We start from the raw sequence: 121,047 nt of genomic DNA, 5'->3' as shown, positions 1-121,047 counted from the left end.
AGTCCGGGCCCGATCCTTCCCCGCTCCTCGCCCCTCCCCCAGCCCCCAGCCGGGCCCGATCCTGGCCCCTCCCCCAGCTCACAGCCCGGGCCCGATCCTTCCCCGCTCCTCGCCCCTCCCCCAGCCCGGGTCCGATCCTGGCCCCTCCCCCGGCCCCCAGCCCGGGCCCGATCCTGCCCCGCCCCCAGCCCCCAGCCCGGGCCCGATCCTGCCCCGCCCCCAGCCCCCAGTCCGGGCCCGATCCTTCCCGCCCCCAGCCCCCAGCCCGGGCCCGATCCTGCCCCGCCCCCCTCCCAGCCCCCAGGCCGGCTCCTTGGCCTCCCCCCCACGCCCCCTGCCAGCCCCGGGTGCGCTCCCCACTGTTTGGCACTGCGGGGATGGGGGGCTCCAGAGTCACCTGGCGACCCTGACTGACCCCGAGGCCTTGGGGGTCACTAGCACAAGTCTGCCGTTTATCTGAAACACTCTGAGCTCTATAAGCCTCAACATTTGGGGAGAGGGGAGATGTGGCATTCAAAGCTCTGCTCCACCGGACCCCACGTTCCGCCCGTTGGGCCACTCTCTGCCTCAGTTATCTCACTCATTCTCCCCCGCTCCGTGGCTCAATTTCTTCATATTGCCCTTCTTTCCCCACTACGTGCTTGTTTCGACTCTGTGCCTCGGTTTCCCCACTACGGGCTTCAAGTTCCCGAGGGATTCTGGGAAGGTCATTTTAGGCCTTTTGAGGACGCTTCTAGGAAGTGTGGACCCGAGCAGGCCGCGTGGCCTCCTGGGAAGTTGAGTCCGGCGTTAGTCGCGGGGGCTTCTGGGAAGGCCAGGCGTCCCATGCACGCCTCCGCCTGACTACCTGGTTTTGCGGGCCCACCGCGGGAGGTTCTGGGAAGACGAGTCCCACTGCAGGCCAAGGGGCTTCTGGGAAAGTGTCCCGCAAGAGACAGCAGGGGCTTCTGGGAAAGCGTTCCGAAAGAAGCCGTGAGGATTTCTGGGAAGATCAGTCTTGGCGCGGGGACCTCTGGGAAGGCGAGTCCCACAGGGTCCGGAGGGGGGCGGGGGCGGGACTTGTTGCCAAGCGACTCGAGAGGAGGGAGGGGCCCCGGCCGGGGGTTCAGGCTCTGCCTGAGCCTCAGTTTCCCCTTTGGCGGCTTGGGGCGGGGCGGGGCGGGGCGGGATCTCTAAGCATCGGTCCGCGTCCCCGCGCTTGACTCAGCTCCTCGGTCGGTGCGGTTGCCTCCCTGTCTCTGTCTGCCCCCCCCAGCCCCGTCTTTGCCCCTTCCCAACTCGGTCTCTCCCTGTCTCTGACCTCCCCGGCGCCCCCCCGTCCCTCTGTCTCTGCGCCCCCGCCCCCGCCCCCTGAGCCTCCGCCTCCCGCCTCGGGTCTCCCCGTCCCAGTCTGCACCTCCTGCAGCCCCAGCCTCCTGGGCCTCGGCCCGAGTCTCCGCGCCCCTCCCTCTGCTCCCCCGCTCCGCGTCTCTGCCTCGCCCTCCCCCTGGAGGCTCAGTGCGCCCGTGCCTCTCTCCCGGTGTGCGCAGGACCCTGGATGTCGGGGAGCCCGGGGCCCCCCGAGGAGCGGGGCGCGGAGCCCCCCGTGCCCGTGTACCACGAGCGGCAGCGCCTGGAGCTCTGCGCCGTGCACGCGCTCAACAACGTCCTGCAGCAGCGCCTCTTCAGCCAGGAAGCGGCCGATGAGATCTGCAAGAGGTGACGCCCCCACAGCCCCCCGCCCACTCCCACGGGCGCGCGGGCAGACTGCCGGGTGGGAAGGAGGAGGGGGCCAGCCCCGGGTGTGCGCCCCTTCCCGCCTGCTCCCCATTTGGGATTCTGAACAAGCCGTCCCTTCTGGGGCGGGGAGGTGGCCCAGCCGGGCTGGGGGGGGGGGGGGGGGGGCGTGGGGCCTGCAGCCGTCCAGCCTTCTCATTGTTCAAGTGGGGAAACTGAGGCTCAGAGAGGGGGAGGGGCAGCTGGAGTCACCAAGGGAAGGGCAGGAGGCTGTGAGAGGGGCTGGTCTTGAATGCCAGGCCCAGCAGGAGGAACTTGCTTCCAAGGGACTGTGGCAGGGACCTGCCAATGAAGGAAGGAAGGAGGGAGGGCAGAGCCCAGGATGGGCCAGGAGGCTTGGCCGAGGCTGGGGGGGGGGGGGAGAGGCTGGCTCTGGGGAGCACTAGGAGGCCAGCCTAGGGAGCACTAGGAGGCTTGGCTGAGGCCGGCCCCGGGGTGCTGGGAGGCCAGCCTGGGGAGCACTAGGAGGCCAGCCTGGGGAGCACTAGGAGGCCAGCCTGGGGAGCACTAGGAGGCTGGCCCGGGGAGCACTAGGAGGCTTGGCTGAGGCCGGCCCCAGGGTGCTGGGAGGCCAGCCTGGGGAGCACTAGGAGGCCAGCCTGGAGAGCACTAGGAGGCTTGGCTGAGGCTGGGGGGGTGGGGAGAGGCCGGCCCAGGGAGCACTAGGAGGCCGGCCTGGGGAGCACTAGGAGGCTTGGCCGAGGCCGGCCCTGGGGTGCTGGGAAGCCGGCCCGGGGAGCGCTAGGCTAGAGAGAGGCAAAAGGGCCGGCGCTGTGGGTAGGGAGCTCTCACTCCAGCCTGAGACAACTACAAACACGTTCAGGTCAGGATAAACAGGAATTAATGGGGAGGGGGCTGAGGAAGGCTGGGGGGGGGAGCCTCTCAGGGCTGGGGGCCAGTTCCCACCGGGATCTAGAACAGCCAGAATTACTGCTCCCAAGAGCTCTCCGTGGGGAGGGAGGTGGAGAGGGAGGCAAGAGACTGGAAAGCTGGGAAGCAGTCAGACCAAGCAGGGCTCTGAATGCCGAGTAGAGGGTTTTGTACTTGATTCTGGAGGCCATAGGGAGCCGCAGGGGTTGTTGAGGAAGGGGTCATCCCTTTGGGGGCTGATGGCCTGGCCGGAGCTCCCCCAGCAGCCTTTGCAGCTGGTGACCCAGCGGGAGGTGATGAGCTTTGCACTAGGGTGGGGAGGGCAGAGGAGAGAAGGTCCCCAAAGGGCTGCCCGGGACCTGAGGAGGAACCTCGTGTGGGCGGGGCTCCATGGTCCATTGACAAAAACATTCATTATGCCCCTATGGTGTTCGAGGTCCTTAGGGGAGGGGCTCACAAGGAGCCTTCCCGGTCCCTTTCTCCCCCTTTCTCCTCATCCCTTCTGGGTGCTCCCGGGTCTGGGAGCCAGAGGGAAGCGGGCAGGGGAAGGGCAGGGCCTGCTTCAGCCCGGAACTGGATGGAGACAGGGGGGCCCCCAGCCCCAGCAGACCTCCCTGAGAGCCCTCCCTGCCGCCCCCTGCAGGTTGGCCCCCGATTCCCGCCTGAACCCTCATCGAAGCCTCCTGGGCACGGGGAATTACGATGTGAACGTCATCATGGCTGCTCTTCAGGGCCTGGGGCTGGCGGCCGTGTGGTGGGACCGGCGGCGGTGAGAGCTCGTCTGGGGGAGGGGCGGGGGCTGCGGGAGGGGAGGGGGAGGCCCGGCTGAGCCCGCTCCCTGCGCTCTTCCCCAGGCCCTTGGCCCAGCTGGCCCTGCCCCAGGTCCTGGGCTTCATCCTGAACCTGCCCTCCCCCGTCTCCCTGGGCGTGCTGTCCCTGCCCCTGCAGCGGCGCCACTGGGTGGCCTTGCGCCAGGTGGGCAACGTCTACTACAACTTGGACTCGAAGCTTCGGGAGCCCGTGGCCCTGGGCGGCGAGGCCGAGCTCAGGTGAGGGCCCGGCGGGGGGCGGAGGGGGGGGGGCGAGGGCCCAGCGAGCCGAGGAGGGGCTGAGCCCCGGGAGTGCGGGGGGGGGGGATGAGGGGGACTGATGACAGCTGAGGAGCCCGATTTAGCTTCTGCGGAGCCGAGGGGTCTGGGCCCGAGATAAGGGCGGAGGTGGAGGCAGCCCCTCATTGGCAGGAGCCCGGGGAGCCGCAAAGGGGCGGGGCCGGGGGCGCGGGGGGCCGCGGGGGGCGGGGGCGGGGCCGGGGGCTCAGGGGGCCGCGGGGGGCGGGGGCGGGGCCGGGGGCTCAGGGGGCGCGGGGGGCGGAGCCCAGGGCCAAAGGCCGGCCACCCACCGTGGCCCCTCTCCCCCAGGGACTTCCTGTCGGCCGCCCTGGCCGAGGGCCCGTGTGAGGTGCTTCTGGTGGTCACCAAAGAGGTGGAGGGCGCGGGCAGCTGGCTGCAGGCGGCCTGAGCGCCCCGCCCCCACGGCCCGGCCCGCCGGGCGCCTACCTCTCCCTGTCACTGCTGCTGGCCTCGGCCGCCGTGAGTGTGCCTTCCCCGGCCTCTGGCCTCCCCGCGCCGGCGTCCGTCTCTGCCCAGCCCTCAGCGCCCGGAGAGGGGCAGAGGCTGAAGGCGCCCCCGGGGGGGGGGCCCTCCTCAGCCTTATCTGCCCTCCCTCCCCTCCGTGCCGGCCCCGCCCGGCGGCTCCCCCACTTCTCCCTTCCCTATTCAGGTTCCACTGATCCGGCGGCCGAGCTGGGTGCCAAGGGCCACGTGCTGGGGGGGTCAGACCTGGGGGGGCGCAGTGCTGGACTTCCTGGGGCCCCGCCCCCACCAGTTATATTTCCCCTCTGGAGACTGACTTTCCTCATCTGTAAAATGGGGATAAGTGTGGCCCCCACTTCCCAGGGCTGGTGAGAGCTCCGCGATATCAGCGCCTCGACAGCCTTCCCCGGCAGCCATCATGGTACTGATCACACGCCCGGCCGCACTGTTTCTCTGACAAGCGCATTAAAAACCTCTCAAGTGCTATTTGAGGGCTGAGGCTCCTGGTCCTTGCAGCGGAGGGGGGAGGGGGCTGGGGGGAAGGAGCATCCGGGACCCGGGACAGGGCCTGGGGAGCTGTTGGGGGGACAGAGGGCGGACGGCGCGGGGGCAGGACTGCGGAGGGACGTGGCGCACGAGGAGTCCTCTGTGGGTCCCCTGCGGGGCGCTGGCAAAAAGGGAGGTCAGGCTGAGAACAGGTGGGGCGGAGGGGCCGGCGGGGAGGGCCGGACAGCTGGGAGGAGGCCCCGGCTCTCCGGCCCCTCCCCCAGCTCAGTGCCCGCTCAGGGGTTTCTATTCTTGGGCCGAGAACCTGCCCAAAAATGGCCTGGGACAGGTGCCCCCCCCCCCAGGGCAGGCCCAGCTGTCTGGTGGGGCTCAGGCTGGGCAGGGGCTGATGACAGCTGAGGAGCCCGATTTAGCATCCGCGGAGCCGGGGGGTCTGGGCCCGAGATAAGGCGGAGGCGGAGGCAGCCGCTCATTGGCCGGAGCCCGGCCTGCGGGCCCTTATATTGGGGCGGCCTGGGCTGGGGCTGCCCCGGAGACGGATTTGCAGGTGAGAGGCTGGGCCGGGAGGGGCGGGCGGCGGCTGGGCCCTGTCTCCCTCTGTCTCTCCCTCTGTCTCCCTCTGTCTCCCTCTGTCTCTCCCTCTGTCTCTCCCTCTGTTTCTCACTCTCTCCCTGTTTCTCACTCTCCCTTTTCCTCCATCCCCCTGTTTTTCTCTGTCTCTGTCTCTCCCTCTTTCTGTCTCTCCCTCTCTCTCCTTTGTTTCTCACCTTCTCCCTTTTCCTCCATCCCCCTGTTTTTCTCTGTCTCTGTCTCTCCCTCTTTCTGTCTCTCCCTCTCTCTCCTCTGTTTCTCACCTTCTCCCTTTTCCTCCGTCCCCCTGTTTTTCTCTGTCTCTGTCTCTCCCTCTTTCTGTCTCTCCCTCTCTCTCCTCTGTTTCTCACTCTCTCCCTTTTCCTCCGTCCCCCTCTGTTTTTCTCTGTCTCTCTCTCCCTCTGTCTTTCTGTCTCTCCCTCTCTCTCCTCTGTTTCTCACCTTCTCCCTTTTCCTCCGTCCCCCTCTGTTTTTCTTTCTCTGTCTCTCCCTCTTTCTGTCTCTCCCTCTCTCTCCTCTGTTTCTCACTCTCTCCTTTTCCTCCGTCCCCCTCTGTTTTTCTCTGTCTCTCTCTCCCTCTGTCTTTCTGTCTCTCCTCTCTCTCCTCTGGTGACCCAGCGGGAGGTGATGAGCTTTGCACTAGGGTGGGGAGGGCAGAGGAGAGAAGGTCCCCAAAGGGCTGCCCGGGACCTGAGGAGGAACCTCGTGTGGGCGGGGCTCCATGGTCCAGTGACAAAAACATTCATTCTGCCCCTATGGTGTTCGAGGTCCTTTCTCTGGGCAGAAGACAAACGGAAAAGAGGGGAGGGGCTCACAAGGAGCCTTCCCGGTCCCTTTCTCCCCCTTTCTCCTCATCCCTTCTGGGTGCTCCCGGGTCTGGGAGCCAGAGGGAAGCGGGCAGGGGAAGGGCAGGGCCTGCTTCAGCCCGGAACTGGATGGAGACAGGGGGGCCCCCAGCCCCAGCAGACCTCCCTGAGAGCCCTCCCTGCCGCCCCTTGCAGGTTGGCCCCCGATTCCCGCCTGAACCCTCATCGAAGCCTCCTGGGCACGGGGAATTACGATGTGAACGTCATCATGGCTGCTCTTCAGGGCCTGGGGCTGGCGGCCGTGTGGTGGGACGGCGGCGGTGAGAGCTCGTCTGGGGGAGGGGCGGGGGCTGCGGGAGGGGAGGGGGAGGCCCGGCTGAGCCCGCTCCCTGCGCTCTTCCCCAGGCCCTTGGCCCAGCTGGCCCTGCCCCAGGTCCTGGGCTTCATCCTGAACCTGCCCTCCCCCGTCTCCCTGGGCGTGCTGTCCCTGCCCCTGCAGCGGCGCCACTGGGTGGCCTTGCGCCAGGTGGGCAACGTCTACTACAACTTGGACTCGAAGCTTCGGGAGCCCGTGGCCCTGGGCGGCGAGGCCGAGCTCAGGTGAGGGCCCGGCGGGGGGCGGGGGGGGGGGGCGGAGCGGGGGGGGGGGGCGAGGGCCCAGCGAGCCGAGGAGGGGCTGAGCCCCGGGAGTGCGGGGGGGGGGATGAGGGGGACTGATGACAGCTGAGGAGCCCGATTTAGCTTCTGCGGAGCCGAGGGGTCTGGGCCCGAGATAAGGGCGGAGGTGGAGGAGCCCCTCATTGGCAGGAGCCCGGGGAGCCGCAAAGGGGCGGGGCCGGGGGCTCGGGGGGCCGCGGGGGCGGGGGCGGGACCGGGGGCTCAAGGGGCCGCGGGGGGCGGAGCCCAGGGCCAAAGGCCGGCCACCCACCGTGGCCCCTCTCCCCCAGGGACTTCCTGTCGGCCGCCCTGGCCGAGGGCCCGTGTGAGGTGCTTCTGGTGGTCACCAAAGAGGTGGAGGGCGGGGCAGCTGGCTGCAGGCGGCCTGAGCGCCCCGCCCCCACGGCCCGGCCCGCCGGGCGCCTACCTCTCCCTGTCACTGCTGCTGGCCTCGGCCGCCGTGAGTGTGCCTTCCCCGGCCTCTGGCCTCCCCGCGCCGGCGTCCGTCTCTGCCCAGCCCTCAGCGCCCGGAGAGGGGCAGAGGCTGAAGGCGCCCGGGGGGGGGGCCCTCCTCAGCCTTATCTGCCCTCCCTCCCCTCCGGGCCGGCCCCGCCCGGCGGCTCCCCCACTTCTCCCTTCCCTATTCAGGTTCCACTGATCCGGCGGCCGAGCTGGGTGCCAAGGGCCACGTGCTGGGGGGGTCAGACCTGGGGGGGCGCAGTGCTGGACTTCCTGGGGCCCCGCCCCCACAAGTTATATTTCCCCTCTGGAGACTGACTTTCCTCATCTGTAAAATGGGGATAAGTGTGGCCCCCACTTCCCAGGGCTGGTGAGAGCTCCGCGATATCAGCGCCTCGACAGCCTTCCCCGGCAGCCATCATGGTACTGATCACACGCCCGGCCGCACTATTTCTCTGACAAGCGCATTAAAAACCTCTCAAGTGCTATTTGAGGGCTGAGGCTCCTGGTCCTTGCAGCGGAGGGGGGAGGGGGGCTGGGGGGAAGGAGCATCCGGGACCCGGGACAGGGCCTGGGGAGCTGTTGGGGGGACAGAGGGCGGACGGCGCGGGGGCAGGACTGCGGAGGGACGTGACGCACGAGGAGTCCTCTGTGGGTCCCCTGCGGGGCGCTGGCAAAAAGGGAGGTCAGGCTGAGAACAGGTGGGGCGGAGGGGCCGGCGGGGAGGGCCGGACAGCTGGGAGGAGGCCCCGGCTCTCCGGCCCCTCCCCCAGCTCAGTGCCCGCTCAGGGGTTTCTATTCTTGGGCCGAGAACCTGCCCAAAAATGGCCTGGGACAGGTGCCCCCCGCCCAGGGCAGGCCCAGCTGTCTGGTGGGGCTCAGGCTGGGCAGGGGCTGATGACAGCTGAGGAGCCCGATTTAGCATCCGCGGAGCCGGGGGGTCTGGGCCCGAGATAAGGCGGAGGCGGAGGCAGCCGCTCATTGGCCGGAGCCCGGCCTGCGGGCCCTTATATTGGGGCGGCCTGGGCTGGGGCTGCCCCGGAGACGGATTTGCAGGTGAGAGGCTGGGCCGGGAGGGGCGGGCGGCGACCGGGCCCTGTCTCCCTCTGTCTCTCCCTCTGTCTCCCTCTGTCTCCCTCTGTCTCCCTCTGTCTCTCCCTCTGTCTCTCCCTCTGTTTCTCACTCTCTCCCTCTGTTTCTCACTCTCCCTTTTCCTCCATCCCCCTGTTTTTCTCTGTCTCTGTCTCTCCCTCTTTCTGTCTCTCTCTCTCTCTCCTGTTTCTCACCTTCTCCCTTTTCCTCCGTCCCCCTCTGTTTTTCTCTTTCTGTCTCTCCCTCTGTCTTTCTGTCTCTCCCTCTCTCTCCTCTGTTTCTCACCTTCTCCCTTTTCCTCCGTCCCCCTCTGTTTTTCTTTCTCTGTCTCTCCCTCTTTCTGTCTCTCCCTCTCTCTTCTCTGTTTCTCACCTTCTCCCTTTTCCTCCGTCCCCCTCTGTTTTTCTCTTTCTCTGTCTCTCCCTCTCTCTCTGTTTCTCACCTTCTCCCTTTTCCTCCGTCCCCCTCTGTTTTTCTCTGTCTCTCTCTCCCTCTGTCTTTCTGTCTCTCCCTCTCTCTCCTCTGTTTCTCACCTTCTCCCTTTTCCTCCGTCCCCCTCTGTTTTTCTCTTTCTCTGTCTCTCCCTCTGTCTTTCTCCCTCTCTCTCCTCTGTTTCTCACCTTCTCCCTTTTCCTCCATCCCCCTCTGTTTTTCTCTTTCTCTGTCTCTCCCTCTCTCTCTTGTCTCTTTCTTTCTCTCACCCTCTCTCCTATCTTGCTCTCCTTTGTTAGACTCTCTCCTCTCCCTTTCTCCTTTTGCCTCTTTCTCTCCCTCTTTCTATCTCTCCCTCTCCTGTCTCTCTGCCTCTGCCTCTGCCTCTGCCGACTCCGCTCTTGCTGTCTCCCCCCCTTTCCACTCATCCCCCCTCCTCCGGCTCAGCCCGGGGCCCACAGCCTCCTGGGCCCCTCGGGGAGAAGCCTGCCCTGGGCAGGGGGGAGCTGGGCCGGGGCTCCGGGCTTCCCTGTTGGACAGAGGAACCAGGGCCCGGGGGCTGGCTCGGGGCAGGCTGGGGCCAAGGACCCCACGCCCTCCAGGGCCCCGCCAGTCCCGCTGGGATTCTGAAGGTTTCCAGAGCCTCCCCTCCCCCCCAGGCCCAGGACAACAGCTCCGTTGTGGGCCCCTCAGTGCTGGGACAAAGGGACCCTTGTGTGCGAGGGACTGCTTGGAGCATCGGATCCCCATCTCGTCTCCATGGGAGTCCCATGACATCCCCCCCCCCCCCCCCCCCCCCCCCCCCCCCCCCCCCCCCCCCCCCCCCCCCCCCCCCCCCCCCCCCCCCCCCCCCCCCCCCCCCCCCCCCCCCCCCCCCCCCCCCCCCCCCCCCCCCCCCCCCCCCCCCCCCCCCCCCCCCCCCCCCCCCCCCCCCCCCCCCCCCCCCCCCCCCCGCCCCCAGTCCGGGTCCGATCCTGGCCCCTCCCCCAGCCCCCAGTCCGGGTCCGATCCTGGCCCCTCCCCCAGCCCCCAGTCCGGGTCCGATCCTGGCCCCTCCCCCAGCCCCCAGTCCGGGTCCGATCCTGGCCCCTCCCCCAGCCCCCAGTCCGGGTCCGATCCTGGCCCCTCCCCCAGCCCCCAGTCCGGGTCCGATCCTGGCCCCTCCCCCAGCTCAGTGCCCGCTCAGGGGTTTCTATTCTTGGGCCGAGAACCTGCCCAAAAATGGCCTGGGACAGGTGCCCCCCGCCCAGGGCAGGCCCAGCTGTCTGGTGGGGCTCAGGCTGGGCAGGGGCTGATGACAGCTGAGGAGCCCGATTTAGCATCCGCGGAGCCGGGGGGTCTGGGCCCGAGATAAGGCGGAGGCGGAGGCAGCCGCTCATTGGCCGGAGCCCGGCCTGCGGGCCCTTATATTGGGGCGGCCTGGGCTGGGGCTGCCCCGGAGACGGATTTGCAGGTGAGAGGCTGGGCCGGGAGGGGCGGGCGGCGACCGGGCCCTGTCTCCCTCTGTCTCCCTCTGTCTCTCCCTCTCCATTTCCCTCTGTTTCTCACTCTCTCCCTCTGTCTCCCTCTGTCTCCCTCTGTCTTTCTGTCTCTCTCTCCATCTCTGTCTCTCTCCCTCTTTCTATCTCTCCCTCTCCATTTCCCTTTCTCTGTCTCTGTCTGTGTCTCAGTGTCTTGAGTCCCGGGGCGAGGGCTGGTGGGAGGGGGAGGTTCATGGGCCACGGGCCCGGTTCCCGGCAGGGATGGAGCTCCTTTCTCTGTCTCTGTCTGTGTCTCAGTGTCTTGAGTCCCGGGGCGAGGGCTGGTGGGAGGGGGAGGTTCATGGGCCACGGGCCCGGTTCCCGGCAGGGATGGAGCTCCTTTCTCTGTCTCTGTCTGTGTCTCAGTGTCTTGAGTCCCGGGGCGAGGGCTGGTGGGAGGGGGAGGTTCATGGGCCACGGGCCCGGTTCCCGGCAGGGATGGAGCTCCTTTCTCTGTCTCTCTCCATCTCTGTCTCTCTCCATCTCCCTCTTTCTGTCTCTCCCTCTGTCTCTCCCTATCTTTCTGTGCATCTCTGTCTCTGTCTGTGTCTCAGTGTCTTGAGTCCCGGGGCGAGGGCTGGTGGGAGGGGGAGGTTCATGGGCCACGGGCCCGGTTCCCGGCAGGGATGGAGCTCCTTTCTCTGTCTCTCCCTCTGTCTTTCTGTCTCTCCCTCTGTCTCCCTCTGTCTCTCCCTCTCTCTATCTCACCTCTCTCTCTTCTCTTGCCCTCCTCTGTCAGATTCTCTCCTCCCCCTTTCTTCTCTCTTTTGCCTCTCTGTCTCTCTCCATCTCTTTCTTTCTCTGTCTCTCTATCTCTTCATCTCTCTCTCCATCTCTGTCTCTGTCTGTGTCTCAGTGTCTTGAGTCCCGGGGCGAGGGCTGGTGGGAGGGGGAGGTTCATGGGCCACGGGCCCGGTTCCCGGCAGGGATGGAGCTCCTTTCTCTGTCTCTCCCTCTGTCTCTCCCTCTCCATTTCCCTTTCTCTGTCTCTGTCTCTCTCTCCCTCTTTCTGTCTCTCCCTCTCTCTCTTGTCTCTTTCTTTCTCTGTCTCTCTCTCCATTTCCCTTTCTCTGTCTCTCTCCCTGTCTCTGTCTGTGTCTCAGTGTCTTGAGTCCCGGGGCGAGGGCTGGTGGGAGGGGGAGGTTCATGGGCCACGGGCCCGGTTCCCGGCAGGGATGGAGCTCCTTTCTCTGTCTCTGTCTGTGTCTCAGTGTCTTGAGTCCCGGGGCGAGGGCTGGTGGGAGGGGGAGGTTCATGGGCCACGGGCCCGGTTCCCGGCAGGGATGGAGCTCCTTTCTCTGTCTCTCCCTCTCTCTATCTCACCTCTCTCTCTTCTCTTGCCCTCCTCTGTCAGACTCTCCCCCCACCTCTTCTCTCCTTTGCCTCTGTCTCTGTCTGTGTCTCAGTGTCTTGAGTCCCGGGGCGAGGGCTGGTGGGAGGGGGAGGTTCATGGGCCACGGGCCCGGTTCCCGGCAGGGATGGAGCTCCTTTCTCTGTCTCTGTCTGTGTCTCAGTGTCTTGAGTCCCGGGGCGAGGGCTGGTGGGAGGGGGAGGTTCATGGGCCACGGGCCCGGTTCCCGGCAGGGATGGAGCTCCTTTCTCTGTCTCTGTCTGTGTCTCAGTGTCTTGAGTCCCGGGGCGAGGGCTGGTGGGAGGGGGAGGTTCATGGGCCACGGGCCCGGTTCCCGGCAGGGATGGAGCTCCTTTCTCTGTCTCTGTCTGTGTCTCAGTGTCTTGAGTCCCGGGGCGAGGGCTGGTGGGAGGGGGAGGTTCATGGGCCACGGGCCCGGTTCCCGGCAGGGATGGAGCTCCTTTCTCTGTCTCTGTCTGTGTCTCAGTGTCTTGAGTCCCGGGGCGAGGGCTGGTGGGAGGGGGAGGTTCATGGGCCACGGGCCCGGTTCCCGGCAGGGATGGAGCTCCTTTCTCTGTCTCTGTCTGTGTCTCAGTGTCTTGAGTCCCGGGGCGAGGGCTGGTGGGAGGGGGAGGTTCATGGGCCACGGGCCCGGTTCCCGGCAGGGATGGAGCTCCTTTCTCTGTCTCTCCCTCTGTCTCCCTCTGTCTCCCTCTGTCTCTCCCTCTTTGTCTCTGTCTCTCTATCTCTTCATCTCTCTCTCCATCTCTGTCTCTCTCCCCAATTCCTTTTCTTGCCTTCTCACCCCAGCCTCCCAAAGAACGCCGGGCTGGGGAACCTTCACAGGCCCACTTGTAGGGGAGGGGCGAGCCCAGGAAGATGGCCTGGAGGGCTGCCTTGGACCCCCGCCTTGCTGGGGGAGGGGGCCACTCAATCATCTCACGGGTGGGAGCCGAGCAGAGAAGATAGCACCCTCCCTGTGCTGCCAGATGATCTCCCTAGCTCCCTGTCCCCCCAAAATCCCAGGCCCCAGATCCTACCCCCTCCCTCCTATGGGCCTTGTGAGAAAAGTACCTGGGAAGTCTTAAAACCAAAGGGGGATGGGGGAGAGAAAGACAGCGAGGGAGAAATGAAGAGGGGAGAAAGAGGGAAGGAGAGAGAAATGGAGAGGGGGAGGGGGAGAGCGAAAGAGGGAGGGGGAGAGAGGGGAAGAGAAACTGGGGGAGAAAGAGACAGGGAGGGAGAAAGGGAAGGAGGAGGGGGAGGGAGAAATGGAAGGGAGATAGAAAGAAAGGGAGGGGAAGAGAAACTGGAGGGGAAAAGGCAGGGAGGGAGAAATGGAGAGGGGAGAGAGGAAAGGAGGGAGAAATGGAGAGTGGGAGGGAGGAGAGAAAGAGGGAAGGAGGGAGGGGGAGAGAGGAAAGGAGGGAGAAATGGAGAGTGGGAGGGAGGAGAGAAAGAGGGAAGGAGAGAGAAATGGAGAGTGGGAGGGAGGAGAGGGAGAGAAAGAAAGAGAGGGGAGGGAGAGCAAGAAAGGAGAGGGGGAGAGAGGAAGAGAAACTGGGGGAGAAAGAGGGAAGGAGGGAGGGGGAGAGAAACAGGAGGGAGGAGAGAAAGAGGGAAGGAGAGAGAAATGGAGAGGGGGAGAGAGGAAGAGAATACAGAGGATAGGGGAATTGCACAATGGAAAGAATGAGGAAAGAGATGGAAAGAATCGGGACCCACAGGAGGAGGTAGGGACTGGGGTGGGAAAAAGGAGGGAGCGAGTGGGCATTCAAGCACACCCTTTCTACCTCCTGGGCTTTAGTTTCCCACTGGCTGCCTCTCTCTCCTTTGTCCTTTTCTCTTTTCTTCACTCTCTCCTTACCCCATCTCTTTTCTCCCCCCTTTCCTGTCTCTCCCTCTTTAACTGTCCCTCTCTCCTCCCCTCTCCTTGCATTCTCTCTTCTCCTCCCTTCTCCCACTCCCACTTTGCCTTTTCTCTGACTTTCTTTCCCTCTCTCACTTTCCTCCTCTCTCCCCCTCATTTCCTCTATTCCCCTCTTTCTTACTCCCTTTAACTGTACTCCTCTCCACGCCCCCTTCTGTTATCATCTTTCCCTCTCTTCTCTCTCACCTCTTGGCCTTTTTTCTCTCCTTTCTCCCTTTCTAACTTTCCCTCTCTTGATCTCTTACTTTCCCTTCCTCTCCCACTTTCTCCCTTTACTTTCTTTCACTCTCACTCCCCCTACTCCTTCTCACTCGTCTTTTTCTGCTTCTTCTCCCTTGTTTTTCATGTCTTCTCTCTCCTTTTCTTCACCTCTCTCCCTCCTTCTGCCACTTTCCCTAATTTTCCCTTTCCTTTCTTCTTCCACCTCCCTCCCTTCCTCTCATTCTCCATTCTCTGTCCCTCTCCTTTCCCTACTTTTCTCTTCCTCTACATTCTTCCCTCTCTTTCTCTTCTTCCCGTTCTCTCTCTCCCTCTGTCTTCCTTATCTCCCTTCTCCTTTTTTTTCTCCTTGTTCTCTCTCCCTTAATTTCCTTATCCCCTTTATTCCTTTCCTTTCTTTCCCACTGTCTCACTGCAACATTACTCTCACTTTCTATCTCTCCCTCCCTTGCTTCTCTTCCACTTTCTCTCCCACTTTCTCTCCTTCCCCTTTCACTTTCTCTATCTCTCCATCTCTTTTCTCCCCTCTCCTCTCTGTCTTTTCTTTCTCATTTCCCTCTTTGTCTCTCTCTTCTCTCCTTTCTCTTCTTTCCCTCATTTTCCTTCCTCCCCTCTTTCCCTCTAATAACTTTCACTCTCACTGTTGTCTTTCTTCTCCCCTCTCTCTCTACCCACTCTTCCCTCTCCCTCCTTTTCTGCCTTATCTTCCTTTCCTTCTTTGTCCCTTTCTTTTCATCTTCCTTTCTTTCCCCCTTCTTTCTGTCTTTCTCTTCCTCCTCAGTCTCTCACCTTTCTTTCCTCTCCCTCTCCTTTGTCTCCTTTCTTCCCTTTTCTGTGTTTCTCTCCTTTCTTTCCCCCTTCTTTCTGTCTTTCTCTTCCTCCTCAGTCTCTCACCTTTCTTTCCTCTCCCTCTCCTTTGTCTCCTTTCTTCCCTTTTCTGTGTTTCTCTCCTTTCTTTCTCTTTCTCTCTAAATTTCCCTTTCTGGATCTCTTATTTTTCCTCTATTTTCTTCCTCCCTTACCTTCTCTTCTACTTTCTCTCTCTCCCTCTCTTTTTCTTTCACTTTAACTTTTCCCTCTCCATCTCCTTTTTTTCTTTCTTTTCACTCTCTTAATTCTGTCTCCTCTCCCTTATTTTTCTCTTCTTCTTTCTCCTCCTTCTTTTCCTTCTTCTTCCCTCCCTTCTCTCCTTTCTCTCCTTCCCCTTTCACTTTCTCTATCTCTCCATCTCCTATCTCCCCTCTCCTCTCTGTCTTTTCTTTCTCATTTCCCTCTTTCTCTCTCTTCTCTCCTTTCTCCCTTTCTAACTTTCCCTCTCTTGATCTCTTACTTTCCCTTCCTCTCCCACTTTCTCTCCCACTTTCTCTCCTTCTAATGTTCTCTTCCCACTAATGTTCCCCTTTCCATCCCTTCTGTCTCCTCTCCCTTATTTTTCTCTTCTTCTTTCTCCTCCTTCTTTTCCTTCTTCTTCCCTCCCTTCTCTCCTTTCTCCCTTTCTAACTTTCCCTCTCTTCTCTCTCACCTCTTGGCCTTTTTTCTCTCCTTTCTCTCCTTCTAATGTTCTCTTCCCACTAATGTTCCCCTTTCCATCCCTTCTGTCTCCTCTCCCTTATTTTTCTCTTCTTCTTTCTCCTCCTTCTTTTCCTTCTTCTTCCCTCCCTTCTCTCCTTTCATTCCCCTTCTTTTCTTCCCTTCCATCTCTCCCTTTTCTCTCTCTTCTCTCCTTTCTTTCCCCCTTCTTTCTGTCTTTCTCTTCCTCCTCAGTCTCTCACCTTTCTTTCCTCTCCCTCTCCTTTGTCTCCTTTCTTCCCTTTTCTGTGTTTCTCTCCTTTCTCCCTTTCTAACTTTCCCTCTCTTCTCTCTCACCTCTTGGCCTTTTTTCTCTCCTTTCTCTCCTTCCCCTTTCACTTTCTCTATCTCTCCATCTCCTATCTCCCCTCTCCTCTCTGTCTTTTCTTTCTCATTTCCCTCTTTCTCTCTCTTCTCTCCTTTCTTTCTCTTTCTCTCTAAATTTCCCTTTCTGGATCTCTTATTTTTCTCTTCTTCTTTCTCCTCCTTCTTTTCCTTCTTCTTCCCTCCCTTCTCTCCTTTCTTCCCTTTTCTGTGTTTCTCTCCTTTCTCCCTTTCTAACTTTCCCTCTCTTCTCTCTCACCTCTTGGCCTTTTTTCTCTCCTTTCTCTCCTTCCCCTTTCACTTTCTCTATCTCTCCATCTCCTATCTCCCCTCTCCTCTCTGTCTTTTCTTTCTCATTTCCCTCTTTCTCTCTCTTCTCTCCTTTCTCCCTTTCTAACTTTCCCTCTCTTGATCTCTTACTTTCCCTTCCTCTCCCACTTTCTCCCTTTACTTTCTTTTCACTCTCACTCCCCCTACTCCTTCTCACTCGTCTTTTTCTGCTTCTTCTCCCTTGTTTTTCATGTCTTCTCTCTCCTTTTCTTCACCTCTCTCCCTCCTTCTGCCACTTTCCCTAATTTTCCCTTTCCTTTCTTCTTCCACCTCCCTCCCTTCCTCTCTAACTTTCTGGCCTTTCTTCTCTCCCTCTCTTTCCCTCTCTCACTTTCCTCCTCTCTCCCCCTCATTTCCTCTATTCCCCTCTTTCTTACTCCCTTTAACTGTACTCCTCTCCACGCCCCCTTCTGTTATCATCTTTCCCTCTCTTCTCTCTCACCTCTTGGCCTTTTTTCTCTCCTTTCTCCCTTTCTAACTTTCCCTCTCTTGATCTCTTACTTTCCCTTCCTCTCCCACTTTCTCCCTTTACTTTCTTTTCACTCTCACTCCCCCTACTCCTTCTCACTCCTCTTTTTCTGCTTCTTCTCCCTTGTTTTTCATGTCTTCTCTCTCCTTTTCTTCACCTCTCTCCCTCCTTCTGCCACTTTCCCTAATTTTCCCTTTCCTTTCTTCTTCCACCTCCCTCCCTTCCTCTCATTCTCCATTCTCTGTCCCTCTCCTTTCCCTACTTTTCTCTTCCTCTACATTCTTCCCTCTCTTTCTCTTCTTCCCGTTTTCTCTCTCCCTCTGTCTTCCTTATCTCATCTCCCTTCTCCTTTTTTTCTCCTTGTTCTCTCTCCCTTAATTTCCTTATCCCCTTTATTCCTTTCCTTTCTTTCCCACTGTCTCACTGCAACATTACTCTCACTTTCTATCTCTCCCTCCCTTGCTTCTCTTCCACTTTCTCTCCTTCCCCTTTCACTTTCTCTATCTCTCCATCTCCTATCTCCCCTCTCCTCTCTGTCTTTTCTTTCTCATTTCCCTCTTTCTCTCTCTTCTCTCCTTTCCCCTCATTTTCCTTCCTCCCCTCTTTCCCTCTAATAACTTTCACTCTCACTGTTGTCTTTCTTCTCCCCTCTCTCTCTACCCACTCTTCCCTCTCCCTCCTTTTCTGCCTTATCTTCCTTTCCTTCTTTGTCCCTTTCTTTTCATCTTCCTTTCTTTCCCCCTTCTTTCTGTCTTTCTCTTCTCCTCAGTCTCTCACCTTTCTTTCCTCTCCCTCTCCTTTGTCTCCTTTCTTCCCTTTTCTGTGTTTCTCTCCTTTTTCTTTCTCTTTCTCTCTGCCTCCCTTTTAATCTTTTGCTTTCCTCCTCCCCACTCTCTCTTTGCTTTCCAATCCAATCCACTCAATATTAAGCACCTACTAAGTGCCAGACATTGTTATGCTGAGGTGCCCCCAGGGAGTTTATGGGGGAGAGTAGCAGGGATTGAAAGGAGTCAGAGCAAGGGATGCAGTGGGAAAGTCCAGGCTCTGCCCTCCATGAGAAGGGCGCTGGGAGGAGTAGGGTGCTCCACTCTCCAGGCCTCCCATGAGAAGGGAAAGGAAGCTGAGAGAGGTAGCGGAAGTCCGAGCGAGATTTAGGTGTCCGGTGGGAGATTAGAGGCCATGAGTTTAATCGGGGGGGGGGGGGGGGGGGGGGGGAGGGGAGGAGGGGAGAAGGGGAGAGGGGAACATCTTTTTCTCTGGAACTGATAGGAAGCTATCTTCCACTTTTTCCGTTTTCCCTTCTCTCTTCTTTCTCCTCCTTCTTTTCCTTCTTCTTCCCTCCCTTCTCTCCTTTCATTCCCCTTCTTTTCTTCCCTTCCATCTCTCCCCTTTCTCCCTCCTTCTCTTTCTCTTAATCTCTTACTTTACCCTTCCTTCCCTCGTCCTTGTTTTCTCTTCTACTTTCTCTTTTCCTCTCCTTTCTCTCCTTCTAATGTTCTCTTCCCACTAATGTTCCCCTTTCCATCCCTTCTGTCTCCTCTCTCCCTTTTCTCTCTCTTCTTTCTTCCCGCTTTCTGTTCTCTCTCCTTCCCCCTCCCTTCTTGTGCAGTTCTTTCTTTCTCTTTCCTCTCACTCTTTTTTCCCTTTCTCCTTATTTCCCTAACTTTAACTTCCTCCCCTCTTCTCCATCCTCTCTTCTCGAAACTCTTTCCTCCCTACTATCCACACTCCTTTTTTTCTCCTTCCCTCTTCTTCTCTTTCTTCCTCCATCTTTCATTTTCTCTTCTCCCTCTTCCATATCCCTCTTCCTCTTTCCCTCTATCCCACCTTCCCACTTTCCATACCTTTCTATCTCTCCTTTCTTTCCCCTTTTGATGGTCTCCTTCCTCATCCTCATTTTTATCTCCTCTCTGTTGTCTGTCTCTTTCCTCTCTCTGCCTTTCCTTTCTGTCTCCTTTTTCCTTTCTTTTCACTCTCTTAATTCTGTCTCCTCTCTCCCTTTTCTCTCTCTTCTTTCTTCTCTCCCCTTTCTCACTCTCTTTCCTCCTTTCTCTTAATCTTACTTTCCTTTCTTCTTCCTCTCTTCCCCTCCCCTTCTTTCCCCTAGCGCTGGCACTACCAGACACTTGGATCCCTTCCGGAACTGAATTACCCAGCATTCCAGCTCCCTGGGGAGAGCGCAGCTCCATTGGGCTGGCCACACGGGGCGAGCCCCTTGCCCGGAAAAGACTTTCATGAAGAACTCACGGGGGCCAAGCACTCACAAGATAGCCAGAAAGAGCCACACGAGGACACTCTCAGGGGCTCCTGCAGAACTTAGAATTGACAGTGTGACCTGGGAGACTCTGCCCACGGCCTGGGCCGGGCTCTGGGAGCTAAGCAGGACTGAGTTAGCCCAGAGGAAGAGTTAGAGTCCAGCCCCGAGGTGCCGGACCCTGATCAGCCGCAGTTGAACCCCCCCCAAAAAACTCCACATGTTGGTCCCTCCTTTCCCCTCTTCTCTCCTATTTCCTTCATTCTCTTCACCTTTCTCCCTTTCCGTCTCTTCCACTTTCTCCCTCCCCTCTGCCCTTTCCTCTTCTCTTTTCGTCCTCCATTCACTCTCCACTTTTCCCCTCCCTCCAACTTCCCCTTTCTTTCTCCTCTCTCTCCACGGCTCTTCCCAATTTTGTCTCTTCTGTTTCCCAATTTTGTCTCTTCTCTCTCCCTTCTTTCCCTCTCTCCTCTCTCCCTTCCTCTCTAACTTTCTGGCCTTTCTCTCTCCTCTCTTTTCCTCTCTCATTCCTTATAACTTTACTCCTCTCCACCCCCACCCTTTCTTCCCCTTCTCTACTCTCCCTCCTCTTTCTACATGTTTGTCCCCCATCTATCTCCCTGTTCTCTCTTTCTCTCCCCACTTTCTTCTTTGCTGTCTCACTCCTCTAATTTTCCCTTTCCTCTTCTCTATCTCCTTTGTCCCCCCTTCTATCTCCCTGTTATCTCTTTCCTCTTTTCTCCCCGTCTTTTTCCTCTCCCTCTCTCTCACTATCTCTACCTTCTACCTTCTCTCTTCCCTATTTTTGTCTCTTTTCTTCTCTGTTTTTCTGTCTCCTCTCTTCTTTCCCTTTTCTGTCCCTCTCTCTATGCCTGTCTTTCCACTTCTCTCTTCCTTTCCCTTCCTCTCCCTCACTCTGCTCTTCCCACTTCTCTATGTCATCTTTCCCCCCTCTCTTTACCTCTTTTTCTTCTCTCCCCTTTCTTTCTCTTTCCCTCTCTAAGTTTCCGTCTTTCCCTCCATTTTCTTTTCCTCCCTTTACCTTTTCTTCTCCACCCTATCTCCTTTTCTGTCTTTCTGTCTCTTCTCTCTCTTCATCCTTTCCTTTTCTCCTTCCCTCTCTTCTTTTCTTACTCTCCCATATTTCCCTTTTTCCTCTCCCCTCTTCTCATTCCCCCTTTCCCCTCATTTTCTCTCTTCTACTCTCCTTCTCTTTGCCTTGCTTTCCTTCTGCCTCCCTTTTTCCACCTCCCTCTTTGAGCTTTCCCTTTCTTACCTCCATCGCTTGCTCCCTCTCAACTTTCCTCCTTCCCCTCTATCTGGCCTTCATTTCTTCCCCCTTTTCTCTCCCCATCTCTCTTTTCTGTTCTAATTCTTTTCCCTTTCTCTGCCTCTCTTCCTACGACTCACTCGATCTCTAATTTTCCCCCTTTGCTGTTTCCTCTCTCTTTCTCCTTACTCTCTCACCCTGCCCTTACTCTCTTTCTTTCTCTTGTTTACTCTCATTCTCTCACTTCCCTTTCTCCTCTAATACTCTCCTTTTTCTATCCTTTTCTAATTCTTTCCTTCTCTCTTTCTTTCTCTTGTTTACTCTCATTCTCTCACTTCCCTTTCTCCTCTAATACTCTCCTTTTTCTATCCTTTTCTAATTCTTTCCTTCTCTCTTTCTCACTTGCTCCTTTCCCTCTACTCTTCTCCTATTTCCTTCATTCTCTTCACCTTTCTCCCTTTCCGTCTCTTCCACTTTCTCCCTCCCCTCTGCCCTTTCCTCTTCTCTTTTCGTCCTCCATTCACTCTCCACTTTCCCCCTCCCTCCAACTTCCCCTTTCTTTCTCCTCTCTCTCCACGTCTCTTCCCAATGTTGTCTCTTCTCTCTCCCTTCTTTCCCTCTCTCCTCTCTCCCTTCCTCTCTAACTTTCTGGCCTTTCCTCTCTCCCTCTCTTTCCCTCTCTAAGTTTCCGTCTTTCCCTCCATTTTCTTTTCCTCCCTTTACCTTTTCTTCTCCACCCTATCTCCTTTTCTGTCTTTCTGTCTCTTCTCTCTCTTCATCCTTTCCTTTTCTCCTTCCCTCTCTTCTTTTCTTACTCTCCCATATTTCCCTTTTTCCTCTCCCTCTCTCTCCTCTGTTTCTCACCTTCTCCCTTTCCTCCGTCCCCCTCTGTTTTTCTCTTTCTGTCTCTTCTCTCTCCCTTCTTTCCCTCTCTCCTCTCTCCCTTCTTTCCCTCTCTCCTCTCTCCCTTCTTTCCCTCTCTCCTCTCTCCCTTCTTTCCCTCTCTCCTCTCTCCCTTCCTCTCTAACTTTCTGGCCTTTCTTCTCTCCCTCTCTTTCCCTCTCTCCTCTCCCTCCTCTTTCTACATGTTGGTCCCCCTTCTTTTTCTCTTTCTCTGTCTCTGTCTCTCCCTCTCTCTTTCTCTCCCCACTTTCTTCTTTGCTGTCTCACTCCTCTAATTTTCCCTTTCTCCTCTCCCTCCTCTTTCTACATGTTTGTCCCCCATCTATCTCCCTGTTATCTCTTTCCTCTCTTCTCCCCGTCTTTTTCCTCTCCCTCTCTCACTACCTCTACCTTCTACCTTTCTCTCTTCCCTATTTTTGTCTCTTTTCTTCTCTGTTTTTCTGTCTCCTCTCTTCTTTCCCTTTTCTGTCCCTCTCTCCTCTCCCTCCTCTATGCCTTTCTTTCCACTTCTCTCTTCCTTTCCCTTCCTCTCCCTCACTCTGCTCTTCCCACTTCTCTATTCTTCCCTCCTTCCCTTTCTCACTTTTCCCTCTCCCTCCCTCCGATTTTTCACTTCTCTCCCTCCCTCCGATTTTTCACTTCTCTCCCTCCCCTCCTCTGACTCTTTCACTGCCTTTCTAATTTTCCTTCTCTGCTTCTCTCTTTCTTTTCCTCTTCCCTATCTCTCCCTCCTCTTTCTCTCTCTTCCTTTCCTCTTCTCTATCTCCTTTGTCCCCCCTTCTATCTCCCTGTTCTCTCTTTCTCTCCCCACTTTCTTCTTTGCTGTCTCACTCCTTTTCCCTTTTTCCCTCCTCTCTCTCCATCTCATTTTCACTTCTCTCCCTCCCTCTAACTTTCGCCCTTTCCACACCCCCTTTTCTGTCTCCTTTTTCCTCTCACCCCCTTTTCTGTCTCCTCTCTCCCCCTCCTTTTTCTGACTCTCTTCACTCTAAACTTTCCTTTTCCTTTTCCCCAGCCTCTTCTCCTCTCCCTCCTCTATGCCTTTTTTTCCACTTCTCTCTTCCTTTCCCTTTCTCTCCCTCACACTGCTCCTCCCACTTCTCTATGTCACCTTCCCCCCTCTCTTTACCCCTTTCTCTTCTCTCCCAAGTGTCTCCCTTTTTCTTTGCCTTTTCTCTCTTCCACTCTTTCCTTTCCTCTTCTCATGCCATCTCTAACTTTCTGGCCTTTCCTCTCTCCCTCTCTTTTCCTCTCTCATTCCTTATAACTTTACTCCTCTCCACCCCCACCCTTTCTTCCCCTTCTCTACTCTCCCTCCTCTTTCTACATGTTTGTCCCCCCATCTATCTCCCTGTTCTCTCTTCTCTCCCCACTTTCTTCTTTGCTGTCTCACTCCTCTAATTTTCCCTTTCCTCTTCTCTATCTCCTTTGTCCCCCCCTCTATCTCCCTGTTATCTCTTTCCTCTTTTCTCCCCGTCTTTTTCCTCTCCCTCTCTCTCACTACCTCTACCTTCTACCTTTATTTCTCTCTTCGCTATTTTTGTCTCTTTTCTTCTGTTTTTCTGTCTCCTCTCTTCTTTCCCTTTTCTGTCCCTCTCTCTATGCCTGTCTTTCCACTTCTCTCTTCCTTTCCCTTCCTCTCCCTCACTCTGCTCTTCCCACTTCTCTATGTCATCTTTCCCCCCTCTCTTTACCTCTTTTTCTTCTCTCCCAAGTGTCTCCCTTTTTCTTTGCCTTTTCTCTCTTCCACTCTTTCCTTTCCTCTTTCTCACGCCATCTCTAACTTTCCCTCTCCTCCTGTCTGCTCCTGTCTTCCCCTCCTCTTTCTTTCTCTTTCCTTTCTTTTCTCTCTTTCTTTTCCTCTTCCCTATCTCTCCCTCCTCTATGCCTTTCTTTCCACTTCTCTCTTCCTTTCCCTTTCTCTCCCTCACGCTGCTCCTCCCACTTCTCTATTCTTCCCTCCTTCCCTTTCTCACTTTTCCCTCTCCCTCCCTCCGATTTTTCACTTCTCTCCCCTCTCCCTCCCCTCCTCTGACTCTTTCACTGCCTTTCTAATTTTCCTTCTCTGCTTCTCTCTTTCTTTCCCTCTCTTCTCCCCCCACTTCCTTCTTTCCTCCCTGCTCATTTGCCCTCTTTCACTCTTATTCTCTCCCCTCTCCTTTGCTTTCTCTCAACCCCCTTCTCTTCTCCATCTTCCTCTCTCCTCTCCCCTGTACTTACACTTGCTCTCTGCTCTCTTTCCCTCTTCTTTCCCCATCTTCCCTTCCCTTCCTTTTGACTCCCTCTCTCCCTTGCTCCCTTACTGTCACTTTTCCCCTTCCCCTTTCCATTTCTTCCCTATTAGTCTCTCTTCCTCCTCTACCCTTTTCTCTCCATTCGTCTTCTCTCATTTTCTCTGCCCTCTGCTCTTCTCCCTTTCTCTCTCCACTCTCTTCTTTGCTCTGTCTCACTCACTCCTCTAATTTTCCCTTTCCTCTTCTCTATCTACTTTGTCCCCCCATCTATCTCCCTGTTATCTCTTTCCTCTCTTCTCCCCGTCTTTTTCCTCTCCCTCTCTCACTACCTCTACCTTCTACCTTTCTCTCTTCCCTATTTTTGTCTCTTTTCTTCTCTGTTTTTCTGTCTCCTCTCTTCTTTCCCTTTTCTGTCCCTCTCTCCCCTCCCCCTCCCTCATGCTTTTCTACTTCCTCCCTTCTCCTTACCTCTCCATAACTCTCTCCCCACCTCTCAACTCTCTCGTTGCACTTTCTCCCTCCTCCATCATCTTTTTTCACTTTCCCCTCTTTCCCCTTTCCCTCCCTCTCTCTTCTCTCTCACAATTTTACTCCCCTCTATGTCTTCTCTCTCTAAATTTCTCCATTTCTCTCCTCACTTTCTCTTTTCTTCCCACTCTGTCTGTTTCTTTGTCCCCTCCCTCTCCTCTCCTCTCTCTCTCTCTGCACCTTTTCTCCTGTCTCACTCCTTTTCCCTTTTTCCCTCCTCTCTCTCCATCTCATTTTCACTTTCTCCTCTGTCCCTCCAACTTTCCCTTGCTGTTTTTTCTCTCTCCCTGTCTCTCCATTCTCTTCCCCTCATCTTTTTTTCTCCTATCTTTCCTTTCCTTTTCCTCTTCCCTGTCTCATCCTCCTCTATGCCTTTTTTTCCACTTCTCTCTTCCTTTCCCTTTCTCTCCCTCACACTGCTCCTCCCACTTCTCTATGTCACCTTCCCCCCTCTCTTTACCCCTTTCTCTTCTCTCCCATGTGTCTCCCTTTTTCTTTGCCTTTTCTCTCTTCCACTCTTTCCTTTCCTCTTTCTCATGCCATCTCTAACTTTCCTTCTCCTCCTGTCTGCTCCTGTCTCCCTCCATCTCTCGTCTCCATTTCTTTCTCCTTTCTCTTTTCCCTTTGCCTCCTCTTTTCTCTTTCCTTCCCTCTCTCATTTTCCTCCTCTGTTCCCCTTTCCCTCCCTCTCTCTTTTCTCTCACATTTAATTTTATTCCCCTCTATCCCTCCTTTTCCCCTATTCTCCTCTCTTCCCTGTTTTGCTGCATCCTCTCCCTCTTTTCATTTTTCCTCACTCACACGCTCTCCTGTTTCTACTCTTTCCTCTCTCTACCCTTTCCCCACTTTCCTTTCCCTTATTGTCACCTTCTCCCTCTTCTTCTCTCCATCTCTTCTCCTTCCTCATTTATCCCTCCCTCTCTTCTTTATTTGTCTCCTGTCCTTCATGACTCTTGTCTGCCTGTCTTGCCTTTCTCCCCTCTATCTCTTTCCTACTTTTTCTTACTCACTTTAAACTATCTTCCTTTCCCCCCTCCTGTCCCTTCTTATTTTTACTCTTTTCCCCCTTTCTCTTTCCACCTCTCCCTTCCTTCCTAACTTTTTGCTTCCCTCTTATTCTTTCCTTCTCATTTTCTCTACTTCCTTTTCCTCTCTACCTGTTCTTCCCTCCCCTTTATATTTACTCCTTTTCCCTTGCTTCTCTTTCCCTCACAATCTTCTTTCCTCTCTTCTTCCTCTCCTCTTTCCTATCACACTCCCTCCCTCTCTAACCTTTCTCTCCACCTGTCACTCTAAATTTCTCCATTTCTCTCCTCACTTTCTCTTTTCTTTCCACTCTGTTTCTTTGTCCCCTCCCTCTCCTCTCCTCTCCCTCTCTCTGCACCTTTTCACCTGTCTTTCACTCCTTTTCCCTCTTTCTTCTCTCTCCATCTCTTTTTCACTTTCTCCATCTGTCACTCCATCTTTCCCTTGTTGTTTTTCTCTTTCCCTTTCTTCCCATTATCTTCCCCTCCTCTTTCTTTCTCTTTCCTTTCTTTTCTTTCCTTCTTTCTTTTCCTCTTCCCTATCTCTCCCTCCTCTATGCCTTTCTTTCCACTTCTCTCTTCCTTTCCCTTTCTCTCCCTCACGCTGCTCCTCCCACTTCTCTATGTCATCTTTCCCCCTCTCTTTACCTCTTTCTCTTCTCTCCCAAGTGTCTCCCTTTTTCTTTGCCTTTTCTCTCTTCTGTTCTTTCTTTTCCTCTTTCTCATGCCATCTCTAACTTTCCCTCTCCTCCTCTGTCTGCTCCTGTCTTCCTCCATCTCTCCTCTCCATTTCTTTCTCCCTTTGCCTCCTCTTTTTCTTTCCTTCCCTCTCTCATTTTCCTCCTCTCTTCCTCTTTCCCTCCCTCTCTCTTCTCTCTAATTTTACTCCCGTCTATTCTTTCCTTTTTTCTCCCCTCTCTCTTCCCCATTTTATTATCTTTTCTTTCTCCTCTCAAACACACTTTATTCCTCTTCTCTCCATTTCTTCCTTGCTCTGTCTCCCACTTTCTCTTCCTTCCTTTCCTGTCTCTTCCTTCTCTTCTCTCCTCACTTCTCCTTGTAGATCTCTCTTCCATCTATCACTCTCTCTCCACTTATCTTATCTCTTCCATCTCCCTCTGTCTGTCTTCTCTCCGCTTTGTCTTTCTTCCGTCTCCCCTCCTCTTTTCCCACTTTCCTTTCTCTCATTCTTTCTCTTCTCCTGTCCTGTTTATCACTTCCTCATCTCTATTTGTCTCCTCTCTTCCATGATTCTCTCCACCTTTCTTGCCTTTCTCCTCTCCATTTTCCCACTTTTCCCTCACTCACTCCCTTTAAACTATCTTCTTTTCTCCACCTCTCTCCTCTTCTTTCTTATCTCTTTCCTCTCTTCCCTTTTTCTCTCCCCATCTCTCCCTTCCTTTCATCTTTTTCCTTACTAACTCACTCTCTCTCTTTCTTCTTCCCTCTTTTTCTTTTCTCATTCTTTTCATTTCCCTTCCTCTCTATTCATTCTCCCCTTATTCTCTATCCCTTTCCCTTTTTCTCTCTTTCTCACAATCTCTTCTTTTTCCTCTCTTTCCTATCATACTCTCTCCCTCTCTAGCCTTTATCTTTACATCTCTCCCCTCCCTCTTTATTTCCATCTCTCTCCCCTTAAATTTCTCCCTTCCTCTCTTTACTCTTTCCTCCCCTCCGTCTCTCTTCCTCTTTTCTCTCTCTTATTTTCTCCTTTTGTCTCTTTTTTCTCTTCTCCTCCCTTTCTCTCTCACCCTTTGTTTTGCCTCTAACTTTCGATCTTTCTCTTCTCTCCTTTCCCTATCTCCTTTTTCTTCCCCCATTTTTGATTCCTCTTTCTGCCTTTTTTTCATTCTCTCTTCCCTCTACCTCCTCTTTCTTCATTCTCTTTCCTTATTCCTTATGTCCTTATTCTTATTCCTTTTTTATTCTCTCCTTTTTGCTCTCCCACTTTCCTTTTCTCCTCTCTTCTTGCCCCTTCTCTCCCTCTCTTTTTCTCTCCTCCACTTTTCATTCTATTTCCTTTCTCTTCCCCCATTTCTCTGTCTCTTCTTTCTCTTCCTTTTATCTCTTCCCTCTCTTTTTTCTTCTCTCTCTCTCTCTCATATTCCCTCTCTACATCTTTCCTGTTCCCCCTATTTTTGGTCTCTTCTCTCCTCCCTTTCTTTCTTTCTTCTATCACTCATTATCTCTCTCCTTCCTCCATCACTTTTCCACTTTCTCCATTTCTCATTCCCTCTAACTTTCCCCTTCTCATCCCTTCTGTCTCTTTCCTCTGTCCCATTTATTTTACCTCTCCCCTTCTCTTCTCTGTCCCTTCCTCTCCCCCAGATCTCTGTTTCTCTGTCTTTGCCTTTGTCTCTGAGGTCTCTTTCTCTCTCCAGCTTTCTCTGTCTCTCCCCTGTCCTCTCTCTTCTTCTGCCTCACAGTTCCTAATTTTCCTTTTCTGTTTCTCTCCTTTTCCTCCTTATCTCCTCCGCTACTTTCTCTCCCACATTGTTTTCTTCCTCACAATCCCCTCATTTCTTTTCTCTTTCCTTTCTTTTCTCTCTTCAGGCTTTTCTTCCCTTTCTTCCCATTATCTTCCCCTCCTCTTCCTCCTCTCCATTTCTTCCTTGCTCTGTCTCCCACTTTCTCTTCCTTCTCTTCTCTCCCAAGTGTCTCCCTTTTTCTTTGCCTTTTCTCTCTTCTGTTCTTTCTTTTCCTCTTCCCTATCTCTCCCTCTCTTTTTTCTTTCCTCTTCTTCTGTTTCCCCTCTCCTCCTTTTCTGTAAGTCCTCTCCCACATTTGTCTCTCCTTCCCCCCTCAAACTCTAACCTTTTGCCCTTTCTCTATCTCCCTTTCTCCCACACCTCTTACATTCCCCCTTCCTCCCTCAAGAACCTGCAAGTTGTGACCAATGAGACTGTGGACAGTCATCCTCTGGCTTGAAGGAGGGGAGTCTATAGCCCTCACTGTCATCCATCCACGTGCCACTGACTCTCTCCCCTCCTCTTCCTCCTCTCCATTTTCTTCTGCTGGTCACTCTCATCTGCCTTCTTCCCCCCTCCTTCCCTTCTTTATCCTTCTCTTCTTTTCTTTCACTCCCACTCAAAGCAATCTTCTCTCTTCCTTTTCATCTTCCTCCCTTTTTTATTTACCCCTCTTTCTTATTTCCTTGCCTTCATCCTTTTCTTTTCTCTCTTCAGGCTTTTCTTCCCTTTCTTCCTTTTCCATCTTTCTTTTCCTTTTCCTAACTTCTCCCTCTTTCTTTTTGCCTCTTTAAAATGTGTATCAGTGCTCTTCTCTCTTTTTTATCATCACTGTCACTTTCTCAATAACCTTTCCAGAATAAAATTTCCCAATTAAAAACAAAATCCCAACAGTACATTGCTCGTGCCTCATTCTCCACACCTATAGCTCACCATTTCTCTGTTGAGATCTGCCTCCCCTTCTTTTCTCTACCCCTCTCATTTTCTACTCAGTTTCTTCTTCCTCTCTCTTTTTCTTTATCTAATATTTTCCCGCTGTCTTCTTCCTCCCTTTCTTCTTCTCTCTTTTCCTTTTGTTCACCCTCTTTTTTTCATCTTCCTTTTCTAATCTTTCTTTCTTCTTCCTCTCCCCTGTCTTGGTCCTTTTCTCTTACCCCTCTCTCTTTTATTTCTCACTTTCTTTCCTCTCTCCGTTCTTTGTCTTCATCCTTTTACTTTTTCTATCTTTTCTTTCCCTTCTGCCTCACTCATTTCTTTATCCTTTTCTTCATTTTCTTTCTCTTCCTTTCTTCTCACTTCTTTTCTCTTCCTCACTTAACTTATCCTTATTTTCCTCCTTTCCTCACTTTTTTCTGTCTTAATTTTCTTTTCCTCCTTTCTTCCTATTCTTTTTTCTACCTTTCCTCTTCAAATTTTCTCTTCCTTCTCTTCTGTCTTCCTATCCTTTTGTCTGTTACTCCTGTTTTTTTCTGCTTCTCACTTTCTTCTTCCTTTACCTTTCTTTTCTCCCTTCTCTCAATTTTTATCTTTTGCTTCTCTTCATTTTAATCTTCCTTGCTCTTACCTTCTCCCAGCTCATGCTCCACCATACTGTCTGCATCTTCTTCCATTCAGTTCTCAACATTGTTTTCCTCCCTTTCTCAGGTCTCCTTCCTTACCTCCATCTTTTTTTCCTCTCCTCTTTTTACTCCTCCCTCTCCTGGCCATTGACTTTCCCCTTTTCCTTCTGTCCTTTGTGCCTTTTTTTTTCTTCTCCCTCTCAATTTCTTCTTCCTTTCCTCAACCCTTTCTACTCCTTTTCCCTTTTCTTACTCTCTCCACTTCTTTTCCCCTCAGGGGACCTATTCTCTTAGTTTCCTTCTCCATAAAATTAAGGAATTAAGACTGTGTGACATTTAAGGTGCCTTTTAGCTCCACATCAGTGACTTTTCTTCCTTCTCCCTCTTTTTGCTTTCTTATCCCATTCTTCCTCTACTTTATTTTCTCCTCACTTCCTCCCTCCCTTTCTTATTTTTGGTCTTCTCTTCTCATTTTTTCTTCCTCTCCTCCTCCTTCTTAATCTTCTCCTTTTCCTTTTTCTCTCACTTGTATTTGACTCTTTTCTCTTCTCCCCATCCTTCATTTCCCTATTTTCTCCTTGTCTCCTTTGTCCCTCTTCTTCCTTCTCCTTTCGCCCTCCTAATTTTCTCCTCTCTTTTCTCCTCCTTTCTTCTATCTCTCTTTTTTTCCCTTCTTCCCCTCAGAACTCCCATTTCATGCTTTTCTTTTCTCTCTGGTCTCTCACCCACCTCTTGCCTCGCATTGCCTTCTTTCTTTCTTGCTCAGTCTTCCACTTCTCACTCCATCCCCAAGCTCTTCTCCTTTCTCTTCATTCTTCTCTATCCTCACGACCTTCTCACCTCACTGTCTACCCATCCTTCTCTATTTTTCTCTTATTTTTCTTTCCCTCTCACCCCTTTTTCTTTCATCCTTCCCTTTTTTCTCCTCTCTTCTGTATTTACTGTTTAACTCCCCTCCTGCTGTTCACCTACATCCAACCGCAAACCTACTGTGCACAGAGCTCTGTGCTCCCCCTGGGGTGGACACAGAGCTACCTTGAGCCCTGCCTTGGGTTTAACTGGCAGGTTTGACTGCCCTGTCCAGTTCCCAAAAGCCTGAGGAAGGGATGAAAGGCAGCTCCCTTGGAAGGCAGAGGGAAGCAGGGTCCAGAGTCCTGGACATCAGCAGCCAGTGACACTGGAAGCTTTCTCCGCTTCTCTGGCCTGGTCTTCTCAGCTGTGAAATGGGACTCCACATGCCTCAACGAATTGGGAAAGGGGGATGTCAAAGGGGAACAAGGAGGGATTCGAGCAAACCTAGAGCAGCACAGGTCGGAGGAAGCTGGCTCTTGTTCCTGTGCCAGCCTTTTCTTCCCATGCTCCCCTTCTGGCCTTTCTCCTCCCCCTTCTTTCCTCTTCTCTCCACTTGTGACAAGCCTCCAGAGAGCCTCTCCTAGGCGATCAAGCTTCTCTCTTCTCATTTCCCTCCTTTATTCTCTGTGTCTGTCTCTGCCCCTTCCTCTCCCTCTCTCCTTCTTTTTCTTTTAATAGGAATTAGTAACGTTAAGAAATATTTCAGAGGTGACACCAGTTCACATAATACCAATACCTTAACCTCCCTTCATCCCTGCTTCTCTCCTCCTCCCCTTTGTCTTTCTCCTTCTTCTTTTTCTCCTTCTTGTCTTTTTTTCTCCTCCTGTCTCTCTTCTTCCTTCTTCTCCTTGTTTCTCTCTTCCTTTTTCTTCTCTTCCTCCTCCTTTTCCTTATCTTTTTCCTTTTCCTCCTTTTCCTTCTCTTTCTCCTCTCTCTCTCCTCCTTCTCCTTTTCCCTGTCCTTTTTTCTTCTCTTCCTCCCCCTCCTCTTTTTTCTTGTTATTCTTTTACTGCTCTTCCTCTTCCTTCTCCTCCTCTTCCTCCTGTCTCCTTTTCTTACTCCTCCTTTTTCTTATTCTTCTTCTTGTCCTTTTCCTTCCCCACTTCCTCCTCTCTTATCTCTCTCTTCCTCCTTTTTCTTCTTCTTTTCCTTCTCCTCCGTCTCTTCCTTCTCCTTCATCTTTTCTGTCTCTCCTTTTTCTTCTTTTTATCCTTTTCCTTCTTTTCTCTCCTCCTTTTCCTTGTTTTCCTCCTCTCTTCCCATCTCTCTCCTTTTCCTCCTCCTCCTCCCTCCTTCTGTCTCTCCTCCTCCTTTTACTTCTATTCCCCTTTCTTTTTCTTCTTCTCTTTGCTCCTCCTCCTGTCTCCTTCCTTTTTGTTTTCCTTCTGTTTCTTGTCCTTTTTTCTTCTCCTCTCTTTATGTCTCTTCCTCCTTTTCCTTCTTCTACTTCTGCTCGCTCTCTCCTCCTTTTTCTTGTTCTCCTGTCTCCTCTTTCTCCTTCTTCTTGTTCTCCTTGTTATTTCTTTCTTTTCCTCCTCTTCCACCCTATCTCTCTCTTCCTCCTTTCTTCTCCTCTTCCCAATCTCTTCCTTCTCTCTCTCCTTTTTCTTGTTTTCCTTCTCTTCCTTGTTCTTTTCCTTCTTTTTCTTCTTCTTTTCCTCCTCTATCTCTCTTCCTTCTTTTTCTTCTTTTCCTTTTCCTTTTCCTCTCTTCCTCCTTCTCTTTTTCCTTCTCCTCCAACTACTCTCTCTCCTCCCTTTTTCTTCTCTTCCTCCTCCTCCTCTCTCCTCCTTTTTTCCTTCTCCCCCTTTTTCTTATTCTCCTCCTCATTTTTCTTCTATTCTTCCTCCTCTTTTTGTGTCTCTTCCTCCTTTCCTTTTCCTCTCTTCCTCCTTTTCTTCTCTTCTGTCTCTTTTTCTTCCTTTTCTTCTCCTCCCCCTCCTTCTCTTCCTTTTTCTTGTTCTCCTCCTCCTCCTGTCTCTTTTCCTCCTTGTTCTTTTTCTTCTCCTCCTGTCTCTCTTCCTCCTCCTCTATCTCTTTTTCTTCCTTTCTCCTCTTCCTCCACCTTCTGTCTCTCCTCCTTTTTCTTGTTCTTCTCCTCTCTCTTCTTCCTTTCTCCTCTTCCTCCACCTTGTCTCTCCTCCTTTTTCTTGTTCTCCTCCTCTTTGTTCTTTTCCTTCTCATCCTTTTCTTCTCTTCCTCTACTCCTTTTTCTTGTTCTCCTCTCTCTTCTTCCTTTCTCCTCTTCCTCCTTTCTTCTCCTCTTCCCAATCTCTTCCTTCTCCTCCTCTTCCTTCTCCTCCTCTCCTTTTTCTTGTTCTCCTTTTCTTTCTTGTCCTTTTTCTTCTTCTCTTTCTTCTGTCTCTCTACTTTATTTTCTTCTTCTCCTTTTTCTTCCTCGTTCTTTTCCTTCTTCTCCTGTCTCTCTTCCTCCTCCTTTTTTCTTGTTCTCCTCTTTCTCCTTCTCCACCTTCTCTCTCTTCTCCTTCTTTTTCTTGTTCTCCTTCTCCTCATTCTTTGTCTTCTCTTCCTCCTCCTCCTCTTTTTTCTTGTTGTCTTCGTTCTTCGTTCTTTTTCTTGTTTCCCTCCTCCTCTCTTCCTCCTCCTTTTATTCTCTTCCTCCTCTGTCTGACTTCTCTTCCTCACCCCTTTTGTCTCCCCTCCTCCTCCTCTTTCTTGTTCTCCTTCTCTTCCTTGTCCTTTTTCTTCTTCTACTCTTCCTTCTCTTTTTATCTTTCTCTTTGTCCTTTTTCTTCTCCTCCTCCTCCTTCTGTCTCTCTTTTTTTCTTTTTTCTTCTCTTCTCCTTTTTCTTCCTCTTTATTCTTTTCTTCCTCCCCCGTCTCTCTCCTCCTCCTCCTTTTTCTTGTTCTCTTTCTTTTCCTTGTCCTTTTCCTTCTTCTTTTTCTTCTACTCTTCCTCCTTTCTATCTCTTCCTCCTTTTTCTTCTCCTCTTCCTGTGTCTCTTCCTCATTTTCTTCTCCTTTTCCTTCTCTTCTTCCTCCTTGTTCTTTTCCTTCTCCTCTCTTCCTCTTTTTCTTCTTCTCCTTCTCCTTTTTCTTCCTCTTTATTCTTTTCTTCCTCCCCCGTCTCTCTCCTCCTCCTCCTTTTTCTTGTTCTCTTTCTTTTCCTTGTCCTTTTCCTTCTTCTTTTTCTTCTACTCTTCCTCCTTTCTATCTCTTCCTCCTTTTTCTTCTCCTCTTCCTGTGTCTCTTCCTCATTTTCTTCTCCTTTTCCTTCTCTTCTTCCTCCTTGTTCTTTTCCTTCTCCTCTCTTCCTCCTTTTCTTTTTCTCCTTCTCCTTTTCCTCCACTTTCCTCTCTCCTCTTTTTTCTTGTTTTTCTACTCCATCTCTTCTTCCTCCTTTCCCCTCTTCCTCCACCTTCTCTCTCTCCTCCTTTTTTTTGTTCTTTTCCTTTTCATTCTTTTTATTTTCTTCCTCCTCCTCTCTTCCTTTTTGTTCTCCTCTCTCTCTTCCTCCTTTTCTTTTCCTCCTCTGCTCTCTCCTCCTCCATGTCACTTCTCTTCCTCACCCCTTCCTTCTGTCTTTCCTCCTCTTTTACCTTGTTCTCCTTCTCTTCCTTGTCCTTTTCCTTCTCCTCCTTTTTTCCTCTACTCTTCCTACTCTCTGTTTCTTCTTCCTTTTTCTTCCTCTCCTCCTCCTTTTCCTTTTCTTCTGTTTACCCTCCTTCTCTCTCTTCCTCCATCTTTCTTTCTCATTTTCTCCTCCTCCTCCTTTTCCTTCCTCCTTGTTTTCTTTTTCCCCCTGCCTCTCTTCCTCCTCCTCCTTTTTCTTGTTCTCCTCCTTTCTCCTCCTCCACCTTCTCTCTCTCCTCCTCCTTCTCTCTTCTTCCTCCTTTCTCCTCTTCCTCCACCTTCTCTCTCCTCTCTTTTCTTGTTCTCCTCCTCCTTGTTCTTGTCATACTCATCCTTTTTTCTTCTCTTCCGTTTCCTCTCCTTTTTTTTGTTCCCCTTCTCTTCCTTTTCTTTTCTTCCTCCTCCTTTTGTTTCCCTCCTCCTTTTCTTCTTCTTTTTCTTCTCTTCCTCCTGTCTCTCTCCTCCTGCTCACATCTTTCTTTTGTCTCCCCCCTCCTTTTTCTTGTTCTCCTTCTCTCCCTTGTCCCCCGTTTTCTTCTACACTTCCTCTCTTTATCTGTCTCTTCCTCCTTTTTCTTCTTCTCCTCCTCCTTTTCCTTCTGTCTCTCTTCCTTCTTTTTTCTCCTCCTCTTCCTTCTCCATCTCTCTTTCTCATTTTCTTCTTCTCCTCCTTTTCCCTCTTCCTCTGCCTTGTTCTTTTCCTTCTCCTGTCTCTCTTCCTCCTCCTTTTTCTTGTCCTCCTCCTCCACCTTCTCTCTCTCCTTTTTTTGTTCTCCTCCATCTCTCTTCCTCCACCTTCTCTCTCCTCCTTTTTCTTGTTCTTTTCCTTCTCCTCATCCTTTTTCTGCCATTCCTCCTCTTTTTTCTTGTTCTCCTCTCTCTCTTCCTTTTTTTCTTCCTCATTTTTTCTTGTTTTTCTCCTCCTCTCTTCCTCCTCCTTTTTCTTCTCATCCTCCTGTCTCTCTTCCTCTTCATCCCTTCTTCTGTCTTCCCTCCTCCTCCTTTTTCTTGTTCTCCGCCTGTCTCTCTTCATTTTTTCCCTCTCCTTCTCCTTCTCTTCCTCCTCCTTGTCCTTTTCCTTCTCATCCTTTTTCTTCTCTTCCTCCTCCTCTTCTCCTTTTTCTTGTTCTCCTCTCTCTTCCTTTTTCTTCCTCCTCCTTTTTCTTGTTTCCCTCCTCCTTTTTCTTCTTCTCCTTTTTCTTCTCTTCCTCCTCCCTCTCTTCTCCTCAGCCTTTTCTTCTGTCTCCCCTCCTCCTTTTCCTTTTTCTTCCTCCTCCTTGTTCTTTTCTTTCTCCTTTTTCTTCTTTCTCCCCTCTTTTTTCTTATTCTTTTCTGTTCCTGCTTTTCTTTTTCTCTTTCTTTTTTCTTCTCTTCCTCTTCCTCCTTCTTCTTTGTCTTCTCTCTCCTCCTTTTTATTGTTCTCCACTTTCTTCTTTTTCTTCTCCTCTCCTCCTTTTTCTTGTTCTCCTCTCTTCCTCCTTTTTCTTCTTTTTTCTCTTCCTCCTTTTCTTTTTTCTTCTTTTCCTCCTCCTCCCCTTTTTCTTCTCCTCCTCCTTTTCCTTCTCTTCCTCCTCCTCCTCCTCCTTGTTCTTTTCCTTCTCTTCTCCTTTTTCTTGTTCTCTCTTCCTTTTTCTTCTGTTCCTTTCCTTCTCTTCCTCCTCCTCCTTTCTCCTCCACCTTCTCTCCCTCCTTTTTCTTGTTCTCCTCCACTTTGTTCTTTTCCTTCTCCTCCTCTCCTCTTTTTCTTTTTTTTCTTCTCTTCCTCCTCCCCTTTTTCTTCTCCTCCTCATCCTCTTTTTTCTTGTTCTTCTCTTCTTCCTTTTCTTGTTCCTTTTCTTCTCCTTTTTCTTCTCTTCCTCTTCCTCCTCTTTTTCTTTTCCTCTTTCTCCTTTTTCTCCTTTTCTCTCTCCTCTTCCCCTCCCCCCTTCTTAGCCTATGCTCACCAGGTGAGAAACACACTGAGCTGGGAGACTTGGGTCCGAGCTCGGGCTCTGACCCTCTCTATGACTTAGGGAACTGCTCCCACTTTGGAAGTTTGGCCTCCTACCCGGGCCCAGATGCCTTGGCAGCCATTGGAGAATGCGAGTCAGAAGCCTTAAGGCAGGGCAGAGCAGGGAGCCTCTAGCTGCCTCCTCCTCCTCCTCCTCCTCCTCCTCCTCCTCCTCCTCCTCCTCCTCCTCCTCCTCCTCCTCCTCCTCCTCCTTCTCCCTTTCTCCTCTTCCTCCCTTTCTACCACACAACACAAGGGCCCTTAAGGGACCACCGAGCCGGACTCCCTTGGTTTGACCGAGGGTCAGACAAAGGCAGGGACTGGCCCACAGTCACCAAGCTGAGGCTAGACTCAGCGCCAGAGCTGGAGGAGGCTGCACAGCAGTGTCAGGGCTGGGAGGACAGGGGATGTCAAAGCTAGAGGCCTTCAGAATGGGACGTCAGGGCTGGGAGGGGGCTCAGGATGGGGGACGTCAGGCTGGGGGGCAGGTCAAGGCTTCGCCTCCTCCAGCTGCCCCCAGGGGCCAGGGTGGGCTGAGTCAGGGACTGGCTCTTGGCAGGGTTGGCTGGACCAGGAGGGGAGAAGGCCCTTTCTGACCTCTCTCTGTCTCTCTTCTCTGCCTGTTTTGCACCCTGGGACACCTGCCTTGGATCCTGGCCGAAGTCACTAATCAGTGAGGATGCGGACAAGGAAGACGCCCCCCAGAGCCCCAACCTCACCAAGGGTGATTCCTAAGTACCTGCTGGGGGGAAGGGCTGCCTGGTGCCCCCCCCACTCCCCTTCCCTTGCTTTTCAAGGACCCACAGCCTTCTCCCCTGGACCTGTCTGGGCCACCTAAATAGGAACTGAGCTGCCCATTTCTCTAGGCTCCTGCATGGCCTGGAAGGCTGGACCTCAGGATCCCTTCCTGTTCAGAGGCCATTCCATACGGCCTCCCCCCCAACCCCTTGTAGGTAAAGAACCCCCTCCCCCCAGTTGTCTATTCTCCAACTAAAGGCCATTTCTTCTTCCGATGGACAAAAAGCATCTGGGATCCGCAGCAGCCTCCAGGACACCGATGCCCCCAACGCCCCTTCCTTAACAGGCTGGCCTGCTCCTCGGACCCCCTGGGAAAGAGCGCCCGCCGGAGAGCAGCTGACCGCGAGGAGAGCGCCCGCCCGAGAGCAGCTGACCACGAGGAGAGCGCCCGCCCGAGAGCGGCTGACGGCGAGGAGAGCACTGGCCCGAGAGCGGCTGACGGCGAGGAGAGCGCCCGCCCGAGAGCAGCTGACCCGAGGAGAGCGCCGGCCGGAGAGCAGCTGACGGCGAGGAGAGCGCCGGCCCGAGAGCGGCTGACAGTAACAGTGCCCACCTGAGAGACCTAGGACTAGGAGCCCCGGCCACCAGCCGCGGGCCCAGACTGAGCCGGAGACTTCTCTGGCGGGCCTGCCGCTGCCCCGGCCTGATGCGCGCGCTCCGGACGAGGAGCGTGGGGCCGGGATAAGCATTAACAGCCCCGGCCACTGCAGGGCCAGGAAGCCCCTCCCCCAGTCTCCCCACACTGACCCAGCAGGGCACCAGCTTCCATCCCTGAGGGGGACTTCGGGCGTCCAGCTCCACCTCCTGGTGAAACCTGAAACTGCGCCCCCCCTTAGACACCCACAAGCCCTTGATGGGAAGCCCCCCGCGCGGAGCCCTCCCCGGAAGCCCTGTAAGGTGCAGGCTGACACTGTCCCCAGAAGCCCAATATTCTCGCCCCTCACGCCCCTTTCCCTGCCCCCACCCTGCACAGGGGGAACGTCCGTGGCTGACCCCTTGCTGGGGCAGAGACTTGGATGACGCATCCCCGCCACAGCTGCCGCCAGCTCCCCCAGACCCCGCCGGCCCAGCGCCTCCTGCTCGCTAGGCCTCCCCCTCAGCGCCCACGTTGGGCTGGACCCAGTGGAGCAAGAAGCAGGGGGTGGGGCGCGCGCCGCCCGGAGCCGAAGCACCGGCGAGGCTTTCTCTGTTCACGTGGCCGGGCCCACGGCGGGCCCCTCCTGCTTCTGTCCGGCGCCGAATGTCTGAGTTCTAAAGCCGTGCGGACACGCGGCCCCCGGCCTCCCCAAAGCCCCGGCGCGTTCCCGGCCTCCCCAAAGCCCCGGCGCGCTCCCGGCCTCCCCAAAGCCCCGGCGCGCTCCCGGCCTCCCCAACTTCCCCAAAGCCCCGGCACGTTCCCGGCCTCCCCAAACCCCCGGCGCGCTCCTCGGGCGCGCGCGCGGTCTGCGGCGTCTCTCGGCCTCCCGGCTCGCGGGCTGCTGGGGGGGCGTCACCGCCCCGGGTGAGGAGTTACCCGGGGTGGGGCCCGAACTCGCTCAGGGAGAGCGGCTCCTTTGTGCAGACGGGGCGGCCCCGCGGGAGCATCTGCAGGCAGCGGGCGGCGGCGAGCACCAACTCTGAACCCAATGAAGCTTCCACTGCCCCAGTTCCCTTATTCCCGCACTAAGTCACCAAGTGAATAAATAAATGCTCCCGTTACATTTTGAACTCTGCCAACAGAAGTTGTGGAAACCGTTTTCTGTCCGCCCAAGGGCCTCACGGAGAGCTCGCTGACCGCTGGCCCCCTCCCCGATGGTGCCCAGGAGGGTCCCCGCCACCCTCGGGGACCCAATCCCCCAGTCATCTGGCCCAAGCAGGCTAAGGCGCCCCAGCTCTGTCTAAGGGGGTCCTTGTCACCCCTACGTCCCCAGAAATTGGGGCTCCTTAAGACCCGGACGACCAGTCCTTGAGGGCAGCGCTCTGCACACAGTGGGTGCTTTACACCCGCTTTCCCAAGGCCCACGCTGGCGAGCACTGAAGCTCCCCTTGCCTGCAGGTGCCCTTGGGTCTCTGCCACAGCAGCCGCCCCCGGCCCAGGGAGAAGCCCCCTCATCCCCCTTCTTCTGACTACAGGCAATCTAGTCCATGACAGCCCCCGCCCTCACATGACTGGGGTCCCGGACCCTCCCGCCTCCTCCAGCCTGACTCCCTCAGTGGAGCTCACTGAAGCCTCCAAGGCACGTCAGGCCCCGCTGGGGCCCCAAAAGCTGCAGACAAGAGCAGGGTCCAATGGGAACTTTATTTAGTGACAGGTCGACCCTTACCTCCCACTGCCCCCGCCCCCGCCCCCGCCGCCCCCTCCCTGGCCACCAGCATCCGGAGCTCCAGACATCATGAGGAACAGGACAATGGGGACGATGTACATCCACTGTGGAGAGACCGGGGCAGGAGGGAGGGGAGGGGGGAGGTCCGGAGGGAAACGGAAGGCAGGGAAGGGGGGTGCGGGAGCCGGACACAGACAGCAAGACCCAGAGGGACCCCAGAGCCCACCCATGGAGGGGAGCAGACAGAAATGAGGGTGGGGAGGGAGGGGAAGGGGGAAGGAAAGAAGGGAGGGGGAGGGAGGGGAGAGGAAAGAAGAGGGAGAGAGAAGGGAAGAAAGGAGTGAGGAGGAGAGAAAAGGGAGCAGGAGAGAAAAGGGAGGGAGGGGAAGGGAGAAGGGAGGGGAGAGGAAGGAGGGAGAGGGAGAGAGAGGGGGAGAGAGAAAAGGAAAGAAGGAAAGACAAGGGAGGAAAGAAGGAAGAGAGGGAAGGGAGGGAGGAGGAGAGGAAGGAGGGAGGGGAAGGGAGGGCGAAGGAAGGAGGAAAGAGAAAAGGAGAGCGGGAACGAGAAGGGAAGAAAGGAGGGAGAGAGAAAAGGGAGGAAAGGAAGGAGGAAGAGAGGAAGGAGGGAGGGAGAAAGAAGGAAGAGATGAAGGAGAGGAGATGGGAGGGGGAGAAAGGAAGGGAGGGAGGGAGGAAGGGAAGGGGGAAGGGAGCGAGAGGGAGAGAAAGAGACCCGAGAGACACAGAGGGAGGGCAGGAGGGAGGAGGGACAGAGAGAGAGACATGGTGAGACTTGGTGCCACTCCCTCTCCTGCCCCCCAGCCCCGGGAGGAGAGGGGGAACCTCCGTCAGTGTGAGGGAGCAGCAGAGGCGAGCAGTGAGGGAAGGGGGGCCCAGGGTCCCCTACGTATCTACGGGAGGGAGGGCGGGCGGTCCTGGGGAGGGGAAGGGAGAAGGGGGTCACTTGGGTCCTCACTCAAGCCTCAGACGATGGTGCCGGGCCCCGGGCCGGACGCATGGCCGTGAGGAACACGGCGCCCCCCAGGATGAGGTGCCACTGAGAAGGGAGATGGGGAGCGCAGGGTCAGGGCAGCCCGGGGGCCCGGATCTGTCTGGTCTGCCTCCCCAGCCAACCCCACCCCAGAGGCGGGCGCTCTCCCCAGGGATCCTCCCCAGTTCTTCCTCGCTCACGCGCCCCCCCCCCAACTGCTGAGGCCCCAGGCCTTCCGACACACCAAACGGGGGGGCGACCCTGGTCCTGCCGGCACATCAGTGACAAGACCCGGGGGGTGGAGAACGGCAGCTGAGGAGGCGGGGTCTGGGGGGGCAAAGCTGAGAGCAGGACGAGGTCCCAGAGTGCTAAGGGGGGCGGAGGGGGAGGCAGAGACGGGGCTGGGGGAGGACCCGGGAGAGGAGGAGCCCGCCTGAGGGTCTGGGGCAGGGCAAGGGCTGCATCCTGGGACCGGGTGGGAGGGTCTCGCTCCCCGTCTCCCGCCGGACCCAGATGGCCCAGGAAGGCCGGCCCAAGATGGCTGAGGGAGCCATGGCTCTGAGCTCCGGGTACCCTGGGAGGGGCCCTGCAGCCCCCAGTCAGAGAGCGGAGGGTGAGAGAGCCAGGGAGGCCCGAGGCCCCGCCCACCGACAGCCTCGGGGCAGGTACGGGGAGGGGCTTAGCCACTGGCCCAATGGGAGGGCCCGGGCTCCCTGCTGACTCTGGGGGAGGCTCTGAGGGAGGACAGGGAGCAGTAGGTCTCAGCAGGGGTGAGGAAGTGACGGCGGGCCCTGGGGAGACAGGCAGAGACGGAACCAGGGGGAGGAGCCCGGCCCCCCAGCCGCTGCTCCTGACCCCTGGCCCTAAGAGACAAAAGGGGGCCAGGGATCCGCAAGGGGAGGGGCAGGAAGGGTGGGGCTGGGCCGGGGTCCCCTCTCCCCCGACCCCGGGCGCTCCCAAGGGGGCACTCACGTATTTGGCAAAGAAGGACTTCTGCTCCTGAGGGTTCTTGGCCTTCTGGGCTTGTTCCATCTCCAGACGCTCAATGAAGGCTGCCGTCTCCGGTCTGCAGAGAGGGAGGAGCTGGAGCCCGGGGAGTCCCGGGCCCCCCGGGGCGGAGACGAAGCCCTGGTACAGCAGGGCCCCCCTCCCAGGAGGTAGATGAAAGACCAAAGAACAGGCCAAGGGGAGACCAGGGACACGCCCCCTCCCCCCAGGGAGAAGCTGGGGGCCGGACCCTCACCCTGGGGCCGTGAGCGGGGGCTGCAGCTGGACCGTGGTGTTGAACAGCTCCAGGTCCACGTCCTCCACCTCGTGGCCCCGGCAGCCTCCGGGCTCGGTCACCACGGACAAGCCCACCACGTTCCCCGCCACGTCCACGTGCAGGGTCAGCCGGTCCGAGAGGTGGGACTCCACCAGGGAGCACTGCAGGGGGAAGCGGAGGAGTCCTGGTGAGGCGAGGGCGTGGCTCCCCAGCTCCAGAGGGGGCTGTGAGGGGGGCGGTCTCCCCTCCCTCCAGGGCACAGGGATGGGGGTGGGAGAGCTGCAGGCAGAGCTGAGCCGGACCGAGGTCACTGGGCCGTGAGCAGTTCCCCTGAGCTGGGGGTTGGTCTGAGGCAGGGCCACCAATGAGCCAGCCAAAGACAAGCGGCTTCCCGGGCGACTCACCGCGGGGACGAAGGAGGAGACGTGGCCAGCGGTGGCGGGGCCCTCAGTGGCCCCGGGCTTCCGGGGCACCCTGACCCGGTACAGGCCGTTCAGAGCTGCCACATCCTGGGGAGACAGCAGGGAAACTCTGCTTAGCCCGTCCAGACCGCCCAGAGCGCCCCCCCCTCCTCCAGGCGCTCACCCGCAGCCGGCCCCGCTCGTCCTCCGTCAGCTGCCGCTGGGTCAGGCTGACCGTCCCATCCTGCACGTTCCATGTCAGGGAGCCCCGCTTCCGGAAGTGGACGCTGTCATCTGGGGGCAGAGGGGGCGGGGCTCAGAGACCACATTCGCCCCCCCCACCCGGGCTTGAGGAACCCAAGCCCCTTGTTCCGGAGGTGGGGAAACAGCCGCATCACGGGCACAATCGGGAGAGCCGCCCTTCCCCCTCCCCAGGAAGGGGTCCCTTCTCTAAATCGGCCTGGGGGGCTTCGGTTCTGGCAACCAATCCGATTCCAGACTCCTCCGGCTTTACCCCCCCCCATCTGTCGGGTCCTGACCCCAGGCAACTCCCGCAGACCAAACTCCTGGGACAAGAGGGAACGAGCTGACTGGGAATCTGCTCGGGGTAATCTGGGGGCTCCTGGCGGAGACCGCGCCTCCTTCCTACCCCGAGCCCCAGAACTAGCGGCGCCAGAAGCCGGTCAGCGCGCCGACTCCTCCCGCGGCTGCTCAACTCCCCTCCGATCCAGCCCGCTCTGTAACGCGCCCCGCTTCCTACAGCAACAAACTGCCCCGGACTAGGACCCGGCTCGGGCCGCACATTCTGAGTCCCCCCTTCCCAAGCTCAGCAGGAGGACTGGGGATCTCCAGGCCTCGGGCCCCGCCCCCAGCTCCCCCGCTGCCCCCCTCACCGGTCTCAAAGGAGTGCTCCAGCAGCAGCCCTGCGGGTCCGCAGCCTTCAGCAGCAGCCTGGGGGAGAAGACACCGAGGCTCCGGGTCACCCCCCCCCAAACCAGCGGCCCGTGTGTCTGAAAAGGGTCAGGGTCCCCTCTGGCCGGAGAGGGGAGCACGGGGGCGGAGCCAGGTACACCGAAGGCTCTAACGGGCCCGGCCCAGTATCCAGCTCCTTCCCCCTTCCCCCAGGGCCCCCGCAGGCGCTTAAGGAGTGGGCAGGAATCCGTGGGGGGAGGGGGAAGGACGCCAGCGCGCCGCCTTCGTTTACAAGTTGCCGTCCCACGGGCCCCCAGCTCCCCCCCCTCATTTGCATGCCAGCAGGCCACCAGAGGCCGGCCCCCCCTCATTTGCATGCCATAAGGCCGCCCACACCCCCGTCCCCCCGGCCCGGCAGGACTGACCCCCCGAGCGCCTGCCCGACAGCCGCTCCCTTGGACCGCGGCCGGCGCTGCCAGCAGCAGGAGCAGGAGCCAGGGGGCAGCCATCGCCGCTCGCCAGCGTTCACGTGACCACGCGCGGGGCACTCTGGGAGAGGGCGGACGAAACCTCTGCGCCTGCGCCACTCTAGCACCTGCGTTTGGACCCCGAGGCCCCCCTCCCTCTAGCTCCTCCCTCTCCGTAACGTCACATCACTCTTGTGCCTGAAGCCGATCCTTCCCTACTACCTTCACCCGGTTCTTCGTGGTACGCATGCGCAATGATTCCCATTCGGGAGTACCCGAGTCCAGGCTTTCCGGCCTCCTCGCGTTCTCGACCCCGTTTTCTGCGCGTGCGCAACGACTCCCGTGATATCACAGAATCTGGGGCCCCGCCCCCGTCCCTATAGCAACATGGTAGCATTTGGGCAAAGTGCCAAGTGACGGGAGGGGGCCGAACTTCTGAACGTGAGAGGAGCAAACCCTCCACCGCCTCCTCTCGGTAGTTCCCAGCCACCCCCAGAGCCCCGGGCCCAGAAACGACCCCCACTCCCCGAGGCCCGCGAGGACCAGGGGGAGCGGGCATGAAGCCGGGCCGACGGCCGGAGCCGGGCGCCCCACGAGGGGCAGGTGAGGGCGGGGCTGGAGATGGAGCAGGGATCCCCGAGGGGCAGGTGAGGGCGGGGCTGGAGATGGAGCAGGGGCCCCGAGTGGCCAGGCTGGGCGGGGCTGGAGATGGAGCAGGGATCCCCGAGTGGCCAGGCTGGGCGGGGCTGGAGATGGAGCAGGGATCCCCGAGTGGCCAGGCTGGGCGGGGCTGGAGATGGAGCAGGGGCCCCCGAGGGGCAGGTGAGGGCGGGGCTGGAGATGGAGCAGGGGCCCCGAGGGGCAGGTGGGGGCGGGGCTGGAGATGGAGCAGGGGCCCCGAGTGGCCAGGCTGGGCGGGGCTGGAGATGGAGCAGGGATCCCCGAGTGGCCAGGCTGGGCGGGGCTGGAGATGGAGCAGGGGCCCCGAGGGGCAGGTGAGGGCGGGGCTGGAGATGGAGCAGGGGCCCCGAGGGGCAGGTGAGGGCGGGGCTGGAGATAGAGCAGGGGCCCCGAGGGGCAGGTGAGGGCGGGGCTGGAGATGGAGCAGGGATCCCCGAGGGGCAGGTGGGGGCGGGGCTGGAGATGGAGCAGGGGCCCCGAGGGGCAGGTGAGGGCGGGGCTGGAGATGGAGCAGGGGCCCCGAGGGGCCAGGCTGGGCGGGGCTGGAGATGGAGCAGGGATCCCCGAGGGGCAGGTGAGGGCGGGGCTGGAGATGGAGCAGGGGCCCCGAGGGGCAGGTGAGGGCGGGGCTGGAGATGGAGCAGGGGCCCCGAGGGGCAGGTGAGGGCGGGGCTGGAGATGGAGCAGGGATCCCCGAGGGGCAGGTGAGGGTGGGGCTGGAGATGGAGCAGGGGCCCCGAGGGGCCAGGCTGGCGGGGCTGGAGATGGAGCAGGGATCCCCGAGGGGCAGGTGAGGGCGGGGCTGGAGATGGAGCAGGGATCCCCGAGGGGCAGGTGAGGGCGGGGCTGGAGATGGAGCAGGGGCCCCGAGGGGCAGGTGAGGGCGGGGCTGGAGATGGAGCAGGCGCCCCCCGGGGTGGGTGGGGAGGACAGGCGGGGAAGGGGGGCTATCGCTTACTCTGGTCCCTCCTCAGGAGCCAAGGCCTTCCCGAGGCCGAGGCCCCTGCAGGCCACTTCCCCCAGGCCCGGACGCCTCCAGCGCTATCTGTCCAGCGGGGAGTTCGACCAGCTTTGCGACTTCCCCATATTTGAAAGCAACTTCGTCCAGGTGCGAGCCTAGAGGCAGCCCTTCCCCCCTGGGGGTGACACAGCCCCCTCTCCCCCCCCCAGCCAATGGAGTCACGGGATCTCCGGCTGCCCGCGCGCTGAGCCAGGGCCTCCAGCCGCGAAGTGACGTCAGCTCCTGCGCCCGCAGGTGACTCGGTTCGGAGAGGTGGCCAACAAGGTGACCATGGGCGTGGCCGCCACCAGCCCGGCCCTGGAGCTGCCCGACATACTGCTGCTGGCCGGGCCGGCCCCGGGCAAGGGGGGCCTACAACTGTTTGAGTGAGGACCCCCCAAAATCAGTTCCTTGTATAGCCCCAGCCCTCCTCTCCTGGGCGCCCAGAGTCTCATCCCAGGTCTGGATCTGCCCTGTGCCTCTCAGCCTCAGTCTCCCCATCTGTAAGATGCCCTGCCAGGTGGTCAGAGCTTTGAAGTCGAAGCCGGAGGTCCCCGCTGAGCAGGGTCGCCTGCTATTTAAGCCCTATCCTTGTGTGCCTTCCCCGGGGCCAATAGCTTCTCATCGACTGCTCCTCAGGCTTAGGGGGGTGAGCCGGCTGCTAGAGGCGTCATAGTGCTCACAACTCGGGGTTTGGAGTCATCTCCCCGAGTTCAAATCCAGCCTCAGAAGCTTAGTGTCCCAAGGACCTTAGGCAAGTCTCTTATCCCCGTGCGCCTCAGTTTCTTCATCTGTCAAATGAGCTGGAGAAGGAAATGACAAACTGCTCCAGTAGCTGCCAAGAAAATCCCAAATGGGCTCACGGAGAGTGGGACACAACTGGACTTGGAGTGGGACTGGAGGACTTGGGGGGGGAGGGGGAGAGAAAGGGAGACACGGAAGGGAATTGGAAAAGACTGCTTGTGGCAGGGAAGGAGAGGCTGCCGGCAGAGGGGCTGCTCTGGGGGGGACTGGAGATGGTGTTGGAGGAGTCCCCCTCTTCTCCCCCTCCTCTAGTTGAGCGAGGTCGGGGAGGGAGAGCATTCATCTAGAATTAGAGGGTCCTTGGAGTCTACCTACCCAGCCCTGTCATTTTACAGATGGGGAAACTGAGGCCGAGAGGGTGTGACTCCCCCACGGCTGCCTGACTCCTACCTTCGGCATCTTCCTAGATCCTGCTGGTGGCCCTTGGCCCCCAAGGGAGTTCTTATCTCCACGATTCCCCAAGGTTACCCCGCAGAGCCAGACCCGAGACCAAGGTGGGCCCACCTGGGCCAGTCCCATTTCCTGGACCAGCCGCCCTCGTGGGCCGGCCCTCCTCCTGAGCCAGGCCCCGCCCTCCTGGGCCAGCCTCCCACCTGGGCCGGCCCTCCTCCTGAGCCAGGCCCCGCCCTCCTGGGCCGGCCCCACCCTATTGGGCCAGCCCCTCTCCAGAGCCAGCCCCCCCCTCCAGAGCCGCCCCCTTCCTGATCCCATCCCGGGGGTGGGGGCGGGGGGCCAGGCTGATCCCCCTGCAGTTTGTGGAGCTGTTCATCCACGATGAGAAACGGCAGCAGCTGAAGGTGAAGCTCCGCTCGGGCCGCACCTTCTACCTGCAGCTGAGGGCTCCGGCCTCGGAAGACCAGGAGTTCGGCCGCTGGGTCCGGCTGCTCTACCGCCTGCGCTTTCACTCGGGCACCAGGGTGCCCTTCACCCAGGCCCCCGGCCCCCCGGAGGAGGAGGGGGCCGTGCCGCCGGACCAGAGGGTGAGCCTGGCCTGGGCAGCAGGGCACCCGAGCGTTCCCGGCCCCGCCCCCCGCCCAACCTCACCCCCTCTTCCTTCTGTTTCCTAGTGAAGGCCAGGAGCCCCCTCCCCCAATTCTGCAGACACTCCAGCTGTGAGACGCTGCTGCCTGTTACTGCCGCCTCCCACGCGGAGCCCTTCACCCCAGTGCTCCCCGACCTCCGGAGACTCCAATCTTCCCCTCCCCCCCAGCGGCCCGGGGACACGCACATACCGCCCCCCTCCCCCCTCCCCGGGACACGGAAGGGTCAGAGAGGAACCTTCCCTGGACAGGGACCAACGGGATAACAAATTAATAAAGACGCCGGACGTCAGAACGAAGGGCTGAGCCTTCAGAGTGGGGGCGCCCGTCCTGGGGGAGGAGGGGTCGGAGGGCCCACCCTGAGGGCTGGGTGAGAGGCGGCAGCACCGGCCTGGAAGTCACCGAATCCTCCTCTCCTCCATCCGTCCCCCCTCCATTTCTTCTCCCTCCCTCCTTTCTCCCTCTCCTTTCTCTCTTCCCTCCCTCTCTTCTCTTTCCGTCCTCTTCTCTCTCCCCTTCCTCCCTTCTTTCTTCCCTTCCTTCCTTCCTTCTTTTCTTCTCCCCTCCCTTCTCTTTCCTTCCTCCCTCCTTTCCTTCCCGTCTTCCCTCTTTCCTTCCTCCCTTCCTTTCCTCCTTCCATCCTTTCCTTCCTCACTTCTTCCTTCCTTTGAAAATTTCCTACTTCCTTTCTTTCCTCCTTCCTGCCACCTTTCTTCCTTCCCTCCCTTCTCTCTTCCCTTCCCTTCCCTCTTTCCTCCCTCTCTCCCTCCTTTTCTTCCTCACTTTCTTCCTTCTTCCTTCCTTCCTCTCTCCCTCCTTTTCTTCCTCTCTCCCTCCTTTTCTTCCTTCCACCCTCTCTTCTTCCTTTCCTTCCTATCTTCCTCCTGTCCTCTCATCCTTTCCCTCCTCTCTTTTCTCTTTACTTCATTTCTTTCTCCTTCCTTTCTTTTTTTCTTTCCTTCCTTCTTCCCTCCTCCATCCTTCTTTCTTTCCTCCTTTTTTCCTCCCTCCCTCCCTCCCTCCATTCATTCTTTCATCCATTCACATAAGCAAACACTGACAACAGGAACCACAAGCATCGTTCAAGTCTCATGTTTGATAATAAATTAGAGAAGGGACGGGTGTCCCCAGAAAGGAAGGTCCAGAGTCAGGTTCTTCAGGTTTTCAACAAAGCCGGGCGGGGTAAGAGAGGCATTGGCCGCCCTTAGGAAGGATTACTGCGGCACTGGAGAGGAGAGGAAGGGAAATGGTGTGAGCATAGCATCTCCATTTTCCAGATGTTGAAACTGAGTCCCAGACCGAGAGGAATGGCCAGGTCCCTTCAGCCGCAGATTTATCGTCCCTCCTCTGAGGGTGGGATGCCACGGATTGGTGGCAGAGGACCGGGATTGTGGTTTCCTCACTTATAAATAGGGCAGCTCCCTCCCAGATGCCACCGGTGTGGCCCCGGGCCGAGCCGCCTGTCTCGGGGGGATGGTTTCAGCTGCCCGCCTCGGCCCGGTGGGTTCCTGGCTAGGCTCCCTCCCCGTGTCTGTCTGTCCCGGGACTGGCCCGAAGGTGCTCTTTCCGGTGTCAAGCAGAGACCTTTGAGGCCATTTAGTCCAAGGCAGAGAGAGGACATCTGGCTTATAGCCAGGCGCCCCAAGTCTGCGGAGAGCGCTTGTGGCAGAGAAGCCCCCAGAGCTCCCCGTGCCGAGGTCCTCGCAGCCCTGTGGGCCACGCGTGGTGGCTGCCGCGTGGCCTGCAGCTCTGCCTCCAAGCAGTCTGCAGCCATCTCATTAGATGCCCGCGTCATGGATGCTACTCATCTCTTTTACAGATGAGGTCATGGTTAAGTGCTGCGCCCAGGCTCACTTAAGTGCTCCAGGCCCCATCGTGCCCCCCAGCTGCCTTTCAAAAAGGAGGGAAAGCCTCCAAGGCGGTCATCCGGCCCGGCCGTCCCTCCTTAGGAGGACGCGACAGGTCTAGAGGGGCTAAAGGCGCTGCTGCTGGTGGTCAGGGCCGGGATGGGAGCGCAGACCCCCGGCCTCCGGGCCCTCTGGCCGCCCCCAGCCCCCCCCCCTCACCTCGGACCTCCAGCTTGCACTCGGCCAGAGCCTCGCCCAGCTCGTTGACCGCCCGGCAGGAGTAGGTGCCCCCGTCGAAGGGGCTTGGCCGCCGGATGCTGAGGGTCAGGATGCCCTGCTGGTTGGTCATGATGAACTTGGGGTCTTCATGAATCTCCATTTTGTTCTTCATCCAGACCACCTTCGGCTGCGGCGAGAGGGAGCGCGGCCACGGACCGCTGGAGCGGGAGCTGGCCGTGGCCTGGAAGCTCGTACCCCCCCTCGTAAATGGGGGAAACTGAGGCCCCGAGCAGGGGTGGGGGACTGGGCCCTGGCAGTAAGTAGCTCAGCAAGCCTTCGGCCCTGGCTCCCGGATTCCTTGGGCGGAACCCTCCCCTCCCCCGCTCCAGCTCCTCCCCGGTCCCGGGGCCTCTGCCCACCTTTGGGAACCCCCGCACAGCACAGTAGAGGGCAGCCGTGTACCCCGCCACCACCACCCGGTCCAGCAGCGGGGTCAAGAACTTGGGGGCCGAACGGAAGTCGTGCTCCTGAAACTCCAGAGGTTTCAAGGTGATCCCTAGGGAGGATGGGATGGCGGGTCAGCCCCTGGCCCTTCCTGCCCCCCTTCCCCCACGCCCAGCCGGGCTGGGCTGAGAGACAGCTGGAACGGGCCTGCTCCCCCCCCAGCTGCAAAGGCCGAATAAAGGCTCCGTCTGCTCCCAAGCCCCCCTGGTACACGGGAGGGACAAGTAGCGCTGGCCCAGAAAGCTCGGGGGCAGACCCCCTGGGGAAGCTCATCACCCGCGGGGCCATGGACAGGGAGCCCCCTCTCTGGGCCCCATGGGGCCATGGCACCTCCAGCCAGGAGCTCCCCCTGAGGGGGGAGGGGGGAAGTGGGGTGAGCCCGCGGGGACCTCCCAAGCCCTCCCCACCCCTCGGAGCCCCCCGCGGGGCTGGCCCAGGGCGCGCCACCTGTTTTGAGGATCTTGGCCGTGTTCTTGGACATCCCCGGGGAGTCACTGAGCCCGCAGATGTTCTCACTGAACACGCGGAAGTAGTATTCGTTCCCGATGATGAGGTCCGAGACTGTGCACCTGGTGGGCCGGCTGTGCTCGTAAACCGTGAACCACTCCTGGGGGGAGGCGGGAGGATTGGGGAGGGGGCTAGGGAGGGGCAAGAAGGGGGAGGGGGGGGACTAGGGAGTGGCCAGGAGACTGGGAGGGGCCTGGAAGGGGAGGGGCTGAGGAGTGACCAGGAGAGGTGGGGAGGCTAGGGAGTGGCCAGGAGAGGGGGGCTAGGGAGTGGCAATAAGGGGGGAAGGGCGAGGAGAGGGGAGGGCTGGGGAGTGGCCAGGAGGAGGGGACTAGGGAGTTGCAGGGAGAGAGAGGGACTTGGGGAGAGGCCGGGCTCCGGCCAGCCTCCCACCTCGGGTCCAGCCTCCGGCCCCGGCCCTCCCTCACCATGGTCTTCTTGTCGGCCTTCTGGATGAAGTAGCCGGTGACCTCACTGTTGCCGTTGTCCTTGGGCGGCTGCCACTCCACCAGGGCGTTAGTGCCCCACACCTCTTTCACCATCACGTTCTCTGCCGGCCCGGCCTTCTCTGGAGAGGGCCAGGGGCTCAGACGCGGCTCCCCCCTCCTCAGGAAGCCTCTGCTTCCCCCACCTCCAGCTCTGGTGGTCTTCCATCTTCCTCATCTTCCTCTCATTCTCACCTCCTGCCCTCCATGCTGAGCTAGCTCATCCCTCCCCCCATCATGAGGCTTCCTCTCTGTGGCCGCCTCCCCAGCTCGGCTCCTCCCTCCCCGGCCCCTCCGCGTGTCTCGCACCCACAACTCGGATCCGGATAATGGCCGTGTCTTTCATGTTCTCTATCTGCACACTAAGTTCATACTCCCCCGAGTCTGTACGAGCTGCCTGGCGCACGAAGAACACGGTGTCGAAGTCGCTCGTCCGGATGTTGACACGGGATGTGTCCAGGGGCGCCCCACCCTTTGTCCAGGTGACCTGGGGCCGTGGCTTCCCCTGGGGACGAAGGGAGAGGTGAGGGGACGCTCTGGCTTCTGTCCCCCCCTTTCCCCTCCAGAGAGCTTCATACCTGGAAAGGAATGACCAGGTTGAGCTGCTCGCCCACCCTGCGAATGTACGTTTGCCGGAGGTGCCTCGGAAGCCGGATCTTGGGCTGTTCTGGGGGCGAGAGAAGAGAGATGGGAAGGGGGTCAGAGTTCAGAGTCCCAAGAAGGGGGGCTCACTCATGGAAAGTGGGGACTCTAGTCTGAGGTCAGTGGAGGTTCAGGAGGTTGGCTTTGGCTCATGGTGGCCATTATCAGCGGGAGGTCAAACCAACCAGTCAGTCGCGTCTGCTGACAGGCTACCACAAGAAGTCGGCGGTCGTCGGGGGCTACTATGAGAAGTCAGAGGTCATCCAGAGGGGACCACAAGAAATCAGTGGTCATCCAGAGGCAACCGCCATCATCCTGGTCTTAGACCAAAGTAGGCAAGACCAGACTTAGTGAGGATGAGGGTCCCCTCTTCAAGGAGACCAGTCAAGGAACCCTGAGAGGCTGCATGGACCCCTCTGGATCTTACCTCTGGCCCCTCTGGATTTCACTCCTCAGGATCTCACCTCTGGATCCCCCCTCTTGGATGATCCCTTTGGATGCTCCCTCAGGATTCTATCTCTTGGATGACCACTCTGGATCCCCCCTCTTGGATGATCCCTTTGGATGCTCCCTCAGGATTCTACCTCTTGGATGACCACTCTGGATCCCACCTCTGGGTGAACCCTCTGGATCCCATGCCTCTGGATCCCCTCTCTTGTATGACTCCTCTGGATCCCCACTCTGGATCCCACTTCTTGGATGACTCCTCTGAATCCCCCCTTCTGGATCCCCCCTCTGGATGACCCCTCTGGATCCCACCTCTTGGTTGACCCCTCTGGATCCCACCTCTGGATGACCCCTCTGGAACTCACCTCTTGCATGACTCCTCTGGATCCACCCCCTTGGATCCCCCCTCTGGATCCCACCTCTTGGATGACTCCTCTGGATCCCCCCTTCTGAATCCCCCTTCTAGATCCCCCTTCTGGATCCCCCCTCTGGATCCCACCTCTTGGATCCCACCTCTTGGATGATGCCTCTGGGTCCCACCTCTGGATGACCCCTCTGGAATCCACTTCTTGGATGACTCCTCTGGATCCCCCTTCTGAATTCCCCTTCTAGATCCCCCCTCTGGATTCCATCCTTCTGGATCCCACTTTGGGGTGATTCCTCTAGATCCCCCTTCTGGATCCCCCCTTGGATGACCCCTCTGGATCTCACCTCTTGGATGACCCCTCTGGATCCCACCTCTTGGATCCCACCTCTTGGATGACCCCTCTGGAACCCACCTCTTGGATGACTCCTCTGGATCCCCCTTCTGGATCCCCCCTCTGGATCCCACCTCTTGGATGACTACTCTGGATCCCACCTCTGGATGACCCCTCTGGATCCCATCTCTTGGATGACTCCTCTGGGTCCCACCTCTGGATGATCCCTCTGGGTCCCACCTCTGGATGACCTCTCTGAATCCCACCTCTGGATGACTCCTCTGGATCCCCCTCTGGATCCCACCTCTGGATGACCCCTCTGGATCCCCCTTCTGGATCCCACCTCTGGATCTCCCCTCTTGATCCCACCTCTGGATGACTCCTCGGGATCCCACCTTGGGATGACCCCTCTGGATCCCCCCTCTAGATCTCCCCTCTGGATCCCACCTCTTGGTTGACTCTTTTGGATCCTCCCTCTGGATGACCCTTCTGGATCCCACCTCTGGGTCCCACCTCTGGATGACCCCTCTGGATCCCACCTCTTGGATCCCACCTCTTGGATGACCCCTCTGGAACCCACCTCTTGGATGACTCCTCTGGATCCCCCTTCTGGATCCCCCCTTTGGATGACCCCTCTGGATCCCACCTCTTGGATGACTATTCTGGATCCCACCTCTTGGATGACCCCTCTGGAACCCACCTCTTGAATGACTCCTCTAGATCCCCCTTCTGGATCCCCCTCTGGATCCCCCTTCTGGATGACCCTTCTGGATCCCACCTCTTGGATGACTCCTCGGGATCCCCCCTCTTGATCCCACCTCTCAATGACCCCTCTGGATCCCCCCTCTGGATGACCCTTCTGAATCCCACCTCTTGGATGACTCCTTGGATCCCCCCTCTAGATCTCCCCTCTGGATGACTACGCTGGATCCCACCTCTGGATGACCCTTCTGAATCCCACCTCTTGGATGACTCCTCTGGATCCCCCCTCTAGATCTCCCCTCTGGATCCCACCTCTTGGATGACTACTCTGGATCCCACCTCTGGATGACTCCTCTGGGTCCCACCTCTGGATGATCCCTCTGGGTCCCACCTCTGGATGACCTCTCTGAATCCCACCTCTGGATGACTCCTCTGGATCCCCCTCTGGATGACCCTTCTGAATCCCACCTCTTGTTTGACTCCTCTGGATCCCCCCTCTAGATCTCCCCTCTGGATCCCCCCTCTGGATGACCCATCTGGATCCCATCTCTTGGATGACTCCTCTGGGTCCCACCTCTGGATGATCCCTCTGGGTCCCACCTCTGGATGACCTCTCTGAATCCTACCTCTGGATGACTCCTCTGGATCCCCCTCTGGATCCCACCTCTTGATGACCCCTCTGGATCCCCCTTCTGGATCCCCCCTTGGGGATGACTTCTCTGGATCCCACCTCTGGATGATCCCTCTGGATCCCATGTCTTGGATGACTCCTCTGGATCCCCCTCTGGGTCCCACCTCTTGATGACCCCTCTGGATCCCCCTTCTGGATCTTACCTCTGGATCTCCCCTCTTGATCCCATCTCTGGATGACCCTTCTGGATCCCACCTCTTGGATGACTCCTCGGGATCCCACCTTGGGATGACCCCTCTGGATCCCCCCTCTAGATCTCCCCTCTGGATCCCACCTCTTGGATGACTCTTTTGGATCCTCCCTCTGGATCCCACCTCTAGGTCCCACCTCTGGATGACCCCTCTGGATCCCCACTCTGGATCCCCCTTCTTGACCCCCCCCGCCTCGGCGTGGCTGCTCTCTGCTGGGGAGAGGTCAGGGCTCACTCACGCACGATCTCCCGGATGGTGACGGGCTGGACGAGGGTGGCCGGTTCGCTGCGGCCGGCGATGTTGACCCCGACCACGCGGAAGAGGATCCTGGCCCCCGTGGGCAAGTCCTTGACCGTGAAGCCACAACGCTCCACGGGTTCTGTGTTGGCGGCCACCCAGTCTTCGGCTGTGGGAGAGAGAAGTGGGTTTCAGGCCCCGGCCGGACCCCGGGAGGTGGTGGCTGAGGCCGGGGCGGGGTCACTCACAGCCCTCCAAGCAGTACTCCACGATGTAGCCGTCGATGCCGCCGGCCCCGATCCTGTCCGGGGGGCGCCACTTGAGGGTGGTCGTGGTGTCGGTGACGTCCTCCACCGTCAGGTGCAGCGGCTCACTGGTGGGGGCTGCGGGGAGCGGAGAGGGGGGTCACCGGGGAGGGGCTCCCCGAGTGCAAACGGGGAGACCGAGGCCGGGCCGGCCCCTTACCGATGGGCATGAAGGGCTTGCTGTTCACGCTGGGCTGGGAGACGCCGATGGCGTTGACGGCGAAGACGCGCATCTCGTAGAGCACGCCCTCGATCATCTTGGTCGACTCGTACGTGGTCTCCGTGAAGACCTCAAAATTGAGTTTCATCCAGCGCTGCGAGCCCTTCTTCTTCCTCTCTATGAGGTAGCCTGTGGCCGAAGCCGAGGAGCAGAGAGCACGGGGCTGGGCAGGGGGCGTGGAGGGGGAGCCACAGTGGGAGAGGGGGCCCAAGGACGGGGGGGGCCGCCCCCCAGGAGTGGGGGCCACAGAGGGAGCAGAAGTTGGGCCCCAAGGACCAGGCGGGGGGCCGCCTGTCGGGAGTGGGGGCCACAGAGGGAGCAGAAATCAGCCCAGGGGTCTCCAGGACATCGGACGGGACCAAGGAGCTGGGTGAGGGTTTGTGCCTGAACCCCAAGGAGGGATTCTTGGGTAACTCACCGGTCACAGGCTGGCCGCCATCATACTTGGGGGGCTCCCAGACCAAGATGGCCCAGTCCTCCCCCACTGACGTGATCCGCACGGCCTCGGGAGGGTCTGGCACGTCTGGGGAGGGGAAGAGGGTCAGTCCTAGGGAGCCCAGAGACCCCTCCCCAGCCCCGTCCCGGGCCACTCACCCACGACCTTGACGAAGAGGGAGGCCGTGTCCTCGCCCGCGGGGTTGGTGACCTTGATGGTGTACCGGGCCTCGTCGGCCCGCTCGGCCCCCTCGATCACAAAGCTGCTGTTGTCCGGCCTCTGCTCCAGGTGCACGCGGCCCTCGGTGTCGGAGAACACCTGGGGGAGGGGACGGGAGCCTCGCTCTGAGCGCGGCCGCCCCGACTGTCCTCCGTCCGGCTGCCCGGAATCGTCCACCCTGGCCTTAAGGGGAGACCCCCCCGGTCCCAGCTTCCGGGTCCCCCTCCCTGCCGCTGCGGGGCCAGCAGCCAGGGGGAGGGAGGGGCAGGAGATCAGAGCTTCCCCAGAGTCCACCCCCCACTCTTCCCCCCTCCCCTCCTTTTTTTAAATAGGCCCAAGGTGAGCAAAGTTCTTGGCACCCCCTTCCAAAGCAAGTGAGGTGGAGCAGGGAGGGAGCGGCCCCCACCTGGTCCCCCTTCAGCCAGGTGACTGTGGGAGGGGGCTCCCCCGAGATGGCCACGTCCAGCCGCAGCTTGTTCCCGGCCACCACCACGATGATGTTTTCCGACATGTTTCCCGAGCAGTCCAAGTGGATCTTGGGGGGCTCTGGGAGAGGGAGACAGAGTTAGGTCCCCCACACCCAGAAAGCCCAAGGCAGCCTCCCTGAGGCCGGGGGAGGGGATGTGGGCCCGAGCCCCCTCAGGGGCTGCTGTCACTGCTCCCCCTGGAGCTGAGCGGACTCCCAGCCCTTATTGCTCTTGGGGCCCCAGGAAATGAAGGGACTCCCCAGCCCCCCATCATGGGAACCCCAGGCCTCTGACCCGTGAGCCTCCTTCCCTTCTGGGGCCCGCCCCCCATCGGCACCACTAACCTTGTTTGGGCACGTAATCGATCTTGATCTCTGGGAGCGAGAGAAGGAGAGGAAGCTATCAGAAACAGAGCTTTCTCTGGGGGCCTCCCAGAGTGGAGAAGGAAGATAGAAGCCGGGCAGGAAGAAGAAGGGGAACCGGGGTTCCTGGAGCTCTGGGACGCCCGGCCGTCGGCCCGGGGCCTCCGCCCGGCTTCTCGGGAAGCCATGAAGGGCCGGGGCAGGTGCCCGGTCCCTGGAAAACCTAGTCTCGGACCATCGTTTTGTCAGCCCCCCATGAAGCTATCAAGTGGGCGGGGTGGGGACACCCTTCTGGGAACCCCATTAAATAATTATACACACGATCACGGAGGAAATCGCCTGCATTGAAAAGTTAGCAGAACACATCGGGGAACATGCCCAGGCCCCTGGGGAGCCGCTGGGGGTTCTCTCTCGCCCCTTTTCGATTTAAAGTCTCGGCCAATACGCGTCCCCGACCTCGGCAGAGTGCCGGCACACAGGAGGTGTTCACTCGCGCATGCTGACTTGCCTGCTTAGGGGGGGAGTCCCCATCCCACCTTCCAGGGACGCTCTTCAATTCCCAAGTCCCATCACTCTCCTTCCGGCAGGGTGTGTGGGGGGCACGGTGAGGAAAACCCAGAGCGCACCCTTGCGGGGCTCAGTGCCTCGCCCCAGGGCTCAGCAGTCTGCCCCCCCCCCCCAAACGCATCCCCTGTCCTCAGGAGTCCCTGACAGCCGGGCGCAGGGGAGAGCTGCACCATGACTCGCACCTGTGCCCGGGAAGGCCGCAGGCTTCTGGGGGGAGGGCGCTGTCCATGGCCCCTGCTGCTCTCCTCTGTGCCAACTTTTGGCAGGACAATTCTCCCCCCCCAACCCTCTTTAAAAGTTTTCCCAGCGCTGTGGGCAGCCCTTTCTCACTCCTCTCTAATGAGGAGCATTTATGAAGCCCCTGCTGTATACCAGGCAACAGACTCTAAATCGGGGAATTCCATCCCAGTCCTTCCCCCTTCCACTTGACAGAACAAGAAACTGAGGCTCGGCAACAGAGCCGGACAGTGACTGAGGGATGGGGGCGGGGGTGGGGGTCAGCCTCACCCAGGAAGTTGAGCTTGGCCGACAAGGTCAGGGCAAAGCCATCGGGCACAAACGTGTAATCCCCCTCGTCCTCGGGCCGGACGTCATCGATGACCAGCTTGTGGATCCTGGAGGGGGGACGTGGGATCGTGGATTCCAGGAACAGGGGCTCGAAGTGTCCCGTCCCATATGACAGGTAACGAAACTGAGGCTGGGGAGGGGGAGAGGGGGACCCAGCGGAGAGGCGGGGGAGTGCTCCCTCTGCGGTCCCGCCCCCCCACCCCCACCACTCCCCCCCTCCATTCTGAGCCCGGGGTCAGACGGACCACAGGACAGACCACGTGGCTGACCACAGGTTCCGGCTCCCTTACATGGGGGGGTGGGGGAGGGATTATTCCGCGGGTTTAGGCAAATGAAGAGATTTGCAAGTAACCTGGCGCTGTGCCAGCGGGGAGGGGGGTGGAGGGCGGTCTGCCCGGAGTGGGCGGGGGAGCCAGGTGAGTCAGTGGCCTTCACCTGCCCCGCCCCCGCCCCCCAGGCCACCATTTTTACATTTCTGTTTCTGCCCCTGCTCCTCCTCCGGGAAGCCCTCCCTGCCCGGCCCAGCGCCTCGGAAGTCTCAGAGGAGAGCCCCGGGTCCCGGTCCTGCCAGGCACCCGCATCGGGGCGATCAGCCTGCCCCTGCCGGGGGCCCCGCCCCTCACCGGCCCTTGTGGCTGATGGTGATCCTCTTGCTGGGCCGCACTTCCACGCCGTTCTTGTACCACTTGCCCGTCACCTTCTCGTCAGAAACCTCACACTTGAACACGGCCTGGTCCGAAGCCTTCACCGTCAGGTCCGCGATGTCCTGGAGGACCTCCAGCTGCTTCTCTGCAGGGAGGGAGGGCGGGCGTCGGGCTCCAGAGCCCCAGAGGGCCCGGCTCCATCCGCCCTGGGATCGGCACACCGTGGGTGCTTAATAAATGCTTCCTGAATTCAGTGGAAGGCTGCTTCTAAAGGACGCACTCCTTGGGAGCAGAGATCTCATAAGGGAAAGTCTGACTCCCTCACAAGCGAGCACAGGGCCATATACACAGCAGGTGCTTCATAAATGTGCATGGCCTAAAACAGAATCCTCCTACTGGTCTATGAAATGTCTGTCTGCTCCAGTAGTGAGCGCATAGGCCCGTATGCAGTGGGCGCTTCATAAATGGGCGAGGTTAACTCCGCGGACTAGAGAGGACTTCCGAACCCCGGCCCCCTGGGCCCCTTTGAGGACCCTGTGACGGTGGCTGCTCCTCTGGCTCCCTCGGGTCGCCCCTCACTCGCTGGCCCTGCCCTTACCCTCCACGATAAGCTCCGCCTCACACTGGCCACCATTGGTCATGACCTTGTAGCGGCCCCTGTCCTCTTGGGTGACCTCGGTGAAGATCAGCAGGTGCTTCTTGCCGTCTTTCTTGAAGCGGTAGCGGGCCTTGTAGGAGTCCTCCCGGGTCATCTCCACGTCGTCCTTCATCCTGGGAGGGGGCGGGGGCTCAGGGCCAGGGCACGGCTGGGGGCTCCCGGGGAGGCTGTCGGGGCCCGCGGGACGGAGGGGGTAAAGTGGGAGGTCCCGTGGGCGCGCAGGGCAGGGGCAGAGCGGTCAGGAGCCCGGGGCCAGGGCTGGGGACACTTGCCACATGAGCTGGGCTCCCTCCTCCGACACTTCCACCATCATCTCCACGCGGTCGCCCACAAACACCTGCTGATCCTCCAGGGGGGTGACAATGAGGACGGGGGGCTCTGGAGGGACAGTCGGTGGGGGGAGTTGGGGGGGGCTCCTGGAGCCCCTCAGCGCCCCCCCCAGCCTGCCACAGGCTCCCACCTTTGACGAAAAGCTCCGTGAAACACTTCTCATCCTTGACGGCCACTTCGTAGGCGGCGTCGTCGGCCAGCGTGCACTTGTTGATGGTCAGGATCCTCTTCTTGCCCACGTTCTCAAACACGTACCTGGTCCCGCAGCCAGGAGGCTGAGGGCCGGCCCTGTGGCCGAGCCCCGCCCGCGCGGACCCAGGCCCCGCCTCTAGAGCACCAAACCCCGCCCCTGGGCCAGGCCCCGCCTCCAGATCCCCCAGCCCCGCCCCTGGGCCAGGCCCCGCCTCCAGAGCCCCAGCCCCGCCCTCGCGGACTCAGGCCCCGCCTCCAGAGCACCAGGCCCCGCCCCGCGGACCCAGGCCCCGCCTCCAGATCCCCAAGCTCCGCCCCTGGGCCAGGCCCCGCCTCCGAAGCACAAAGGCCATCCCGTGGGACGAGAGCCCCACCGCCTGGGGACCCCTCCCCGCCTCCCAGGTGAGAGGTCCTGCTAGGTCCTCTGCTATCAGCCCTCTGTCAACTCTGCCCTTCCCTGTGGTCGGGGCCTCCCAGCCAGGACCCCCTCCGTGCCCCCTATACCCACTTGCTGCTGGGCTTGATCTCCTGGCCATTCTTGTACCACTTGAGGGGCAGATCGGGGTCACTGATCTCCACCACCAGCTTGATCTTGTTCCCCTTGTCCACCTGGTAAGCCGGGTCCAGCTTCTTTGTGAACGCTGTTGGGCCAAGCAGGGGCTCAGGGGGAGGAGGCCAGGGACCAGCCTGCTTCACTTGTGCTCCCTAGTAGCTTCCCTACCAGCTGTTTCCCCCTCCAGCTGTTTCCCCCTCCCCAGCCATTTCCCCCTCCAGCTGTTTCCCCCCTCCCGGGCCATCCCCTGCTCTGACCTGCGCTCTTCTTAACCTCCACCTTGGCCTTCTTGAGGCGCTTGAGCATCCCCCGCAGGTCGGTGATGCCGTACTGGAAGGCGATCCTCTCGTACTCGCTCTTCTTGGCCCCCTTGAGCAGCTCCCAGATCTCGGGGGGCAGGCCCAGGTCATCGTCGTCCTTCTTCTTCTTCTTCTTCTCTTCCACCACCTCCCTGGAGCCGGGAGGCTCAGAGGCTCAGGGGCAGCTCGTGGCGGGGGGGGGGGGGGAGTGGGAAGGAGGGTGGGAGAGGGGAGGAAGGCAGGGGAGAGGGGAGGGGAGGGGAAAGTGGGGAGGAGGATGGGAGAGGGGAGGGAGGCAGGGGGGAGAGGGGAGGGGAGGACCAGGCCAAGGGCTGACAGATGAGCTTCCTAGGACTGGTGGGGGGGTCACTGCCACCCCAGCCCTGGGCAGGCAGAACAGGAGCAGGGGCCTGTGGGGGCTCACCTCTTCTTTAAAAGCCCGCTGAAGTCCAGCTCCCCGGCATCTTCAGGCTTGCCCTCTCCTCTGCCAAGGGAGCAGACTGTTAGAGGCTTTGTTCTTAGAAAACAGGACTCCTTTTATCCTCAGTAGTCCCCGGAGGGAGGGAGAGATTGGCTTGGATTGTACCCATTTTACAGAGGAGGACATGGGATTAAGGGCCTTGTCCAGGGCCACCCCGCTGCCAGGCCTGATGGGAATTCCAGGCCTCAGTATCCCCGCAGGCCCCGGCTCTGGGATTCCCCTCCTCTTGGGGCCTCCTCCCCTCTGACAGGCCCTTGCCCCCTGGGCAGAGCGAGTGGAGAGACAGGAGGGACAGGAGGGAGGAGGGATGGGGGCACATCACTCACGAGCGCTTGAAGCTTTCCAGGATGTTGTCGCCTCCGCCTTCTTGACTGGGGACTGGGGAGGGGAGGGGAGGCCAGTGAGTGGGGGCCTCCTTTGCCCCTCCCCTGAGCTCCTTGCATCCCCGCCCCCCTCCCCCCACCCTCACCTCCCCGCGGCCCAGGACTCGGCACCTTCCACATCGATGTTGAAGCTGCAGCTGTCACAGGCGTCCTTGGCCTTGACCTCGCACCGGTAGTCCCCTCGGTCCCCCACCACCACCTTCCCAATATGCAGCTCGACCGTGTACACCTGGGGGGGGGGCAGAGCTCAGCATCCCCCCCACGTGGGGCCCCCTCCTCTCCCTGGAGGGGAGGCTGGCACCTTCTCTGCGAGAGAGTGACCTCCAGCGCTGACATGAGGTGACTGGCCCAGGGTCACTCTGACTACGGGGTCTCCGAGGTAGACTCTGCCCCAGGGCTTCCTGGGAGGCTGCCACAACGTCCCAAGTGACAGGCACAGAGGGGAAAGGTTACCGTCCCCCACCAGTGCTCGGGGCAGAGCCAAGAAGGCCAGGAGGCGGCGAAGGGGCAGCTGAGCCAAGGCTTGGAGGTGGCCCGCCCAGCCGAACTCCCCCTCCCGGCAAAGACGCCGCCTCGTCCGGTGACCCCCAGGCTCGCCCAGGGACACCTGGGAAGCCCTTTTTTATTTTATTTTTACACTGAGGAGGAGGAAGCAGCCCAGGGAGAGAAAGCGAGTTGTTTCCTCTGGAGCCCAGTGCTGTGGGTTTGCCGGTTTGCCAACCCCGTGCCGGGGGGAAAGGAAGCCTCGGACACGTGGCCAAGACCACACAGCAAAGGGGGGCAGCCAGGGCTGGGAGCTGGCCTCGGACGGGCCTCCTACCCCCCATCTCCATCACTTCTGCTGCCCGCCCCCGGCCCTCCCCGCTGCTCTCTGTCACTCCTGCAGCCCGGCCCCCCAGCCCTCCCCACCAGCCTCACATTGCTCTGTGCATCATGGGTCTCCTTGAAGCCGAATCGGGCCCCGCTCTTGCTGCCCAGTTCCAACCACTTTCCTTTGAACCATTTGATGACCGGCTTTCCGGGGAGCTCCTTCCCATTCACCTTGGCGGTGATCACCACGTCCTTCCCTGGGGCCCGCGGGAAAGGGGGTTAAGCAGACCATCAGGGGTCCAAGGTCTTCACCCCCTGAGGGGCACATCCGGGCGGGGAGGGGTCCAGGCTGCTGCCTCCCAGACCCCATCTCTAAAATCGCAGCTCCCCTCAAGGCTCCCCCAGGGAACCTCAACCTCCCCTCCCCCCGGGCTGTCCCGGCCCCTGGATTTCCAGGCCCTCGGTTTCCCTCTGGGATCCAAGCCCGAGGCCTCCCCAGGGAACTCGGCCTCCTCACCTGCCTCCACAGACACAGTCTCCGGTTTCTTCAGGAAGATCCCCGCGGGCTCCTCGGCCGTGGGCGACTGGTCCTCAGGGGGAGCCTCTGCTAGAAGGTTAGGAGGGTTCGGGTTATAAATGGGCCTCTCAGTCTGAGTCAGGGCTGGCCCGAGAGCAGGGGGTGGGGGAGCAAGGTTACTTTGAGGCAGTTCCTGAGAACTGGCGGAGGGTTCAGGACCACACCTCCCTCCCTCACCTTGCCCAGTGGTCTGGGAGGCTGTCGGTAAACACTGAGCACCTCCTATGTGTCAGCCAAGGGCCAGGGATGCAAAAACAGGTCCCAAAGAGCTGACTGGTAGGTTGGGGGTGAGAAGGACAATATGCAAACAAATATAGCAAGTATGTCCTCCACAGGTAGGAATTAATTAAGAGGGAAGGTGACTTGGAATTTGAATCTGAATAAGACTGGGTCTCTCTAGACACTCTTCTGTAGAGGAAGGGGTGGAGGGGTACTGGGGAAGAGAGTGGACAAATCCCTGGTCCACTCTTGCCTAAGTTCCCTCCTTTGAAGAATGAGAATGGGCCTCCGACCTTCACTGAGCCTTATTTTCCCCTTTCCTAAAATAATGCTCCTGGCCTTCTCTGACCCCCAGTTTCCATCCACCAGCCAACAAGCACCAGGTCAGCCCCGGCTCAGAGCCCTCTCAACGATGTTTCTGGATTGATACAAAGTAACCCAGGGCAACAGCTTCCCATTCAGCTGTGTGGAAATGGATACAAAATCGCTACAAAGTATAGGTTCTGCTGTGTGGAAATGGATACAAAATCGCTACAAAGGGTAGGTTCTGCTGTGTAGAAATGGATACAAAATCGCTACAAAGTATAGGTTCTGCTGTGTGGAAATGGATACAAAATCGCTACAAAGGGTAGGTTCTGCTGTGTGGAAATGGATACAAAATCGCTACAAAGTATAGGTTCTGCTGTGTGGAAATGGATACAAAATCGCTACAAAGGGTAGGTTCTGCTGTGTGGAAATGGATACAAAATCGCTACAAAGGGTAGGTTCTGCTGTGTGGAAATGGATACAAAATCGCTACAAAGGGTAGGTTCTGCTGTGTGGAAATGGATACAAAATCGCTACAAAGGGTAGGTTCTGCTGTGTGGAAATGGATACAAAATCGCTACAAAGGGTAGGTTCTGCTGTGTGGAAATGGATACAAAATCGCTACAAAGTATAGGTTCTGCTGTGTAGAAATGGATACAAAATCGCTACAAGGTGACTCAGAGGCTACAAAGACAAAAACTACCCCGGCCAGTCTCCAGGTGGCTTTTGTCTGCGATGGAGCAGGGACTACAGCTCAAATGCAAGATCAGATGGGCTCGGCAGCCATTCCACATATTGAAGACCCTCTGGTGATGGGGAGCTCACTACCTTCCTTGGTTATCTCTAATTGTGAGGAAGCCGTTCCTGACTTCGAACCTGAATTGGCCTCTTGGATCCTCCTGCCTTAATCCTTGGATCATGGAGTACTTTGCTAATAATGAGGGCAGAAGTTATTACACAATTAAGTATCAGATCACCGTGGCAGACAGCTAGAGATGGAGGAGGAATGGCGAAGGAGAGGGAGTCAAAGAGGAGGATCAGAGGAGGGGGATGAGGAGAGACTAGAATACTGGGGGACTAGGGGAAGGGAGAAAGACTGGAGGAGGGGAAATGGAAAGAAGAGGAGGAGGGGAAGGGGTTTGAGGGAGAAAAGAAGAGGGGGAGGAGTTAGATGAAGGGAAAGGGAGATGAGGGGATTCCTGGATGTGGCAGCTAGAGTAGATTCCAAAAGCAGAGGGTGGGAAGGCAGGACAGTGAGTGGCGTCCAATGGGCCACTCCTGGACAGACGGCCAGGGCTCCCCGGCTGCCTGAAGCCCCTCATTGCATTCTGGGATGGAGAAGCCGAGGGGGTCTTTGTCAGGGGCACAGACCCCCCCTCTCCCAGCTTGAAGCGGGCACCCAGTGGCCTTTTTATCCAAGAGGTGGCTCTTCATGTCCTTGCTCCACACTCACCCGAGTCTGCTGGGTCTCCACAGAATTAGGTGCAAGGAAAGGGGAGGAAGGGAGGACAGAGCTCAGATATCTGGAAGCTGGGGAAAGCTGCATCAAAGAATCCGAGCCCTTCAAAGGCCAGGAACCCCCTAATTTTACAGATGGGGAAACCGAGACCCAGAGAGGCATTCAGAGTCCCACCGGTGCCAAGCATCTGCAGGAAGCTCAGAACCCAAGTCTTCCTGATCACAGCGCGGTCCCCCTGCAGGTGAGATGGAGTCTGGGGTCCCACTACCCAGAACAACTTGGTTCCCATAGGTCCGGGGGGCTCAGGAATAGGAAGAAGCATGAGGAGTGGGATCCCCAAAGTTTGGGGGTTCTGAGAAAGGAGGATCAGAAGACAGAGATTCCCTGATAAAGATCTGAGAAGCCCAGGGACCAGAAGGGGAGCCAGCCCCCCGCCCCCAGTCAGAGGGAGTCTGGGAAAAGGAGGATGAGGAACAGAGGTGGCAGTCTGAGGAGTCTAGAACAGAGAGGAGAGGCAATTGCAGGGAAACCAGAAGGAGCTGAGGTCTGCAGACATCTGGAGGGCAGGCCCAGCCCTGGGGGGGCCTCACCACTGGGGGGTGCAGCTGGAGCCTCCTTGGCAGGGGCCTCCTTGGCAGGGGCAGGCTCTTTGGAGGCATCCTTAGCTTTGGCAGCGGGTTTCTTGGCAGCTGTGGGGAGGAGGGAGGGGGCATGGTCACCCCGGAGTCCTGGTCCCCTGTACCTCGTGCCCTCAAGGACCCCGTGGTGCCGAGTGGAGCCCCTCCCTCCAGCTGTCCCCCGGCACCCAGGACTGCACGGCTCAGACGTTTTCGTGCCCCTCCCCCCAGACACCTGCTTCCCCTCACTTCCTCTCCCATCCTCCGGGGACAGAGGGCAGGGCCAGCAGGATCCCCCTAAATAAAGCCTCTGCTCCCTCCTCACCTCCCCCAAGCCCAGGCCAACTGCTCTTGACCTTTTTCGGATGGGCTGGCCTGGGGTATAATTAGCTTATCTGGGGTCAGGTAACTGGACACCCCTGCGCTGAGCTCAGCACCCAGCACCCAGCCCTCGGGACCCACCCAAGCACTCTCTGCCAGCACTGCTCGGACCCCCTTCTCCTGCGGAGTGCGAGGGGGCTCCCTGTTCCTGATGGGGAGCCTTCCCCTCCTCCTCGGGGGCTCCCTCCCCATGCCAGCTCCAGGGCTCCTTTTCCTTCCATTCCTTATGCACGGAGCCCCCCTCCCAGTACCCGGTTTTTTCCTCCAGTTCTAGTCTACCACTCCCCATACCCAAGGAGCCCTCCCCCATCCTAGCTTCGGGGCCCCTTTCCACTCGTCAGTCCCCAACCCCCCCATCCTAGCGGGGGGGGGGGGAAGAGTGGGAGAGGGGGGGTGAAGGGGGCCTCTCCACTCCTCAGTCCCCAACCTCCCCTAATCCCAGACTTCCTTTCTCTGCCCTTGGCCATCTCCCTCCCCCAGACCGCTGTGGTACTCCTCGCTCCCTCCCCCCTTGACTGCTGACCCCGGGCTGGAGCAGACCCCTGCCTGTGTCCCCTTCGGGAAGAGCTTGGGCGTCCCCACCTGGTTTGGGCACGGGCATCTTAGTCTGTGGCCGGTCGGGAACCCTCCTGAGACAGCGGGGCCCAGGCTGGGTGGCCGGGGAGGGTTTTAAGGAGGCTGGAGGCCCCCGGAGACGCCTGACTCAGCTCCCCCTCCCCACCCCCTCCGAATTCCCCAGGCGTTCTCTAAAGGGCGAGAAATAACAGCTGGGGGGGGGGGGCTGGCTCCGGGCTCCTGGCGTAGGCCACAAGACTCTGGTTTCTGAGGCAAGGGGAGGGGAAGGGGGGAGGGCTTTGTGGGTCCGGACACCTGGGACTCTGTGGGAGGCCTCAGGAAGGGGACGGTCCTATTCTTTGGGAGCTGCGGGAGCAGGTTATTTGCTAGGGGGTAGGGCTGGGAGACCAGGACAACTGGGGCCTCGAGGGGGTGGAAGTTAGGGCATCGGGCCTGGTCTCTGGAGGGGAGAGGACCGGGGGGCCCAGCCCCAGCTTTCTGCAAGTCAGGGATCTTCAGAGAAATTGGACGCCGGGAACGAGCTCCGGCCGGCTCGGGGGGCAGGGGCAGGTCTCCCCAGGAGAGTGAGGAGGGCCGGCAGCCCAGGGGGCCTCTGTGTGGGGGAGCCCGCTTTCTCCAGCGGGACGTGAACGCAGGCTTTCCCCACGGCCCACCCGGCCCTTTTATCCCAGGCCAGCTGCGGTGGTCCGGCCACCTGGCCTAGGCGCCCCGGCCCTGGCTCCCGCCCCCGGCTGCCCCGGAGAAAGTGGCAGGGAGGGCCGCCAGCCCAGCACGCAGGGGGCAGGGGCAGAGTTGCGGGGGCTGGCCCAAGCCGGGGCCGCCTTCCCCAAAACAAAACAAAGGGAAGCCAAAGAAACCCAAAGTCCCATTTAACTTTCACTAGAACGGGCGGGGCCTTTGACCAATCCAAGGTGGCGTGCTCCGTGACGTCATCGGTCTCTGGGCAGACTCTCTCTGGGTGGGGATGGGGGGGCGAGCAAGGGTGGGAAGGGAAGCAGAGGAGCCTGGGAGCGAGGGGAGAACAGGAGAGGGATGGAGAGATGGAGAGGAGGGAGGGTGGGAAAGGGAGGGAGAAGAGGGGAGGGAGAGAGGAGGGGAAGAGGTGGGAAAGGGAGGGAGAAGAGGGGAGGGAGAGGGGAGGGGAGGAGGAGGGAAGAAAGGAAAGGGGTGGGAAAGGGAGGGGAAGAGAGGAGGGGGAGGGGAAGGGAAGAAAGGGGAAAGGGAGGAATGAGAAAGGGAGGGAAAGGGAGGGGAAGAGGGAGCGGAGAGGAGGAGATGGAATGGAGGGGGAGAGAGGAAGAGAGCAGGCAGGAGGAACAGAGGGAGGAAGGAGGAAAGAGTGAGGGCCAAGACTGAGGCGGGATCTCCAGGAGCAGGATCAGGGAGACACAGGCTGGGAGCTCAGCAGCGCTAGAATTTCTGGGCCAGAGACCCCCGTAGGGGTGGGGGTCACCGGAGAAAGAGCTAGAAATGGCTCTGGGGCCAAGGGGCTCCGGGTGCAGCGGGTGTGGCTCAAACCCGGCCTCAGACCCGCCCTGGCCGTGAGACAAGTCCCTTCCGCTGCTTGCCTCAGTAGTGGCGCCCACCCCTGGTCCTCGCGGGTCATGGGTCAGACAGGGCAGAGGGACGAGCGCCCTGGTGCCCCCCACCCCCCCCCCCGAGCGCTGGGGCTTGCCCAGGCTGTTCCCCAAAGCGACACCCCAGGCTCGAGAGTGTTCATCGTGTTTTATTTGCAAAGTTCCTCGAGTGCAGGGTGAGCCGCGGCCCCGAGGCCCTGGCGGGCAGGGGCAGGGGCAGCTCCCGGGCCGGCCCCACAGTCCTGGCTGCCCGAGACTGGCCGCCCTTCTCTACAGGGGCTCTCGGGACAAAGGGTAGGGCCTGTACCCGGCGACCCAGGGAGGAGGGGGGCCCCGGGCTCAGACTTGGGAGTGCTCCAGCGCCCAGACGGAGGGTGCTCCTCGCCCTCAGGGACAGCCCGCACCCCGCTGGGGGCATCTAATAACTTAGGCCCTCCTGAGGCACAGAGAGGGTCACACAAGGGAGACTTGGGAGCGGCAGGGGAAGTCCTCCTTTTCACATGGGGAAACTGAGGCTGCCGGGGACCCCCGTGGCTGAAAAAGGAGGCAGGCAGGGGAGGTCAGGGCTGGAGAGCCGGGACGCGAATCCGAGTCCGCCTGGAGCGTGTGTCCCCCCGTTGCTCCCCTCCCACCCCTCCGGTCCAACACCTCCTCTCTGGCCCGGCGGACCCCCCCTCCCCCCCCTGCGATGTCCCAGGGCCTGGGGCCTCAATGCTGATATGGAGGGGGAGAGGAGGGAGGAGGGTCCAGCCCGGGTTGGGAGGCTCAGGGGTGAAGGTGCTTGGATCAGGGGCCCTTGTGGCCCCCCACAGTCCCAGAGCTTGTCGGGCTGAGTCGTCCTGCCCCCCCACCCTGGACTCGCCCATCCGGGGCCAGGGCACACTGGCGCCGGCTCCCTCAGCCCGGATGGGAAGGGGGCTGTTTCAGCCTCCCCTCCCCGTGCCAAGGAGTAGCTGGGGTGCCAGGGATGCCCTTTCAGGGTTGGAGGGGGATCCCTGGTACAGCTCTCTGGGCCACGGTGGGGGGCTCCCTCAGGGCACGGGACCCTCGGGCCGCAGCGGGGGCTCCCTCGGGGCACGGGACCCTCGGGCCGCAGCGGGGGCTCCCCTGGGGCGCGGGACCCTCGGGCCGCAGGGGGGGCTCCCCCGGGGCGCGGGACCCTCGGGCTGTGGCGCAGGGCCCCTCACGCCCGCCGGGGGGTCAGCAGGGTGCTGTCGAACTGGTAGGTGAGCTTCCTCTTGACCTTGCGGATCTCCCCCGTCTTGGCGTAGTTGCGCAGGGCCCGCGCCAGCTTCTGGTAGGTCATCCGCTTGCGGTTGCCCTTCTGCTGGCCCCAGAGCCTGGCCAGCGCCTCCTTGTGCTTGGAGGAGAACTGGAAGACGCCGGCGCCCGGCTCTACCCACCACACGCACTCCCGCATGTCCCCCCGCGTCAGCAGCCCCAGCAGGAACTGGTAGAGGCGCAGCTTCTTCCGGGCACCTGGAAGGGGAGGGCAGGGTGGCTGGCGCCCGGGGAGAGGCCCCCCTGCCCGGCCCAAGGCTGGGAGAACACGGGGCGCCGGCCGGGACTCGGGGGCCCAGGTGACCGGTTATTCCGGCTTAATAGACGCCAAAGTCGAGTGACCCGCTAAACGGAGAGGCTGCGGGCAGCCCTCCGCGCTGTTCCAGCTTTGCTTCCCACTCTGCCCGGTCTCCCCCGCCCCGCCCAGAGTTCTAGCCAGAAGGAGCCGCAGGGACACGTCCTGGTGGGAGAGCCCGGGAGGGGGCCCGAGGTCCCGGGGCCGGGGAGGGGGCGCTGACGGGGGCAGCGTCCCCGGAACAACAGCAGGCGTCGGGCTTAGTTTTATTGTTTGGCCCCCGGGGAAGAACCGGGGCCCAGGGGACAGAGCCGACGGAGGCTGGCCGCAGGAACAGTTCCCTGAGTTAGCAGGCGGTGGGCTGGGCGGGCTGAGACGTAGGACGGGGGCTCACTGCTTCTGGGTCCGGGCCCTCCGACTCAGAGGGGGCGTGGTCCCAGAGAGTCAGCCCCTCCCAGCATGCCTGCATAGCTGCCCGCCCCCTCCTCCCCCTGCTCCCTCCCCCACATGTACAGCACCCCCTTACCTGCACCGGCTCCCCTCCCCCACATGTACAGCACCCCCCCACCTGCACCAGCCCCTTCCCCTCCCCCTCCTGCCCCCTCCATGTACAGCACCCCCTTACCTGCATCGGCTCCCCTGCCTTCCCCTGCAGCCGCCAGGCCCTCTTCCGCCTCGCTGTCGGACACCTCCAGGGCTGGGCTGTCCATCGGGAACTCCTCATCCTCAGACAAGCCCGGGCTGGGGAAGGGGGCGAACGGGGCCTGCGACTGGGAGCAGAGAGGGGGCAGGGCAGAGCTGGTGGGCCCCCGGCTCCCCTCCCCCTCCTCCCCAAGCCCCGGAAGCCCCCCTCCCCTCCCTCTCCCAGAGCCTTGAGCCGCCCCCCCCATTTGCTGGGACCCGAGGAGGGTCTCGGGGGCTCGGCCCCGTCCCTGCTCTCCGGCCGCCCGAGCGGCCTCCCCAGCTCCCTGCCCCTCACCTGCCCCCTGAAGTCCTCCTCGGGGTAGGCGCCGAGCCCGGAGCCCGGGGCCGGCTCCAACTGCCCCCCGGGGGCGTAGCCCACGGGCAGATAGGAGAGCTGGACGCCCTGCAGTTGGCCAAGGGAGGCCGCCGAGGGGTCGAAGGGCTCGTAGGCCGGAGCCAGGCTGGGTGGGGGCTCTGTCCAGCCCCACAGGGAGTCTGGGAAGGCAGGAAGGGCGCCCTGAGCCGGCCGCCGGGCACCCCGGGCCCTGGCACAAAGGGGTGATTGTGGGGAGGGAGGAGCGCCCGGCCTGCAGCATTTGCATATGTGGGGAGGGGAAGGGCTATCGACAGGTCCCTGGAGGGGGAGTGATGGGGATGAAATAAATGGGGGCACAGAGGGAGGGGAAGGGGCTGGGGAGGGGAGAGGAAAGGCCATAGGAAGAAGTGAGTAGAATGAACTTCTTGGCCAGGGACCAAGGGCGTGGAGGAAAGTGGGGGGGGGGGGAGGGGCGGGCTAGGTCCCCAGAACGCAGGTGGTCAGCGGCCGGGGTCGGGGCGCACTTACCCACCATGCCTTCGGGCTCCAGGTAGCTCGGGGGCTTGCCGCTGTCCAGATCGTAGAAGACCCCATCTGAGTACTGAGGAGGGCACGGGAGGGTCACGGGTGCGCCCACCGGCCCCAGGACGCCACCCTCCCCATTAGGAGAGAAGCGGGAGGCGGGGGCGGGGGCGGGGGGACGGTGGGTAGCTGGCGGAGCCGCAAGGGAGGGAGGGAGAGAGGGCAGGAGTCCTCCCGAGATGGGATGGGCAGACACTGGGTGCGAGATCAACTTACCTGGCAGGAAAACTGGGAATCCTCCAACCTGGCGAGAGCAGAGAACGGTGGGATGGGGCGGGGGCGCTCGGGTCCTGCACCCCCGCCCCTCCCCCAGTGCACCGGTCGCTCCCTTCCCCCACGCCCCCAGCCCGTCCCCGTCCCTCACTTTCCCTCCGGAGCCTGCGCCCCTCCCCGCATCTCCACGTCCTCCCGGCACCCTTTGGTTCCCCCTCCCACGGCCGGCGTACCCCAGGCCCCGCGCGGCTCTCGCTCCCGCGCCCCGCCATCCGCCCCTCGGGTCCCGGCTCCGCATCCTCGCCAGACTCCCGCCCGACAGAACTTCCCGGGCTCGGGCTTTATCCTGCGGGGAGTTGGGAGACTGGGGGCCTGCGGAGGGGCCGAGCTGGAGGCTGGCGCCCGGGGCTGCAAATAGAGGGGGTGAGCCCGGCCCTGCCCTCCCCCACCCCGGGCCCAGCCCAACAGGAAGGGGGCAGGGGGAGCCTTGCACGGAAATATCCCGGGGAGATTTGCATGGGCACAGGCTGAGGTGGGAGAGGGCTGGCTGGGTGGGGGCGGGGCCGGTTAGTGAAAGTGGGAGAGAAAGTGTGGGGGGCGGGGGAGGAACTGCCCCAACCCGGGGAAAGTAACGGGGCCAAATGGAGACCTAGGGGACAGTCGGGTCAGGAGATCGGGAAAGGTGAGAGCGGGAGAGGGAGGGGAGGGAGAGGGAGGGAGGGAGGGAAGGGAGAAAGAGGGAGGGAGGGAGGGAAGGGAAGGGAGGGAAGGGAGAAAGAGGGAGGGAAGGAAGGGAGAAAAAGGAGAGGGAGGGAAGGGAAGGGAGGGAAGGGAGAAAGAGGGAGGGAAGGCAGGGAGAAAGAGGGAGGGAGGGAGGGAAGGGAAGGGAGGGAAGGGAGAAAGAGGGAGGGAAGGGAGAAAGAGGGAGGGAAGGAAGGGAGAAAAAGGGAGGGAAGGGAAGGGAGAAGGAGAGGGAGGGAGGGAAGGAGGGAAAGAGAGAGAGAGTGGGAGAGCCAGAGAAGAGAGCGCGAGCAGCAGACTCGCAGACCCAGGAACCAGGAGGGCCCCGGAGGCTGGGGCGGAGAGGGGGAGGCAGCATGGGGGCGGGGCACGGGCCAGAGAGGGCCAGAAAGGGCCAGGCCGCCAGCCCGAGCCCGGGGGTCCTCACTTACTGCGCAGCCTCCAGGGTGAGCATGGTGGGGCAGGCTTCGGGGTTGGCACTGGCTCTGGGCTGGCATTGCCCATCACCTTATAGACGGGAGGGGCGGGGCCCGGTGACCTCACCGAAAATCCCCTCCGGGGGGAGGCTGCCGATGGGGGATTGCTCAATGGGTCACGTGACGGGGGCTGGGAGGGCAGCGCGGGCTCGCGGCCCCCAGGGGCTCTTGAGGCAAAATTCGGGGTCCCGGGGGGAGGAGCCGCCATACGATGCACGGAGACGCGCGGCTGTTTTGGGGGGTCTCAATCGCGGACGTCCTCGGGAGCGCGGGGGGAGTACTGGGGCGCGAGCGGGGGGGGGGGGGGGGAGGGAGGGGGAACGGGGCAGGTCCCCAGCTCCGGACCGATGGGCGCCCCGCCCCTGACTCGGAGCCCCACCCCCGCCCCACTCCCTTTCCAGGTGAGAGACTTGCCCAGGACCACACGACCCCTGGGTCCTGCTGATTGTGATTCCCGCCACAGGGAGCACCCCCACCCCCTAACCGGACTCTTCCCAGCTCCCCAAGGGCTTCCCTTGGTCAGGGCATCATTAGCCCGGGGAGAGGGGCCGGAGGCCGGCCCCCCGCCCCTTAGCTAGCCAGGAAGGCGGGCACACTGCAGGTGGCGCAGAACTTGTCTGCCTCGGTTTCCCCATCTGTAAAATGGGCGTGCCCAGGGGAGCCACTTCCGGCCTTTCCACCTGCAGGGGGGCTCTGTGACCCTGGAGCTTCTCCCAGGTCTCAGCACAGGAGGAAGGCAGCAAGGCTGCTCCAGGGACGGGTGGGGGGTGGGGATGCGGACAAAAGGCCCCCCCTTGATGGCCCACACTCCAGTCCCAATGCCAGGGGCGTGTGGAGCGCGGTTCCTGGGACCCTCACCCACGGCTGGGGGGTCACAGCACTTCCAGGGCCCCCCGAGGAGCCCGTACCCCAGGGGATTTCTCCGCCATCTGCCCCCAGTGGGCCGCTCCGCGCCTCGGCCCATACCCCGGCTGCCCCATCCCGGTTCTCTCTGACGGGGGCTCACTCCTGCGCCCGTGGGTGGGCAGCGGGGCCTCCCTCCCCCCCAAAGAAGCACACAGGGGGTCTGCGAGAAGGCTTTATTGACAGTGGGCCCGTCACCAGGAGGCCGGGCCGGGGGGCCCGAAGCGGGCCAGCAGCTGCTCTTGGTCGTCCAGGTCCTTCTGCACCTTCTTGCGCATGTAGAAGATGGGGCAGTCTCGGCTGTGGGGGGAGGGGGCCTCAGCCTGTGCCCGCCCCCCCCCCCCCCCCCCCCCGCAGGGCCCGGCTAACGGTCCCAGGCCTCCTCCCGGTTCCCAGGACTTTGGCCCCGCTCCAGCCCGCCCCGCCCCGGCCAGCTCCCTCCCGGCTTGTTTGCTTGGTGGGGGCGATAAGGCCGGGGCGGGGGGGCTGGCGCCTGTCACCTGTGCCCGTCCTGGGCCGCCTCTGGCGTGGGAACCCGGCGCGCCCGGTCTTTCCCTAGGGAAAGCCCGGCCCCGCCTGGCCAGGCCGGCGGGGGATGGGCCGGGGGCTCGGGGAACCGGGGGGGCCCTACCTGGTGCAGAGCACGTCCTCGTGCAGGCTGCCCTGGCAGCGCTGGCACTGCGTCCACAGGCGCGAGAAGCGCTCCTCCAGCGCGCTCAGGTGCGCTACCTGGGGGCAGAGGGCAGCTGCAGGGCCTGCGGGGCCGGGAGCCCGAGCCCCCCCCCCCCCCGCGCGCCCCCCTCACCTCCTTCTGGTACAGCTCCGACTCCCGGGGAAGGCAGAACTTGCACACGGCTCCTGGGGGGCAGGCAGGGTTGGCTGACCCCGAGGTGGATGCCGCCCGCCCCAGGCCGGCCCCTGAAAGTCCCCGGAGGGCCCGGAACAAGGGCCTGTGTGTGCAGGGGGGGAAACTCCCCTGGGGAAACCCCGGGCGGGGGCGCGGCTCCTGCCCCCTGCTCTGCCCCCCGCCCCCCGGCCCCCCGAGCCTCACCGTGGTGGCTGAGGACGGCCCGGCAGCCGATGCAGCTGCTCCTGCGCGTGGCGAAGGCCAGGAGCCCCCCGACCTTGGCCGTCAGCACCGTCTTGCAGCGGGTGTGCTCGCCGCCTGGTGGGGGACACCCCGGCCCTCAGTGGTGGCACGGTACCCCCCTGGGGCAGGGGCAGCAGCAGGGTCCCCCGGGCCCGGCCCCCACCCCCACAGACTCCCCCGCCCCCGCCGGGGCAGCAGCAGGGTCCCCAAGGCCCGGCCCCGCCCCCCCAGGCTCCCCGGCCCCCCCCCCCGGGGCAGCAGCAGGGTCCCCAGGGCCCGGCCCCCGCCCCCACAGACTCCCCCCCCCCCCAGGGCAGCAGCAGGGTCCCCCGGGCCTGGCCCCACCCCCACAGGCTCCCCCGCCCCCCCCCCCCGGGGCAGCAGCAGGGTCCCCCGGGCCCGGGCCCCGCCCCCATAGACTCCCCCGCCCGCCCTCCCCTTCCCCCCCCCCCCGGGGCAGCAGCAGGGTCCCCCGGGCCCGGCCCAGCCCTTACGTAGCAGCACGGCCTCGGCCCGGCCCTCGCCCAGGATGGGCTCGAAGATCCTCAGCAGGGGCTTTGCCAGCTGCTGCTCCAAGTAATACTGGGTGTCGATGGGCAGGCTGTGTTCCAACACAAACAGGGGGTCCTGGGGGCAAGAGGGGCGGGGGCTGGGGCGCAGAGGGGCTCTGCAGCCAAGGGGCCCCGGGTGCAAATCCTGCTGGTGTCGAGCCAACCTCCGCACTCTCCCCTCTCCCCCCCCCCAGAAAATGGGGCCGGACCGGCCGAGCCCTCAGCTTGTGGGCAGTGGGTTGGAGGTCACGGGGCAGAGGTCAAGGTCACGGGGAGGCCGACCGCCCCGAGCAGCCACCTGGGGCCCCCGGGGAGGAGCCCCCCCCCCCCTCCCTGTGCCCGGCCTGGAAAGGGGAAGTGAGAGTGGGGCGGGCGGCCAGGCCGGGCCCCAGGTGGCGGAGGGGGCGGGGAAGGGGCCCGACCTCTGACTTCATGTAGGCCGCCACGCCCTTGGCCGCACTGATGATGACGTAGGGCACTCGGTCCCCCAGGCCGGGGGCGCTGCCGGGGTCTCGTTTCCTCATCCTGCGGGGGGGGGCGGGGAAGGGTCACGCGGGGGCCGCCGGGGTGCGGACCCCTCCCCCCCCCCCGGGGCAGCAGCAGGGTCCCCTGGGCCTGGGCCCAGCCCTTACGTAGCAGCACGGCCTCGGCCCGGCCCTCGCCCAGGATGGGCTCGAAGATCCTCAGCAGGGGCTTTGCCAGCTGCTGCTCCAAGTAATACTGGGTGTCGATGGGCAGGCTGTGTTCCAACACAAACAGGGGGTCCTGGGGGCAAGAGGGGCGGGGGCTGGGGCGCAGAGGGGCTCTGCAGCCAAGGGGCCCCGGGTGCAAATCCTGCTGGTGTCGGGCCAACCTCCGCACTCTCCCCCCTCCCCCCCCCAGAAAATGGGGCAGGACCGGCCGAGCCCTCAGCTTGTGGGCAGTGGGTTGGAGGTCACGGGGCAGAGGTCAAGGTCACGGGGAGGCCGACCGCCCCGAGCAGCCACCTGGGGCCCCCGGGGAGGAGCCCCCCCCCCCCTCCGTGCCCGGCCTGGAAAGGGGAAGTGAGAGTGGGGCGGGCGGCCAGGCCGGGCCCCAGGTGGCGGAGGGGGCGGGGAAGGGGCCCGACCTCTGACTTCATGTAGGCCGCCACGCCCTTGGCCGCACTGATGATGACGTAGGGCACTCGGTCCCCCAGGCCGGGGGCGCTGCCGGGGTCTCGTTTCCTCATCCTGCGGGGGGGGGGGGAAGGGTCACGCGGGGGCCGCCGGGGTGCGGACCCCCCCCCCCCGCAGGCGCGGCTGCTCCCCTCCCCCCGCCGGCCCCCACCTCTCGGCCAGCTCCACGTGCGCCTGCTTCCCCGCGTAGTCGGCCGCGGCCCGGGTCAGCTCCTTGGTGATCACCAGCTGCGAGATGTCGATCCGGTTGCAGAGCAGGTCCGAGATGACGTCCTGGGCGTGGGCCACGGCGCCCGAGGGGTCCCTGCGGGCGAGCCCGGGGAGTCGGTGGGGGGTCCTCGCCCCCCGCGCCCCTCCCCCGGCCCCGGGCCCCCGCTGACCGGTCGATGAGCAGGCGCCGCAGGGAGGAGGTGACCAGGTTGGCCACGAGCGGGCAGTTGTCCCGGCGCACGGCCTCCAGCCCCTTGCAGTCCATCTTGTCGTGGGAGTCCGGGCGCGAGGAGAACAGGAGGCCCGCGTAGCGCTTCTTGCTGATGAGGAGGTACGGGAAGTAGACCTGGGGGAGAGCCGGGGGTGAGGCCGCTGGGGCCCGGGGAGCCCCCCCTCCCCCCGCCGCGCCCTCCGATACCTTCTCAAACTCTAACCGGATGGGCGCGATGAAGTGGCCGGACACCCAGTCGGCGGCCTCCCGGCCCAGCGCCATCGCCTCCGCCACCGAGGGGACCCCGAAACGGCACATCACCGAGTCCGTGTCTCCGTACACCACCTGGGGGGGCGGGCCGAGGTGGGGGCGGGGCCCGGCCAGCCGGGGTGGTCGCCCCCCCCGGGCCCCCTCCCTGCGCCCCCCCTGCCCCCTCCTTGCCCCCCCCCCGCGCCCCCTGCCCAGCCGGGCCCCCTCCCTGCCCCCCCACGGCCCCTCACCTTGGCGTCGGCGCTGTACCCGTTCTCCACCGTGTACTTGGACTCCACCAGCTGCTTGGTCTTCTTGATCATCTGTCGCCCGAAGCCAGTGACACTCTGGAGGTGACGGAGGAAAGCGGGCTGGGCCGCGGAGGGCGGCGAGGAGGGGGCCGGACGCCCCTCGCCGATGCCCCGGCCCGCCCCCGCTCCCGCTGGCCTCCCCGACCACCCCCACACTGCCCGGTCCCACAGGAAGCCGCAGCCGCGAGGGCCCCCTTCGTGGAGGCCCTCGCGCCCCCCACCCCGGAGCAGCCCGTGTCAGCCCTGGCCGGGGCCCCTCGTTCTCCCCGGGCCCAGAAGGCCGCGGCCCCCTGGGGGGTGGGGGGCTCCCACGGGGGTCGGCGAGCCGGCGCACCTGGGAGATCTCCACGCAGGGCAGCTTCCCGACCTGGGCCCCGGTGAAGCCGTAGACGGAGTTGGCGCTGACCTTCAGGGCCAGCTGCCGCCCGTCCAGGACCTGCCGCCGCAGGGGGTCCGTCTCCTTGGCCAGCTCGGCCTTGGCCCTGGGAGGGAGCGACAGTCAGAGCGGCCCCAGGCGGGGGGCCGGGGTCCCGGGAGGGGCAGGGGTCCCAGTGGGGAGGCCGGGGTCCCGGGGAGGGGCAGGGGTCCCAGTGGGGGGGCTGGGGTCCCAAGGGGGCAGGGATCCTGGGGGGGCTGGGGTCCCAGGGGGGGCAGGGGTCCCAGGCCCACCTCTTGCGGGCACTGAGCAGGTTCTCCAAGATCTGCGGCAGGAGCCCTTTCCTCACGGAGGCCTTCACGAACTCGTTCCCCGTCGGGGTCTTTATGAACTCGTCGGGGGTCAGGCTGTGGGGGGAGGGGTCGGGGGTCAGCAGGAGGCCGCGGCCTCAGCCCTGGAGCCCCGCGGGCGGCCTGCGTACCCCAGCTTCTGCGCGGTGCCCGGCCTCAGCAGCGTCGTGTAGCACAGGTTGTGGGCCATCATGATGGAGGGGTACAGGGAGGAGAAGTCCAGGGTGGCGATGGGGACGTCGTAGTACCTGGAGGGGCCGGGAGGTCAGGGGGGCCGCAGCCGCCCCCGCCCGGCCCCCCCAGCTCACCCCCTGCCCCCGCCCAGCTCACCCTTTCAGAGGCTCGATCACCGTGGCTCCCGTGAAGTCCTCCCCGCCCTCCGTCTTCACCACGGGCATCACGAGGCCCTCCCGAACCGCCTGGGGGAGGAGGGAGGGGGCGCGGGGCGGGGGCGGAGAGTTAGGGAACGGCGGGAGGGGGGGGCTGGGAGGAGCGAGGAGACGGGAGAGAGAGGCTGAGGAGCAGCTCACAGAGCAGAGCCCAGGGGGGGGGGGGGGGGGGGCGAGAGCTCAGACCCTCGAACGACCCCGGCCCACCGCTGAGAGACGGGCGGGGAGAGCGGCCGGGCGGGGGACGGAGGCCAGAGCCCGGAGAAGGGAAGGAGACAGACGGAGGCCAGAGCCCGGAGGACCCAGAGGAGGAGCGGAAGGAACCGGGGGCAGGGCCCAGACCCCCTCCGCGCCCACGGCCCCAGCTGACCTGGCGGAGGAGCTGGGACACGACCTTGACCTGCTGGCCCCGGGTCAGCAGGTAGCCCAGGGGGACGCCCGTGACTCTGGCCATCTCCACGGCGTTGACCAGGACCATGAGGCGCTCGAGGAGCCGGAGGGGCAGGAGGGCGTCCTTCAGGCAGTACACGGCCAGGCGGCGGCGGGACTGGTCGTTCCCGTTCTGGGGGGGGTGAAGAAAGGGCTGCTGGGAGGAGGGGGCTGGGGGAGGGGCTGGGGCTCAGGAGGTCAGGGAGGAGGGGGACTGCGGCCCAAGGCGTCGAGGGTCCGGGGAGGAAGAGGAGGGGGCTGTGGTCACCTGCAGGTCGGTGATGATGCTGTGCTGCACGTCCTCCTTCTGCTCCCCCAGGAAGTGGAAGCTGACCGCGTTGAGGGTGTAGGAGCGGAGCTTGTGCTCCCGCAGCAAGACCTGCAGGGGATGGGGGAGATTCTGGGTGAGCTGCGGCCAGGCGGGCCCCCCGCCCGGCACCCCTCCCCTGCCCGGCGCCCCTCCCCTGCCCGGCGCCCCTCCCCGGCACCCCCCCCGCGCCCCCTCCCCCGGTGCCCCCCCCACACCCCCTCCCCCGGCGCCCCCCCCAGCGCCCCCCTGCCCGGCGCGCCCCCCCCCTGGCGCCCCCTACCTGCAGCATGTCCATCTGCACCCGCCCCGTCATGCTGACCACTTTGCTGTCTCGCCGGCCCGTCTGCTTGGACTGGAAGGAAGAGTCGCGGATCTGGGAGCGGAGGCCGGAGATCCGGCCCAGGAAGGGGAAGGACGAGACCTGGGGAGAGACAGAGAAGGGGGCGACTGAGACCCCCCGAGGGCTGGCGCGGACCCGCGGGGAAGGACTGAAGGAGCTGGAGGCCCTGACACGGCCCCCGAGAGACGCAGGGAGGAGACCCTCGAGCCGGGCCTGGGGGGGGGGCAGGGAGGGGGGAGGGGGAGTCACAGAGATGGACGCTGAGACCCCGAGAGACGCAGGGAGGAGACCTCGAGCTGGGCCTGGGGGGGGGGGGGGGAGTCACAGACTTGAGCCGGGTTAGGGTCACCTTGAGGGTCTGCGCCCTGGAGATGAGGTAGGGCAGGTCGAAGTTCTGGATGTTATAGCCCGTTATGACGTCGGGGTCCATGGTGCGGACGAAGGAGGCCCAGGCCTGCCAAGAGCCAGGTCCGGGGGTCAGCAGGGAGGCTTCGGGCTGGCCCAGCCCCCCAGGAGCCCCCCAGTCCCTCCCCCCAGTGAATGCCCCCCCCAGGGGCAGAACAGGCCAGTCGGGGTGAGAAGTCAAAGGGAAGAGAGGGTCCGCCGGGGGTTAGAGGTCACGAGGTCCGACGGCGCTGGGGTCACCTCGAGAAGCTCTTCTTCGCGCTCGAAGCTGAGGACGCGGGCCCCCAGAATGGGGGCGCAGGGGCGCAGGGTCAGGGCGAGGCGCAGGAAGGGCTCTGGCTCCCCCCAGCGGAGGCCCACGGAACAGATCTGGATCACGGGGTCCCGCTCCGGCTCCGGGAAGATGCCTGAGGGGCATCGGGGGAGGAGGGTCAGCCCGGGCCGCAGCAGCGGGAGCGCCCCGGGTCCCTCTTCTGCGGGGGGGGGCGGCAGCACTGGTGGGAGCCCTCTCTCGGGGGTCCCCGGGTCGGGGAGGGGCGCAGACCTTTCCTCCCGGCACATTCGATGTCGAAGCTCAGCACCCTGAGGGGGGCGATCTGCTGCCAGGGCCCCTCGGGGGGGTGGCTGACCACGTCCGACCACGTCACGTCCGCCTCCAGCTGGCACAGCGTGGCCTGGGGAGAGAGCGGGCACTCAGGGGGCCGGGCTCCTCCCCCCCCGCCCTCCGCACCCTGGCCTCCGAGCCCTCACCTTCCCCTCGGTCCGCAGCTGGTACTTCCCCGCCGGGAGCTCGATCCAATTGCATCCAACGATGTCGGCGTCCACCATGAACCTGGAGGGGGGAGGGTGCGGGGCACGGGGTCAAGGGCCAGAGGTCAGGTCTCCCTCCACCAGCCAGCAGGAATCCTCAAGTCCCAGGCCGGGGTCCACGGCCCCCCCAGCGCTCCCTGCGTTCTGGGCACGTCCCTTCCTCGCCCTGGGGGCCGGCCCGGGAGCCAGCTGGGGGCCTCAGAGGGTCCCTCCTACCTCAGCATCCCCACCCCCCTTGGACCGGGACGGGAAAGCTGCAGGGCCCTGCTGGGGACGGGGGTCTGTCAGCCAGAGAGAGACGAGGAAGGGGCTCCCTGCCAGGGGAAGGGTCTTCCAGAGAGACCCCAGAGACCACGGGGACAGAGACACAGTGGGGGATGGGGAGTGGGGGGGGAGGGGGGTGATGGGCAGGCCGGAACACAGACGGGGGAGGGGGCGGTGATGGGCGGGGCCGGGACACAGACGGGGGAGGGGGGTGGTGATGGGCAGGGCCGGGACCTGGGGGGGAGGGGGCGGTGACGGGCGGGGAGTGATAGGCGGGCCGAGATGGGGGAGGGGGCGGTGATGGGCGGGGCCGGGACACAGATGGGGACCTTGGGGGGTGGGGCCGCCGCTCACCGGATCTCAAAGTCCACGTTGGCTTCGTAGGGCGGGAAGCTGGGGGAGCCGAGGCCGGGCAGGCGGATGCCATTCTCCAGCAGGCGCCGGGCGGGGGCCACGAGGCGCGGCAGCGCCAGGGTCACGCGCAGAAAGGGCGAGGGGCCGCGGCCCAGGTAGCCGTACATGCCTGCGGGGGGGGGGGGGGGGGGGGGTGAGAGCCTTCCCCGGCCCCGCCCCCTCCCGCTGGCCCGCCCCCGGACCGCCCCCTCCCGCTGGCCCGCCCCCGGACCCGCCCCCGCCCCGCCCCCTCTCACTCTCGCGGGTGCAGAGCTCCACGCCCAGCACGGCGGGCCCCTTCAGCTCCTTGCCCCCGCGCTGCTCCCGGCTCACGGCGGCGTTCAGCTCCCGCTGCAGGTCCCCCAGGTGCTCGGGGCCGAAGCCTGCGGAGGGGCACGGGTCACACAGTGGCCGGCGACCCCGAGCTCCCCTGGCCCTCGCCAGAGACCCCGCCGAGGTCACTCACCAGAGGGCGCGGGCACGTAGAAATAGGGGGCGAAGCCGCGGATGTGGCAGCAGACGGAGACTCCGGCCTGTGTGACCCCGAAGGCCCGGAGGATGGGAGCCGCTTCGGGGGCCCCGGGGGGCGGCGGCAGCAGCGGGGAGCCTAGGCAGGCAGGGGAGGGGGCTCAGGGGGAGGCCGGGCCTCGGGGGCCTCCGGGCCGCCTCCCCCCAACTCACCCACGTAGTGGTCGATCTCGAGCTGCTGAAAGACCAGGGCCTGCGTCTGGGGGTCCAGGGCTGGCGGGGCGGGCCGGAGCCAGCGGGCGTCGCGGACGGACGGAGGCAGCTGCCCTGCAAGTCAGAGGCGGCACCGCTGGGGCCCCAGCCGTGCCTGAGGCAGCGCCGAGGTCATCTCCCCGGGAGAGCGGCCGCAGGGGGAGGGGAAGGCGCTGCCCAGGCCGGAGGGGGCCGGCCATCCTCGCGTGCCGCTCTAGGAGTGGGGGCCGCCTCCCGCTTCCTGACCTGCGGCTCGCGGCCCCAGAACCGCGGAAGTTCCCCCGGTGGGGGAAGCCCGCGCCCCTCCCCCCACGGAGCGGCGGGGGGTCTCACCCATGGCAGCCCCTTCGGGGGGCACGTGGAGCTCCTCCTCCTCCTGCTCCTGCAGCCTCCGCTCAGCCTCCATCTCCTCCATCAGGGCCAGCTCCTCCTCAAACTGGGACGCGGGCGCCTCGTCCTCCTCGGCCCAGGACCCGCCGCCCCCACGCGGGCGCTTGGCCCCGGGCAGCCCGGCGCTGGGGGCCGGCCGCCGCTTCGACTCCATGCTGGGGGGCGGGAAGGGCCTGGCTCAGGCTGGCCCCTTCCCTAGTGGCCCCCAGGGTCCATCCCCAACGTTCCCGTTCCGTCCCATTCCTCCAGGTCTCACCCTGTGCCCAAGGCTCCCCCCCCCCCCCCCGGGCCTCCCCCCGCCTCCTCCCCCAGCCCCAACTCACTCTCACACTCTCTGAGCAGCCTAGGCTCCTCTCTCCCGGGCTCGCGTTTCCCGCCACCGGCGCTTGTAGTCTTCTGACCCCTGCGCGCGCAGAGCGCTGAGCGCGGCCATAGTGAGCGTGGCTGGGGCCTGATTGGCCGCCCCGTCATCGCGCCGGCGCAGTCGCTCTGCTAGAAGGGGGGGTCGGAGACGGAGCGCGCGGGTCGCCATGTTGAGCGTGGCGGAAGCTAAAGCCAGCCTTCTCCGAGGCGCAGTAACGCCCTCGGGTCTCTAACCCCGCCTCGGGCCTCTAACCCCGCCCCCGTTTCTGGGGTAGAGCTGCCGAGCCCAAGGAGTGTCCCGCCTTGGGAAAGCCAGCCCAGTTCCTGAGGCAGAGAAGGCCCGTCCGGGGCCCCAGGCTGTCGGCTGCTTGCCTCAGTGGCCCCCTCTGTAAAATGGGCATCACCCTAGTGCACCCCAAGGAAGGAATCCTTTCACAGGCCTTTGGCCACCACCTGTGCCCTAACCCTAAATGCCCCCTCCCTCTGTCCCCGGCTCCAAACTGGAGAGACAGCCTCAGGCCGAACCATCTGGCCCTCTGTCCCAGGGCTCAGCACAGCGTCTGGCACACAGTAGGTGCTTAAGATCCCTTTGTGGACTGATCACATATTCTCTCATGAGCTGCCCAACACCGGCTGCTTTGGCCTTCCACTGTACCCTGTGTCTGGGCATACAGTAAGCACCTACTCAATGCTGGAAACTGCCAGAGTAGCAGGTGAAAGAGCCCTCAGGGAACCTCAGAAACACAGCAGTTACCCCAGAAATCCCAGTATGTGTACCAGGCTCCCTGGGGGGCCAGAGACCTCCCTCCCCACCCCTGAGGCTCCCGGGAGACCAGCGACCTCCCTCCCCATCCCTGAGGCTCCCCGGGGGGCCAGCGACCTCCCTCCCCACCCCTGAGGCTCCCCGGGGGGCCACTGACCTCCCTCCCCATCCCTGAGGCTCCCTGGGGGCCACTGACCTCCCTCCCCATCCCTGAGGCTCCCTGGGGGGCCACTGACCTCCCTCCCCACCCCTGAGGCTCCCCGGGGGGCCAGCGACCTCCCTCCCCACCCCTGAGGCTCCCCGGGGGGCCACTGACCTCCCTCCCCACCCCTGAGACTCCGGGAGACCAGCGACCTCCCTCCCCACCCCTGAGACTCCCGGGAGACCAGCGACCTCCCTCCCCACCCCTGAGACTCCCGGGAGACCAGCGACCTCCCCACCCCTGAGACTCCCGGGAGACCAGCGACCTCCCTCCCCACCCCTGAGGCTCCCGGGAGACCAGCGACCTCCCTCCCCACCCCTGAGGCTCCCTGGGGGCCACTGACCTCCCTCCCCACCCCTGAGGCTCCCTGGGGGGCCAGTGACCTCCCTCCCCACCCCTGAGGCTCCCCGGGGGGCCAGCGACCTCCCTCCCCACCCCTGAGGCTCCCTGGGGGGCCACTGACCTCCCTCCCCATCATGGAGCCTGTTCCAAAGACACAGAGGCCCGCGGGCTGGTCCTGCTCCTTTCCTCCCCGGGCCCACTCTGCTCTACCCAGCCCGGGAGGCAGAACGCACTGACCAGAACTCGCTTCGCTGGCTTTGAGGTTTTTATTAAGATTTTGCTTTGTTTGTTTATTAAATAAAAGGAGTGGAGGGGAAGGGCCTTCTCATCTCCCTCGGGGCCACAGGACCCGAGGGCTGGGCCCCCCTGGACCCCAGGCAGAGTCGGGTCACCCCCTTCCCTTCAAGGTGCATTGCGCTGTGTAAGCAGGGGAGGGCAGGAAAGGTAAGTGCCGGGGGTCAACGGTCAAGGGTTAACGACCCGCCCACCCCTCCCCAGGAAGACAATGTCAGGAGTAGGGCCTCGGAACACCCGGTGACCGAGGCCCCTCCTTGGAGCTCGCCGTGGGCCTTGGGGCCGGAGCCCGTGAGAGCCGGTGGAGCCGGGCCGGGCGGAGGGGCAGGGGCAGCGCCGGGGCCGGCCCGGGGGGAGCCGCTTCCGGGTCACTCGTGGACGTCCCAGATCTCCGACAGCAGCGGGGGGAGCTTCTTGTCTTGGAGGCGCAGGGCGAACACCTGCTCCGAGTGCACGGAGCTCAGCGTCCGCAGGCTCACCAGCTTCATCAGCATCCGCGGGAACCGGAGCTGGTCCTGGGGGACAGGGGCAGGGAGGCGCCGTTAGCGGCCGGCCTCCGCGGCCCGGGCCGGGGGGTGGGGGCGCCGCGCAGCTCGCTACCTGCGGCATCTTGATGCGGGTGTAGGAGAGCAGAGCCTCCACGTAGGGCTGCTGGAGGGCCTCCACCCGGCCCGGCTCCTGCACGTTGGGCCGGTCGGCGGAGAAGATGTTGATGGCGATGAGCAGCGCGTACTCGGCGTCGTCCAGGCCCAGCCGCCGCATGGCCCTGGAGAACTCGAAGATGGGGTTGATGAACTCGACCTGCAGGCCTGGGGGAGGGGCAGAGGGCAGGCCTGCTGGCCGGCTCCATTCTGGGGGGGCGCAGCCCCCGGGAGCCTTCCAGGCACTCGCTGGGGATGACTTGCCAGGGATGGCGCACAGTGGGTGCTCACTGGGGAAGGCGCGTCAGGGACAGCGCACAGAGGGCGCTTGCTGGGGACTGCGCACAGTAGGCATTCATGGGGGTTGGCACACAGTGGGCGCTCAATGGGGACGGCGCACAGCAGGCATTCACTGGGGAAGGCGCGTCAGGGACAGCGCACAGAGGGCGCTTGCTGGGGACTGCACACAGTAGGCATTCATGGGGGTTGGCACACAGTGGGCACTCGCCAGAGGCCCGCCCTTTACCCATGGCTCTCCCCTCCCCCCAGCCCCCCCGCACCGGCTCTGTGGAAGTCATCTTTGCTGTAGGTGAAATCCTTCAGGAAGGTGATGCACTCCGTCTCGTGGTTGTAGCGCCGCGCCGTCTCCAGCAACATGATCTGGGGGGAGAGCAGGGGCATCGGCAGTGCAGCCTCGGGGGCCTGCCCTCCGGCAGCCCCAGCGCCCCCTCCCCGTCAGGAGCCCGCGCCCTGGCCGAACCTCAATGGTAGAGGCCTTGAGCAGAGCGATCTGGTCCTCGCGGCCCAGCTGCAGGAAGCCGGGCACCTGCTTGGCGAAGTCCACGATCTCCTGCACCGAGATGATGGCCAGCTCCGTAAAGTGGGCGAAGCGCTGCTGCCGGGCGTCCCGCGACTGGGGGTCGGCCCCCAGGGGCCAGGGCTGGCGGGGAGAGGCGTGGTGAGGCGGGCCGGACCGGGCCTGGCCCCGCCCCCGGCCTGGCCCCGCCCCCAGGACGGCAGCGCGGTCATTACCGTGACCTTGGGCTGGTCGGAGAAGGAGCGCTTGTTACACTGCAGCTGGGCCGACACCAGCTGCTGGATCATGAGCTTCTGGTCGGGCGTCAGCTGGATGCTGCCGCCGTCGGCGGGGGCCTCCGAGGAGGCGGCCGGGGAGCCCGCGGGCCCGGGGGTGGGAGCGCCGGGGGCGGCCGCGGAGCCGGGCCCCGAGCCCGGGGGCTGATGCTTCTGGATCTTCTTCTTGCGGATCTGCTCCTCCGACAGCACGCCTGGGAGAAGAGGCCGGGGCCTGAGCACTTGCCCCGGCCCGCGCCCGGCCCCGGCCCCCGGCCCCCCACTCACACTGCTCCCGCATGCCGGCCTCGCGGCACTTGCGCAGGCGGCACTCCTGGCACTTGCGGCGCATGAAGGCGTTCATGTGGCAGGCGCCGCCCCCGCGGCAGGTGTAGCGCCGGGCCCCGCCCCGCACCACGCTGCGCCGGAAGAAGCCTTTGCAGCCCTCGCAGCTGAGCACGTTGTAGTGGAAGCCCGAGGCCTTGTCCCCGCACACGCGGCACAGCTCGTGGCCCAGCATCTTGGGCGCCGGGCCCTTCTTGCGCTTCCGCTCGGGCTCCGGCTCCTCCACTGTGGGGGCAGGGAGGGGTGGGGGTGAGCGCCGAGGCGGGAGCCGGGGCCCGGGCTGGGGGGAGGGGCCCACGGGCCCGGGGCGGCTGCGCGGACGGGGGTCCCGGATCCTACCCAGGCCGCAGGCGGAGCCCTCGCCGGCCGCCGCGGCGGGGATGGGGCCGTCGGGCTCGGTGCTGGGCGGCGCGGTCCCCGTCATCCCCGGCTCGGGTCCCTCTTCCTTTATACACTTTGAGGCCCCGTCATCTTCACCTGGGGAGAGGGAGAGGCTGGGGGGGCTGCCGCCCCGCCCCCAGGGACTCGCCCCCCAGCCCTGACGCAGCCTAGGGAGGGTGGGGGCAGGCCGAGAACTGCGGCCCTCCGCTCCTCTAGGGGGCACAGGAGGAGGGGCTCCAGCACCCCAGAGCCGAGTTCAAATCCTGCTTTTGACACTCCGGGTGACTCTGGGCTGACAATCACTTCCCACGTTGAAGGGCGCCCCCTCAGTCACCCCTAGGGACCGGGGCCTGGCTTGGGGGCAGAGAACAGCACTCACCATGGGCAGGGGCTGGGGCCACGGGGGTGCCAAGGATCCCGGGGGAAGCCATGCTGGGTCACCGCAGGCCAGCCTTGAGGAAGAGGGGGAGCCCCAGAGGGGAAAAAGAGGGCTTGATCCCCCACGGGGACCTCGGATCACTGACCTGGCCCCTCCTGCAGCCTGCACCCGCCCCCTTCCTGATCCCAAATCTGCCCCTTCCTCTGACCCTCCCCCTGATCCAGGAGCTTCCACGGGGCCCCGCCCTCCTGAACTGGCCCTTCAGCAGCTTGGACCCCCACCCTTATGGATCCCAGCCCCGCCCAGGTCTTTCTCCAGTCCTGAACCCCCCCTCCCCGCCCCCGCTGCACTCCTTTACACCCCCTCCCCTCTCCCTTCCCCTTCCCCCCTTGGAAGCCCAGACTTCCTCGAATTTGCTCTCCTGTAGCCAAGAACCCCCCGCCCACCTCTCCGGATCCCAGTTCTGCCCCTCCCCCTGACCCCACCCCGCCCTCTGCTCCAACTCCCCTTTCCTGCCCCCCCAGCTGGGGTCCCGGCCCCGCCACCCCCCGCACTGACTCCTCCTGGACCCTCCCCCCTTCGTGCCCCTCCCCCCTTACCCGGTTCATGGCTGCGCACGCCACGGCTCCGGTGCCGGGTAGGGAAGTTCTTCTTCGCGGCTGCCCTGGAAAGGTCGCCCGTCTCCCTCGCTCCCTCTGTCCTCTGCCTCCTGCCCGCGCCCGCCGCCTCCGAGCCGCCCCCCAAAGCTCGCCCCGCGAAAAGTAACTTCGCCACTTCTTCCGGCAACCCCAGGTCTGCGTCACTTCCGGCCCGGCTGGGGCGGAGTGCACGTGATACGCGGCTCCAGCAGCCGGGGCGGAGTCTGAGTGATTTTCCCCCCTCCTCCTGACCGTCCCGGAAGAAGGTCCTGACCGTCCCGGAAGAAGGTCCTGACCGTCCCGGAAGATCCCTCGTGGGCGCTCGTCCGAGTCAGTGGGAGACCCGGCTCGCCACAGTTCCCAAACCGGCCTGCGGGAGACAGAGTCTGGGCCCCGGCCCTCCCCGTGCGCAAGCGTGCCAGCGCTGCCGGCCACGTGGGAATCCGTGCGCTGATTGGGGCGGGGGGAGGGGCTAAAAACAGCGCGGTGTCGGGATCTGAGCCGGAGGGCCTCAGCCCAGGGGGGCCACTCAGCGGGGCTGACCCCAGGGCACCCCTTGGGGGGCCGGGTTCTGAAGTGGCCGCCCCGTGGTCTCCACACACGTCATTCATTCCTTCACCTAAGTTTGTCATGTTCCTGCCCCAGGGGGTCCGCTGGCTGCAGGGACCGGGAACCGCACGTGCCCCCAGAACGCCGTGTTCCCATTCATCTGTCTGTCCTCCTGTCTGTCTGCTCATTCATCTGTCTGTCCTGTCTGTCTTCCCATTCACCTGCCTGCCCTTCTGTCCGTCTTCCCATTCATCTGTCTGTCCATCTGTCCCTCTTCCCATTCATCTCCTGCCCTTCAGTCCCTCTTCCCATTCACCTGCCTGCCCTTCTGTCCCTCTTCCCATTCATCTCCTGTCCTTCTGTCTGTCTGCCCATTCATCTTTCTGTCTTCCCATTCATCTGTCTGTCCATCTGCCTGTCCTTCTGTCTGCCCATTTATCTGTCTATCCTTCTATCTACCCATTCACCTGCCTGTCCTCCTGTCTGTCTGCTCATTCATCTGCCTGTCCTCCTGTCTATCTGTTCATTCATCTGCCTGTCCTCCTGTCTGTCTGCCCATTCACCTGCCTGCCCTTCTGTCCGTCTTCCCATTCATCTCTTGTCCTTCTGTCCCTCTTCCCATTCATCTGTCTGTCCATCTGCCTGTCCTTCTGTCTGTCTGCCCCTTCATCTTTCTGTCCATCTGTCCCTCTTCCCATTCATCTCCTGCTCTTCAGTCCCTCTTCCCATTCATCTGTCTGTCCTTCTATCTGTCTTCCCATTCATCTCCTGTCCTTCTGTCTATCTGCCCATTCATCTTTCTGTCTTCCCATTCATCTGCCTGTCCTTCTGTCTGTCTGCCCATTTATCTGTCTATCCTTCTATCTACCCATTCACCTGCCTGTCCTCCTGTCTGTCTGCTCATTCATCTGCCTGTCCTCCTGTCTGTCTGCCCATTCATCTGTCTGTCCTTCTTTCTGTCTGCCCATTCATCTGTCTGTCCATCTGCCTATCCTTCTGTCTGTCTGCTCATTCATCTGTCTGTCCTTCTGTCCCTCTTCCCATTCACCTGTCTGCCCTTCAGTCCATCTTCCCATTCATCTCCTGTCCTTCTGTCTGTCTGCTCATTCATCTTTCTGTCCATCTGCCTGTCCTTCTGTCTGCCCATTTATCTGTCCATTCACCTGCCTGTTCTTCTGTCTGTCTGCCCATTCATCTTTCTCTCTTCCTATTCATCTGTCTGTCCATCTGCTTATCCTTCTGTCTGTCTGCTCATTCACCTGTCTGTCCTTTTGTCTGTATACCCATTCATCTGCCTGTCCTCCTGTCTGTCTGCACATTCATCTGTCTGTCCTTCTGTCTCTCTGCCCATTCACCTGCCTGCCCTTCAGTCCATCTTCCCATTCATCTGCTGTCTTTCTGTCCATCTTCCCATTCACCTGTCTGTCCTTCTATCTGTCTTCCCATTCATCTCTTGTCCTTCTATCTGTGTGCCCATTCATCTTTCTGTCTTTCTGTCCCTCTTCCCATTCATCTGCCTGTCTTACTGTCTGTCTTCCCATTCATCGCCTGTCCTTCTGTCCCTCTTCCCATTCACCTGCCTGTCCTTCTGCCTGTCTGCCCATTCATCTTTCTGTCTTCCCATTCATCTGTCTGTCCATCTGCCTGTCCTTCTGTCTGTCTGCCCATTTATCTGTCTATCCTTCTATCTACCCATTCACCTGCCTGTCCTCCTGTCTGTCTGCTCATTCATCTGCCTGTCCTCCTGTCTGTCTGCCCATTCATCTGCCTGTCCTCCTGTCTGTCTGCCCATTCATCTGTCTGTCCTTTTGTCTGTCTGCCCATTCATCTGTCTGTCCATCTGCCTATCCTTCTGTCTGTCTGCTCATTCATCTGTCTGTCCTTCTGTCCCTCTTCCCATTCACCTGTCTGCCCTTCAGTCCATCTTCCCATTCATCTCCTGTCCTTCTGTCTTCCCATTCATCTGTCTGTCCACCTGCCTGTCCTTCTGTCTGTCTGCCCATTTATCTGTCCGTTCACCTGCCTGTCCTTCTGTCTGTCTGCCCATTCATCTTTCTCTCTTCCCATTCATCTGTCTATCCATCTGCTTATCCTTCTGTCTGTCTGCTCATTCACCTGTCTGTCCTTTTGTCTGTATACCCATTCATCTGCCTGTCCTCCTGTCTGTCTGCACATTCATCTGTCTGTCCTTCTGTCTCTCTGCCCATTCACCTGCCTGCCCTTCAGTCCATCTTCCCATTCATCTGCTGTCTTTCTGTCCATCTTCCCATTCACCTGTCTGTCCTTCTATCTGTCTTCCCATTCATCTCTTGTCCTTCTATCTGTCTGCCCATTCATCTTTCTGTCTTCCCATTCATCTGTCTGTCCATCTGGCTGCCCTTCTGTCTGTCTCTCTTGCCATTTGTCTGTCCATCTGGATGTTAGCAGATGATCTGTCCCCGTCCATGTGCCCCTGCATCCGTTTTTCTCTCCTTCCAGATCCATCAGTGTCTTTCTGCCTGCCCCTGTCCATCTGTCCGTGTGTATGTTTGCCTGCGGCTCTGCGCCCAGCCCCCGGCGTGTCCATCCGTCCGTCCGTCGGTCTGTCGGGTTTCTCGCCGGCTGCAGAGACAGTCTGGGGGCGGCCTCCTGCCTCCGGGAGCCGCCCGGACTTGAGCCTGTGGGCAATGATTAGGGGTTGGGGCGCTGGGGAGGTAATGACTGGGTGGGGCGGGCAGCAGGCGGTGGGAGGGAGCCGGAGCGGGCGAGCGGCTCATTCCCATCCGTGTGCTCAGGTGCCAAGAAGGGCGGCCATGGGGGGTCCCCGGCACCCGAGCCCCCTCCTGCTCCTGGCCATCCTGCTGCCGCTGGGGGGGAGCTGGCCCGAGCCCCCGAGGGGCCGGTTGCTTTTCGTGACCGTGGTGAGGCCCGCGCCCAGTTCCGTCCCACCCCGGGGCTCGGCCGAGCTGGCCTTGATCCCAGACCTCCCCGTTTCACCAGGTCTATCGCCATGGCGACCGTGCCCCCCTGGATTCCTACCCCACAGACCCTCATCAGGACAAGACCCTGTGGCCCCACGGGCTGGGCCAGCTCACCCAGGTGAGGGACCAGAGAATCTGGGGGGAGGGTGCCCCCCATACTCCCTAACCACCCCCCATCTTCAGGAGGGTGTGCAGCAGCAGCTGGAGCTCGGCCGCTTCCTCAGGGCCAGATATGGCGACTTCCTGAGCCAGGAGTATCGTCGGGAAGAGGTAAGGCTTGAATCTGGCCCCTCCAGCCCCCGTCTCAGCCCCAGCCCCCCCATGATCTCCCCTTCCCCCGCCTCAGCCCCAGCCCCCATGACCACCCCTTCCCCCGCCTCAGCCCCAGCCCCCCACGACCGCCCCTTCCCCCGCCTCAGCCCCAGCCCCCCATGATCTCCCCTTCCCCCGCCTCAGCCCCAGCCCCCCACGACCACCCCTTCCCCCGCCTCAGCCCCAGCCCCCCACGACCGCCCCTTCCCCCGCCTCAGCCCCAGCCCCCCACGACCGCCCCTTCCCCCGCCTCAGCCCCAGCCCCCCACGACCGCCCCTTCCCCCGCCTCAGCCCCAGCCCCCCACGACCGCCCCTTCCCCCGCCTCAGCCCCAGCCCCCCACGACCGCCCCTTCCCCGGCTCCCCCAGCTGTACGTGCGGAGCACCGACTACGACCGCACCCTGCAGAGTGCCCAGGCCAACCTGGCCGGGCTCTTCCCCCGGTCTCCCCGCAGCCCCGGCTGGATGCCCGTGCCCGTGCACACCGTCCCGGCCACTGAAGACAAGGTCAGGGGCCAGCTTGGCGGAGGAGGCAGGGGGATGGGGAGCAGCCCGACACACTTCACTGAGGCGTCCACTAAGCTGGCGGCCCAGGCTGTCCTGTCCTGAGGGCGTGGACCCGGCCTTAGCACCCGAGAGACCCGAAGGGGGGGGAGAGGGAGGGGGGAGAAAGAAGAAGAGGAGGAGGAAAGGGAGGAAGGGGGGAGGAGGAGAGGGGGAGGAAGGGGGGAAGAGGGGGAGAGAGAAGGGGGCCTGGGTCCCCAGGGAGGCTAGTCCAGAGGGGAGGCTGCATGGGATGCAGGGGCCGGTGCTGCTCCAGGAAGCGGCCTGCTTGGCCGGCCCTGCCCAGCTCCCAGGCTCCCTCCTGTGCCCCTGCAGCTGCTCAAGTTCCGGACCCAGGGGTGTCCCCAGTACCAGAAGCTTTTGGAGGAGACAGTGGCAGGAGAAGAGTACCAGACAGCCCTGGAGGGCTGGAGAGTGAGGGGGGAAAGGGGGCAGCATGGGAGGGGGCCCTGGGGGGAGGAGGGCAGCATGGGAGGGGCCCTGGGGAGGAGGGCAGCATGGGAGGGGCCCTGGGGGGAGGAGGGAAGCATGGGGGGGCCCTGGGGAGGAGGAGGGCAGCATGGGAGGGAGCCCTGGGGGGAGGAGGGCAGCATGGGAGGGGGCCCTGGGGGGAGGAGGAGGGCAGCATGGGAGGGGGCTCTGGGGGGAGGAGGGCAGCATGGGAGGGGGCCCTGGGAGGAAGAGGGCAGGAGGGCATCATGGGAGGGGGCCCTGGGGAGGAGGGCAGCATGGGAGGGAGCCCTGGGGGGAGGAGGGCAGCATGGGAGGGGGCCCTGGGGGGAGGAGGGCAGCATGGGAGGGGGCTCTGGGGGGAGGAGGGCAGCATGGGAGGGGGCCCTGGGGAGGAGGAGGGCATCATGGGAGGGGGCCCTGGGGGAGGAGGGCAGCATGGGAGGGGGCCCTGGGGGGAGGGAGGGCAGCATGGGAGGGAGCCCTGGGGGAGGAGGGCAGCATGGGAGGGGGCCCTGGGGGGAGGAGGGCAGCATGGGAGGGAGCCCTGGGGAGGAGGGCAGCATGGGAGGGGGCCCTGGGGGGAGGAGGACAGCATGGGAGGGGGCCCTGGGGGGAGGAGGGAAGCATGGGGGGAGCCCTGGGGAGGAGGGCAGCATGGGAGGGGGCCCTGGGGGGAGGAGGCAGCATGGGGGACACTGGGGGAAACCTGGGGAGGGCTTGGGCTCCTCTAGCGGGGGGCTCCTTCCCCTAGGACTTCCTGGTGCATCTGGAGAACCTCACGGGCCTGTCCCTGGCCGAGGGGCCCCTCCACAGGGCCTGGAAAGTGCTGGACACGCTGACCTGTCAGGTAGGTCCTCCCCCCTCCCCCTGCCCCTGCTGCGCCCCCAGCCGGCGCCCCTCCCCACCCCTGCCGCCTTCTTCCCTAGCGAGCTCACGGGCTCCCCCTCCCGGACTGGGCCACCCCCGAGGTGCTGGGCTCTCTGGCCCAGGTGTCGGCCCTGGACGTCCGAGCCCACGTGGGCCCCCCGCGGGCGCAGGAGAAGGCCCGGCTCACTGGAGGTGAGTGGGGGCGGGGCGGGGCGGGGCGGGAGGGGAGGGCGGAGCTCAGGCTGCCGTGCCCGCCCCCAGGAGTCCTGCTCGATGCCATTCTGACCAACTTTACCCAGGCGCAGGCCCGCGGGGGCCCCCTCAGGATGGTCATGTACTCGGCTGTGAGTGCGGGGGGAGGGGTGCGGGAGCGGGAGCCGGGTGTGTGGGGGGCGGGGGGGCCGGGAGGGAGTGGGAGGGGCCGAGGGGGCGGGGGAGGGGCCGGGCCTGCTGCGGGCTGGGGCGCTGAGCGCTGGGCTCCCTCCCCCAGCACGACAGCACCTTGCTGGCCCTCCTGGGCGCCCTGGGCCTGTACGATGGGCACCATCCGCCCTACGCTGCCTGCCTCGGGTTTGAATTCTGGAAACATCTGGGTCAGCTGGAACAGGAGGAGGAGGAGGGGTAGGCAAGAAGGGAGCCCGAGGCTGTGCTGAGCGCCTCCTGGGCCCCCTGAAATCTTCCTGTGCCCCGGTGCCTCCCGTGCCCGCTGAGTACTTTCTGTGCCCCCCGGTGCCTCCCGTGCCCACTGGGTACCTTCTGTGCCCCAATGCCTCCCGTGCCCACTGGGTACCTTCTGTGCCCCAGTGCCTCCCGTGCCCACTGGGTACCATCCCCTCCTGCAGACCTCCCTCTTGGGGAGTCCCGTGCTCTGGTGGGAGGCAGCAGGGAGGCCGGGCCGGGGTCTGAGGCAGACCCTGCCCCGGAGCACCCGTCTGGCTAAGCTCAGACCCGGAGCGGGTGGAGCAGCCTCCCTTCCCCCAGGTGCCCCCTCACCCGCCCTCTGTCCCCAGGAACGTCACCGTCTCTCTTTTCTACCGGAACGATTCTTCCCGGCCCCCCCTGACCCTGGAACTCCTGGGCTGCCCCTCTCCGTGCCCGCTGGGGCGTTTCCGCCGGCTCACCGCCCCGGTCCGCCCGCCCCCCGGGGGACCGCCCTGCCGCCCCCCGGCCGAGGACGCTACCCCTCCAGGTGAGCCCGCGGCGGGCCAAGGGCTGGGGGGAGGGGGACGGGCCGGCTCGGGCTCACCCGCCTCCTTCCCCTTCTCCTGCAGGTGTCGCCGTGCCCCTGCTGGCCGGAGCCGTGGGCATCCTGGGCATCCTGAGCTTGGGGCTCGGGGCTCTCCTGTGGAGCCGGGGCTCTACGGGACCGCGGGAAGGCCCCGTCTGAGAGGGGCGGAGACGCCCGGCTGGAGGGCTCGTGCGGGCCGGCCTCGGCTCCAAGCATAAACCTGATGAAGTCTGGGAAGGGGGTGTCCGTGTGTGTTTGGGGGCCCTGCCTCGGGGACCCCCTCGGCTCTTCCTTTTGGGGGCTCGGGGTGCGCCCTCCTAATGAGAGCTTTAATGAAGCGCTTGATGGGAGGTGCCCCTCAATCTGAGCCCCACCCCCCTGCACGCAGCCTCACGCCCACAACAGTCAGAGAACACAAAGTGGTGGCCCCGGTCGGTCCCCCTGCCAGGGGCCAACTAGGTGCTGGGGAGGAGCTGTGGGCAGGAGAAATCTCCAGTGAGCCCCCCAGGGCTGAGGACCCTCCTGAGCCCAGGAAAACCGCGTGTCCGTTTGGGGAAACTGAGTCCTGGGAAAGGTCAGCAACGGCCCAGTGCCTTCCAAGAAAGACCCTGACCCCCCAGAGGGTCTCCCACCCCCTTTCCCTGGTAGGAAAAGGGAGGCCAGAGGGGGGGCAGGGAGCGCGTGGCCGTTCTGCCTGGGCTTCCCTCAAGTGGCCCTGCAGCTCCAGGGTCCTAGCCCAGGCTGCGGAAGCGCGCGGCCACGTGGGCTCCCTAGGAAACGAGCGCGCGGCCTGCGCGCACGCGCGCGATGGCTCTTTTGTAGGGGGTGGGGAGGGGCTTCTCGGGCCTCGCCGCAGAGTTTGTTAGCCCACGGTGGCTCCCATGATATGCGCCTGCGCAGAAAAAGATTAAGGGAGGGGCCTGATTGGCCGTACGAGGCGTGATCCCGGGTGATGAGTGACAGCGCAGGGGCGGGCCTTCGTCGGCACTCGCACCCAGGATAGATTTTTCCTTTTGACGTGTCCCTCCGCCATCCTCCCCGCGCGGGGCCTGGAGTCGGGCAGCTCGAGGAGCTGTGCGACCCTGTTTGCCTCAGTCCTCTCAGATGGAATTGGGGCTGTCAGGAGACTCGAAGGGGATGCTAATTGTAGGTATCCCCTCTGGTCCAGCCTCGGGTCGGCCCCCTGCAGTGCAAAAGCCACCCGCTCTGAAATACAAGCTTTCGCGGCCTGAGCTCCCCCTTTCCAGCCTCTCCTTCGGCCCGAGGGGGCCGCCAGCCTGAGCCCCCACTTTCCAGCCTCTCCTCCGGCCCGAGGGGGCCGCCAGCCTGAGCCCCCACTTTCCAGCCTCTCCTCCGGCCCGAGGGGGCCGCCAGCCTGAGCCCCCACTTTCCAGCCTCTCCTCCGGCCCGAGGGGGCCGCCAGCCTGAGCCCCCACTTTCCAGCCTCTCCTCCGGCCCGAGGGGCCTGCCAGCTTGAGCCCCCACTTTCCAGTGTCTTCCTGGCTGCCCACCACAGGCTGGCCCACACTAACTGGACCTGCTGGCTGTGTGCATCTGTCTTGCACCCTCCCCCATGGTTCTCCCTCCTGTGCTCTAATCACTCACCTCCCTCTCTCTAAGTCCCAGCTAAAATCCCCCCTCCTCCAGGAAGCCTGCCCCCCCTCACACCCTTGAATGCCAGCCTCTGCTCTGTGCTTTTCCCCCATGATCCTCCCTATATCTGGTTTGAACGTGTACTTTGGCTCCTCGTCTAAGGGCCCCCTTTATATCATGAGCTCCTTCAGGCCAGAGCTTTGGGTGTCCCCCAAGCTGGGTCCAGTGCCTGGCGTACAGTGGGCGCTGCATAAACGCTTCTTGGCTGGAGAGCATGTTGTGCGCTGTCCCTGCTGACCCGGAGGTGGCCCTGCCTATGGCTGCTGATTTCAGTTCCTCCCAGGGGACTAGGCTCCATCCCTCGGGGTCTACTCCCACCCCCCAAAATTCAGCACCTCTGCCTAGAAAGAGCAAATCACTTTTATTTTCCGAGGCTGATTAATAGGCCGGGGAAAAGCTCTTGTGTTTGTCATTGTTCTTGAGGAGCTGTGGGGCTCGGGCTCCGTCCTGCGTTCTGGGGATCTCGGCTTCCAGCCACGATAATTCACTCGTTCCCGAGGTTCTAGTTTTTCCTAGGATATTTCTAAAAAAAAAAAAAAAAAAAAAGCAAGCAAGCCTAAAGCCGCAGCATGTGTGACCCCCCTTTCACGGAGGAGGAAACTGAGGCTCCAGGAGGCCCAAGCTGAGGCTCTGGGAGGCCCGGTGCCGGGGGAGCCCGCCGGCGAGACCAGGCCGCCGTGAGATGAAGTGCAGGGGGAGGAGGCTTTCCCCAGCTCTGGCCCACGCAGGCTCCTGCTCCGGGACCTCCCCAGGGGAATGGGCTGGCGTCCTTAAGGGCCTTTCCTGGGAGACGAGCTTTAAGGTGGCTTTCCCGTCCCGCCTCGAACCCAGACTCCATCGGCCCACGTGGCCGTAGGGACCCCGCCCCTCCTCACCCATTGGCTTCTTCAGATATCGTCCCTCCCCCCACGCCCTGGCAAACGTGGGCCCTCCCCCTCACCATCCACTACGAGCTCCACGTAGTCGCTCGTTGGGGCCCCGGCGAAGGGGGCGGCGGTCTCGAAGTAGAGGCAGCTGTAATTGCCCGAGTGAAAGTCCCAGACCTCGCGGAGGACAAAGTCAGCCTCCGGGCCGGGGACGCTCAGGACCTGCAGGGGCCGGCTGCTGTGCTGCCTCAGCAAGGCGAACCTGGCGTTGGGCCGGGCCCCCAGGCACCGCAGGGTCACGTTGGTCCCGGGAGCGATCACGGCGTCCGGGGGCTGGACCCACAGGGTCGGCTTGGGCAGGGTTTCTAGACACAGAAAAGGCCACCGGTGTTAGCTGCAGGAGCGGGGGAGGGGCAAAGCCAGAGCCGGGGGTGGGGTGGGGAGCAGGGCCCTAGCACGCAGAACGTGCAGTCGGGGGAGGGGGGGGGGGGAGCTGTAACAGAAAATCATAGAGTTGGAAGGGAGCCTAGAACATAAAACTCTGAGGTCGGGAAAGGCCGTTCCGATAATGAACTCAGGACCGTCTCACAGAGCGGCAAAACGCCGGGAAGCCGAGGCCGGGGGACCCCTGGAAAACGCAGCAGAGCTGGGGGTGGGGCCCAAGCCTGCCCTGGGGCCGACGGGGGCCTCTGCTTCTCCTTCATCGTCCCCTTTGATGAATGAGGGGGCAGAGGCCCAGGGATGCCCGGTCCCTCTGAAGGAGGGGGCAGCATGAAGTCGCGGACAGAGCACTGACTTGGGACCCGGCGGGAACGCTTCCTGGAACAAAGTAGCCGCGTGCCCTTAGCCAAGTCACTTACAGACTCGGCTGTTTCCCGAAGGGCTTTGGGAAGGAAGAGAGAACATGCCGAGCGATTCGCAAAGTAAATGGGAGCTGCCATTATCATACCCGCTCCGCAGTTTTTAGCGGATTCTAACCCCATCAACCACCAGCAAGGATTTACTGAGCACCTACTGTCTGCCTACTACGGCCAGGCAGGGAATGAAAGCGCTCCTGCTTCCCGGGATCTTCCTTTCCCGGGAGGAGACGCGCGTGGAAAACGGACGCAGCAGTTAGGAAGTCGAGGAAGGCAAAGCCACCGGGAGTGGGGGGAGCTTTCAGCGAGGGACAAAGGGGTCCCTCGGACTGGACGGCAGGGAGCAGCTGGGGACCCTCTGTGAAGGGCCTTACCAGGAGGAGAGAGGGCTCTGGGGGTTAATTAGAGCGAATTTCATCTCATTAGACCATAGCAATCCCAGGGTTGAACAGCGACTCGCATGTCTGACCTGCACCTCAGGAAAGTGCTGCAAGGGGGGGGACGGCCTGGAGCAGGGAGAGACCGGAGGCTGGGACAGCGGCCGGGCGGCGGGGGCAACGATCCGGGCCACAGGGGAGTCCGGGAGAGAAGGGGGCAGGAGGGAGAGAGCTGCTGGGAAGGCAAGAGTGGCAAGATGGGGCAACAAACTGAGGATGTGAGGAGAGAGGGAGATGAAGCCAGAAAACCTGGGAGCCTGGAAGGATGGTAGGGCCTTTGGCACAACTGGGAAAGCTTGCAAGAGGGAGCATAGGGGTGATGCATGACAAGCTCCGAGGGGAGACCCAGGCTGATTGTCATAATCTGTCTGTCTGTCCATCAATACCATCTGTTTCTATCTGTCTGTGTCTATCTGTCTACCACCTGCCTGTCTTACTGTCAGTCTATCCATCCATATCCATCTATCCATCTATCTGCCTCTATCTGTCTGTATCTGTATCTAACTTTATATGTCTGTCTGCCTGTCTACATGTCTGTCTATACATCCATCTGTCTGCCTATCTATGTGTCTGCTTATCTGTATCTCTGTCTGTGTCCGTCTGTTTCTATCTGCCTATCTCTAGCTGTCTGTCTCTATATCTGTGTGTCCATCTATGTATCTGCTTATCTATATCTCTGTCCGTGTCCATCTGTTTCTATCTGCCTATCTCTGTCTGTCTCTGTGTCTCTTTATCTCTGTCTCTGTGTCTCTTTATCTCTATGTGTCTGCTTATCTGTATCTCTGTGTCCATCTGTTTCTTTCTATCTCTGTCTGTCTCTGTGTCTCTTTATCTCTGTCTATGTGTCTGCTTATCTATATCTCTGTGTCCATCTATTTCTATCTTTCTATCTCTGTCTCTGTGTCTCTTTATCTCTATGTGTCTGCTTATCTGTATCTCTGTGTCCATCTGTTTCTTTCTATCTCTGTCTGTCTCTGTGTCTCTTTATCTCTGTCTCTGTGTCTCTTTATCTCTATGTGTCTGCTTATCTGTATCTCTGTGTCCATCTGTTTCTTTCTATCTCTGTCTGTCTCTGTGTCTCTTTATCTCTGTCTATGTGTCTGCTTATCTATATCTCTGTGTCCATCTATTTCTATCTTTCTATCTCTGTCTCTGTGTCTCTTTATCTCTATGTGTCTGCTTATCTGTATCTCTGTGTCCATCTATTTCTTTCTATCTCTGTCTGTCTCTGTGTCTCTTTATCTCTGTCTATGTGTCTGCTTATCTGTATCTCTGTGTCCATCTATTTCTATCTTTCTATCTCTGTCTCTGTGTCTCTTTATCTCTATGTGTCTGCTTATCTGTATCTCTGTGTCCATCTGTTTCTTTCTATCTCTGTCTGTCTCTGAGTCTCTTTATTCTCTTTATCTCTGTCTGTCTGTCTCTGTCTCTTTATCTCTCTGTGTGTCCATCTGTTTGAGAATCGGGAGCAGCCCGGAGAGGAGACCTCCACCCAGAGGGTGGTGGGCAGGGTCCAAGACCGCAGAGAAGTGGAGAAGCGAGCGCCTGGCTTTGCAGAGGGGGGCGGAGTGACCCGAGGTAGCCCATCCCCCAGGGCAGGGGGAGCGAGAGAGGAGGGGAGGGAGGCCGCGAGCCTGGGCAGCATTTTCCAGGACTTGGCTGAGAAAGGGAGGACAGATCTGTGCCCGGTGAGCCTGCAGCGTCCCCCTCTCGCCCCCTCCCCCCCCACATATGGTAGTGGCCTGAACCCGCGGCCCCTCCAGGCAGACAGCACGGAGGGGGAGCGGAGAGAGAAGGGGAGGGGGGAGGGGAGTTCTCCGCAGAGCTGTCCACGGTACCTGCCTTCCTGCCGCTGGCCTGTCCCGGAAGCCGCAAGGGAGCTGAGGGCGAGGAGAAGCCCACCCACCCTCCCGAGGTCCCGTTCCTAAGCGCATCGTGGGGGCAGCGAGACTTCGGGGGCCTCCTTCCCACACAGTGACCCACCCAGACCCTTCCGGGCAGAGGATCGCTGAGGCGGGGGCCAGGGGCTGGGGCAGGCAATGCCCCCAGGCGGAATGCTGGGAGGGCACGACGGGGAATGCTGGGAGGGCGCGAGGTTCAGAAAGAGGGACTGCGGGTCGGCAGAGGTGAGAGCAGCTCTCTGCTGAGTCTTGAACCCGGGGCTCTGGGTTTGCTGCGCCGTCCCTGGGTATGGCTCCCCGGCTGACATCTGTGTGAGCCTGGGCAGGCCCCTTCCCCGACTGGGCCCAGTCTACTCGACTATTTGTTGCTCTCCCTTTAGAGCAGAGGGGTCTGTTCCCTCTGTTTCCCCAGTGCTCAGCACGGTGCCTGGCACGCGGTAGGTGCTTAATCAGTACGGAGTGGTCGGGAAGTGAGGGCCCAGATGCCGGCTCCCCCGGGGCCCTTCCCCGGCCCCCTCACCTGTGGTCAGGATGAGCTCCACGGAGGAGCTGTCTTCCGACCAGATGGACGGCCCGTCTCTGAAGCGGTAGCGGCAGTAGTATTTGCCCCCGGCCCCGGGTTTCAGGTCCTCCAGGTGGAAGTCGATATGCAGAGGGTCCGTTGAAGACAAGTGGGACACAAAGACCTCCTTCCCGTCCTTGTACAGCTCGAAGGCCAGCCCCGGGAACTTTCCCCGGCACCGGAAGGTCACGGATGCTCCGGGCCTGAAGATCAGATCATCCTCCCGAATTTGGAAAGAAGGTTTTGGCAAGGAATCTGGATGGGAAATCAGACAGGAGATGCCGTCCATGCCAGCCTCAGCCCCCCCCCACCGGGCATCCACCTCGGGGCCTCTGGGGGCTGCATGAGGAGACCCCAAGGTGCCCTTGTGGAGGGAGGAGAGGGGAGCAGAAACCCCGGGTCTACGAAATCGAGGGGGGCAGAGTGGCCCACACGGGCCAAAAGCCGCGGGAGGGGGAGTCTGAGCAAAGTCTGGCGGATCGGACGTGTGGGTAGCCAGGGTCAGGCCGGGAGGGAGACGTGCCTGTGAAGATGAGCCGGGAGTCTCAGGGGATTTGAAGCTCCGAGGGAGCCCCCCAGGTATCCGCTAGCCTTGCTCCCTCTGGTCACTCAGCGTCTCCTCCTGGGGCTCCCTGTAAGTCCCTGCCTCAGCTCCTCCCAGGCCTTTGGGAGCTCCGTGCTTGGAACCGCGTCTCCCTGCCACGAGCGTGCGTCCCCCCTCCGGCCCCGAGCCCCGCTGCCTCGCTCCCCCCTTACCTGGCACCACAAAGTGGACGGTCTGACTGGGCGCTGAGCCCGCCGTGGGTGCCGCTGTGGGTGCTCGGTAGCGGCAGGTGTAGTTTCCGGGGCTCTTAATGAGAAAGGTGGCTTCTGATTCCGGGGGGAGGGAGCTGGCCACAGGCTTCTGCTCTCCTTCTTGGTACAAGTCAAAGGTCATGTCCAGCAGTGGCCCCTGGCAGTGCAGTTGAGTGTCCACGCCGTGGAGGATCCAAGGTCCGGGCTCAGTCCTGACGGAGGGTGCTGGGAGGGGCTCTGTTAGGATCACAGAACGCCAGAATATCTGAGAACCTACAATGTCTGTGCTCACAACCTTGGAGCAGCAGATGAGGAAACTGAAGGGGGAAGGAGCCTGAGGAAGAGCTGGAAGGCGGGAAGCTTCATGGAGGTCGCTCCCTCCGCCCCTTACTCCTTCTTTGTATTGTGGGGGGGGAGGGGAGAAGAAATCGGGTGGCCACCTGTGACTGTCTACATCCGTCCAGAGAGATCTCTGCCAATGGGCTGCGAGCTGGGGTCACTATTGGGGGATTTGTTACCCACGCTCCTTTTACGTGGGAAATCACACTGCACTATCCGCTCCTTCCGCACGCTTCCTTTTAGGAAAGCAAGCGAACCAAACCAACTGACACAGTGACTACATCTGACTGCCTCCTGGCTCCTTACTTTACACTTGGGTAAACCGAGGCACAAAAAGGGAAAGGGACTTTCACAGGGACATACAGCGTTTGGGACAGAGCCAGAACCAGAACCCAGAGCTCTGCACTCCCATTTTTGGACTCCTTTCCTTCCCATCATGCAGCTTTCCTGCAGAAAAAAAATCAAGAGGGCAGGAAGAGAGACAGGAGGGACAGAGACAGAGATATAGAGACAGAAAGAGGCAGGGAGGCAGAGAGAAGGACGCAGAGAGACAGAAAGACATGGAGGCAGACAGACAAGAGAGAAAGCAAGAGGAGGGAGAGACAGAGAAACAGGCAGGAGAGACGCAGACACATGGAGAGAGAAAGAAGCAGGAAGAGAAAAAGAGATTGGGGACGGGCAAGGGATGGTGGGAGGCAGCCTGCGGTTAGTGGTCCCCCTGCCTCTGGCTCCAGGGTCTAGAACTAGTTTTCCGAAGCCCGAGCCCTGTCCCCGCTCACCTGTCCCCGTCACCTCCACCGGGGCACTCGTTAAACTCCAGCTTTTTTTCTTTTGGATGTGGCACTGGTAAGTGCCCTTGTTGTCCGCTGTCACTGGCCCCAGTGGGAACGTGACAATGGGATGAAGGATAGGAAGCGAAGCGAAGCGTTTCCCATCCTTCAACAGCTCGAACGTACTTCCCAGAATATTAATCGACAGGCACTGAAGGGATACGTTGGCCCAGGGCGTGGATGCGGATTCAGGCTTTATCCAGATCTTAGGAGTTGTGTCTATATCTGTAAGATTTCCCAGAGAATTGATTAAGAGTCTGCCCCTGCCCGCCTCAGCTTCCTCGGCCGTTGAAACGGGGATAGTAACAGCACTTAGCTCTCGAGGTTGTTATGGGAATCAAATGAGATGCTATTTGTTAAGTGTTTAGCACTTAGTGCCCGGACCGGAGTAGGTGCCATCTGATGTTAGTTATAATTATTGGGACTGGATGCCAGGTGCCGTGCCGGGTCCGAGCAGGAACCTGAAACCGTGTCGAATCGAGACAATGCGAGAGCCTGTGGAACCTTTCGATATAGAGCTGGGGGGATGGGGGAACCTAGACCCCGGAACGCCCAGACTGGGCAGGAAGGAAAGAAAAGGAACATCTGTTTCCCAAAAATCATCTCTTGATCCTCACGACTACCTTGGAGGCCAGACGCCATCGTTGGCCCCGGTTTGCAGTCCGGGAAGCTGAGCAGACGGTGGCGAGTCGCTCAGGGCCCTACACTTAGTTAAATGTCTGAGGTGGAATTTGAGTTCAGATCCCCCTGTCTCCGGGCCCTCGTCTCTCTCCACCGAGCTACCTGGTGACCTGGAGCTGAGGGAGTTTGAGTTGCAGGCTGCTTGGAGCAAGGGCCCGGGCAGCCGTGTCTGGGGAAATACGGAGGGAGGGGAGGTCTGGGGTCAAAGGGTGGCTGGACAGAAGGACCGAGCGCTGCAGGTTCTGCTCGGCCAAAGGCATCTCCAAGCTCTTGGTCGGGGCAGCAATGTGGCCCTCCTCCAGCCCATTTCAGGGCCTGGAGGAGGCCTCTTAGCCCCACCTGGGCCCCTCCCCTTGTGCCTCAGTCCCTCTGCCCCACTTCTGTGTTCTTCCACCTCCCTCGGCCCTCCAGGCCCTCTGTGTCCTTCAGGTCCCCCCATCCCTCTGTCTCCCTGAGCCTCTACAGTCCCGCTGTCCCTCTGTCCCCCTGGGTCTCCACAGTCCCTCTGTCCCCCTGGGTCCCCACAGTCCCTCTGTCCCCCTGGGTCCTCACTGTCCCTCTGTCCCCCTGGGCCTCTGCAGTCCCTCTGTCTCTCTGCCCCCCTCAGTCCTCGCTGTCCCTCTGTCCCCCTGGGCCTCCACAGTCCCTCTGTCCCCCTGGGTCCCCACTGTCCCTCTGTCCCCCTGGGTCCCCACTGTCCCTCTGTCCCCCTGGGCTTCTGCAGTCCCTCTGTCTCTCTGCCCCCCTCAGTCCTCGCTGTCCCTCTGTCCCCCTGGGCCTCCGCAGTCCCTCTGTCCCCCTGGGTCCCCACTGTCCCTCTGTCCCCCTGGGCCCCGCCAGTCCCCTTGGCTCCCCTTGCGTTTGTGGTTCAGGATCTCAAGAACTCACTCACATACGGCTGCCTCCCCCTCCGTGTGTGGGTCCAGCCAAAGCCCTGGGGGAATGGGATAGAATAGAGTCACTGGGAGTTTAAATGAAAAGATAGGGCAGGAAGAGGGGAAGCACTAGGTGGGCTTGGGAAGTTCTTCCTTGTGACCATTTCGGGGACTATTATCTTCCCGTTTTACAGGTGACAAAGTTCCTAGAAGGTGGGCCCTGAGCCAGAGCGAATTAGGGAGATCAGTGCCGGGGTCAGATCGCCCCAAAGGTGTCCAGCCTGGGGAGGGATCTGGGCAGAGCAGGAGGGAGGCGGCCTGGGAAGCCCCCAAAGGGGAAGAAGTTCCCAGGGGAGGAGGGAGACCCGGGAAGGAGGAAGGTCAGAGGCCGAGCTGCGGGGAGCCCGCCGGAGGTGTGGACAGCGTCCTGGGCGAAGCTGCAGGGACGGGGGAGCATGGGGTGACCGAGGAGGAAGGAGAGCTCGGAGCTCCGGTTTGGGGTTGGGTTTGGGGGCCCTGCCGGAGTGGGGCCAGGGGTGCTGAGTGGAGAAGGCTGAGGTGGCCGTGCCCGGGACAGGTCCCGGCGGCGGGGACAAGGCGGCCTGTCACCCATTCCCCGGCTGCCCAAGACGGGGAAGCCATAGGGGCAGGAAAGGATGGCCTCCACGGGGCTCCCTGGCCTCACCTAGAAGGAGCAGAACCGCCAGCCGGGAGACCATGGCGCCTTCCTTCTCCCCGTCTGGGCCCGAGGGTCTCTCTGCAGGAAGGTTCCGGCTCTGGGGATGGGTGGCAAGTCTTAAAAGAGGGACTGGGAGCTCCACGCCCCCCGCCCACCTCACGCTTCCTGTGGCCAATGGGGACGGGCGGCTCTCGGGTCACCGAGGGAGGAGAGGGCGGCGGGGTGGCCCCGATGGCTGTTAGCTGTCCCAGGCTGGCTAGCCTTGGGCGGCCTGCCAGCCCCTCGGGATTGCTTCCCGACCGGGGCCTGACCCCTGTGATTGTGCAAGGGCCAAAGTCCCTTTGGGCCACTGGGCTCCCTCGGAAAGCTCGCCCGTGGGAGAGGAAGCTGGGCCGCGGGGACCTGGACTCCTGCCCCTTCGGGGGCTTCCGGGGACTGGGGGCGCCCTCCTCTTCTTGTGGGGGGAGGTGGGAGAGGGGGGGACGATGAAGGTCTTTAATGCGTCTCCCCCCTGCAACCTTCCCAGAGGCGGGGTCGCTGGTCTTCCTCAGGGCCCAGCCCCCAGAGCCGACCGAGACCTGGCCAGTCCTGAGCACGTGCGCCGGCCCCAGGGTGCAGAAGGAAGCGCCCGAGACAGTCCCAAGCTGCCGGGGAGGGGGCTGCACGGGAGAAGAAGCAAGCAGACAGAAGGAAGGAGCAGGAACGGGGGTTGGGGGCTCCCGGCGAGCCACAGGATGCTGCCGGGGGCAGAGATGTGGGAGGGCGGCCCCCAGAAGCAGAAATAGAGCCTCTGGCCACAGGGCAGCTGGGCTCATTGCATCTCGTATGGGGATGGGGGAGGAGACTGGGCAGGGGCCAAGGGCCTGAACGCTAAACAGAGCTTGGCTTTGATCCCGGGGCCTGGAGATTGCAGGCTTTGGGAAGCCCCTTCTGCGGCCCTAGAGGAAGGGCTGATGCTGTGGGAGGGGTCGGGGTCTGCCCCAGGGTGGGGGCAGGGAAGGGGAGGGGGCGTGGGGGAGGGGCTGCCAAAGGCAGGAGCTGGGAGGCAGCCCCGAGTCCACGCTGTTTGTGCTAGCTCCTGACCCGGGTTTTGGGCGGCACAGGGAAAAGGCAGGAATCCCGGCGGCTGTCGGGCCAGGCAGTCCTGGGGGGCAGGGCCGGCAATGGCGGGAGTCACCAACACTGAGGTGGGGAGCTCTGACCCGGGGCCAGCCACTGCTAAGGGCTGCAGACCGGTCCCATCTGGTCCTCGGGACAGCCCGGTGAGGTAGCGGCTCCTATGATCCCCATTTTATAAATGAGGAAACTGAGGCAAGCGACTCGCCCGCCCTCACGTGGGTGAAAGTGCCGGAGGCCAGATTGGAACTTGACTTCCTGACTCCGGCCCAGGGCGCTACCCACCGAGCCGCCTTGGTCCAAGGCAGGGTCACCTATAGAGCAGGGATAACGACTGGAGAGGGAAAGGGAATAACGGTCCAGGCGTCTGAGAGAGAGAGAGAGACAGGGATGGACAGAGGGACACACAGGGATGGACAGAGGGACACACGGAGACGGGTTCTGGGAGGCTGAGACAGAGACTGAGCTGGCAGCTAGACTCGATCCGAGACTGCTTGGAACCCTCTAACCATGAGGGGCTTCTGTGTGTGTGTGTCTCTGTCTCTGTCTCTGTCTCTGTCTCTGTCTCTGTCTCTGTCTCTATCTCTGTCTCTCTCTCACACACTCACACAATCTGTGCAAGAGGCACAGATTTTACAGGAACGGTCAGAGACAGTCTAGAGAAAGGGAGAAAGCGCCCTGAACAATCACAAGGAAGCCTCCCAGAGCCCGAGGCAGAGAGACCCTCGTGAGCAGGAGCGCTCAGGACGCGCAGAGAAACCGGCAAATTAGGAAACTAGGCAAACGGAGTCACGGAGGGAGGGCTCTGAAGCGGCCGCCGCCGCCCCCGGCTTCCGGAAGCCCGTGGGCAGGCAGGAAGTCACTTGGCTCCCTCTCCGGTGGGGGGCGGGGGAGGGGGGCGTGCTGGTGCGAGCCGCCCATCGCGGGGCTCGGGGGCAGCCGCCCATCCAAGGCCTCCTCGCTTTCCCGGGCGGGCGGGCGGGCAGGACGCGGTGTCACTGGCGGCCGCCGGGCGGCCCTTTTCTGAGTGCGGGCTGAGCCCTGGGAACACAACGGGTCCCGGAAAGGTTCCGCACGGCCGCACACTTAGGGGAGGGCCGCGGAGCAGTCCATGTTTGCAGGCACGTTACCGGCAGGGAGGATGGAGAAGGGGGGCAGTGTCAGCAAGCTGGACCTGCGCGGAGCCCGGCCGTGGGGGCGGGGGAGGGGGGGCAAAAAGTGCGGAAGGCTCTCCGGGCACCGCCGCCAATCACGTGTTTCTGCTCGCAGAGGCGGGAGGAGCGGCCCCCCGCCGGAGCCCAGCCCCCAGAGCGCAAAAGACGTGGCGCCGCAGCCGCGGGGCATGGGCGCTGCTCCTTCCCCTCCAGGCCCCCTCTCCCCTGTGGCTCTGAGAGGCTGCGACACGTCCCACGTCCGGCTAAAACCGTCTCAGCTTTGAGAATAACCTAGAGCCTGGGTGACATAGGGGGTCCCTACCCCAGCATGCGAAGGCTCCCCCTGGCAAATGAGACCCACTGGTTCCAGAGGCCAAAGTTCGGGGGAAGGGAGAAGAGAAGGGGAGCCTTGGTCCTCCTCGGGATCCAGGGCGTGTTCCAGGATCTCCTCCTCCTCCTTTTGTTTTTTATTTGAGGGAAAGGCCCCGATGTAAATCAGCCCCGCACCCCCAAACTCCCCCGACCGGCAGCTCCCGGGAAGTCCCTTAGATGGGCCCCATTTTGTGCTGTTTTTCGGTGTGTCTCACTGTTACTGGGCCTTGGAGACTCACGCGCATGACCTTGACTGCGCAGTTTCCTCAGAATTGGGCTCATGATACCAAAGCTGCAGATCTTAACCCGTTTGTCGCTGCCCATCCTGTGTCATTAAGGTCAGCACATGGAGAACAGTCCAGGAGAGCGTCCTGGAGACCTCTTATTTCCGCTGACCTCGGAGGGAGACTCTGACTATCCAGCTGTCACCCCCCCCCCCAACCCGGCCTAACATGTGCCCACCCTCACCTTCTCTGCCTAACTGGTGCTTTCCATTCCTATTCTTTGGATTCTTTTTTGGTGGCACCTTACAACCCACAAACACCCACTGACACCGCAAGCCTTTCCAGGGCTCCGAGATGCTCTGAGATTAAGATGGATCCTGTATGGTTTTCTTACTGATCCTACTTACAATTGAACGAGTTTCTTCTCAACTGGCCAGCAATGGATTATTTTTAGAAATCCAGCCTCCTTGCTAATTACCGATGTAATCTTGCTTCAGAGAATTCTGTTAACCTTGGAGAATGTGAATCGAAGCAAGGAAGTCGAGCCAAGTTTTCCTTCAAGGGCCTTTGGTTTGCTGTCCAAGGGATTCAAACAATGAGCATTTCTCCCATGAGAGAAGAAGGAGGATCGTTACTAACCCACTTCCTCCTTTATCAAACTTCTAACCAATGGGGTCGTTCTCAGCACCTCAACTCTGGAACTAATCATGCTGCCCCAATCCCGAGATGTGGCTCGGCTTTTTAAACTCCCTAAAAAGTCTAGAAGGAGAACTGTCCTTTTGCTTGGAGTTTCTGGCATAAATGGAGGCAAGTCATTAATCCTCTTATTGATGAGTAGCATGGCCCTGCTCATAAATACTCAGAATCAGCCTCAGTTTACCCTTTTGTTAAATTTCACATAGTTGAAATCCATGTCATTGTCACACAGCAATAATATCTCGGCATTAAAAAGATGGGATACATTAAAAGGGCTTGCAGTTTCCCCAGAGCAATCCAGCCCTCTCTCTTCCATTCAGACCTGAGTCCGACTGTACAGGTCATTTGTCGAGTCTGTCCCAGATACACAAAGTACTTGATCAACTCTCCAGAGTGTTCGCTCAAATGCATGATGAATGGGACCAACCATGTTGTTCATCCTTTTGGTCTTTCCTATGTGTAGGATGAAACCGGTTCTCTCCCATATGTGGATTACGAATCATTGAATAAGGTTATTTCTGAAATTCTTCTTATAAGGAATCCTTAGCCATTTTGGTGTGCGGATGCTCTCATCCACTTTGTTTGAAAAGAGTCTGCCCCTCTTCAGGGCTTCTGGTCCATCATATTGTGCTGGCAGGTTGTGTTCCAGCTGATTATTCATGCTTTCAATATTTTCGGAGTAACCCCTGCCTTCTGAACTGATCACTTATGTCCCTTTATCTAGTGTGTTCCCTCACATCCTAAAAATTGCGCTATGTTATCTCCCTAGGGTAATATTCTTTAGTGAAATTTTCTTTTCTTTATATATGTCCTTTGACAAACTAGTTCGGGGCAATATGTCATTTCATCTATATTACTTTTAAATTATTTTCTTAAGGATCTTAAGGATGCCTTAGAGGCAGCTAAGTAGAATAACAAATAGAGCACCAGACTCGGAGTCAGGAAGATCTGAGCTCAAATATGAGCTCAGATCTTACTAGTTGTATGACCCTAGACAAGTCATTTAACCTCTGTTGAGGTTACCTCCCAGGATCATCATAAGGATCAAATATTTGTAAAGTGCTTAACACATTGGCCGGAACATAGTAGGTACATAATAAACATTTGTTTTCTTCCCTCCTTTACTGAATATAATTTCTATTATATTATGATCATTAAATCACATAATTTGTATTTTCTCCCTCTGTATCTTTACACACTGTATGTGTGTGTTTGTGTGATCTTTGCGATTCAATCCATGCTCAATTTTTGTAAAGATTCCGTGTATAACTGAAAAGTATGTAAGTTCCTTTCTATTCCTTTCTGTGATCCCCTGAGATATTTTCTCTCTAATTTTTATAACATTTTATTCAAATATTAACTTCTTGCTTGTTTTTATTTCTGTTAGATTTGTTTAGATCAAAAAGGAGCACAATATAGCCCCCTACTTTTAGAGTTTTACTATTTCCCCCTTCAATTCAATTACTTTTTCCTTCACGTATTTAGATGCTACAGTATTTTATTGCTGTTATTGTTCAGAAACCACGGTTATACACAACTTTTAGGACCTCATTTAGGGTTTTCTTGGCAAAGATACTGAATATTTTGCCATTTTCTTCTCCAATTCATTTTATAGGTGAGGAACTGAGGTCAACAGAGTAAAGTGACTTGCCCAGGATCACACAATTGGGAAATATCTGAGACTGCATTTGAACTCAGGTTCAGTGCTCTATCCTTTGAATCCCCAGCTCTCTCCTTTAATCTACCGTCCTTCCCCATTTCCCCATTTCCTCATGTTTTCCAGTTCATTGATATGTAGTTTTTCATCTAGCCATTTTTGTGTTTTTCCCATCTTTGAACCAGTTCATATGAAAGTAAATTTCAAGTGACAGCCATTCTTCGTAACCCTTCCTCCTTATTTGTGTAGTCTTCTACTTGTGCAGCCCAATTAAAGGAGGGAATTTCCTTCACTCTGTCCCCTTTCCCCTTCCTTTTCCTTTCTTCTTTTAAGATCATCAAGACATAACACAATCACTCTGAGGTCTTCTGTATACTTAGATTTTCTCTGTGACTCTTGATAATAGTATTCTGAGGAGGACAATGTATATCCTCTTTCCATATTAGAACGTAGGCAATTTAGCCTTGTTTAATCCCTTAGTTTGTTCATTCGTGTTTCTTTCTCTTGATTCTTCAGTTTGTACTTCGAAGTTTCTTTGCAGCTCTGGCCTTTTCATCAGGAAAGGTTAGAAATCCCCTATCTCATTAAAAATCCATTCCGCAAACCCACCCGGAAAGGATTCTATTTGCTTTTCCTGGATATTCTTGGTTGTGAGCCTTTATCTTTTGTCTTCAGGAAAGCATTGTATTCTAAGCTCCTTGCTCCTTTGTGCTATTCATTGCTAAATCATGTGTGACTGTTCTTCAGTATTTGAATTCCTTCTGTCTGCTCACAGTATTTTTTTCTTTGACCTGGAAACTCTGGAATTTGGCCATAATGTTCTTTTTTTACTCTTTTTAAAAATTGAAGCTTTTTATTTTCAAAACATATGTGAGGATAATTTTTTACCTTGTATTCCAATTTCCCTCCCTTCCCCTCACCACCTCTCCTAGATGGCAAGTAGTCCAATATATGTTAAACATCCAATATGGGCATATCTATTTATACAATTATTTTGTTGCACAAGAAGAATCAGATCAAAAAGGGGAAAAAGTGAGAAAGAAAATAAAACAAGCAAACAACAACAAAAGAAGTGAAAATGCTATGTTATGATCCCCACCCAGTTCCCACAGTCCTCTCTCTGGGTGGAAGTGAATGTCTTCATCACAAGATCATTGGAACTGACCTGAATCGTTCTCATTGATGATAAGAGCCATGTCCATCAGAAATGATCATCATATAATCTTTTGGTTATAATGTTCCTGATAATTTTAGTTTGAAGGTTTTGTTTTTTGCTTTTTGTTTTTGTTTTTGAGAATTAACCAGTGGATTCTACTTCCATTCTAAGGGATCTGAGTAGGCTTTCTTTTTAATAATTTTTTTAAATGTCTAAGCTCTCTTTTGGGGTGGTTCAATGGTTTTCAAATAGTCCAATGACTCTTAATTTTTCTCTAATCTATTTTTCTGATCAGTTATTTTTCTATACATGATATTTTTATGTTTTCATCTATTTTTCACGCTTTTTTGATTTTTTAAAAAAATATTCCTTTTTAATCTGCTAGAGTCAGTAACTTCTGTTTTGTCTACTCTAATTTTCTGGGTATTTTTTGCTTTGGCAAGATTTTGTACTTCTTGTGCCAAGTTGTTCATTCTTTTCTCAATTCTTTCTCCCAAAGCTCTCATTTCTTTTCTATTTTTATCCCAGTGCATTCATTGTAGAGGGCTGAATCTCCAAAAAAGTATGCTTGAATCAGACAACTGAGCACTTAAGGCTAGTTATTTATTCCATGTGAGACAATGACTCTATTAGTGTATATTTGGATAAATGGATCTTCTCACCATTGGTGCTTACTGAATGTTTGGTGTTCAGATAATCATAGGCAAGGATTGGAGGGCTTGTCTGCCTCCTTCACTTCTCCCCTAAAGACGCAGGACTTTAATTTATCCTGACTCTGGCTGACCTCGAGGCCCTCCAGGGAACTAGTCCTTACTTTACAATTCATTTAATTTATAAAATCATTTTACATTTTTTAACAAGTCTTTATTTCTTTTAGGAATTCTATGTGAACTTGTACCTAAGCTACATTCTTCTTTGAGGTTTTATTAATAGATGTTTCGGGAATCATTCTCTCCTTTTGCATTTATAGCTTAAGATCATTGTTGCTATAATAGCTCTCTGTGGGGGGATTGTTTTCTTATTCTCGTATTCTTCCGTTAGAAGACTTTGGAATTTGGAGAGGGCCAGTACTGATTAAGTCCACGTACAGGAAGAGTCCGGGAAGAGTCCGGTCCAGGTATAACTTGAGATCTGCTCTCTGTAAGGGCTGGCAGTTCAAAGCATTGGCTCACCTTCGGTAAGAATAAATGAAAGACATGCTCTGGATAAATTTAGGATAATCTTGGTGAAGAATGCATGTGACAGTATTGAGCGGTGAGCTACCCTAACAGCTTGGGGTCCCCAGGCCGGTGTGGCCGGTTTTGCAGAAGAATTCTCAGTCCCAGTCTCCAAGGGAGGTTTGGCAAAAATAGGTTTATTTTCACCGAGAAGCTCTTCGTCTCAGTAGGCTAGTTCCTAATTAGGAAGTTAGCAAAGATTGGGGAACCGAGTTTTGATTTTATTTAGCTTTCGATGGCCTGGGACTAGGAAGCGATTTGAGGGACTCATTTCCAGATCAGTAAAGGATGGTGGTTGTTTCCCAGGCCAGACTCTTCCAGATCCACTGAGGATGGGAGTTTCCCTGAAACCAAGAGGGAGAGTGGGGAGAGATTGTGATTGAAGTGGGGATCATTTGAGGAATTTTCCGCGAGGCTGGAGGGGTTGAGGTTCAGGATTTTTCTAACCCAGGCCCACCTCCCACAAAGATCAGGGGGACACAGATTCCTATTACCTCGGCAGGACCAAGGCACCCCGAACTATCCTGTTTACGGCTCTGTGTATGATACATTGTTACTGCTGGTTACTGCTACTTGGGACTCTGCTGTTGTTACTGTTTAAAGTTAATGACAAACGGAAATGTCCAAGTGTGGGAGAGGCGGGAACCTGGGGTGTCCACAGCGCCATCTGGAGACATCCGGTGTTAATGCAACACTAGCCGAATCCTGGTATTAATGTGGCCCGGGCTCCAAGAGTATATAATCTGGGGTTCTCTGATCAGTCAATGGCTGTTTAGGCAGATCCCGCCCGCTCGTGCAGCTTAATTTCGTTAGCACACGCACCCTCTTCATTGGAGCCGGACTCTGACAGGGGATTATGGTAGGACCAGGATCTACTCACTGCTGGACGGAGTCTCGGGCCTGTTTGCTCTCTCGTGTTCCGCCGCTGCCTGTGGAAAGCAGGATTACTCAAGGACGATATGGACCTCGGAACTGGGACTGATTAGCTTTCGGACCTCCCGAAGCGATCCCGTCAGGAAGAAGTCAGAGGGCTTCCCTCTTGCTCTGAGCTCTGCAGGTTCCTGAGCTGGGTTTGGGTCCAGCCAACACTTTGAGTTTGCCCTTATTTATAGTTCCAGTAGCTGGTTTCTGGACTCAGTCGCTAGCTGGAAGGTTCTGCGGGTTCAGTGATGGAAGTGGGGACTCCCCTCGGGTTTGGAATCCCTGCGCTAGTTATTGCACTGCCGGTTTCAGATTGTGCCCGGGGCTGGTAGCAAGACCCTGCTCTGCTCCTGGGATTAGTGAAACATAATTCTGGCTTAACGTTCTCTACTTGCTTCTTGCTCATTGTCCAGCCTGTGCCTGGCACCGCTCCCTGCCCAGGATCAGTCTCTATGGGCTTCTCAGTCTGTGCTGAATCTGTGGTCCAGCTTTGGAGTATTAAAGAGAGCGATAGAGCTCCTAGTTCTCTGCATCAGGTCTCGTCTCTGGCTCAGGCTAGGAACTCTTCTTGCCCCTGACCTTTTAACTTGAAAACTCTGAGGACATAGAAGTGCTCTTGGCTAGAGCTGGTCCCCAGTATTTGCAGATCTCCCTGTCTTCCTTTGCCAACTTGGGCTGGAAATACGAGGTTTTTTTGTTTGTTTGTTTGTTTTGTTTTGTTGAGGCAATTGTGATTAAGTGACTTCCCCAAGGTCACACAGCTAGGAAGTATTAGGTGTCTGGGGTCACATTTGAACTCATCCTGAGTTCAGGGCTGGTGCTCTAGCCACTGCGCCACCCAGCTGCCTTGAAATATGAGTATTTTTATCTTGGTTTTTACTGATTATGGTTGAACCTTTTGAGTTTTCTAGAACTTGATTGCGTTCTCACTCCACCAGCTTGGCTGGTCTTGATGGTAGACAGATAATAATTGCTATACTAGATTGATTGACCAGCTGGTTTCATAAGGAGACCGGAGTGTTCCGGGAGCAGCTTGTCTTCATTAAAAGTAAAGGCACCCAGACACACACACACAAACAAAACACCCCCTGAATGTTTAATCTGCAAATATAAGTTACAACAGTGACCATGTTTACTCATTTGACCTTCCCCAGTGAAGAGAGTCCAGGTTGACTTAGCTCTGCTCAGAATGTATCAATGGATTATGGTCAGCGGCAATATGCTTGTTCCAAGAACTCGCTGACAGCTTTACACCCTAAACCAGTTCCAGTGGAGGAGAAGGAATCTCCCGGGCAGAGACTTCTGTTCTCCGTGACAGTTTCTGGCCATTGTTTCTTCCAACAAACCTGCTTTCCAGACTATCAGTAGAGCCATTTCTTGATTGTGAGCCAAAGCTGATTTCTTATTGGGGCCCTTGAAAAAGGCCTTTAATACTGTTCTTATCCTACTTACCTTCCAATAGTTATTCAAGGCCTCTTGGTCTCTTGGTCTGATCCTTCTTGACCTCTTGGTCTGATCCTTCTTAGTCACATGAGTGCAAGAGTTGAAAGTCTTAGATGATGACTGTACAACGCGTTGTGTGTTTCTGATAGCAGGGACAAGTCCTAGGTCAGAAATACTCTTTGACGAAAGCCAGCTGATTGATAGCATCTAGCCTTCCCGGTTCAGTTCCATCTCCCTGTTGTGACACAGTGTGACTTACATGCGTGACCAAAGCTCTGGAGGGCTTTGGACCAGCATCTGTGGAAACTGACCAACGGAACGCGCTTATTGTCTTCTTCCACTCTTTCCTGGTCTTCCCAAAGGTGATGACACTATTCAAATAGTCCGTGTGCCCATCCTGTTCATATACCACTGAAGGAAAGCAGGTACCTCCGAGTCAACTTACAATCAGACTGGGAGCCTCCAGCTGAACACAACAAACCCATTTTTGCATTCTATTACTCTGAAAGTCGGAACTGGCAGTATCCGCAACATGGGTCCTACTCTGAAAACAATAGGCTGCCCGGCTACTAGTTTCAGGTAGTATGGACTCATGGTATGGGGTACTGATCCATTCTGCTTCTCCTGTTCAACATCTGATAGTCTCTGCCCATCTGGAGCTTCCTAATGTTCTGAACTATCAGCACGGTTGAGGTATACAGACTGAGAGACTCTATAAGGATGCCAATCTACAAAGTTTTTGGAAGTTTTGCCAAGGGGTTTCATCTCCACAAGGGCATCAGGTTCGAGATCACTTTCAGAAAGGTCGAGTCACTCTTCAAGAATATTCCCATTTTCTGTCATGTAATCAGAACATGTTGCTTCTCACTCTGCATTTTTTCTCAAATGATCCTTCTATGGGAGATTTGCTAAGGTTGAAATGTTCTGGACTGACTTCAAAGACATAGATAAAGCCTTTATTACAATGGACAAGCTGCTAAGCACCAGGACGCAGTATGGCTCAAAGCAAAGATAGCCCCTGCCCCCAAGAAGCTTATATTCTAATGGAGGAAGGTAACCCACAACATGGAGCCGGAAAGGAGAGATGGAATTGGTGGTGGAAGAATAGTGGGAAAGTAGCTAGGGAATCAGAGGCCAAGCTGGCTTAGAAGTGAACATGGCTAGCGTGGGTCCTTGCCCAAATGGAAGTTATGGGTTTTGGCGTTGTAGGTTTCAGACCTTGCTGACATGAGGAACCTCTGGGGCAGAGGTGGTCAAGTGGTCTTTCAAATGTGGACTGAGCTGAGTTTGAAGTGAGCATGGCTGGCCTGGATTCTTCCTCTGGAGGTAGAGTCTGGGACGCTTTGGTGCATCTCTACCACTGTTGTTTTCTATCTTTTTTTCTTCCCCATTTAGCCCCCTGTTCCTTGCTGTGAGCTTGAGTAATTACTTCCTTGCTCTACTCTCTACTGCCCCCAGCCCCCTTCCTCCTCTTTTCCTGTCCTTGCTCCCTCCTATTTCTCTGTTAGATTGTACAGGATTTTTTTTCTTTTTTAATCTAGTCTAATACTCTCATTTTGCTTTTTTCTAATAAAATCATTTTTATTGAATTTTATTTTTTAATTGGCAAAAACCTGACTTCCCTCCCTCCCTGCCCTCCAATTGAGAAAGAAAAACAAAATCCTCTATAGTTTAAAACCCGTGTCTAACAAGTTAAGCAGAACAAATTTGCAAATCACCCATATCCAAAAATGGTCTTTTTCTGCACTCTGACCCTCACCTCATTATCAGTATGTGGGTGGAATGTTTCAACATGAGTGCTCTGGACTCATGGTTAGTCATTGTGCTAATCAGAATTTCAAGTTTATCCAGGTTGTTTCTCTGTTTTTTTTTTTTTTTTCTTTGTATATTCCGTTCTCTTGTTTGTGTTCTCTTCCCTCTGCATCAATTCATCTAGGTCTTCCCAAGACCCTCAGAAACCATCTCTCATCATTTAAAAAAAAACTTTTCTGTCATTCTGTGTGTATGTGTTTGTGTGTGTGTGTGTGTGATCAAATATCTCCCAATTACACGTACAAATTGTTTTAACATTCATTTTTTAAAATTTCGAGTTCCAAATTCACTCCCTGCTTCCTGTCCCTTCCCCACCCATTCAGGAGGCAACAATATGATATTGATTATACATGTGAAGCCATATCGGCCATGTTGCAAAACAAAATACACACAAAGAAAAGTAAAGAAAGTAAAAAAAAAAAAAAGTTTGCTTCTGCACTTAGAATTCTTCCGTTCTCCTTCTGCAGGTAGATAATGTAATGCCGGAGAAACTGGGGCAAAATAGAGATTAGAAAGTTTTTAATATTTTATTTGAAAGGGAGAAATTGTGCTGGGGGCATAGTGCCCCCAGGGCTGATGTCCAAGGCATCCAGCAAACAATGTGAGTTCTCAATGACATATATATATATATATATATATATATATATATATATATATACAGGTGGCTCAGCTACAGAAGTAGACCGAGGCAGGGGCGGAGTCAGAATGATGAGAGTGGGAATGGAATTATCAATCTAGTTCTGATGGGTGGGGGAGAGGGAGAGAGGGGAGGGGTGCATGGGACATTCTGATAAATTGGGATTACCAAGTGGGGAGAGGCACCCAACATAATGATGATATCTAAGATAGAAGGTCTTTCTCCTTATGTGGATCATGATTACAAGGGAGGGGTGGTGTTGCAGGATTGAACAAAACAGTTAGGAACTGAGGCAGAACAATTCAGGGAAACTGAGTCAGGACAATGAGGGAAACAGGACAATAAAAGAGAACTGTGGCACAACAATAACATTTTCATCATGGGACCTTTGGTAGATCTACCACAGGTTGGGCACAAATAACTCATACAAACATTTGGAGTGGAGCTGTCTCTAAATTTGCCCATCAAATATTTCTTTTAAGCTATTGCAGTTCTGTTTTGTCCACAGAGTAGAGCAGTGTCTTTGATGAAGGCACGCCATGCTGGGCAGTCTTGTGCCAGTGTCTCCCATGTCTCACAGTCAGTTTCAGGGTTCTTCAAAAGGACCTTCAGGAGAGCATGTGCTTCATGTGAATTTGTGTGAGTTCTCCCAAAACAGTCTTTTAGCCCAACATACTTTTGCCATGTATACAATGTGCCAGCCCAATGGAGTGCGCCCTCTGCCAGAGTTGGAACCTTGCTTGGCAGTTCAGTTTGGGAAAGGGACAGATGATCTTCTGATTCTTCAGAATCTTCCTAAGACAATTCAAATGGCAGCCATTCAGTTCTGGCCATGGTAGACTGTTCAGTTTTCACGGGCATATAGCAATAAGGACAACATAGCCTTAACCTTAAAATCTTGATGTTATAATGTTCTCCTGCTCACGTCTCTTTGTGTCAGTTTGTATAAGTTTTCTTAGGTTTTTCTGAAATCTCCCCCTTTGTCATTTCTGACAGCATATTAGTATCTCATGAAATGTATATATCCTATAGTAGCTATTCCTCAGTGGATGGGCACCCCCTCTTATTTCAATTGTTTGCCATCTTGAAATGAGTCATATATATTTTGATTGGCCATATAGAGTTTGTTTTGCTTAGGACAAATCCCTCCCCTAATCTCGTCCCTCTAATTTCTCCATCTTCCTTTCCCTCCTATTTCCCTGTTGAGTGAAATGTTTCTATACTCAATCCTCTCTCTCTCTCTCTCTCTCTCTCTCTCTCTCTCTCTCTCTCTCTCTCTCTCTCTCTCTGTGTGTGTGTGTGTTTGCCTTTGTTTCTTTCAGATGAGGGTAAGGTCAAGTGTTAACTTCCTCCTTAATTGAATAGACTTCTATTTGCATACTCCAATATGGAGATAATTTTCCCTATTCCTCTTTTCCCTTCTCCTTCTCCTGCTCTATTATTTCTCTTCCTCTCCCTTGTCTTTCTTTTTTTAAGATCATCAAGATATGGCAGAATCACTTCCAGAACCATTTTTGTCTAACCAGACTCTTTCTATGGCTCTTGATGGTTCAGAGGGGACACATGTAGCATCTTGCCACAGTAGAACCTAGGCGATCTATTGTTTAGTTTATGACTATTCTTTCACATTTTTTACATTTCTATCTGACTTCTGTGTTGATACTTCCAAATTTCTACTGCCCTCCCTGCTCTGTTCATCAGGGATGCTTGGAAGTCTTCAATGCCTCAGTTTCTTAAGCTATGGCTCATGAGCTCAAATGAATATAGGGATCTCGACATTTTGATTTATTATCAGGAAATGTTTGGTTTGTACCCTGGGGTCACATAAAAATCCAACAGGCCAAAAATGATCATCAGGAGTGGAAAAAGTTTAAGAATCCTTGATCCATGTCAGTAGTAATCCACTTTTTCTCTTCCATGCTTATGCTCGGTTTTGCTTGATTTTGTATGTAAATGTGATGAGAAACTAATGTGCTGTAAAAAAGCACAAAGTGGAGAGTTTCCAAAATTGTTTTTTGTTTTCACTGGTGCCTGCTAAATTGAGCAGCTTCTCAGGACTTGGATTCTTTCTTTGTGGCTGCTTATTCAGATTTTTCTTTTGACTGATAAGTCCTGAAATTTGGCTATTGCATTCTTGGGAGCTTTTTTTCTTTCTCTCCCTCTTCCTCACCCCACCCTATCCTATGCCACCCTTCTTTCTCCCTATCTTTTTAATATTCTTTTGTTTGTTTGTTTTATTTTGTTTCTTGCTGAGGCAATTGGGGTTAAGTAACTTGCCCAGGGTCACACAGCCAGGAAGTGTGAAATCACTGAGATCAAATTTGAACTCAGGACCTCCTGACTTCAGGGCTGGTGCTCTATTTACTGCACCACCTAGCTGCTCCTTGGTATTCTTTCTATTTCTACCTTGCTTCCTATTTCCATGAGATTTGGGCAGTTTAAAAAAAATAATTATTTCTGGGATTTTTTTTTTCTCTTGTATTTTTCTGGGTTAAAATTTTTTTTGTATGAAATATCTTACATTTTCTTTTTTTTTTTCAGCCTTGAGTTTGTTTTAATATTTTTTGTTCTCTCATGAAGTCATTAGCTTCTATTTTATACATTCAAATGTTCAGAGTATTTGTTCCTTTGGCAATTTTGATCCCCTTTGTGGCAAGCTTTAAGTTTTCTTTTGAGAAGATCAGAATTAAAATGACATCTAGTTTCTTCTGTATTGATTCTACAATGTAATTGATTTTATGTCGCATTAATTTTATAACTGAGTTTGCCTCTACCTGAAGTTCAGAAATTTAGCTTTCCTTCTGAGTTATCTGTCTGTCCATCCACCCATCCATTCATCCATCCATCTAGGGTAAATGGATGGTAATCTGGCTGAGTGGGGGATGGGACTGGACCTGGAGACAGCCTGGATGCCCAGAAGCCTCATTTGAGGCAGGACCAGATCCCGGGTGTGGAGCACAGCTAAGGCAAAGGACAGCATTGGGAAATGTAGCAACTTGGCCCATGGATGGCCTAGATGGTGTGGAGGTGGGCTGGAAAGGGAGGAGACAGCCAGAATGCAGAACAGAGCACATTTTTCCATATGGGGTAAGAGAGAGCCCCGGGAGCTTCTAGAGTATGGAGGCTGAGATCACACTGGAGGCACTCTCTCCCTCTGCTGAGTGCAGCAAAGGCATATAGTCTGCCTATGGAGCCTTGACAGCCACAAGCTGAACAGAGGGCTGGGGCGGGTCAGAGGGTTTGGCCCAGATGTAGTCTGGCCTAGGATTGTAGAACTAGAGGCAGGATAAAGAGGGATGGAGTTAGGTGACTGGGGGTGGGGAAAGGAAAAGAAATCAAACTTTTTATTTAGTTCCAGTCTTTTCATCAGAAATAGATGAAATTCACTTATTTCATTGAATGTCCATCTTCTTCCCTGGGAAAAAATGCTCATTTTGGCTGGGTACATTAATTTTGGCTATATTCCAAGTTCCTTAGCTTTTCAGAATATCAAAGTCCAGGTCCTTCGATCCTTTAATGTGGACGCTGCTAGATCCTGGGTAATCCTTATTATGGCTCCTCTATATTTGAATTGATTTTTTTCTAACAGCTTGCAGTATTTTTTCCTTAGTCTGATAGTTCTGGAATTTGGCTACTATATTTCTTGGTGTTTTGATTTTAGGGTCCCTTTCAGTAGATGATCGTGGAATTCTTTCAATGTCTATTTTACCCTCTGTTTCTATAACAACTGGGCAGGTCTCTTTGATAATTTCCTGGAAAATAGTGTCCAGACTCTTTTTTTCATCCTATTTTTCAGGGAGTCCAATAATTCTCAGATTGTCTCTCCTAAATCTATTTTCCAGGTCTGTTGTTTTCCCAAGAAGGTATTTGACATTTTCTTCCATTGTTTCATTTTTTTGGTTTTGCTTGACTGATTCTTGGTGTCTCCTCAAGTCATTCAATTCCATTTGTTTGGTTCTGATTTTCAATGAAGTATTTTCTTCACTCACTTTTTAAATATCTTTTTCTAATTGTCCAATTGAGTTTTTAAGTGAGTTGTTTTGTTCTATGGACTTTTTTCCCATTTTGCCAATTTTATTTTTTTAGAGAACTATATTCTTTTTCCAATTCACTAATTCTGTTTTTCAAGGATTTGATTTCTTTGTCCATTCTACCTTTAAATGAGTGGGATGACTTCTCCAGACTCTCTTGCCTCCCTTTCCTTTTCCCATTTTTTTCTAGCTCTCTTATGAGAGCCTTTTAAATTTCTTCTATGAGAGACTTTTGTGTTGAAGACCAGATGATATCGCCCTTTGGGGATTCATCTGCAGACAGTCTGTTTTTAGTCTCCTCAGGGTTTGAAGTCTGCTCTCTATCCATATAGAAGCTATCAACAGAGTCTGTTTTAATTTTTTGCTCATTTTGTCTAAGAAGAATCAAAGAAAACAAACTAGCAAAAAACCAAATGCAGTTTGCTTTTTTTTGGGGGGGGGGCAGGGCTGGATGGTATTACTGAGCTTCCTTTACAGACTGCAAGGGGCATCAGTGAGGTACTAGCAGGACAGCAATGGCTACGCTCTGAGACTCTGACAGTGTGCTGAGACACTGTGAGTGGGTGTAGGCAGGTCCCAAGAGACTCTAGCTTTTTGGGGTTATAGTCTTTACCCCTGTGTTTTTAGCTTCTCTGTTTGTCTACTGGCTTGCTGTGAGGGCAAAGTATCCACAGTGTGGTAAAGTTCTCCCTGCAGAAACAGTTGAGATCACACTCCTCCCCTCTCTGGTCTGCTCAGTGTGAGCTGCCTGCTGTGCTCTCACTGCTGCTGCCTGCCTTCAGTCTGTGCCTGGTCTAATTGTCCCCATCCTAGAGCAAAAACAGACCTTTTTTGGTGAAATTTCAAGGATGTCTTCTGTTGGTGATTATTTGTGTGTGGGGGGTTTCCAGTCAAGCACTAATTCTGAGAGAAAATGCGGAGCTTAAGTAGATGTGTGTGTCCTCTCTGCCATCTTGCCCGGAAGTCCGCTAGAGCAAATCTTTTATGCTTCAATTGTACTCTTAAAATATCAAGGTAATAGACATAGGAATAGAGAAAATAATATTAGGAGTTTTTGAAGATATGATTTATTTAGAAAACTTCTAGGTATCAAAAATTAATAGAAATAATAAGTTCTGTAAAGATATGGAT

The 121,047-nt window shown here is 59.0% G+C and overlaps 12 protein-coding genes and 3 long non-coding RNA genes across 42 annotated transcripts; 6 read left to right on the top strand and 9 right to left on the bottom strand.

Annotated features, from left to right (window-relative positions):
- The first annotated feature begins 371 nt into the window (after positions 1–371).
- JOSD2 (Josephin domain containing 2) lies at positions 372–37,690 on the top strand. Of its 10 annotated transcripts, none has more exons than XM_051990320.1 (7): positions 372–1,020; positions 1,530–1,698; positions 3,290–3,415; positions 3,501–3,695; positions 7,090–7,259; positions 35,835–35,895; positions 36,196–37,690. In XM_051990320.1, exons 2-6 carry the CDS (start codon positions 1,538–1,540, stop codon positions 35,846–35,848), a joined length of 666 nt encoding a protein of 221 aa, XP_051846280.1. In that variant the 5' UTR covers positions 372–1,020; positions 1,530–1,537; the 3' UTR covers positions 35,849–35,895; positions 36,196–37,690. The 10 variants fall into 10 exon arrangements, 7 of the variants coding, with proteins under 7 accessions (XP_051846280.1, XP_051846279.1, XP_051846281.1 ...); XM_051990319.1 differs by lacking the exon at positions 372–1,020 and adding an exon at positions 1,062–1,214; XM_051990321.1 differs by lacking the exon at positions 372–1,020 and adding an exon at positions 1,062–1,218.
- On the bottom strand, positions 5,379–9,137 carry LOC127556850 (uncharacterized). The gene is made up of 3 exons (XR_007952535.1): positions 8,545–9,137; positions 5,600–5,777; positions 5,379–5,512 (listed from the first exon to the last, which is right to left on the bottom strand). It is a non-coding gene; the product is annotated as an uncharacterized LOC127556850 (long non-coding RNA).
- On the bottom strand, positions 35,370–36,994 carry LOC127556840 (uncharacterized). The gene is made up of 2 exons (XM_051990305.1): positions 36,188–36,994; positions 35,370–35,896 (listed from the first exon to the last, which is right to left on the bottom strand). Exons 1-2 carry the CDS (start codon positions 36,992–36,994, stop codon positions 35,588–35,590), a joined length of 1,116 nt encoding a protein of 371 aa, XP_051846265.1. The 3' UTR covers positions 35,370–35,587.
- Positions 37,691–38,228: 538 nt separating the features above from the next.
- EMC10 (ER membrane protein complex subunit 10) lies at positions 38,229–42,571 on the bottom strand. 3 transcript variants are annotated; one of them, XM_051990315.1, is made up of 8 exons: positions 42,266–42,383; positions 41,822–41,879; positions 41,113–41,222; positions 40,932–41,036; positions 40,507–40,688; positions 40,236–40,329; positions 39,249–39,329; positions 38,229–38,376 (listed from the first exon to the last, which is right to left on the bottom strand). In XM_051990315.1, the coding sequence occupies exons 1-7, from the start codon at positions 42,347–42,349 to the stop codon at positions 39,249–39,251; spliced, it is 714 nt and encodes a 237-aa protein (XP_051846275.1). In that variant the 5' UTR covers positions 42,350–42,383; the 3' UTR covers positions 38,229–38,376. The 3 variants fall into 3 exon arrangements, with proteins under 3 accessions (XP_051846275.1, XP_051846276.1, XP_051846274.1); XM_051990316.1 differs by lacking the exons at positions 39,249–39,329; positions 42,266–42,383 and adding an exon at positions 42,530–42,571; XM_051990314.1 differs by lacking the exon at positions 39,249–39,329.
- Positions 42,572–42,960: 389 nt separating this feature from the next.
- GARIN5A (golgi associated RAB2 interactor 5A) lies at positions 42,961–46,660 on the top strand. The gene is made up of 9 exons (XM_051990306.1): positions 42,961–43,129; positions 43,173–43,302; positions 43,389–43,432; positions 43,476–43,605; positions 43,779–43,822; positions 43,866–44,096; positions 44,244–44,374; positions 45,529–45,772; positions 45,860–46,660. The coding sequence occupies exons 1-9, from the start codon at positions 43,016–43,018 to the stop codon at positions 45,860–45,862; spliced, it is 1,071 nt and encodes a 356-aa protein (XP_051846266.1). The 5' UTR covers positions 42,961–43,015; the 3' UTR covers positions 45,863–46,660.
- A 248-nt stretch (positions 46,661–46,908) lies between these two features.
- MYBPC2 (myosin binding protein C2) lies at positions 46,909–64,754 on the bottom strand. 2 transcript variants are annotated; one of them, XM_051990286.1, is made up of 28 exons: positions 64,637–64,754; positions 63,647–63,745; positions 61,013–61,102; positions 60,604–60,752; positions 59,797–59,914; positions 59,629–59,680; positions 59,246–59,305; positions 58,780–58,973; positions 58,478–58,610; positions 57,908–58,032; positions 57,720–57,825; positions 57,388–57,560; positions 56,769–56,934; positions 56,086–56,192; positions 54,994–55,023; positions 54,589–54,728; positions 54,122–54,281; positions 53,946–54,050; positions 53,468–53,656; positions 53,251–53,385; positions 53,004–53,171; positions 49,973–50,061; positions 49,704–49,899; positions 49,338–49,477; positions 48,850–49,009; positions 48,318–48,454; positions 47,899–48,085; positions 46,909–47,057 (listed from the first exon to the last, which is right to left on the bottom strand). In XM_051990286.1, the coding sequence occupies exons 1-28, from the start codon at positions 64,653–64,655 to the stop codon at positions 47,047–47,049; spliced, it is 3,438 nt and encodes a 1,145-aa protein (XP_051846246.1). In that variant the 5' UTR covers positions 64,656–64,754; the 3' UTR covers positions 46,909–47,046. The 2 variants fall into 2 exon arrangements, with proteins under 2 accessions (XP_051846246.1, XP_051846248.1); XM_051990288.1 differs by having other exon boundaries at positions 61,013–61,099.
- On the bottom strand, positions 50,068–52,660 carry LOC127556844 (filaggrin-2-like). Of its 4 annotated transcripts, XM_051990312.1 has the most exons (5): positions 52,117–52,660; positions 51,551–51,720; positions 51,343–51,447; positions 50,621–50,929; positions 50,068–50,553 (listed from the first exon to the last, which is right to left on the bottom strand). In XM_051990312.1, the coding sequence occupies exons 1-5, from the start codon at positions 52,428–52,430 to the stop codon at positions 50,489–50,491; spliced, it is 963 nt and encodes a 320-aa protein (XP_051846272.1). In that variant the 5' UTR covers positions 52,431–52,660; the 3' UTR covers positions 50,068–50,488. The 4 variants fall into 4 exon arrangements, 2 of the variants coding, with proteins under 2 accessions (XP_051846272.1, XP_051846271.1); XM_051990311.1 differs by having other exon boundaries at positions 50,068–50,929; XR_007952531.1 differs by lacking the exons at positions 50,068–50,553; positions 50,621–50,929; positions 51,551–51,720 and adding an exon at positions 51,855–51,986 and having other exon boundaries at positions 50,937–51,447; positions 52,117–52,222; positions 52,510–52,660.
- Positions 61,109–63,640, top strand: LOC127556851 (uncharacterized). 3 transcript variants are annotated; one of them, XR_007952537.1, is made up of 3 exons: positions 61,109–61,835; positions 61,880–61,923; positions 61,968–63,640. It is a non-coding gene; the product is annotated as an uncharacterized LOC127556851 (long non-coding RNA). The 3 variants fall into 3 exon arrangements; XR_007952538.1 differs by having other exon boundaries at positions 61,109–61,923; positions 61,968–62,187; positions 62,232–63,640; XR_007952536.1 differs by having other exon boundaries at positions 61,109–61,923; positions 61,968–62,225; positions 62,270–63,640.
- A 1,586-nt stretch (positions 64,755–66,340) lies between the features above and the next one.
- Positions 66,341–81,075, bottom strand: POLD1 (DNA polymerase delta 1, catalytic subunit). 7 transcript variants are annotated; one of them, XM_051990295.1, is made up of 31 exons: positions 80,977–81,075; positions 80,597–80,808; positions 80,225–80,338; positions 80,010–80,150; positions 79,801–79,926; positions 79,505–79,673; positions 78,827–78,908; positions 78,621–78,750; positions 78,317–78,483; positions 78,021–78,125; positions 77,612–77,752; positions 77,290–77,400; positions 76,963–77,154; positions 76,534–76,622; positions 76,335–76,451; positions 76,147–76,260; positions 75,812–75,959; positions 75,418–75,513; positions 75,125–75,262; positions 74,877–75,052; positions 74,648–74,800; positions 73,762–73,864; positions 73,283–73,415; positions 72,750–72,863; positions 72,504–72,556; positions 72,330–72,427; positions 69,582–69,609; positions 69,312–69,384; positions 68,763–68,962; positions 68,409–68,553; positions 66,341–67,686 (listed from the first exon to the last, which is right to left on the bottom strand). In XM_051990295.1, the coding sequence occupies exons 2-31, from the start codon at positions 80,805–80,807 to the stop codon at positions 67,391–67,393; spliced, it is 3,963 nt and encodes a 1,320-aa protein (XP_051846255.1). In that variant the 5' UTR covers position 80,808; positions 80,977–81,075; the 3' UTR covers positions 66,341–67,390. The 7 variants fall into 7 exon arrangements, with proteins under 7 accessions (XP_051846255.1, XP_051846251.1, XP_051846249.1 ...); XM_051990291.1 differs by lacking the exons at positions 66,341–67,686; positions 68,409–68,553; positions 68,763–68,962; ... (2 more) ...; positions 73,283–73,415; positions 73,762–73,864 and adding exons at positions 71,783–71,998; positions 73,972–74,078; positions 74,448–74,550; XM_051990289.1 differs by lacking the exons at positions 66,341–67,686; positions 68,409–68,553; positions 68,763–68,962; ... (1 more) ...; positions 69,582–69,609; positions 73,762–73,864 and adding exons at positions 71,783–71,998; positions 74,448–74,550 and having other exon boundaries at positions 73,283–73,389.
- LOC127556852 (uncharacterized) lies at positions 81,070–82,338 on the bottom strand. Of its 3 annotated transcripts, none has more exons than XR_007952540.1 (3): positions 82,286–82,338; positions 81,976–82,095; positions 81,070–81,936 (listed from the first exon to the last, which is right to left on the bottom strand). It is a non-coding gene; the product is annotated as an uncharacterized LOC127556852 (long non-coding RNA). The 3 variants fall into 3 exon arrangements; XR_007952539.1 differs by having other exon boundaries at positions 81,976–82,099; positions 82,212–82,310; XR_007952541.1 differs by having other exon boundaries at positions 81,976–82,059; positions 82,212–82,310.
- Positions 82,339–82,575: 237 nt separating this feature from the next.
- NR1H2 (nuclear receptor subfamily 1 group H member 2) lies at positions 82,576–86,390 on the bottom strand. Its single transcript, XM_051990309.1, has 8 exons — positions 86,034–86,390; positions 85,014–85,151; positions 84,618–84,899; positions 84,291–84,544; positions 84,019–84,198; positions 83,819–83,918; positions 83,218–83,426; positions 82,576–83,132 (listed from the first exon to the last, which is right to left on the bottom strand). Exons 2-8 carry the CDS (start codon positions 85,096–85,098, stop codon positions 82,986–82,988), a joined length of 1,257 nt encoding a protein of 418 aa, XP_051846269.1. The 5' UTR covers positions 85,099–85,151; positions 86,034–86,390; the 3' UTR covers positions 82,576–82,985.
- Positions 86,391–86,702: 312 nt separating this feature from the next.
- LOC127557682 (uncharacterized) lies at positions 86,703–89,064 on the top strand. Its single transcript, XM_051990989.1, has 3 exons — positions 86,703–87,032; positions 87,498–87,540; positions 88,277–89,064. Exons 1-3 carry the CDS (start codon positions 86,703–86,705, stop codon positions 89,050–89,052), a joined length of 1,149 nt encoding a protein of 382 aa, XP_051846949.1. The 3' UTR covers positions 89,053–89,064.
- ACP4 (acid phosphatase 4) lies at positions 89,064–93,242 on the top strand. Of its 2 annotated transcripts, XM_051990302.1 has the most exons (11): positions 89,064–89,521; positions 89,601–89,699; positions 89,765–89,851; positions 90,263–90,400; positions 90,773–90,871; positions 91,662–91,757; positions 91,837–91,969; positions 92,039–92,121; positions 92,268–92,398; positions 92,788–92,966; positions 93,049–93,242. In XM_051990302.1, exons 1-11 carry the CDS (start codon positions 89,066–89,068, stop codon positions 93,162–93,164), a joined length of 1,617 nt encoding a protein of 538 aa, XP_051846262.1. In that variant the 5' UTR covers positions 89,064–89,065; the 3' UTR covers positions 93,165–93,242. The 2 variants fall into 2 exon arrangements, with proteins under 2 accessions (XP_051846262.1, XP_051846263.1); XM_051990303.1 differs by lacking the exons at positions 92,039–92,121; positions 92,268–92,398; positions 93,049–93,242 and having other exon boundaries at positions 89,066–89,851; positions 92,788–92,927.
- Positions 93,243–95,002: 1,760 nt separating this feature from the next.
- On the bottom strand, positions 95,003–103,535 carry LOC127556839 (venom metalloproteinase inhibitor DM43-like). The gene is made up of 7 exons (XM_051990304.1): positions 103,487–103,535; positions 102,819–102,860; positions 101,195–101,470; positions 100,038–100,313; positions 99,240–99,536; positions 95,599–95,889; positions 95,003–95,181 (listed from the first exon to the last, which is right to left on the bottom strand). Exons 1-7 carry the CDS (start codon positions 103,518–103,520, stop codon positions 95,171–95,173), a joined length of 1,227 nt encoding a protein of 408 aa, XP_051846264.1. The 5' UTR covers positions 103,521–103,535; the 3' UTR covers positions 95,003–95,170.
- Positions 95,915–99,220, top strand: LOC127556842 (NADH-ubiquinone oxidoreductase chain 5-like). Of its 2 annotated transcripts, none has more exons than XM_051990307.1 (2): positions 95,915–97,556; positions 97,735–99,220. In XM_051990307.1, the coding sequence occupies exons 1-2, from the start codon at positions 97,142–97,144 to the stop codon at positions 98,388–98,390; spliced, it is 1,071 nt and encodes a 356-aa protein (XP_051846267.1). In that variant the 5' UTR covers positions 95,915–97,141; the 3' UTR covers positions 98,391–99,220. The 2 variants fall into 2 exon arrangements, with proteins under 2 accessions (XP_051846267.1, XP_051846268.1); XM_051990308.1 differs by having other exon boundaries at positions 95,919–97,556; positions 97,833–99,198.
- Positions 103,536–121,047: the final 17,512 nt, after the last annotated feature.

Source organism: Antechinus flavipes, chromosome 3 (assembly GCF_016432865.1).
Source record: "Antechinus flavipes isolate AdamAnt ecotype Samford, QLD, Australia chromosome 3, AdamAnt_v2, whole genome shotgun sequence".
Classification (NCBI taxonomy): domain Eukaryota; kingdom Metazoa; phylum Chordata; class Mammalia; order Dasyuromorphia; family Dasyuridae; genus Antechinus; species Antechinus flavipes.
Note: the sequence above shows the minus strand (reverse complement) of the source record. Positions and strands in the feature narration are given on the sequence as shown.

What these genes read in the sequence shown, in the direction of transcription:
- JOSD2 (XM_051990320.1), top strand. Translation starts at nt 1,538, where the DNA reads ATGTCGGGGAGCCCGGGGCCCCCCGAGGAGCGGGGCGCGGAGCCCCCC. An exon ending in GCCGATGAGATCTGCAAGAG is followed by an intron (nt 1,699 to 3,289) that starts GTGACGCCCCCA and finishes CGCCCCCTGCAG; the next exon opens with GTTGGCCCCCGATTCCCGCC. An exon ending in GTGTGGTGGGACCGGCGGCG is followed by an intron (nt 3,416 to 3,500) that starts GTGAGAGCTCGT and finishes GCTCTTCCCCAG; the next exon opens with GCCCTTGGCCCAGCTGGCCC.
- LOC127556840 (XM_051990305.1), bottom strand. Translation starts at nt 36,994, where the DNA reads ATGCGTCATCCAAGTCTCTGCCCCAGCAAGGGGTCAGCCACGGACGTT. An exon ending in GGATCCCAGATGCTTTTTGT is followed by an intron (nt 35,897 to 36,187) that starts CCATCGGAAGAA and finishes ACTTAGGAATCA; the next exon opens with CCCTTGGTGAGGTTGGGGCT.
- EMC10 (XM_051990314.1), bottom strand. Translation starts at nt 42,349, where the DNA reads ATGGCTGCCCCCTGGCTCCTGCTCCTGCTGCTGGCAGCGCCGGCCGCG. An exon ending in ACGAGCGGGGCCGGCTGCGG is followed by an intron (nt 41,037 to 41,112) that starts GTGAGCGCCTGG and finishes CTGTCTCCCCAG; the next exon opens with GATGTGGCAGCTCTGAACGG. An exon ending in CCCCCGCTCACGGCCCCAGG is followed by an intron (nt 40,330 to 40,506) that starts GTGAGGGTCCGG and finishes CCCTCTCTGCAG; the next exon opens with ACCGGAGACGGCAGCCTTCA.
- GARIN5A (XM_051990306.1), top strand. Translation starts at nt 43,016, where the DNA reads ATGGAGCAGGGATCCCCGAGTGGCCAGGCTGGGCGGGGCTGGAGATGG. An exon ending in CAGGGATCCCCGAGGGGCAG is followed by an intron (nt 43,433 to 43,475) that starts GTGGGGGCGGGG and finishes CCCGAGGGGCAG; the next exon opens with GTGAGGGCGGGGCTGGAGAT. An exon ending in TTGAAAGCAACTTCGTCCAG is followed by an intron (nt 44,097 to 44,243) that starts GTGCGAGCCTAG and finishes CTGCGCCCGCAG; the next exon opens with GTGACTCGGTTCGGAGAGGT.
- LOC127556844 (XM_051990311.1), bottom strand. Translation starts at nt 52,430, where the DNA reads ATGGGATCCAGATGGGTCATCCAGAGGGGGGATCCAGAGGGGAGATCT. An exon ending in TCCCGAGGAGTCATCCAGAG is followed by an intron (nt 51,448 to 51,550) that starts GTGGGATCAAGA and finishes AGTCATCCAGAG; the next exon opens with GTGGGATTCAGAGAGGTCAT. An exon ending in TCCAGAGGGGTCATCCAGAG is followed by an intron (nt 50,930 to 51,342) that starts GTGGGATCCAGA and finishes GGGATTCAGAAG; the next exon opens with GGGGGATCCAGAGGAGTCAT.
- MYBPC2 (XM_051990286.1), bottom strand. An exon ending in TCCAGCTGCACCCCCCAGTG is followed by an intron (nt 61,103 to 63,646) that starts GTGAGGCCCCCC and finishes CTAACCTTCTAG; the next exon opens with CAGAGGCTCCCCCTGAGGAC. An exon ending in GACTGTGTCTGTGGAGGCAG is followed by an intron (nt 60,753 to 61,012) that starts GTGAGGAGGCCG and finishes CGCGGGCCCCAG; the next exon opens with GGAAGGACGTGGTGATCACC.
- POLD1 (XM_051990295.1), bottom strand. Translation starts at nt 80,807, where the DNA reads ATGGAGTCGAAGCGGCGGCCGGCCCCCAGCGCCGGGCTGCCCGGGGCC. An exon ending in AGCTGCGGACCGAGGGGAAG is followed by an intron (nt 78,751 to 78,826) that starts GTGAGGGCTCGG and finishes CTCTCTCCCCAG; the next exon opens with GCCACGCTGTGCCAGCTGGA. An exon ending in GGTACAGCGCCGACGCCAAG is followed by an intron (nt 75,263 to 75,417) that starts GTGAGGGGCCGT and finishes CCGCCCCCCCAG; the next exon opens with GTGGTGTACGGAGACACGGA.
- NR1H2 (XM_051990309.1), bottom strand. Translation starts at nt 85,098, where the DNA reads ATGACGGGGACCGCGCCGCCCAGCACCGAGCCCGACGGCCCCATCCCC. An exon ending in CCGACCAGCCCAAGGTCACG is followed by an intron (nt 84,199 to 84,290) that starts GTAATGACCGCG and finishes TCTCCCCGCCAG; the next exon opens with CCCTGGCCCCTGGGGGCCGA. An exon ending in CCCGCATCAAGATGCCGCAG is followed by an intron (nt 83,133 to 83,217) that starts GTAGCGAGCTGC and finishes CCTGTCCCCCAG; the next exon opens with GACCAGCTCCGGTTCCCGCG.
- LOC127557682 (XM_051990989.1), top strand. Translation starts at nt 86,703, where the DNA reads ATGTTCCTGCCCCAGGGGGTCCGCTGGCTGCAGGGACCGGGAACCGCA. An exon ending in CCATTCATCTGTCTGTCCAT is followed by an intron (nt 87,033 to 87,497) that starts CTGCCTGTCCTT and finishes CTACCCATTCAC; the next exon opens with CTGCCTGTCCTCCTGTCTGT. An exon ending in CTCATTCATCTGCCTGTCCT is followed by an intron (nt 87,541 to 88,276) that starts CCTGTCTGTCTG and finishes CCTGTCCTTCTG; the next exon opens with TCTGTCTGCCCATTTATCTG.
- ACP4 (XM_051990302.1), top strand. Translation starts at nt 89,066, where the DNA reads ATGTGCCCCTGCATCCGTTTTTCTCTCCTTCCAGATCCATCAGTGTCT. An exon ending in AGGAGTATCGTCGGGAAGAG is followed by an intron (nt 89,852 to 90,262) that starts GTAAGGCTTGAA and finishes CGGCTCCCCCAG; the next exon opens with CTGTACGTGCGGAGCACCGA. An exon ending in GGATGGTCATGTACTCGGCT is followed by an intron (nt 92,122 to 92,267) that starts GTGAGTGCGGGG and finishes TCCCTCCCCCAG; the next exon opens with CACGACAGCACCTTGCTGGC.
- LOC127556842 (XM_051990307.1), top strand. Translation starts at nt 97,142, where the DNA reads ATGACAAGCTCCGAGGGGAGACCCAGGCTGATTGTCATAATCTGTCTG. An exon ending in CTCTGTGTCTCTTTATCTCT is followed by an intron (nt 97,557 to 97,734) that starts GTCTCTGTGTCT and finishes CTCTTTATCTCT; the next exon opens with ATGTGTCTGCTTATCTGTAT.
- LOC127556839 (XM_051990304.1), bottom strand. Translation starts at nt 103,520, where the DNA reads ATGGTCTCCCGGCTGGCGGTTCTGCTCCTTCTAG. An exon ending in GGAGGGGGAGGCAGCCGTAT is followed by an intron (nt 101,471 to 102,818) that starts GTGAGTGAGTTC and finishes GAAATCTTACAG; the next exon opens with ATATAGACACAACTCCTAAG. An exon ending in GGTGGAGGTGACGGGGACAG is followed by an intron (nt 100,314 to 101,194) that starts GTGAGCGGGGAC and finishes TGATCCTAACAG; the next exon opens with AGCCCCTCCCAGCACCCTCC.